Source organism: Setaria italica, chromosome II, assembly GCF_000263155.2.
Source record: "Setaria italica strain Yugu1 chromosome II, Setaria_italica_v2.0, whole genome shotgun sequence".
NCBI lineage: Eukaryota > Viridiplantae > Streptophyta > Magnoliopsida > Poales > Poaceae > Setaria > Setaria italica.
The window spans coordinates 45,321,266-45,457,474 of NC_028451.1; the positions used below are offsets into that span (position 1 = coordinate 45,321,266).

The window sequence follows — 136,209 nt, forward strand, 5'->3', positions numbered from 1 at the left end:
CAGTAGACTAAGAAAGCCAACAAACTGTAAGATTTAACAAACCCACTCAAACATTCCAAATTTGATCACTTAGTTCCTTTCATCATGTAAAGCCTACAGAACCCGCACCTTTAATTTAAAGCATCATGGAGTGCTCTACCCTCGAATCCCCACACACATCAACATTCGGATTCTCACATCAATACTATCCAGTATCAACCCAGCGAGCGACCCCATGACAGTGTGAAATGTTGGCACCTCTTTCTATCATCTCAAAGTTAACCTCGGTTTACACTTTCAGATAAGATAACCACCCTGACAAACAGAAATGTGCGTCAAACCTTTTGTCCCATGATTGGCAAATTCCTCCGAAGACATGAACTACCTGCCACATGTACTATGGTCCTGCCTAACCAGCAGAATCAGATTCTGAACCTTTCACATCCAAAATCTCTTGGCAGATGCAGAACAGCGGAACCATAAAAATCTTTCACGGTATCCACTTCCACTAAACAAAGCGTCAACAATGAACCCAAGAGATGCATAAATAAATAACCAATTACGATCGAGCAATAAACAAATTTGAAAGATGCACGAGACCTGAGGCGCCGCCACGGAGCTTCTCGGCCCACTTGGAGAACCCTAGGTCGCTGTCGCCGGCGCCGTCCTCGCCGATCTCTACGCACCACACGAACATAAAAAACCATCAACACCCCCTCCTCATTCCGAACCAAACAGCACGAATCGAAACCCGCCGCGACGCGATTACCGTGAGAGAGGAAGGGATTGCGCGGTGAGCCGGCGAGCCCCGCGTGGAGGAGCGCGTAGTAGAGGCAGAGCCGGCCGGCCCAGACCAGCACGGGGCCCTCGAGCAGCGACGCCGCGATGGGGGCGGCCGCGGCGGCCGGGGAGAAGGCGAACGCGGCGGCGCGCCTCGGCGAGGCTGGGCGCGGGAGGGATGGGAGGAACGGGGTCCTCGCCGGCGGGAGCGAGCGGAGGGCGAAGGCGCTGGGCGCCGCGGCGACGACGGCGGCGGCGGCGGCTGGGGCGTGGAGGAGGTAGGCGAGCATGGCGATTGGCGATGCGAGGGCCGAACTGGCTAAAACTGCAGTGTGCGTCGTGTCCCTGTGCGCGTGCGTTCAGTGCTTCCTCAGTTTTTAATCGTCGACAGTCTCCAGCCGTCCAGCGTCACCATGTCGATGCTGGTGCAGTGGTTTCGAGAAGGAAAAGAGGACAAAAAAAGAGAGAGAGAGAGAGAGAAAAGATCCTGATCTTTCTTGTTTCGTTCGAGGATTTTTGTGCTAGAAATTTTAGCAAATCCTTGCGCAGAAATGCAAAATTGAGAGCATGAACCTATCCTCTAAACCTACGTTCTGACAAGTGACAAGCATGAACCATCGCTTCAGATTCGAGAAAGGATGCCTTGTCTCGAGGTATTTTTTTTTTCATGAGTTCTGTGCTTCGGTTGCTTCCATGTGTGTGGTGATTCCACTTCTCATCTCTATCATTCCATATTATTAAGAAAATTATATCTTGCGTTTCCATACGATATGTGCACGCGGACGCCTCGGATAATGGCGAAGGACTGGAGGGGATTATAGAGTGCGACAGGTAGGACTTGGCGACTGGCGATAATAATCTTCAGACGGCACCCGTCGTAGATCTATTGGCTCTTCTCTTGTCGACGGAAAAGATACGGTTTCGTTCTTATTCGCGGGCCACAAGAAACAAAATCAAGCGAAACCGATAGAAGACCGGCCCGGCCCGCAAGGGCAAGGTACCGTCCAGGTCATGATTGACTGTGTATATATTAGCAAATGAACTTCACAGCTTTACACTTTCGGTCATGATTAACTGTGTATGTTCACAGCGTCCAGTCTGTGTGTGGGCCTTCGTGAGATCACTCACTACTTGGCGCCGGCGGCCTCTTCCTCCCCCTCCTCTTCCTTCCAGACGGGAAGGATGCCTTGCCCGGCCAGCCTCTTGTAAACCCAGAACACCACGTACTGGGAGGTTATCCTCTTCTCATCGATCAGGAATGGCTCGATGGTGCTGACTTCGTTGCTGTAGGACGATAGCGCAAAGCCCTTGGGTCCTGCATTATTCATTGGGAGATTATAAGTATGCCCCTTCTATCAATTCTTTTTGAGCAATCCCTCTTATCAATTCAGTTTGCTGGTTTCTAAGTTCTAACTTTAGCGGCGTTGCGATGCAGGTTTGTGCTATACTGCAAAGAAGGACACAGAACTGGTGGTTCTAATCTAGGTACACCGTACATTATTCAGTGATAAGAAGGCAGAGCACATGCAAATTATGTTCCATCCTAATGTTGTTAGGAAAAATCTGTATAATCTATGCTACCACATAGCAGATGAAAATAGTCTACATATTGGTTAATGAGAAATTCCAAAGTTTGTTAGCGAGGGACTGAAATATTGGTTATGCACTGATGGTTACAATGAATGATCTTCCTATCAGCAGACCTTTCAGCAAGGAAAACAGCATTGCACATTTGCGCATCAAAGTTCAAGCAGGAAATGACAGAAATGTAAGACAATGTGTACCTGTGAGGTCTCCCTTTGGAAAGAAGGCCCAAAAATAATAAGGAACGTCATCCTTTATGAAGGAACCCTCCAACTGCAATTCATCAGCGAAGGATTAGAAATTTGCTAACTATTTTGTTGGAGCTAACTCAGTTTTGCATGCTGCAATCCCAAACCATTGCTCAGATATGCTAGCGTTGCATATAGCTATGGTGGTTGGAGATGTAAGATGATAAACCATTTTGTTTCTGTTCTTTCTTTTTGCAGAAGAGCATGTGCACAGTTGTGCCTTATATACTGGAACTGGATGCATGTTCACCAACACATTAAACTGTATATCATGAAATATCCAGTGATGTTAGAGCATGGACCTGACTTGATCACTATTGAACTATGCAGCTACTAATACTACTGATAAGTTTTTCCTTCTCCGTTACAGTGCTCGAGGAAGTCATAAACTGAACAGACACAACTCTTGATACAGCGTTTGACATTAAGACAGGACAATTTCGTGCTGATACTGAAATTCAGCTGCTCCTCTTGATAGTGATTTATCATTTATGCCATGAACCCATGGTGCAAGAACATTCAGTCAATTATCCATCATGCACTCGTATCTCGTTTGCTAGAACTGATGTACAGTAGAAATGCCACATTATAGGCTCCGGTTGTAAGTAACTCTAAAACTGTTACCACTCACTAGCTACTACAAACATCCTGTATTCCAGTCAGTACTCACCGTGTTGTTTTGGAAGGAAAGCTGGACCTGGGACACGTTCTCCTCCGCTTCCAGGGCGTCCTTCAGAGGAGGAATGATCTCCTCCTGCATCATCTCCGGCAGCGGCTTCGCCGGGGCCTTCTTTGGCTTCGCGGCCGCGGCCGGCTTTGCTGCTGCTGCTGCCGTGGCTTCCTTCTTTTCACCGTCTGCAGCATCCTTCTTCTTGCTAACTACATGAAATGGAAATATCCGAAAATGATGTAAGGCCTTCAGAGTCCAGACTGAATAGGCATCGATCCACACAACCAACATCCGTAAAGCGTCACCCAGTACCGATCAGCGAGTTGGGAGAAGTTATTCAGAACAGTTAAGTGTCAGCCTCAATCAAGCAAAGGGTTGTACCAGTGGTGGAGGTGGAGGACTCCTGCTGCACGGCCGAGCACAAGGCGACGGCGCCGCCGCTGCCGGCACGGGGGAAGGCGACGATGGCCGGCAGCCTCTTCCCGAAGAGCGGGGCGGCGGAGCACCTGCACACTGCTGCGTGGCCAGCGGGAGCGCTCAGCCTCAGTGTGCGCAAAGGCTGAGGAGGCGCCATGGCGAGAACTGGCGCGAAAGCAAGCAACCACCACCAGCGGTTTCACGAGCCACGCAGGCCGGCTAGCATGCGAATCAGATGAGCCGCTGCGGTGAGACGATTTGTGCGCGCGTGCGATCAAGGTTCGATGGACACACACAGGGAGGCGAAAAAAAGGTCGAAGAGGAGATGAGGCGGCCGGTTAGTGGGAGTCGTTCTCTCGAGTCAGAGGTGGCTCCTGTCCACTGGTTCAGTTGGACGGCATTGGTTTGGCGCCACGCTATCTGCTCGCCTCCTCAACCTGCGGCCCTCGCGGCGCGGTTGCGCCTCTGAGTGCCAGCCATTGTATCTTCACGGTTACGGGTCACAGCAGCCTCAACTGGTTCTCACGGAACGGGACGGATCTGCCGCGTGGCTCCCGAATTGCGCGGCGCCGCCCGTCCGATTATTATCGACGCTTCAGGTTGATCCAAAGATGATAGCAATATTACGCCGCGTCAGTTGGCCCACCTATCAGTCAATGAGGACAACACAAGGTCATGAGTGGACTCAGAAAGTGCTATATGTTGTTTCGCAGATTGGAGTGAGGACGTGTCTCCAATGGCATGAGTTAGTGCCAGCTCTAAGCAATTAGATTAGATAGATAAGAGGAAAGGAGGAGAGAAGGTAGCAACCAGCTCTAAGCAATGAAATGAGGAGGAGAGAAGGTAGCATTAAATATTATGAGAAGTGCATAAAAAAACATTCAAGACTATCTCATTACACACTAATCTTTTTCTTTTCCTTTTCCCACTATTCAACACAGCTAGCTCCGAGCTACGCCACTGTGGACGCTTATGGGTAGCGGGGGCACGGCAAATCCGCCGAGGCCCCGTCTCGCAGCAGCGGTGACCAATGACAGTGGCCCCCGCTAGCGGGGCATCCGTCCCCAGCGACAACTTTATGACTTGGGCACCACCCCCACCATCGCCGCTTCGAGTTCGGCTGCCCGCCTGACCCCGTAGTTCGGCGCACGAGACCCGGCGAGATAACGTAGGACAACGCTGCACACCTGCACAAACAGCTCGGTAGCGTGCAGGCCTCCCGCCCGACCCGTTCCCGTCTATTGCAATCAACAAAGTATTCTCGTAGAGAAAAATCCTATACTCGAAGGCATCTGAAGTCACCGCTTTCGCCGGAGCGCCGCCTGGTCCTGTGGCGCCGGTGGCCCGGTGCCCTGCTCTGCCTGCTGGCTCATCAATCACGCCTCACGGGTATAGCGTGCCGAACTGTTGGTGCCTGCTGCCAGCCCTGCCCGGCGTACCTGCCCTCGTCGCTCCGCCGTATCACGATTCCATACACCGATCTGCAGACCCGGACCACATGCGCAGAAGAGCGTAGGCTTGGCCACGCGGCGCAGGCAACGTACGCTGTGAGCCCGGTCCATGTCATTATCACCGTCGTCGAGCAGGCACGCGTCTGGTAAGCTGCGCCGTAATGACGGGCAGTAACTCCGAGTAATCACCAAATCCACCCACACCCACCCACCCACCTGCGGAGTACATGCCTTTGGCTGCCCTACGATGTCCCGCCATGAGACACCGACATGCGGGTCCAGAGCCTAAAGTGGCCCTCGGCTCAAGTCATAGTCACGCGTCGCACTTTGTGCTCCGTCGGAGACGTGTCAAACTAGGGGAGCTGATTATTCAACACGGCGGGACCGGCACCGAGGCGCAGGGGCAGTACCGTCATTAAACCGCGAGCTAAAGAAGGGAGGGGAAGGGGTTGCCCTATAGGGCGAGAGGCCGAGAAGCATCCGGCGGAGGCACACCCCCGTCCTCCGGATCCGCCGGATCTCCTCCTGCTCTCCCCTCCTTGTCCTTGGGCGGCCTACGCCTACCCCACGTCCCTCGGGCCGCGCACGCCGACAACGCTCTACCCTCCCAAGTCGCGAGCCAAACCTGACCCACCCACGGGATCACGCCACCACCAGGTCACGTTACCCCCGCCCCCCACCACTACGGCACTACCGCCACCACTTGCGCCTCCCGTCCCCATCCACCCCCACCAGCGCAACTTGCCAAAAGCAAAAGGGAAATGCAGCGGCTGTACTCCGCCGTCCCCCCGGCTCCTCTCACACCCAAACAAGCAAGGGAATTGCTCCACTCCACTTCAGCCGTTCAGCGCCCAACACCGTTGAAACCCCTTTTTACGCCAAGCCTGATTTCACTGCACGAACAGGCGCCTTAATACACCCTGCAACCGGGACCCGCCAGGCAGAGAGACAGGACCCCGGCCAAGTGATAGACCACGAGCAACACGGCGCGACCACCGTGAACCGCAGACACACAGGCCGCCGCTGCAGAGGGCCTGAAGCGGCCACTCCAACCAAAATAATTCGCTTAAAAATACAAGAATTGGGAAGCTCCGGTTGCCTTTGCCTCTACAGGCTGAGGGCGGCGCCTCCATCGCTGCAACCACATGCATTTCACCTATCTCAAAGCAGTAACCAGAACAGAGCGCAATTCAACCAATTGGAGATGCAGTACTTCAGGAATTCAAATGGAGGCAACGGCTACTAGGGGCATTTGAATGGGGGGCATTTCCCGGGCTTTCTTTTGGAGGGAAAACTACAGTTGGAGCATGCCTATACCGCCAATGCAACAGAAATTTGAAAGGGTGGAGGGAAACCCCAGGGTTGCAGCTACCATTTGAAAAACTGGACGGAAAAATCGAACAGAAAAGGGGGTTCAGGCAAGAGATAAGACTGATTAACTCATCTGGTTGGCTACTAGCCTAGAAGGCTACACAAGGTGTTTCTCCATTACCTCCTAAAATCTGCTATTTGAAGAGGAGGCTGAAGCTCTCTCAATTCATCAAAGTCTTTACACGAGAAAAACCGATTAAAAAAAAAGAAAGACAGGGGAAACCCACCATTTCTGTTCCTGCTGCCTGCTGCTGCTGATCCTGCTGCTTACTTCTAGCTGAGAGAAAGGGGGAGGTAGAGGATCCATGTACATTGGTTGCTTCGTCAGTGGTGCTTGAAGGGCCTTAAGTCCTCAACACCATCATCCTCACTGTCATCGCCACTGCCCGACGGATCATCATCTCTCTTCCGCTTGGTGCCCTGCGAGGATGAAGGCTGGTCTGTGGCCCCCTCATCATCGTCATCCACCTCATCCCTGTCTTCATCAGCATCGTCAGGATCAGCTGCATCAAAGTCACTTCCAATGGCCATGGCCTGAGGTTGGGCGATTGGTTGAACAAGATATTCTGTGTCTTCATCCTGGAGAAATAAAAATTTACAAGGATGCATTGTTAGACTTGTATATTTTCCCTCCATAAACACAAAAAATGAAGTGCTGATAATAAAATACAGAAAACTCAAGGCAGAACGTTGGGAAGCAACATGCAGAAGACCAAAAATACAAGAAATCTCAAGGTACCAGGAGGCCCAGATATTCAAAGATTTAGCAAAACATGCAGATAACAATTCTAATCAGCAAACCCTGGACATAGCAAAGAGAGAACACAACACTCAGTCACTAACAGGTAATATGTAGGGTACCATCCCAAACTCACAACACTTAAAAGATTAGGCTATTAAGCCAACAAGAAATCAAATACTCCCTTCGGTCACTAAAAGGTGACGTCCCAGAAATCCAAAATGAACTAGATAGAAGTTAAATATCATGTCCTAAACATCAACTTTAGGTGAGCAGAGGGAGTATAAACCATAGTATTGTGAATACAAACTTGATAAAATAAAGTTCGCTATCTTGAAATATCATAGCAAATAGTCTAGCCATAATATTGACCAAGAAATTAAGAAACCAGTTTATGATGCAAGTAACTCACAGAGCCACCTTTTTTTTAATAAAAAAACCTTGCAGTACATGGATTAACAGATCATAAACAAATATATGAATATAAGGTGCAAGGCAGGACAAAAATAATCTGGATCCTCATTACTAGGGGGTCACTCGAATTTCATCTACTGCCGGGACAAAAGAGGCACAAAACATAGTGCCCAAGTTCATGGAGAACTCTGTGAAACACGTACACAGAAAAGTACACGCATAAAAGAACAAAATATAACAAAGGCAAAGCTCCTGATATAATCATCCAAGTATCCAACAGATCAGGCAACAACAAAAAAAAAATCGTACTTCCAAAAACCACCCAACAGATCCTAGACAAAATAAAATTTTCAGACTGCCAAAAGTTAGCATATTAATACCACAGTTAGGTTATCATTGTCAGGCCATGCCACCAATAACTACAGATAACTCAGTCGAAAAAGTTGCATTTTAGGCACAAAAGGATTTCAGATAGAAGCAGTGACACCATGCAAAAAAGTAATTATAAATGTAAGCCAAAAACGATGTAATGGATGTAAACGTGCCCCAAATGCTCCTAAGCAGCACACTTCGGTTAACAACCATCCTTGATAACCTCTTGCTAAAACAGACAGAACAGGGGACGCCGAACCAACTTAATTTCCCTACTTTCAGTTATGCATGCATCACAAGTAAACGTATACTGAGCAAACACGATACTAGTAAGCAATATCTGCTGAAGAAAAACTGCCACGATTCTCTGCAACATTATGAACTAACAAACAATAGTAACGCAATATCTGCTGAAGAAAAACTGCCGCAATTCTATGCAACATTATGAACTAACAGACAATACTAAACGAATTACCAATCGAACAAACAGGAAACTGCAATTAATGGTAAAAGTACTTAAAACACTTGCAGGGAAGTTGATGTGTTATACCTCATCATCCGCATCCTCATCATCATTTCCCTCCTCATAAACCCTATCACCCTCCAGTCCCTCATCATCCTCTTCTCCAATCTCACCATTCTCATCCTCATCATCCCCTTCTCCATGCTCATGTCCATCTATCTCTTCTCCTCCATCCTCCCCTGTCATCATGGCAACCCTCCCACTGCTCTGTGGCTCAGCCTCCTCGCCTTCATCCTCAACCTCCTCTTCATCATCCTCTTCATCCTCATCCTCCTCAACACCATCTTCCTCCTCATCACTACTCGGTACATCATGAACCTCCACAACAGCATCCTCATCATCACCATCTTCATCGATCTCCTCCCCCAAATCCTCCTCCTCCTCAAAGTCCTCATCATCATCTTCATCATCATCCTCCACGTCCTCATCCTCCTCTTCTGGGGCTTCTCCTGCCACCGCGACCCGAAACCCGTTCGCCCCATGGTGGTGCTCGACTCCCCCGTTCGGGACGACCTCGTCAGCATCGCTCTCTTCCTCGTCTACATCGATCACCCCATTCACCTCCACCGGATGCGACGCCACGCCACCGCGCGAGTGAGAGACACCCCCGTTGGCAACCTCGCCGCTCCCGGGGTCGTCCTCGTCCTCCTCATCGTCTTCATCTTCGTCGCCGTCGCCGTCCCCGTCCCCGTCGCCATCCCCCTCCCCTTCGCCATCATCGTCATCGTCGTCCGACTCGGGGCGCTCGTTCTCGTCGGCGTCCATCTTGTCGAGGTACTTGAGCGTCCGGATCATCCCGAACACCCTGGATCTGTAGTCCTTGACCCTTGTGACGGGGCACTCGTAGAGGTCGAGCGAGACGAGGCGGAGGTCGGCGAGCGGCGCGAGGTCGTCGACGTCCTGGATGCGGTTGTTGCTGAGGTCGAGGTCCCGCAGCGAGGAGAGCCCCGCGGCGACGAGGTGGTCGAGGCCACCGGCGATGCGGTTGTCGGAGAGCGTGAGCCGCGTGAGGTTCCGCAGCCGCGGGAACCCCTCGAGCGACGTGACCCCGATGCCGGCGATCGAGAGGTGCTCCAGGCTCTGGTGCCGCTCCAGTATCTCCGCCGCCGGGAGCCGGCCGTGCATGCACTTCACGGCGCCATCCAGCGTCAGGCTCCGCGCTGGCGACGAGCTCCCCTCGCCGCCGGCGTGGAGCGCCGCCTCCACCGCCCGCTCCCACGCCTCGTCCACCATCTCTTCCCCTTCTTCAATAATAATTTTTTTTTTTCCTCCGGGGCTGTTTGGTTTCGAGAGGATTTGAAATACAGAGTGATTTATACGGGGAGGGTGTTTTCCTCGCCATTTGGGGAAGAGGGGGGCGGCTCACGGGGCGCGCCGTGGACCCGGTGCAGGGAGGGTGGGCGAGGGGGTTGCCTGGACGGCCAATGGGAGCGCTCGGATGGTGGGGCGCGGATCGATGACGTGGCAGGATCCGAGGGGCGTGTGTTTCTTCTGAGAGGAGGCGGGTGGGGAAGCGGGGCGGAGAGGCGTGGTGGGCTGGATGATGCCAAAAGCATCTTTTTCTCCGGCTCCGTTTTTCTTTTTTTCCTCGTCTGATTTTTTCTTTAAGCACGAGATACTATTAGTTAATTCATGGGCCCACCCGGACGTCGGGTTTAGTAGAGCGAATCGCTGACAGGATGGGCCACGCTTTATGGGACCCAGGTGGAAGTGGCTGGGTTTGTGCGGGTCTGGAGGTGAGCATAGCGAGCAGATGACCGTCCGATTGGATTGAGGCGATGTGAACCGTCGGATCTGTGTGGCTGGCGTCTGGTTTCTTCTGCCTACCCTTTACCCGGTGGAGTAGGGGCTGCGCAGACTGGCAGTGGGGCCCCGTAGGGCGGCTAGAGATGTGGCGATTGGCAACTGGCACTGGTTGATGTGGACCCAGATCAGCGTTGTGCTGGCCTTGCAATGGCGACGGTTTGGGGAACACGGCACGGCCGCGTCGAGAGGATCTACGCGTGCAAAGCTGGTGCCGGTTTTGGGTTAAAGTAGTTACTATGTTTTGCTCATCCTCTAAAACTTCGTTTGCCATTTCAGTGAGAGTTTGTGCTCCAACAATTTCAGATAAAGCGATTAGTTGGAAACATCTTCTTTCAGAAGTAGTAAAGGTTGTATAGTTAACTAGATTACTTCGCGCAGATTTGCTTTTGATCGGATTTAGCTGGCTCCTTTTAGTTTTTGTAAGATCTCCATTGCTCAATATATAGCTATAAGAGTAGTTCATGAGATCTTAGTACTCCCTCCGTCCCAAATTATAGGTCGTTTTGACTTTATTAGATTCATAGACTTTGTTATGCACTTAGATATACCCTATGTCTAGATGCATAATAATATCTATGTATCTAGAAAAGTCAAAACGACCTATAATTTGGAACGGAGGGAGTAGTTAAGAGTCTAAAACTAATGTTTTATAGATGTTTGATACTACATCCATCCTAAATTATAGGTTATTTTTGTTTATTTAGGGGGTATTTGGATACGAGGTGCTAAACTTTAACAGTGTCACATTGGATGTTCGGATGCTAATTAGGAGAACTAAACATGAACTAATTATAAAACTAATTGCAGAACCCTGCTAATTCGCGAGACGAATCTATTAAGCCTAATTAATCCATCATTAGCAAATGGTTACCGTAGTACCACATTGTCAAATCATGGACTAATTAGGCTTAATAGATTCATCTCGCGAATTACACTCCATCCGTGCAATTAGTTTTATAATTAGCCTATGTTTAATACTTCTAATTAGCATCCAAACATCCGATATGATGGGTGCTAAAATTTAACACCCTAGAGCCAAACAGGCCCTTAGGGTGCATTTGGTACGATTACAGATTCTCGTAGAAACGTTCGGATCTGGATTCTCTCTGGAAACGTTTCTCAGGTGAATCAGAATCACTTTATGTAACCGTTTGGCTAGCTGGCTGGATTCTTTGAAACCAGAACTAGAATCAAGCGAAACACCTAAAATGCCATTCTTTGAAATCAGAACTAGAATCAAGCGAAACACCTAAAATGTTGCTTCTCTCTTGTAGATCAAAAAGAAGAAACGTTTCTCTCCGATTCTCATGGAAACGTTTCTGATTATATTGTGGTTGGCGCAGATTCTGCCATTTCTACTTAAAAATGGAACTGATTCTGTCGTTCAAATGCACCCTTAGATTTATAATTTTTGTTATTTACTTAGATATAACCTATACCTAGATGTATAATAATATCTATGAACGTATAAAAGTCAAAACAACATATAATTTGGAACGTAGGGAGTAGCAATTTTAGCTTCTCTTAGTAACACGGTACATATAAACATGTACATGTCTCTACCATCATAGGCTAAGAGGAATATAAGCGGTGTATTCTCATACTCAATTAACCATCATCTAACCTTGTAGCGATATTTCCATTAAATAAGTTGGTTGGATCATAACGAATTGACATAGCAGGTGCTTTGTATGGTGTTCTGAAAATAAAACTTTCAAACCTCTGCGTTTCAATTCTAGTGAAATAAAAAAATCTTAGTTCATTACAATCATTTCCACGCACAAGTTTTTGGGAGTTCTACTCAATGACAGATATCTTAGCATGTACATATATGGTTCATAGAAGGAAATGTTATTTTCTCCTTTTCTCGGTTTCTAATGGTTCATGGATTTGGGTTTTTAGGGGGAGTATAGGGTAGGTGGGTTTAAAACAGCATACGTGATCTAGAACTATAGATGGAGTCATGAGAAGTACAGGTAGAGGATAATCGTTAGGTCATTGGCTCAAAGTTACCTGATCCCTTCATATTATGAGTAGATTGACCTGAGAATAGCATGCATGTGGACGCACTTGCACATTTACAACGAAGAAGGAAAAAATAGATGCAAATCGAGTGGTTTAAATACCAAAGGGGCGTAAGTTGTTTAAACTATGAGACAAGATGAAGTGGATGAAAATGTGAAAATTACGATTGGGAGACTCACTCCATCACGCTTGTATCCAGTGCCTATGTTTATGGTATACATGATTTTCTTCCAACAATAACACTCCCTCAAATGATGAGATTGCCGATCGAAAACAATAAGAAGTAATGATAATTTTAAAATTATCTAAACACAAACAATCTTGATCAAAAAGCTTGTCTAAAGAATATTGACCAAGAGCAACCAATTTACCACTTTCCTACACTATTTTTTTGTACGGTTCAACGATAAGTCTAACTTAAAGTAGACAAACGGATAATGGTACTCTCTCGAACATAGAGCGTGGCCCTTTTCCAAGAGTATAACTTGCAAGGAGTATAAGTGGCCGTGATCAAGATTAAAACTGATAGGGCACGAGAAGGCTAACGACATATATTATATTAGAAAGCATATAGTCAATGCGAAAAAAGAAACAAAAGATATTACACAAGAGAGAGATTTGTTCAAGGCTCAAAGGTGTTTGCCAGTGAAGAGAGTGAGAGACAATAATCACAATATAAAAGATCAAGCTACATGCTTGTTGTGCCAATGCTGTGGTTAAAAAAAACGATTAATGCACACAGCACATAACAAATGTGAAAACGCTGATGAATGTTTTGAGAGAGTAAAATTGACTTTTTCTTTCTTCTTCATTAAAAGAGTAAGCTCATCTGGCTATGAGCCTATGATGCAACTTCATCGGCAGCTGGCAGCTGGCAGCTGGCACTCGTAGTTCTAGCATGCAGCTCGAGCCCGCCACGCAGGAGTTACAGATTAAAAAACCCGACCCATCGTCAGGAGATTTTCCGAAGTTCCTAAAACAAAAAATGCTTTCTCAAGCCCACAATCAGCCCACTGTCAGCATCACCACCGACCACCCTTTTCCTCACTCGGCCACTCCACTCCATTCCCAACTGCCACTCCCGTCTCTCGATTCCAACCGCGTCCCCGGAGGCCGGAGCCATGAAGGCCGGCGTCGACCACCACCACCACGGCCTCCACTCCCCCACCCCGGCGGCGGCGACCAAGATCTCGATCCCCATCTCGTCCGGCGAGGCGGCCCTGTTCGGGAAGGGCAGGTACAAGGCGTGGGCCCTCGCGGCCATCGCGCTCCTCGCGCTCTGGTCCATGTTCGCCGCTTCCGTCACCCTCCGCTGGTCCTCCGGGGAGCTCGCTACGTTCGGGAACGCAAGCGACCCGCTCATCGACGAATTTGATCCCCTTGTATGGCTCATCGACCCCTCTATTCTCCCTCTTAGATCTCGACGCTAGCCTGCCTGTTGATGCACTCCTAACTTCCGATGTGTAAAATGTAAATGTGCCACTAACTATCTGGCATTGCAATTTGCAAAAAGGGAAATGAAATGAAAGGAAAGGAAATGCATTACTTCTTGATTTCAGTGTGGATTCAATGGGTAATTATTTACCTTCAGTGAAGATAAATCTGGTCCTGCTTACAGTTCTCATCTTCTTTTAGCTCCTCATTTACAATAACGATTGTACTTCATGATTGTAGTACTACACATGATAATGAACTAAATTCTATATTGGTTGATAGCTGGCTAAATTGTTGCACTACAGTGTTAGAAAAACATCTCACTTGTAATGCTTTTGGGCTGTGAAGAAGGCAAAGACTGAAATTTGCCTAATTGGGCATTGAACAGGAGATGGAGGAAAGGGAAAAGCTAGCGCGCCGGATGTGGGACGTCTACACACGCACGGGCGATCATGTACGGCTTCCACGGTTCTGGCAGGAAGCATTTGAGGCTGCATATGAGGAGCTTGCTGGTGATGACACACAGGCTAGTGATGCGGCTATATCTGAGATTGCTCGCATGTCAGTCCATAGGCCTGAGGTTGAGCAGTCGTGGAATAAGAATTAGGTATGGACTAATTGACCTATCTGCAAACTTAGTCACTACATGTACATATGATCTCCTTTTTTATACATGGCATCAAATCTTTATACTTGCTTTCCCTTGTGAGCATATAAAGTGACATCATATTGTATTTCTGTAACCTTCGTAAGCTAATGAAAAAAAAATACTAAAGTTTCTGCTTCTGCTGCCGTTGTTAACTTTTCTGAATCCAAAGCTGCAAGTAAGAGTGTAAAACCAAAGTTTTAGATGCATTACTAAGTTGCAACATAATCATAGTTATGAGTTCTATTTGATCACGCATTCCATTTCTGTTAACGGCGTGGCTCCCTCAATTCCCTTTGTCATCGTTGTGTAGGCTTTTTTATTGCATCCTGAAATCCCAGTTTCTCAATTCCAGTCGATGTACCTGCACTATTGGATCATTGAAAATATTCCTATGCTCTGAAAAGTTTAGCTTACCCACCTATCCTTTCAATTTAGTGCACATGTGTTGAAATTATCCTCCTACTTTCCAAATTTTGATGATAAACTGTACTTGGCATATAGGCAAGGTGAAGAGAAGATTTGATTTTAACTTGCCAACTCAAAAGAATAGGTGATAATCTGACAAAAACAGGAAAACCGTAGGTATCAGTGCTGCAAATTTCTCAATGGAACACCCCCCCCCCCGGTACATGGTCTCTTACTTTTGTTAGCAATTATGGAAAGTGAATGTGTGCATTATTTTCATAAATATAGTTGATGTAACCTTCCCATTAGTTTATGTAATGCAATAGATATTAGAGCATAATGAGTAAGGATGAAACATCAAGCATGCGGTCATGACTCATGTTACATCTGTAACCTTTACCTAAACTATCATATAGTTGGTGTAAATAGGTTGCATGTTGGTTTTTCTGCAAGCTGGCTTCATTGAGTCACCTAACTAGCTGAAATACCATATTATAGTGGTTTAGCGGCATTCTATGTTCCCCATGTAATGTAACCCTGTTTGCTTCGGTGCATCACTCCTTGCGATCTTTTCCCTTTTTGAAGCAACACTCGTTGCAACATTTAATCTTGAGCTGGTTGAACAGTCAACATTGTGGGATGCATATTGAATTTTCTTTGTGTCTGATCGTCTGATGCAGGAGTGGAACAGGATGAACATTCGGAAGAGTTGGAACTGGTAGGCTGAAGCAGAACGGGATGGGCAGTTGGAAGAGCTGAACTGGTAGGCTGAAGGTGAAGATCGTTTTGTCCCTGTAAATGATGCCATCCCGTCTGAAGATCACTCGCAAAGTCTGGTGTCCGCAGCAGTTCGAGTTTTTAAGCTGCGCTGTATAGTTGTTGACTTGCTTGCCAGTGCAAAGGATGCATTTGCCTGTAGCTACCTCTGCCTTCTCCATTGTTCTTGTATTATTCACGCAACTGAAAACCACTCTAGTTCTGTACTCTGAGTCTCTGGGCATATTGACAACGTAAGAACTTTGGGCATCGGCACGTTCTTGCGTTCTCCTCGTGATGAAAAGTTAGAACAGGGAGGAGGGGATAACGGGTGTCTCCGGCTAAGTCCATGGGCTGAAATGATCCGATAGCTCATACAGGCCCAGGGCCGAACGCGCACACGACCCGGACCAGTCTCAAGACCATTCAGTCGATCCCTCGGGCATGGCCAGCTGAGGCGCGCTGAGCTGACCACCACACTAGGGAGTAGAAATCTGACCCTGACCTCAGTCCTTCAAAAAATAACGAAAACCCTGCATTGCAAATCTCACCCAACGCGGAAGACGGAGCACGTCCTAATCGTCAAAGAAGCCCTACCTGACTGACCATCCAACGCTGTTAGGTCCAGCACGTAATGCTCCTCTGCCGAATCCATTTTGGGAGGAACACTGACGCTGACTCGTAGCCTGCCTACTGCTAACTTTTGCTCGTCTGAACCAGCGTCCTGTTCCGGAACATTTCTGAATCAGGTGTCAAGAAAAGCAGTTAACCACCACGGCATTACCCTTGACACGAACATGAGCTGCAGCTGAACAGGATGGAGATCGAAGAGGCGAACGTGCTGGACTGCACCCAATGACCCGACCGTTCTGAACCAACCACTCGCCATCTACCCCCATCCGGCATCCCTTCTCTGAAATTCCATGACGAGTTTGAAAATCCCACAAATTTTAAACAAATGCTCGCGCGCGCAAGACATGACCAACCTTTCCGTCCCACCACTCCAGAAACATTCACGCACAAAACAACCCTTCCACGTTCCTTGCCCACGACACTGAGAATTTTAACCACTAATCCTTCTGAATTCCATGCCCACAAACTGGGGCCTCAACGCGTGCCAGGCACTGCCCGCGATCCGCTGCATGAAGCTGTTACAAGCTTTATTCCAAAAAAAAAAAAAGCTGTTACAAGCAGCGTCAGTTCGCGACGATGCCGTGAACGAAATGGCCCTCCGATCGTCCGTGACACGAGAACACGTATCAGGCTCAGCCGTGCACACAACTCCATGGCACGGCCGGCCTCTCGCACTGAATTTCTCTGCCGGAACACACCGAAACCGGCACTGAATCAAGGGGGAAAGCTAGGCACCTAGCGCGGCCGGCCGGCCGGTTCGGCCAGGCGCGGCCTCGTACTTAATGGCGTCACTACTTCCTCACGCCTACAACGTCTCGCATTCCACCCATTCCATTCCGTCCTCCCCAATCCTCTCGTATCATCACCCTCGTCGCCTCGTCGTCGTCGTCATCATCCTTCCTCCCATGTCATGCAACGCAGCGTGCGGAGCGACACAATCACAGCCACGGCGAGCACTCTACATATCCATTCCCTGACCACAGCGATCACACCTCACCGACGACCGAGCTGACCATAGCTGCCACGAGCTCTGCTAGCCCTCACGTGTGCAGCTGATCAGCCGATCGACTAGCTCTCTACTCGACGGGACAGCCTGACCCGAGCCGGGGGGCAAGGTCCGCGGCTGGGGGTGAGCACGGCGCCCATGGCCGCCGCCGGGTGCGAGCGACGACGCTGCGCCTGCGCGGCCGTCGTCGTCGTCCTGATGTTCGCCGCGTCCGTCTCCGCGGCGGGCGGCGCCGCGGACGGGTTCATAACGTGGGACGACCTCAGCATCCCGGCCGCCGCCGTGGCCGCGCCGGGCGGCGTGTCTGAAGGCGCCATGGGCGGCGGCGGCGCCGTGAAGGCCAGGGCGCGCCACGACCTGGAGACGATCGTGGTGTCGCAGGACGGGACGGGGCACTCGCGCACCGTGCAGGGCGCCGTCGACATGGTGCCCGCCGGCAACCGGCGCCGGGTCAAGATCCTCGTCAGGCCCGGCGTGTACAGGTGCGTTGGGTGATCGGCCGCCGCTGCGCTGCTTGCTATGCCTCCGCCTCCACTACCGCGTCTCTTCTCTTCTAGTAACTGCCTCAGCGTTAATGGGGTATTAAGTGATCACGACGTGTGCTCGATCGTCTCCCTCTCTTGCCCCTTGGTCTCTTCTCTGCTTAGCTGCAACTCTTCTCTAACTTTTTTTTCCTTTTTGCTTTGCTTGTTTTGGACAGCCAGTTCATTCAGTTTTCTACTAGTAGCAGTTTTCCATTTTCTCAGTGTTTAAGACTTGAAAGCAACTCGGTGCAGTGTCGTCTAGCTTGTGAACTGCAAATTTTAGGCTTAACAAGTAGGTGCTAAATTTGTGCATTGCTTCCTTTAATCTGGTATGAAGCATCCGATTTTGCGTAGCAAAAACTCTTTCACTGTAATTTGTAATGAATATAAAAAAAGTGTGCAATGGCGGGTGGGTGCAGGGAGAAGGTGACGGTGCCGATCACGAAGCCGTTCGTGTCGCTCATCGGCATGGGCACCGGGCGAACGGTGATCACGTGGAACGCCAGGGCGTCGGACATCGACCGCTCCGGCCACCAGGTCGGCACCTTCTACTCCGCCTCCGTCGCCGTCGAGGCCGACTACTTCTGCGCCAGCCACATCACCTTCGAGGTACGCGCTCGAGCCTAGCTTGTTCAATATCTTTCACCGAAGCTGTTGTGGTTGTGCACGATCTGATCCTCTGGTTACATGAATGAATGTGCACCCGGCGATCGGCAGAACTCCGCGCCGGCGGCGCCGCCGGGGGCGGTTGGGCAGCAGGCGGTGGCGCTGCGGCTGTCCGGCGACAAGACCATGCTGTACAGGTGCAGGATCCTGGGGACGCAGGACACGCTGTTCGATAACATCGGCCGGCACTACCTCTACAACTGCGACATCCAGGGATCCATCGATTTCATTTTTGGGAACGCAAGGTCCCTGTACCAGGTAGGCAGCAAGAGAAATTTGCTCAAATTTTCGCGATGGTTTATAGCCACTAAATTTTCTTGACAAAAAAAATCCAGACATTCTGCGCTGCTAAACAAGCTGCCATGTTTTGACCACAGTACTGGTTTTATTGCTGACACCATTAACTTGCCTTTCTCCGTGCCTTCCTTCGCTTCTGATCAATGGTGTCACGTTGCTATCAGAAAATCGCAATTCAGGCACTCACCAACCCTGCCATTTCATGTTCTTGCAGCAAGAAATGCTCCATCTTTTAGTCCCTCACTTTCTATGTGTCTAGCTTGGAATGCTCTGCTTGGACACACCGGTTATCACTTAGGTTACCTAGCCGGCTCAGTGGAATCAGGTCGTTAGGCACTTAGCCCTGCACGACGCTCAAGCGCTCTTGCACAAATCCATGCTCAAAACCTCAACGGATTCAGTGGTCACATTCTTTTCGTACCCTTCGCACAACTGTCCAGGCCAATTGGCAATGACAGCGATGTCCCGTTGCTGCTCCTCCTTGATGCTGATTGCTGGACGTTACAACGAAATCGCAGGGGTGCACGCTGCACGCGGTGGCGACGAGCTACGGCGCGATCGCGGCGTCGCAGCGGAGCTCGCCGACGGAGGACTCCGGGTTCTCCTTCGTGGGGTGCAGGCTCACCGGCTCCGGCATGCTGTACCTGGGCAGGGCGTGGGGCCGGTACGCCCGGGTGGTCTACTCCTACTGCGACCTCAGCGGCATCGTCGTGCCCCAGGGCTGGAGCGACTGGGGCGATCGGACAAGAACAAAGTGAGCTGCGCTTCTACCATCATCATATTGTTTTTACTGCTCTAATCACAATTACAGTTAACTGAACCGGTTTACAATTTACCTGACGATCAAATTCATAGGAAGTAGGTAGGCAGTTGCCCAGCAGGACAGGCTCACCAAACAGTCTTTAGTTCTTTACAAGGAAATGCAGTTAGTTACCACATGTGACTCGGCTGTTACCTGCCGGGTCTTTCCAAACCTGACAAAAACGATACGGCACAGCATCGTTTCAGAGATTGATATTTCTGGGCTCAATTTTTGGACAGGACGGTGCTGTTCGGGGAGTACAGCTGCAAGGGTCCAGGGGCGAGCACGAGGCAGCGGGTGCCTTGGTCCCGGGCGCTCACCTATGAGGAGGCGCGGCCGTTCCTCGGCCGGAGCTTCATCAACGGCGAGGAGTGGCTCAGGCTGTAGATCCATCCTGCGGCCGTTCCTCAGTCGGAGCTTCGTCGATGGCGAGCAATGGCCTAAGCTGTAGATCCTGCAAGTTCTTCACACTCCTCTGTTCAGTCTTCTTCAGTGCAGATAATGTACCTAGCAAGCAGCTTAGTCAGTAGACAAGTACGGTGTACCATATACTACCATGTAACAAACCTGACACGTCCATATATGTGGTGAGATACTGCGATGAGATCTGTTTGGTCTGCATGTGTGAAGGGAAATAGGGGAGGCCAAAGTCCATCATGTGACATGCCTCTGTCAGGGACCTCAGGCCTAACATAACAGAAAATCAAAATGATGAGATCATGGCGTGCCTTCCTGAATTCTTAGTACAGGCAAGTTCAGATCCAGGATGCCACAAATAGATGGCACATGACCCGCAGAGTGAAAAATGCTCTCATTTGGCAACCTCTTCAGATCAACATGCGCAGCTGCATTTCATGGGATGGTAGGATGCTCATCATAGCGATCAGAATGGATCATCATGATTGGCTACGAGAATCAACAGCACCTAAATGCTGACACCAGCTGAGAAAAGAGTAGATACAAAAATTGCAATACAAGTGAGTAAGGGCGAGATTTCAGTCTAGAAAAATGAATGAAGTTAAACTGATTGCGATGAATTGAACTATAGTCGAGGCAGGAAGACGTCACAGCAAAAATACTGCTATATAACGTGACTGGGAAGGGTACCATTCAGCTTGCAATCTGTGTCTCGTAACATAAACACCACATCTACCAGCAAAATAAGAACACTAGTAGAGGTCCGTGTATGACAAAGAGGTGACAATTCGCTCTGATATCAGCAACCTAGTAAAACCCCTCCCTGGGGGTTTCAATTACCATATCTATAGCTATGTACATGAGTCTAACGAGTTTGGGAGTCCCAAACCTCATGTCTTGCCAACATCTACACCTACTTCCCCGTTGCAGTCTTGTTCACCATCATCTCTGGGACGCTTCCCTAGAATCGTTTGTTTCTCATCCTCCACAAGTAGGGAGGAGGTTTTATCAGTCAAACTAACCTCAGTTTGCTTGCTAGCTTCTGTTTGTTTATCTCCATTGGAAGTTGTTTGGATAGCTTCAAGGCCTTGCTCAGTCACTGATTTATCTCCATTGCAGATTGCTTGGGTAGCTGCAAGCCCTTGCTCGGGCACTGGTTTATCTCCATTGGAGTTTGCTTGGGTAGCTGCAAGCCCTTGCTCAGGCACTGGTTTATCTCCATTGGAGTTTGCTTGGATAGTAGCAAGCCCCCGCTCAGGCACTGGTTTATCTCCATTGGAGTTTGCTTGGATAGCAGCAAGCCCTCGCTCAGGCACTGGTTTATCTCCATTGGAGTTTGCTTGGATAGCTGCAAGCTCTTGCTCAGGCAGTGCAGAACTGCTAGAGTCTAGCACGCCAACAGATGAAAAATTATCAGGTTGCCTTGTTTTGACACCATCTGAAGGTATTCGTGACAACACATTTGTCTTTATTTCAATATCAACCCATTGGTTCTTCACCCAATCTTTTGAGATTCTTACATCCTGTAGCTGGCATACCCGAAAAAAATTCTCTCCTGGAATGATATAACAACAGAAATGTCACCATCTTCATGCACATATTGTAAATGATGATACATTTATTAGAAGCACCCAATCTTTGTCTGATGCAATATGATTACACATAGATCACACATTGTTTCATGATAGATTTAATAAAATTAGCATACTTGAAAAGATAAAAAAGGAAATGATATACAATTTGGGGTTTAAACCAGCAGGAAAATGGTGTACTTTTAACCATGTGGATTTTACTCTGTTAACTCAGTGCTAGAACATATTTTGTCAAAGCAACTTTTGTTTCTCATAGGGTAGACAAAATAAGGAAATATTGGTTGAACAAGGAAAAGGCACCTGGAAAGTATACTTGGAGGCTATCTGCAGCAGGGTTCTCTAAACTGACAACAATTCCTTCCCACCAGCCGCTAAATTGCCAGACGTCAATAGCAGTTCCAGGTATCAAAGCAGCACCATTAACAGAAATATTTTGTTGAGGGCGTGGCCTAATTCTTAGTCGGTCTGGGCTTCTCAGTCCCAATTTATCAGGAAGAGCCAATGTAGAGGCAGGCACTGTCTCCTGCACAGAGGCACATAAACTCATATTGAAGAAGCACGAAATGATATCGACTTTTGATCAGAGAATGCATTTTATACAAGAACAATAGAATAGATCATGGCATTGAAGGAGAAAAGAAAAGAGGCTCAAGTCATCAGTCATACCTCCAATCTCCCACTATCATCAGCATTTTGGAGATCATCATACTGAACCTTCAGTTTGTTATGATTAATACATGACTTTAGAACAGTGCACCTGAACCAGCAGCCAATAATGCCACTGTCTTGAGACAAGATCTCTACTCTGTCACCAGCACTGTATGTGGGCTTTAGTTGAATCTGGGGCCCTATAAACTTGATAGAGAAATGCTTTCCAGGAGATTGCTTATTATTTAATATCTGATAAGGTGGTATGGAGTCTGCTTGTGGACCTCGACAGATTTTAGTGCCCAAACATTTTGAATAAAGCCTTTCATACTGCTTTTGAAACTTAGTCTTCCCAGGTGTGATTTCACCATCCTTTTCTGACTCAGCTGGAATTTTCAAGGACAGAACAACAGCTTGACTAAAATATCCACGCAGTGTACTCAAGTCAAAATGCTTGAACTTATTTTTGCTATACTGGCGAAAGCAGAAACGTATCCCAACAAAAGAAGAAGTTGGCAATGCATTGGAGCATTTTTCATAATGGTCAGGAGTTAAAACAGTTGCAATATCATCAACACATTCCACACTGATTACTTGCGTAAAAGGAGTAATGAAAACTTCGCAAGGATGAGGGGGAGGAGGAGGTATGGCACAAGCAAATTCCTGGTTTTGATGAAACCACCGCACTTTGACCTTCTTCTGTCCCTTCTTATCTTCATACATGTCTTCCAAGTATGCAAGATAGCGACTTTCTTCCTCTGACAAGACCAGCACAAATGTGTGGGTCTGCAAAATAAGATGCCATAAGACATTCTGGAAGATCTAGACATGACCATGGCGTATACACAATATCATGACGAAACTTACAGATATTGTGGTTCCATTGCGACAAAAAGCTCGATAGTGCCGAAGCTGCTTGCCGCATGTCCAGAATGAACCGGACCATGTAATGTCTGAGCTGTAGTCTTTCCCCTAACAAAGACAACAGCAAAAATACCAATGAGCTCATAATACATGGAAATAAATTACACAAATTTATAACTGATGACTTACTAGATTTTGGTGCTGAAAGCTATCAGTTTCACTGTATCCATCCAACCCGGTGTCATTATCCGCATAAGATCCGCATTTTGAGAATTCTGAAATGGACAGCAAATTATTAGTTACAAATAAAAGACATTGATATCAATTAATATAATACATATAAGCGTTATTCGGACTAGTTATTGACCTGAAAGGTACTCCAACCATGAGTGAGTGTTATTTTTGTGTTTGTGTGCATGAGTATAGATATAACTACAGGTATTAAATAGAAGCCATGCACTCCCAAATAGGATGATGGTTATCGGATGGCATCCCTGGGGAAGCTTCATTCCTTTTCAGCTGAGAAGCTTAACGGCCTCTCCTTGAGCTTCTTAGCAGATAAAACTTTTTCCACAATCTTCCACTTCTCTTCATGGCAAAATGAATATAATACAAGAGAAAGGTGCGTTCATGAAGTGCATATAGGAGAACATTTCATTGTGTTTGACAAGCCCTTAGAGGCATGAATTTATTGCATTGTGCATATCACAATCAAACACTTCTACGATAAGTGTAAAGGGAGGCCAGCTACCTTAACAGAATTTATAGGTTCCAAACTGTTACTACTAGGCTGCAGTCATGGTTTTCACTTTTCAGAGCACAACTTTGGCATTCATGGCTTCCAGAACACAATTTAGGTTCCTTGAATATCACAAAAATAAGGCTCAAGTGAACAAGAGCTATGGATTCGGTGACTATAAATGTCCGAAGAATTCATGTACTCAGTAGTAAAAACCTAATAAAACGAAACGGATGCAATCGAGAACTACTTACTCGAGTTAAGTGCCTTCACCGGGAGGAAGGACGCGAGCCAATCCACCACCTCGCGGCGCGACCTCCACTTGCGCGCAAACACGGCCGGCCCACCGCCGTCATCAGCGCCGCCGCCGCACCCCCACGCGGCGCGGAAGTCCTCGGAGACCACGTAGAGCATGTGGCGAAGGCTCCTCTCGGTGCCGACGACGGCGAGGTGGGACCCGCCGGCCGCGTCGTCGAGGTAATAGTGCACGACGCGGCTGCCCCGCTCCTGCGACACGAACTCCTCCCTCCACCGCACGAACACCGGGCCGTCCTCCCTCGCCATCCTCGTCCGCAACGCCCACGCCGCAAGGAAGGACGCCCACGCAAAACAGCCCGGGGGCACGGCACTACGCGAACGGAGGCGCCGCCGCCCGCAGCAAGGTCATGTCCTTCTCGAGAGGGTCTTTGGGAGGACGCCCCCTTAGGGCTCTCAGTTCTCGGCGAAGCAAGGGGAGCCTGGTGCCTCTCGGAAACCTCGGAGGGCACGAGAGATTTTTTACAGGAAACTTCAGATTAACCCGGAAAACAAGGGTGTTGGGAGGGCGGCGGCCGGGGGATTTCTGGGAACCCCCGGACGGGAGGACGATTTCCTAGGGCTTCAGAGGGATTTGGAGGCAGTCCTCGCCGGCCAGAGCGGCTTGAACCGGAACGGGTTAAGGCTGAGCAGGAACCTCTCCATAAAACGGAAGGCGGCGGCAAAGCCCGCTCCTGCGCCGACGGTCGATCCTCGTCAGAGAAACCCCAGAAATTTTCTCAGAAGTGACAGCAAGGAAAGTGGCGGCGGAGGTGGCGGCGGCGGCGGCGGCGGTCGGAGGGACCAGAGGCGTCGGGACGGGCGCACGGGAGGCGCGGGCGGAGGACTCCTCTCCGGGCGGGGGCGCACGCGCGCAAGGACGGCCTCCCTCTCAGTGGCGGCGGGGAGAGGAGGGCGCGGCGCGGGGAAGGAGGAGGAAGGCGGACAGGTGGGAAGGTGAGGAGAGGGGGTTGAAGGGGGCAGGAGAGAAGGGAAGGGGAATCTACTGTGCTTGGCTCCCTGCCTCCCTCTCTTTCGGGTGAACGCAGCGGCGAAGGCCGCATGGGCAGGGCGACGGTTGGTGTGGTTTTCCTTCGGGGGGCAGGTAAAAACTTTTTTTTTCGGATTGTGATTACGACGATGGGAGGAAGTGAGGAACAAAGTCAAAAACCGCGGTGAGCTTGTCACGGTTTTGTCCAGAGTAAATTGTGAGTTTCACGGTTTAGAGAGCTGGTAGGTGTGATTGGCCACAAGCTGGTTTATATAACAACTTATACTTCATTTCTATGAGTAATACGTTAATGATTTCGCGTGAAGGATGATCAAGTAGACACGCTAATAAAAACTTCCTTCGGTCTGGGACGTTTCCGACATAAGGATTGAATTGTATGCGATGTTTGAACGCCATTTATTTGCGGAAGGAGTTAGTGGTAGCTAATATAATTTATTTTTGTCAAGTACTAATTTATGTCGATATGCAAATCATATGTAGATTACATATAACAAGTTTAAACATCATTTAAAAGAGTAGGAAAATCCTTGCAAATAGTTTGTCTAGCAGTCAGTGCTCGACAAATAGATATTTTCCTTTAGAGGGCAGGTAAAAACTTTTTTTGTTTAGGTTTCAGGTTCTAAGTTGTGACGATAATGGAAGGAACAAAGTCAAAAATCGCGATGAGGTGGTCACGGACTCACGGTTTTGTTTAGGGTAAATTGTGAGCTTCACGATTTAGAGAGCCGTAAGCCAATGGTGTGTGATTGGCCACAAGTAGATGAATAGAGTGGTTTATATAGTGTACGGTTCTTATATGAACAACTTACAAGCTGTTCGGTTGAGATTGCTACAGCTGCGCTGGTAGTCTTCTAAAACTACAAGAGCTATAGTTGCTGGTGTTGCAGCCATAGTTGCAGCGTAGCAGCAAAAAATCATAGCTGAACACACCCTTACTTCATTTTTTATGTATAAGTTCTATATGTAAGCAGTACGTTAATGGCTTAAAAAGATAATTAAGTAGATACGCTAATAGATAGATAATTAAGTAGACACGCTAATAAATACTTCCTTCAGTCGGAAAGTATATGATGTTTCCAACATGAGGATTGAACTATATGTAGAGCTTGATGTCTGGACGTCATTTAGTTGCGAAAGGAGGTAGTAGTACTTCATTTAAAAGAGTAGGAAAATCCTTATAAAACAGTTTGTCTAGCGGTCAGTTCACTTAGTAGTTACCATCTATTATTCATGTCATCAAGAAATAAAAGTGCAACATTTAATTTGATTTATCATGCAAAAAATTATTTGTCTAATAATGTTCAAAATAACCATATCCAACGAGAAATGATTGGATACGCCATGTTCGAAGAGTTTAGCATCTACTTGGGGCTATTATTTTTCTCATTATAGATGTACCACAAAACACATATGACAAATAATGTCAGATTTTACAACAAGAAAGTCATCGGAAGTATATTTTGGCCCTTATTTTCTCATCCATCATATTACCAATTGCTAATAAATCAACATAGGTATGAAAAGGCATTTTGATTATATTGATGCAACTTTAATATATTAAATATGCATATAATTTAATAATGATCGAAACTCATAAAGTCTGACGTTTTCAGAAGAAAACACACCTTACGAACATTGACTAACACGAGTAGTTTGGTAGTTTTATTTTACCCTTTTCCAAAAGGCACGTGTGTAGTTTCCACTTTCCAATCACAAACTTTGCTCCGTTGGGATGTGAATGACACCGGTCACCTCAATAGGATACACGATTTGTCACGGGGATAAAAAAGGAATGAGTTTTTATAAGTTTTATGAGAGATTTTATTCAAAGTGCTCTTGTAACCTTATGACGTGGTACCCCTGAAAGCTCATGAAAAATAAATAAAGATATAAACCAAACAAAATAAAACCATAATAAAAAAGATAAAATTAGCTAACTTGGTAGAGGCCTATCACGAAGAAGCAACCACCACAGGCTCTTCCTCTTCCGACCTCCTCACATCCCAGAGACCCGGACACCACCACATCACCGCCCAAGCAGCGGCGACGGCAGCACAAGATGAACCAGCTCTCTCTCCTCCACCGCGCCCTCCACCTACCTCGCCTCTCTCCCAGACGCCGCCATGGCCTCGCCGCCGCCGCAGTCCGAGCTCGCCTCTCCTCCCATGAACCCACCCCACAGCAGCAAGCAGCGCGCCTGGCCATAGCACCTCAAGAGAGCATCGAGGCAGCCGTGTCAGCCACTAATGAGAGCAAGCCGCGGCAAGAGCCCGCGGCAGGCGGCGGCAGGACGTGCGCGCTGCCGACGTGGGCGCTCATCGGCGGCATCACGGCGGGCGTGGGCGTGGCGCTGGCCCTGTCGGCCGGGGCTGGGCCGGCGCTGGCGCTGGGTCCCGAGGGCCCGCTGGTGGAGGAGTTCTGGGACAACATGCGGCGGTACGCGCTGTACGCGTTGACGGTGAGCACGGGGGTGGCGTACACGGTGCTGCAGCCGATCGTGGAGCTGCTCAAGAACCCCGTGACGGCGCTGCTCATCGTGGTGGTCATCGCCGGCAGCGGGTTCCTCGTCTCGCAGGTGCTCAACGCCATGGTCGGCAACTCCGACTTCATCTACAGGTACGAGTAGCGGGAAGCAGCAAGCGTGTGGCGCGCAGCGCCTCCGTGCCGGCGGATGGATCGGATAGATGCGCGCGTGACGTGTCAGTGAATCAGTGGCACAGGTAGTTCAAGCTCGCGAGCTAGCACTCGAGACTCGACCGTGTGTAACCGGGAACGCCTCTTCTTCGGCTCTTCCACTTCCCCTTTTAGCTAGAAACAGGGGTGCTATTGAAGTTGTTTCATGTTTGCCTCGTTACGGTTGTATTTTTTCAGTCTGTCAGCCTGTTACTAGTATTACTTGGAGCAACTTGGCAACTTGCGTTTGGTACTTGGCTCCGATTTGCTCGTCGCGTTATAATGTTAACGTACGCGTTGTTCACGCCCCGGCAATGCGTGTATCTCTTGTTCACACACCAATTGTTTGAGCAGTTCGATGTGTGCTGGGCGCAGCTTCACCGCCGCCGGGGACGCATGGCAACGGCGTGAAACCGGCGGGAGGCAGCGCGGACCGCGCCAACAGTGCCCGCTAGGCGCTAGCTACCGCCATGGCGGGCGGGGGGCGCACGCCACACGCGCGTGGTGTGGGATTATGGGAACTGGGGCGCGAGTGCGCGCGCGGAGGCGAGCAAACAGAGAAGGGACGCGAGATCGCGCGGCAGGCCCGAGCCTCCGGGCGCCGCCGTGCCCGTGCATCAAGAGACGGTGGCGGGGCCGCGGGTCCTACGGCTGAGCGCTTCGGGCCTTCGGCCTCTGGGAGTCTGGGTACGCGCGCGCGGGCGAGAGCGCCGCTACTTGGTGCATCGGCGGGCGACGGCGCAGAACGTGATGGGCGCGGGGCGGTTGCTGAAACTGCGGACGCCGGACGGCCGGACCCGGGCGGGACGGTGCTGTGCCGCGCCTGCTCGTGCACGAGTGGTGGCAACTTCCCGTCCGGCGTCCGCGATAGATACGGTGAGCGGCGGGCCGCGGGCGAGGTCCCCCGCCGCCACGCGATGGCCGATGGGTGGGCAACTCGTCAGTTGGGAGAGTAAGAGCCCATGACGCCACGTTGGGCTTTCCGCCATGAAGGCTTGTCAGGCCTATTTGAAAAGGCCTCGGCCGACCGGGCTTGCTTTGTATATCCAGATGGGCCTTGGGGTGAGTGGATCGGGAATCGGGAGAGACCTGAAATTGGGCTTTGGTTTTCTGCTTGTTCGTTTCAACTGAATCAAAAAACATGCTTGACGATTCCTTTTTTTTTTTGAGATCAACGATTCCTTATTCTACGTACATTTGCCGATCCAAAAAGCAGACCTTTTGCATTCAGCACGTCATCCTTTTGTAGAAAAAAAGATACTAGCTAGCTCCAAAAACGCTGAAAAAAGGACCGGTCCTGTTTCGCTAGCATTGGTGGCACGAGTGGTTGAAACAACTCCGCACCTTTCTGTCAGCCTGTCAGATTCACTGTCGCGCCTGCTTTGCTGCTCGAGTTCAGAGTCTTGAGACACGCGCATGATGAAGCCCCACTCCCCAGCTCGCAACTTCGGATGGCAACCTGATGCGCCCGACTGGGCCATGCCGCTCGATCCGTCCCCGTCCCCCACGGACGGTTTCCAACTTTCCATCAACGCCACTCCGCCGCGCCCGTGCCCGAGCCATCACGCTCACTTTCGCTCGCCCTCATTGTTCAGGGTCGCAGCTCGCTCGTGCACTCGTGCCATCGTCTTCGTCATGACACCTCATGACGCTACGGATCCAGTGCGGACCACTAGTCCACCGTCGTAGGGAATCAACGCCAAAAGGTCAAGTTGAATTCGAGTGTCTGTGTGTTCTTGAAGTGTGCGTGGCACAGTTCGTTTGTTTATCCGAAGAACCTCGGTTTTGCAGGCTGTCCCGTGCAACTTGAAGCTTCCAGAACTCTTTTCCCGGGATCCTGCTTCTTCGTCTCGGCCGATGATGCTCCCGTAGCAAATACGCTGTACATGCGCTTCGAGAGATTCTTCTGCCATGGAGTACGGGCCGCTAGTGCATGAGACAGCTCCAAAGTAGTGTAGGGGATCAGTGCGAGTTCGATTTCAGTGTTCCACTGTTCCCTTGACGTCCAGACGTCGAGTAGCTCATTTGTTTATCAAAAGACCCTCGGCTTCGTATGCTGTCCATTCTCTCTTGCTGCTAAAGCTTCCAGAACTATTTTTCCCGGGATCCTGCTCCCGCTCGGTCCATGCTGCACAAGTTCAAGAGATTCTTCTGCTCTGGAGTATGGGAACATGGGTCGCCATTGCATTGCCTCTGACTGTTCAAGCTCTGCAAGAACAACAGTTCAGCCAGCTCGCAAGTTCATTTTCTGTATTTCCTTGACGTCTAGCTCATTAGTTTAGGTTGGAAATATGTGCCTAAAAAACATTCCAGATTTTATTTAGAGAAAAAAATACAAAATTAATGCAAGCAAATAATACAATTAAGCAGGCAACATACTGTCTAGAACAAGATTGCGTAAGGAAATTGTTCAATGATCCCGCGTAGAACTTAGTCGAACGTATTGAAGTAGATGTTGCAGAATCAGCAAGCGGTCGCTGCCCAAAAACCTGATTGACGCAGCATCAGCAAGAGATTGAGCACAGCGAGTGTCGCAAGTTACAAGTCACGCGATTTTTCACGTAAAAATACGCGCAATAGTCTACTTATATCTCATTTGCACCTATTTTGCATAGAGAGAAAACTTCCATATTTAAAGACAATCTCTCCTTGAATTAGCAATATAGGACGAAAGGTTATGCATGCTTTGAAATTTTCAGATTAGACCACGTATGAGCCTAAATCTAACAGTTTATCCAAAGATCCTCGGCTTCGTAGGCTATCCCTTTTCTCCCTTGGTGCTAAAGCTTCGCGCACCATATTCCGGGATCTTGCTTCCTTCTCGGTTTGATGAAACTCACGGTGCACGCATACGCATTGACGCCAAGCAATGCTACTGTAGTACGAGCAGTCAAGCAGCACGGCAGCACTTTTATTCCAGCTGCTCGCTTCGAGCTGGCCACCGGGTACACCACGGCCACCTGCTCTGCAGTCTGCGTCTCCACTCTCCAGGACGGGGGTATGGCGATCCGTGTAGTGGCCGAGTGGATCAGGTAAAATGTCTGTGGGTGATGCCGTAGTGGCGTCCCTGGTCCTCTGAAAGCGAGGCTCCATCTTCCCGATTCCTTTCCTCCTCGCTTTCGTGATCCCTTTTTTGGCGTCATTAACCATTAAACTTTGTCCGGTCTTTCACAGGCGAACAGTGCTCACTAATCCTTTTCTGGTGTCATTAATCATTAATCCTTTTTCTTTGGGGGCATTTGAGTTGGGTGTAACCAATCGGAATTATCCGTACTATTTAATCCAGCAGGGGAGCCAATCATCGAGTACGATCTTATGCTTCGTTGGTGTTATCAGCATAACCAATCCAATACAAACGATGGTGTGGAATGGTGGGACGTACGCATCGGGTAAACGCCACTTGAAAGCTCAACGCTCGTTTTTGGTTCGGCGTACGAGTCATTTTAGTACGAACTGATGACGTCGGAGGCATCGATAAAACCACATAAATGGTTGTCACAGGTATAACGTAAACGCAAGATGCCGGAGAAACTGTTGCGTACGGGAAGAGAGGCGTTCGATGGACTGGGCTTGGGGCATGTAGCGATTGGACGGACGTGTGCTCCCCGAGTCTGCAGAAATGGACGCGCCACCGGAACATTCACACCGTCCTGGTCCTCGAGCGAGACGGAGAAGCTGGGTGAGCACCGACACTACAACTCGCAGGAAGAAAAACAACAACCCCGCCGTGGAAACGCCGCAAGGGGAGCGTGTTAGGTGGGCGCAGGGAAGAGTACGTGCACGCCGCCGCCATCTTCGCTCGCGGCCCGGCGGTCGGTGTGGCAGGCAGCGGGCACCGCACCCGCACACATGCGGTCGCCGCTGGTTTCTGGACGCCAAACAGCTCGGCCGGCGTCCCGCGGCGTCAATTTCACTCGTGTTTTTGGTGTGATCTCTCCACGAACCAGCGTCCGGCTCGGCTGGCACAGCACGGGCGTCCGGGAGGCAGTCGGGCAGAGCGCGGGGCCATGAAAATGTGGCTCTCGCTGACAACGCGATCGCCTTCCGTGTCTGGAATAGGGCCACCGGTCAAAAGATTCTTGATGCGAGGGGACGGGAACAACGGACACGGGCTGCAGGCAGCCAGCGCAACGAGCCTCTGTTCCGAAAGCTCGCGGGGCACAGCCAGCCACACAGGAAGGTTCCAGCGTATTTTAATCTCGACGCGCATCAGCACGGGGGGCGAACGGCGAATGAGTTGTGCAGCACATTGGAAGCAAATGCGCCCCTTTTCGCCGTGCCAGATTGCTACGGACAGTGCCAGTGTGTATGCCTATGATTGAAAGGAAAAGGCTTTCACTAGTTTATTTATATATTTATCGCACAGTTGTTGGCCTAATCCCGTAATCCGATCACGCTCCGCTTCACCCTGCTACCAACAAGCGCATAAACAAACGAGCAGAGAGTGCAGAAACTGAACCAGCACGCCCGTCGGCCCGTACAAAAAGAAGGCCACCGAAGAACCCAAGATTTTGCAGCCCCCTCTGAATGATTTGCTGGTAAGCTGTCACCCACAAAACTCGGAAAAAATATAATATATTCCTTTTTTTAACCCCTTTCCCGAATGAAATTGTGGTGGAGTCGCGCCCATCCATGAGAGTGAGACCTTGATCCATCCCGGCGTCTGCAGGGGGCGCGGGACGGGACCGCGGCATCCTCGTTTCCATGAGCCGGCGGTCGCTAGCGTCCAAACTGTGGAAGCCTCATCATGAAGACGCCGCCAAGTGAGGTGTCCATTTCGCTCGGTGGCTTTGGCCGGGCTCCCTTCTCCTGTTACGCGGCGCGGCCTGGCTGCACGTAGTACGCTCTGAAACTGATGCGCACATCACTGCTGCAGTGCTGCTCGCCTGCTAGTACCGAGCATCGCCTCACCTGCCCCAAAAGCCATATGCTACGAAAATTTCTGTTCAGCTTTCCTTCTCCCCTCCATTGTTTGTGTATTTACTACTTACTATACTACCCTGTCATCTGTCTGTAACTCGCTGCCATTTTGTCCGGTGAAATGTGCGTGTCGTGCCATTCCAGAGATGCAGCATTCCTGTCTGTTTGGTATCTTGATTCTACGAGTGAATTGCGCTGGTACTCTGATTGAGGAGTGTCGTGTTCGTGATCACTGATCACACACAGAGGAGGAGGGAGGTGGTCCACCGTCTGCCACAGCCACGGCAACGCCTCGCCACATGCTGCACAGCTAATAAGGGTCAAAGGGCCGCGCGGACCGGGGAGCCCACGCGTCGGTGGCTCTGGGGTTGGTGGTGTCGTAGATTAATTTGCCAGGGCTGCGTGCGCCAGCGAGCTCGGGTTTAAAACGCCGCGCTCACCACCGCTTCTCCCGTCCCTTCTTCCGTGTCCACCCTTCCTTCTCCTTCCTCGCGCACCCACACTCTCTCTACTTCTGCAGCCGACAGCCGCCATCCCGGAGTCCGGAGTCCGCACCAGGAAGGTGACGGAGCCTCGAGCGCCATTCCCATGGCGGACAAGGTAGGCAGAAGAACGCCGATGAGTCCTCACACTCCTTTTCTTGCGTCCTTGCTTTCTTCTCCGGTTTTTCTCTTCATGGGTGATTTTGAGTTCCGTTTGGTATGGATGTTCATGTCTTCTTCTTGGCTCTTGGGGATGAACTTCTGCAACTCCTGTCCAATGGTGTTGATCTCTCTTTTATTTTCAGTATTTTTCTCATCTGTCTGCGAGTTCACTGGATTTACTGCCAGAAATTCAGAATAGAGCCGGACGTAGGAAAAAAAGGGGTCTTTTTCTCTGATATAAAAAACATGTTTTTTTTGGATACCAGCGTTATGTCCGTTGTTTGATAGAGACACTGGAAAAAGTTCAGTGGGGTTTGATGGATTGATTGCACGCAGTTTTTGGTCCAAAAATGAGTTTTTGTAGCCTAAAAGAGTGCGAAGTACTCAACCGGAGCCTGAGGTATGGCGAGTGAAGTACTGAGCAAGCAAATGTCTCCTAGTGACTCTGGCTAAAGTTCGTTTCCTTTTCCCCAAGGCCCAACCACTTCCATGCCAAGAAGATGAAGTCTGTTTTCTTAGTTTGTCTGTGTCTTTAATCAATCGTTTCAACAAAGCTACAAAAAATTTTCAACCTCTGCTGATGTCCTTTTCACATTTTCTCTATGACACACTTTCAAACTTAGGACTCATGAGTGACTATTTTTGGCGCCTACCTTCTTTAGTTGTTTGGTTAAATTGTGAATTAATCTTTGCTATGCATGTTCTTCTAGAAACAGTTCTTTGGACGCCACTGCATTCTTTTAATTCTTGTTTCAGTAACTAGCGATGAACACCTTTTCCCCTGGTTTGCAAGTTCATTCCATTTGGTACTGTTTAACCTCTAAACAAAAACTTGACAATTGCATTGGAGTATTGTACTGTACCAGTTGTACTGCTACTGGATCTACTTCCAATAATAGCCCGCATTTACCATCATTTAAATCATTTGATCTCATCGCAGATCTCCACGATCGTCCTCAAGGTTGACCTTGAATGCGAGAGATGCTACAAGAAGATGAGAAGAGTCCTCTGCAAGATCCAAGGTACAGTATTGTATAGCCCACCCTCATCACCCTTCACCAGTGCAAACACCTGTGCAGTCTGCCAGTGACAGGGCCTGTCACGCTACCGGGAACGCTCGCTGACATGTGGACCCGCCTTAATCACATGACTGCATGAGCATGAGCGTCCACCTTGGCGGTGGTTGGGCTCACCTGTCACCTCGTGCTACAACTTACAACCGTTTCGTGTTGATGATCGTGCATGACGAGAATGGCTGATTGTGATTGATTTGTGCTGCGCAGACAAGATGAACATCAAGACGATCTCGTTTGATGAGAAGAGCAATGCCGTGACGATCTCGGGCCCGTTCGACGCCGAGAAGGTCTGCAACAAACTCTGCTGCGAGGCCGGCCGGGTCATCAAGGAGATGGACATCAAAGGCAAGGAGAAGGCCAAGGACGGCGGCGGCGACAAGCCGAAGGCCGCCGCCAAAGGGGCCGAGAACAAGCCGGAAAAGGTCAAGGAAGCCAAGGGTGAGAAGGAGGGCGCCAAGGCCGAGAAGAAGGAAGACAAGAAGGAGGGCAAGGGCGATAAGGAAGCGAAGCCGGACAAGGCGGAGAAAGGCGGCAAGGACGCGAAGGCAGAGGCCAAGAAGGTCCAGTTCAACTTGGACGAGGCGCCCCCCGCGGGGAACGCGAAGCCCGGCAAGGCCGACCTCGGCCCGCTCCTGGAGAAGATGATGGCGGCCAAGGCCGGGCCCGAGGCGCCGCGCGGCGAGCCGATCGCGCCGCCGCCGGCGATGGTGCCGGGCGCCGCGCAGGGCGTGGCCGTGCCGTCCATCTGGCCCGCGCCGGCCGGGTCCGTCTCCGGGTACGGCTACAACCCGAGCTACGAGGCGTCGTCGTACTACGGCGGCGGCGGTGGCTACGGCGGCTACGGCTGCGGCTGCGGCGGGGGCAACGGGTACTGCCGGTGCGGCAAGCCGGCCGCGCCCGGCGGGTACTACGGCGTGCCGGTGTACGACAGCCAGGGGTGGTACTACGGCGGCGCCGGCGCCCGGCAGCCGTACTACGGGCAGCAGCAGCAACCGTGCTACGAGGACCCCAATGCCGGGTGCAGCGTCATGTGATGGCGATCGGCCATGCCCCCATGGATGGAGAGACAGAGCAATCAGTGTGCGGTCACACTACCGTGGCCAGTGCTGGATTAAAAAGAAAAATCTCCCCTTCTTTTTCTCTCTGTGCCGCCGTGTTCTTGTTTATGCCTGTGGTTTTTGTTTATTTAGGGAGTTGAGTTGAGCATGTGAACAGGTAAGCTGCGATGCTTATGGTGGCTTAGCTTCTCTCTCTTTCTTTTCTTTTCTTTTGCGATGAACTATAATCTATAATGAGAAGAATATAGTAGTAGTATATTTAGATGAAACAAATTGAGTGCTCCTGGAGTCAAATTTGAACGTGCCAATGTGCCGTGATCATGAGGTCCCAAAAGTGGGTTTATGATCCTCTGAACAAAAAATCTACACAAATCCTAAAGTGTCCAGGCTGGTCCCTAGTGCTCAGCCAAGCGGTTGCTTGATGTTTAATGCAATTCTTGCCCCAAGATTCTTGTGCTTGTGCGGTTACCAAACAATCTCTGTGAAACAACTGCTCGCTACGTGCTGCAACATGGCATTTCCAATGCGTCGTCCTGACAGGTACGTGATGAACTGATGACTGGCGAGTGACTGACGGCTCAAGTCCGCAGCGACGAGCCATTGAGCTGGAGCCGGAGGCATGAAACACCGCCTTTCGGCCGCCGGCGCGCAGAGAGATTCCTGAGAGTTGTTCAAAGGTCCGCACATCCGCCATGCGCATTGGTTGGTCAGATCTCTTTGTCTCCTGGGTCAGTTTTGTCTAATCCATCATCGATCAACCAGCCAATCAATCAATCCGCAAAAACAATCCTAATGGGCCCCTTCTCCGACCCACGAAGTCGGGGGATCAGAAACTAGAGAACCAATGGTTCGAGGGGTTCGACCCGACCCTTCGACTTGGCGGGGTGCGACACAGTGAGCTCTGAGCAAATCGAGAAGGTCTGGCGTCGGCGGCTCCCTGCTCCCGTCCTCCAGCTCTAAACAGCGACAGCTCCCATCCTGGGACTTCAGTGGCGGCGGCTGCCTCCTCCCTTCCTCAGGTCCTCGGCACTCAGCAGCGCAGCTCCCCATCCTTCGACGGCGAAATAATGAACCAAGTTCGTCTTCCTTGCTAGACGGCTGCGCTGATTCACCGGACCCGGAAGAGAAATCAGAGACGGGAAGCGCGACGACGCCGACGCTGGCGCCCGCGCCCACGCCCGCGGAAGGCTACGCTGGACGGGCGCCCGCATCACAATGCCGCCGGAGCCGAGCGCGCGAGCACGTGGAGAGATACGCAACATTCAGCAGCTTGGAGCTGCCTCGCTGCTGCCCTTCACTGTGGTATCTCGCACCCTCCGCCGCCTCCCCCAAACAAATTCCTCTTCATTCTCTGTTGTGCAATCCCCACACAACGATCGGCGGCCATGCCCCGTGCCATGCAGGCGTAGCAGGCTAGCAGCAGCAAAATATCAGCATGTAAGCGTAGCAGCAGTGGCAGCAGCTTCAAAAAATGAAGCGACCCGTAATATCCATTGGAGCACCACGGGTCAACAGCTAATTAAAATGGATAATCTGGTGCTCCTGTATACTCTATATGGTTCGATGGTTCGGTTGCGGTTCGCCCTGAGGTTCACCCACGCCCATCCTTAAATCAGTGTACGGGATCGGAGCAAGAACCCGCGCGTGCTCACCATTCAGTTGATCTCATTCAATCCTCCGCATTAGCGGATGATTAGCGGAGCTCCCAGCCTGGCACAGAACAGGTGGAATGGAGAGCATCAGAGGCAGGCTCGGAAGTGGAGCGAGGCTTCATGGGAACTTCCGCCTTCTCCCTTTCGGAGGCGTAAAGCCGGGCGCCTCCACGGAAAGGCGAAGAAGCTGCAGACTGCAGATCCTGGCCGGCCGGCCATGCGGCTCTGAGTGATTGTTCGCGATGATGGGCGGGCCATGGCAGTAGTAGCATCTAGGAGTAGCAGCTAGCTTGCTATGTTGAGCTCAGGAGGAAAGAGGCTTTTGAGCGGTTGAACGGATGCTTCCTTCTTTTCTGGTGTTTGATGATGCCTCAGGCTACAGACTACATGGCAGTGGCCGGAAATGGGTCTAGGACATGGCGGTGACGGGAGGATTGGCATGTCCTGCTTTGCCTTGCAATTGCAATCGCAATGCATTTGGGTTCTGGAGCCTGGACCACATGCACGGACAGGGGAATGAATGGTTTCCCAACGAGCAGTGACGGCCAGGCTGCAATTTTCAGGACGTGGTTTGGGGCCGGACGAGTACCCGTCGTACCGGCATGGTTACACTCACCTCATTCACCGCGCCACCGCACATCGATGGGAAAGGGCGCACGGTGATGGAGCTGGACGCTCAGCTTCAGGCTTCAGCTACCGGCAAGGACACACAGACGCTGCGTGCTCTATCTAACATGGACGCGCCGACACGGCCCACTGGCGCAGCCGCGCATGAATGAATGCAAGCGCCAGTGGCAGAAATGGTGATGCACAGAGGCGCGGCCCGGGAACGCTCCGCTTCGGCTGGCCTGCAGGAAAAGTCGCCCGGTGGACAAGTCAAAGATCGTGCAGCCCACAGGCATCCGTGACATGTTTGCACTGCGCTCGCGGGCGGACGACGACGCGACCAAGGAGCTGGGGCGGCGCCGCGGGGCGAACAAGAGTTCGTGAACAAAGATTATATAATTATAGTATGATAAATCTTACTATTACTAATTGGAGGTTTATTTTGAAGCTTCCAGATGAAGCCACTAGGATTCCTAGGTGGACACTCTAGAAAAAGAGAGAAATCCTAGAAATTCTCACAAAAAAGCAAAACATCCGACCATCAATCGATAGATTCACTCTAGAAAAAGAGAGAAATTCTAAAAATTCTCAAAAAAAAGCAAAACATCCGACCATCAATCGATAGATTCAAATCATCATAGCCATTGGATCTATTATGTTTTCTAAAAAATTACCCACCTATGCCATTATAAAAATAGCCTAAAGTAACCCCCTAAAAATCTATATATAAATTACCCACCTCTGCCATTATATAAAATAAACTAAAGTAACCCCTAATCTTCATCAAAATTACCCACTTATGCCATTATAAACAATATTTAAAATAAATCCCTAATTTGCAACCGAATTGCCCACCACTATTACTTAAAAACTTAAAGTAACCCGTTAAATTTGCATCTATATTCCCCACACATGCCATTATTAAAAATAACATGATAACCCTACGTTTGAATCAAATAACCTTAATTAAAAATATACAGCTATATCTTGCACTATTGATATATGATATAATCATTAAGGTCTATACACATGATGTGTCACCATTTATAAAGATATAGAGGAAGTGATGAAAATATAGATTTCTATGTTAAAATTGCATCACAAACTTAGGGTTCATTAAACAAATTGAAGTGCATACCTGCGATGCAAAGTGAAAAGTTAGAGATTATAAATGTGGATGAAAATATTATATCCATATAAGTATTGTGTTTGAATATTTAACAAACGAGAGGTAGCTTATGGTAATATTTTTTTAGCAATGTAGTTCCTTTTTTCCATTGGAGACTCCGCATTAGTTCACACGAGACAAGCTAGAAAAAAGAGACAAATTCTCATAAAAATAAAAAACATCAAATACCAATCCTGTAAACTCTAATAATCATAGCCATTGATCTATTATATTTTCTAAAAAGTTACCCACCACTATCATTGTGAGAATATTAAAAAATGAGCTCTAAACCTATATCTAAGTTATCGAGCTTAGCTATTATCAAAAATAATCTAAAGTAACCTCATAATCTTCATCCAATTTACTAATACATATCATTATAAAGCATAACTTAAAATGTCATTCTAAAATTTTATCTATATTATCCACGTAAGTTGTTATTAAAAATAACCTAAATTAAACATCTAAATCTTAATCTAATTATCTTCATATGTATCATACAGAAATATCAAAAGGTAAACTAATATATGATTCTAAATTACCTATTTATATCATTATTAATATAAAAATAATAAGTTAAAGTATATACACATGATGAGTGTCACCATTTAGACCATTTATACATTTATACATGTATGTGAGGAATCGATGAAAAATATTGATTTGTATGCTAAACATAATGTATGGAGGATTGGAGGTGCGATACAAAATGGAAAAAGTATGAATATGGATGAAAAAGTGCATAGAGTAATTATTAATTAAAAATCAATCATAACTGGACAAAGATAGGTACATATCTATATAAGTATTATGTTGATGTATTAAAAAAATAAGAGAGTAGTAGGTAATAAATTTTGATTATTAGCTAGAAGTTTAATTTCTAAATAATTTTAAATATAATAGCTTCTAAAAATATTAGCCCGTGCGGGAGCACGGGTTGATGGACTAGTTATCTTAAATTAACATATCAAAATAATTACTTAGTATGTATATAGATTGGTTTGAATTAGTACTAATACTCATGGATTTGGGAAAAATAAAAGATAACGGTATCATCTTGATCTTACATAGTAAAACAAATCATGCACATCTAGATTGTAATTAGCTTACTATTTAACTGAGAAAAATCTCTAATAAGATGTGCGAAGGTGGGATACGATACAGCCAAGCCGCCATGACCTGCCGGTGATAGCTCAGTAGCGCGCCTTCAACGTGATGGAATCAGCAGCGACCTTTTTTCTTCTCCATCAAAGCCATAGCATCAAACCTGTTAGGCTCTACGGAGGTCAATTTGAATTTTGGAGGATCAGAGCAGCAACACGTGTTGGATTAGAGAGACTGAGAGGAGAACGCTGCCATACCTTTGGCTTAAAACTCAAAAGAGATGCCGTGTTGCTGTTCTGCCATGTCTCCAGCTCGCGAGCATAGTTAGTGCCAATGAGGCAGGGGGACGCGGTGTGGCAAGGGACAATATGTTTGTGGGAGGTGTCGAGAGAGATGCGGCAAGTTCAGAAAGGGTCTTGAAACCTGAGCTTGTGAGAACCTGATTGGACGGCTCAAATCAAGCCCGCACAGAAATCGAACGGTGGGCAAAAAAGTCGTGACGTGGTCTAAGGGGCCAGATCTTGTCCGCTGATTTCATCTTATAGAGATTCGCGTGGGCTTTCATCAAACTGCACATCTTTTTGAGAGAGAGAGGGAGGGAGGGGGGACACCTTTGCATCGCAACCTGCAGTCCTGCACGATCACACTGCTGCTGCCACTCAGACACTATTTTTCAACGATTGGCGCGTTCACATGCCTATCCAAAAATTCCTGGTGAGCACAAGCGCCCAATGCGCTAAATATCTTGTGCTCTACCTGCCACAAATCCTTGGGAGGCAAGAACCAGCTAACCTATTACTTCGCATAGTCACACGTCTGGATGGCCCCAAGACCCATGATGAATCGTGCCTCACAAGCACGAACCATCGCCGGCGGCACCACACAGTCAATGAAAGGGGGCGTTTGGCAGGGTGTATGGCCTTGAGCCAGGCTGGTGGGTTGCAAGGTGATCTGAATGAGGACACATGGCTGGTTGGCACGCTTCATAAAGCACCGTGGAGCCTGCATCGCATGGAACGGACATTTTAGTCGTTTCACACCATGCAGGTTGAAGGTGTCCAACACGAGGGAGTTTGGTGACCTCTGGTTACTCGTCACCCTTCCTATTTTTTGTCAACTCCATCGCCGCCGACCTCACTCCACCGAAGAACAACACGATTACCTCCGGTAGAAGGTGTATGGCCTCGTACATCAGCACGTCCATGTGGTGGAGAAGGAGCGAGGTGGCAGCGCGGGCATCGGCACCGCCCGCGGTGGCAGAGAAGGAGAAGATCTGGCCCTTGGGAACACCAACCTCCCTGTCGCCCCCATCCTCCAGGCTCATCCACCCGCCAGCGATGCCGACCTCCCTGCCGTAGCTGTCGCCCAAGCTGCTGGAGGGCCGGCTATTGGTGTTTTATACCTGGCAACCTACCGATGGATATCCTAAGATAGTAGATTGGTTGATGAGGGATCATTGGACATGGAACTTGATGGTAAAAGCGAGGACACAAGACACGGATTTATACAGGTTCGGACCGCGAGTATAGTGTAATACCTTACGTCCTATTTGGTGTGTTGTATATTGCACCCTGCGTTTGGGTGTTTGCATTTAGGTGTTGTTTTTTCTTGGTTTAGGCTTGAGGATTTGGTCCTCTGTTGTGGTTCTATGAGATCTTCGCCTACCAATCTAGGGACCCCTACCCTTCTTTATAGATTACAAGGTATGAGTCCTAGTAGGATTACAAGGGAATCCTAATAGGTGTCCGTCTTCTTCCTTCCTTGCGGGTACTGGGGATCTATCCCTGACAGCGGCAACGAGAACTCATTGATGGCTAGCTCCATGGACTCTTGCCGGTTTGGCTTGTGGCGGTAGTCTGACTACTCCATGAATGGCCATGCCTGCAGGTAAATTGGCAGTTTAATGGAAGCATGAATTGACGAGGATACGTTGATGTCTGTTTTTGCTTACTGGAATGCACGAAGAGCAGGCAGAGGAGGAGGCTTGAGGCCATCGCTTTCCCTGACATGCTTGGAACCTTTGCCCTGCTTGTCTTGGCCTCAATCTGACAATGAGGAACTCGAATTGGGTGGGGGAACAACTTCAATTCGAAGATTTAAAAGCTCAAATTGGGTGAGGAACAAGGTCAATCCGGGATTGGTAGGGAGTGAGTTTAATTCAGATTTCTATATATCGATCTAGACACAGGTTATACCTATGAGGAGTCTATTTTGGCAGTGGCGTGTGCAACCAGAGAGAGACGACGAACTCATTTTGGTTGTCAACACTCAACACCTCTGTGTTTCACCTGCCGCCTCATCGTCGACCTGACCTGCGCCATGGATGACCGCTACAATCCACAGATGTGAGGACACGCGGGACACAAGGATGGGAGGTGCAGACATATTTCACATCCATGAAGATTCGTGAGGTGCCAAACTCCATTGTTGGCGGAGCAGCTCATCCACAGGTCAGGCGAATGGTGTCGGCTGCGAGAGTGGATGCGACGGACGTAGAGAAGGTAGGAGAGGAGTTGTATCGGTGGTAACTATACCATATACTTGATGCAGGGTAATTTCAGTGTTGTGCGCATGCTACCAAACAGTATCCGTGATGACCCAGGACCAATAAATACAAAATTACCGAACGACATCTTTGCACCACTGAGCCTAGCTCAGCGAGCCTATTCTTGCTTGATGGGCTAGGCCCAGGTCATACTTGCTGCTCCATCTGCGCTCCGGTTCATGAACTCCAGGAGATCACCTGCAAACTTCTTACTGTTCGTGATGTCGATGGACATGTAAGAACCGTAAATGGCGCCACGATAACATCCTCCACGCCCAGGGCACGACAAGCGTGGGTGAGAACCGGTCACAGATTTGGTTTGACTTTGGTTTAGGGAGACAATTTTATTAGTGTTGGGTGGCTCTGATTGATTTGTTGTGCATTGGTAGAGATAAATTCAAATGGAGCTGTCTTGTCCATCAATTATTTTCTTCTTTGCAAATAAATACCATCAGATGAGCAGTATTTACTTCAATCTACGAGCATTATTTTTTTTCATACGTAAGCTACCTCATCTTCTACCATCATTTGAAGGACTAGGTGACCAGAGGGGGTGAACATGAGCCTTTAAAAAATTTGCTATGAAAACACACATATATCTCAATTACAACCTCCTCTCTTTTAACCGAGCGGCCCAAAAGATTCTCAAAAGGCAAATAAATCAAATCCGATGGACATGAAACTCGAACCACGGCCTCAGTAGATCACGGGTAAACAGTTCCATCAACAAGAACTTACAAAAGATCAATAATTTATCAGAAATCCGAAGGAACCCAATTTGGTGGGGGGAGGGGGGGCACAAATTTGTGGTGCTCAGTGAAGGCTTTGTTAGGGGATCATCCTAGGCTTGCTCACATATGTCCTAGCACCGATTTGCCCCAAGAAATCCGTTCCAAATTGCAATCAAATTGGAAGAATGAAAAATCCCCAAAAATACCTTCGAAAATCCTGAAAAGGGAGAAGTTTCTTATTGAGAAAGGATAGAACAAGTGAGCACGAATTTGAATCTTGTATTACTTTAAGGTATCTGGTTACAAGCTACTCTTAGCCAAATCAAAACTTTGAAAGACAAAAAGCTCAAACAAAGACCCTCTCCTCTTTCTAACCCTAACAAAGGCTCTCACCCACACAAATGAGAAGGCCACCACTTTTAATCTTGAGCTAGTTGATCCTATGAATCTAACACCCCCAAGCTAAATTTATTGTTATTATTGTTGAAGGTGGTGCTTCCATGACTTAGGTGTGCTTGAAATAAAAGGTTTTCAAAAGGGGCATGTGTTCCCCCTCCTCTCGTCTCGATTCACCACCCGGAGTTAATGTATTGATGTTGTTTGACATACTTATGTGGCTCCGTCTCGTTCACCCTACACCGGTTGGAGTGTCTGACCGTTATCGCTTCTAACAAGATCAAGGTTAGTTGAAGGTGCGCGCACTTGGGTGATTAATCACAGTTGTGGTTTTGGCAATGCCAATGGTTTTAGCTCCTCTATTTCTATCTACGAAATTCTGTCTTGGCATGGCATTGGACTGTACAACATATTTGGTATCAGGATTACAAGAAGCAAAAACATAATTATTGAACATGCCTAGAGGTGGCACTTAGGTGTTTTCTCGTCCATCGCCTCGTGTCATGTTAGACCCAAGTACGTTCACGACATATCGTGGCTACCCCGCAATTAATCATGATTTTCCCACACAATTCGTAATTCGTATGTTCATCTACACAATTTATAATATGTATAGGAGAAATAAGTCTAAAATTACAATACAAGCTAAAAAGAAACATTTTTTTCTTATATTACCATATTAGCTCGTCAATACATCGTGTGCCGTGCCGTGATCCTAAGTGCATGGGCTTCGCATTTGTACCTAAAGGTTTTGTATGCGGTATGCCACATGCAATGCATTGAATCGTGCCAAATGTCATACTGCGAGCACCAAATGACAACTTTATACGTGTCTAAAGCTTCGTATTTTCACTTTTGAACTAGGGTAATTTAGATAATTTTCTAAATTCCAACCACGAAGTAAGCTGTTTCGTGCGATTTTTATATGAATTCATGCATTGCAACAATCCGCAAAAAGGATAGTAGATACTAGCACTAGTGTTTTGCACGATCTAGCTCGCGTTTCTTCAGCTGCTCTGTGCGCTGGTTCACGAACTCCGCGACATCGGCCACCAACTTCTTGCTGTCCGCGAGCTCCTCGAACATGTAGAACGCGTGGATGGCGTCCGGGTACTCCGCCACGGTGACCTCAACCGCGCCCGCGGCGTGGAGCGCCTCCGCGTACGCCCTCTGCCTGTCCTGGTGCACGTCCCACCCGCCGACGCACACGAGGGTCGGCGGGAACGCGCGCCACCGCCCCTCTCCCCCGTCGGCGTCGCGCCGGATCGCGGCCGGCACGTTGGCGGCCTCGTGGTCCCGCGTGGCGCCGGGGGGCAGGAACGCGCGCCACAGCCACGCGAGCCGCTCGGGCGCCCCGAACGGCGCGCCGCGTAGCCGCAGCTCGGACTGCGTCGGCGCCTCGCCGCCGAAGAACGGCTGCAAGGCAACCAGGCCCGCGACGTTGTTCGGAAGGCGCGCGGCAACGTGGTGGGCGACGTTGCCGCCGGCGCTGTCGCCGGCCACGAAGACGGCCGCGGGGGAAGACGGGAGCGCGTCGCCCGCCCCGGCGAGGACCCACCGGAGAGCCGCCTCGCCGTCGTCGTAGGGCGCCGGGAACTTGTGCTCGGGCGCGAGGCAGTAGTCAACGGAGGCGAAGACGGCTGGGATGGCCGAGGCGAGGCGGCGGCACAGCTCGTCGTACTGCGCCGTCGCCGCGGAGTGGAAGACGAAGCCGCCGCCGTGGAAGTACACGACCACCGGGAGCTGCTTGCTGTCACCATCTCCAGTGGTCGTGGGGGTGAAGAGACGAACGCGCAGGTGGTCGGAGACGGCGTGGTCCGTGGAAGCCACGCCGGCGACGGGGGCCGGGGTGGGCGGCGCTGCGCGGTCGAATAGGGAGAGCAGGAATCGGTTGACGGTGCCGTCGCCGCGGAGCGAGGCCCCGTGCAGGGTGGAGGCGGCGCCCACAAGCAGCCGCGCACGCCACGGCAGCGGGGGCTTCCCGGGCCGTGGCGGCGGATCCGGCGCGGCCATCGATCTCCCTGTCTCCCTCGGTTTCTCGGGTGAGCCGTGAGCGTAGGCCGCCGGTTGCTGATGATAAGGCCACGGAGCTAATTGTTTATCCATTGAACAGTGCAAAAGATAAAGGGTCTGTTCTCTTCAGCTTATTCAGCTGGCTTATCAGCCACCAAACAGTGTTTTCCTTTCATAACAAATCAGCTGTTTCAACTTTTCAGACGGCTTATAAGCTGAAACGAACAGACCTAAAGAAACTACTAGCGAGGAGATCTCTTCTCTCACTGCACAACATCCAGAACTGGCTGCTGCACATTCTCTCTCCTAAATTTATGAGCTTCGAGCTAGATGGTTGGAGACTCGGATTCCACGAGTACGGAGTACTTGTCGCGATTTAATTATTTGATGAGAGACGTTTAACCCCCGTCCCTCAAAACGTCAGGGTCCAAGATTTGTCGGTTGACGTACAGAGACCTTTTTGTAGAGAGGCGAAGACTAGTCGTCGTTCACAAACCGACATTTTTTTAACGGGCGCACAGTTGCATGATCAATCAATGGGCTTAATTTTATCTCGGTATACATGGGCCTCGATGGACTGTAGTAAGTATCAGCTGGGCCAAATCTAGAATCACTTTAGAAGGTTGGGCCTTAGTTGAGGGCCTTTTTAGCCCATTGCATCGGTATAGACAAACTTGAACTTAAAGCTCCTTTTCAAAAGATAGTGCTAGTGCTAACCTACATTTGCTTTTTTTCAGATGAAATCATAACAGCGCGTCAGCGCGATACAGTAAAATTTACTCACTAATAATGTATATGCTTAATTTATTGCATTCCATTACTATTCTAGATAAAAAGAGAGAGAGAGTGAAACCTCTCTTCATTACATTTCAAAAAGTGGAGGAGGAAAACATCCTCATGTTCTAGCACTTTGGGAAGGAAAGCAAGGCAATGGCTTACATCCACCACTCGATGCACCCATTGACATCTGACTCGGAATGATCTCTTCAGCATTGTGCAGCTTCCACCGATCAACGAACAGGCCTCCCAAACACACGCACAGCGGTGCCGCGCGGGTCAGGTCAACCATCCTTTTGGGCATGGCCGCCGACAGCGCGCCACCTGAAGCACTAGCAAAGATATTCTGCGAGACCACCAAACCCCATGGATGCACGATCTCCAGCTGTGAAATTAACGCCATGTGTGAGGCCATTGCCCACTGGCCAATAGCACAATGCAATGATGAGCTCTGAGCTAGCAGAGATCTCTACGCTGATCGGCACAATGCAAGCAGTAGGGATCAAGTGAGCGGTGTTTGCGAAAGCAAAGCGCAGATGGCATTCTGCTGCAGACCTGCAGTGTGTCGGTACGATACAATCTGCCGTCACTGTCGAGCAACGAGCGTCATGAATTCATGATGGCGGGGCGCAATCGTGCGTCGCTATTTGGTCGGTCTCGAGTGCCCGCTGGGCTCCGCCGGTAGCTGCATTACCGATCGGCGGGCGTCGATCGAGTAGGACACGGCGGTCGGCGGCGACGACCCTGGCTTGGATCGCGCGCTCCGCCGGTGCATCATGGGCGTGACGTCAGGTGATACGACATGCATGTTAGAAAACGAGCACGTACGCAGCGTAGCTTTGACTACGAAAGACAGCTAGTGCGGTAAGATTTTATATTGGTGGTACCATGCTCGGTGGTCTTTCCCCCCCCCCCCCCCCCCTTCCAGAAGAGAGATGGTACAAGGTTGAGGGCTGCTTTCAAAGTGTCAACTCAACACGAGGAGCCCACAGACCCACACTGAGGTCAACGCATCAGCTAAAAAGATCTCAGAACTCGATCACGGCCACAAATCCTGCCTCCAGGCACTCAATTATCATCTCAACGAAAACTACGTTCTAGCCGTAACACGTACTATAGTGCATTAGTACTGTTACCAGTTGCCTCATGGACCGGGCAACCCTGCCGTCCGGCCGGCCGACGCCATCATCCTCCACATTAATCCCTCGGCGCCGCCCGCCCGCGCGCGGCCTCAGACCGCCCGCCACCAGCCGCCCGGCCGGCCGCGGCCGCTGACGGCCTCATCACGCGCGCCGCGCCGGGTATAATCCACGGGCACTTCTTCTTCACGCGACGATCCCCGTCAAATCACCATGCGGCTCCATCAGCGGGAGCTCACCACAGCCTCGCACGTAGCTGTAGCAGATCGTTAGTGGCTGCGCGCGCAGCACGCGTCGCAATCGGCTCTCGGTCAATATAGCTGCAGATCAGACGAGATATTTCCCGCCTGTTGATTACGAGCTAGCTTAGCTAATCACGCAGATCGGTCGAGCTAATAAACTGTAGCTCGATCATATGCCAGGGAGGTGGCTGTTTCTGGACGAGATGAATGTTGCCACCTGTGTCGAGCACCGACACGTCACTCTGGACACGAGACCCGCTAGCTAGCTCAAGTGTAGTAAGAAGAGACAGCAAAAGGCAGACGCAGTTTATTAGCGAATGGGTCACTGTCAGCTTCACTTCCCATCCCCATCGACCACTCCATCAGCCTAGCTAGCTAGCTCGCCCATGTCACGGCGAGGGCACAGCACATGCTGGAGTAATGCATGCGTACGCCACACTCGATCTGCAAAACTTAACCCTGACATGGTGACACATCGGCATGCCACGCACTTTTCCCCTCACTAACCCTGCCGGGTAGCTGCTGCTGCTTGCACGTTCCATGTGGAAAGGAACTGGTAACCTGCAAGGGCATGGTCCCGCCCCGATCGAGCAGTACCTGTTGCACTCCAAATAATTGACCGGCCGGGCCACTACTAATGTAATCAAATCCTCGCTAATAAGGACAATGATTACTGGAAAAATACTCAAAGTTTGTCCTGGTTGAACCAGTGGTAAGCTTTCGTCGTTGCAGATGCCATGTCATCGGGGTCGATCTAGTGGAGCACTCATTGCAAAAGCGACAGGTAATGTGCAACTTTTGAGCCTGCACTTGTTAGAAAAACAACAACAACAAAGGATCCATCATGCCTCTGATTTTTAGGGGATGGGTTAATTATTGTCGACATGGTAGTTTTCAATTTTAAAACAACGTATCTCCTATGATGTATATCTTAGAAAGAAATTCCGAGGTATTTTTAAATCAATTATTGGCCGATAGCTAGCAAAATAATCCAATTTGAAACCTAGGAAATGCGCAAAAGGGGTAGTGCACTTGGGCACTTCACTCGGCGCCACTTGGCAGTACTCGCAGGGCAGAGGCTTTGACCTAGAGATGTGTTGGTTAGCTGCAACGGCTGCTTTTGCATCACTAGAAAGAAAAATGCTTATTTTTTCGGAGTGGTTGGCCGTTAGTGGCGAAAGGCTGTGGTTTTCATTTTGGATCTATGCTTGTTTAGTGGTGTGGGTGATGTGGCATCATTTTGGACAGGGAGTCAGGGACATGTCCAACTAGCCAATATTTGGATAGGGGCCTTGTTGCTCGAGTGGTCCACAAAACAACTTTCAGCTAGAACGACCTTGGGCTAATTTTCGGCTCGCCGTATTCAACTTTCACGTCGACCAATTTTTGATGCCCGAAGAAAAATTTCCCTGAAATTCGACGTGTAGCTTACAAGAAATTGGATTTCAACATCGAAATTCATGAAAATTAAAATTCCAATATGAAACCTCTTTCCCGTATTCATTCACTCTAGAGGAATGAAATAGAAGAAGAAAAGCAAAGATTTTCAGTTATTGCAAAAAAGAAAACTTGTCTTTGCATTTAGTTTCTGATAAAAAAAAAAGAAACCAGGGCCTCACCGTTGCTGTACGAGTGACAATCACCGTAGACACGTCACACAAGGGGTCAATAGACTCAGGACACGTCAGACTCACCCGCTCCACGTCATCACTCCTGCGTGGCAGCCTCCCGGGGACCACCCCGTGGATCACGCACCAGATCGCGCCCCTGGCCCACTCCGACGGCCCGAACCCCGCCAGCGTGGCAGAAATGGACGGCATCAGCGAACACCGGCTGGCCCAACGCTTATCGACAAACAAACGGCCCACGCAGCGACACATCGCCCCCTCGATGCGTTCTTATCCCCACGATTCATCCGACGAACCCTGCCATTCTCCACTCCGCTCTCAAACCTCCCCGCTCTCCCTCTTCCCTCCCACCTCGCTCTGCTTACTCCCCTGCTCTTCTCTGCTCCTCGTCGTCCTCCAGATTCTTCGAATCATCCACGTTCATCCGCACTTGATCTGCTGCTCTTAGCGTTCTTGATTCGGAGGGCAGTGATTTTTGTTCAGGCTGGATCGTCTTGGTCAGCCTTGGAGACTTGGAGTTGTTTGACTTGACCGGGAGGGAGAAGGGAGGAGCTTGCTGTGTTGTTGGATCGGCGGCGATGCCGGACTCCGACAACGAGTCCGGCGGGCCGAGCAACGCGGAGTTCTCGTCGCCGCGGGAGCAGGACCGGTTCCTGCCGATCGCGAACGTGAGCCGGATCATGAAGAAGGCGCTCCCGGCGAACGCCAAGATCTCCAAGGACGCCAAGGAGACGGTGCAGGAGTGCGTCTCCGAGTTCATCTCCTTCATCACCGGCGAGGCCTCCGACAAGTGCCAGCGCGAGAAGCGCAAGACCATCAACGGCGACGACCTCCTCTGGGCCATGACCACGCTCGGCTTCGAGGACTACATCGAGCCGCTCAAGCTCTACCTCCACAAGTTCCGCGAGCTCGAGGGCGAGAAGCTGGCCACCGGCGCCGCGGGCTCCTCCGGCTCCGGCTCCGCCTTGCAGCCGCAGAGGGAGACCACGCCGTCCGCGCACAATGGCGCCGGCGGGGCCGTCGGCTACGGCATGTACGGCGCCGGCGCAGGCGGAGGCAGCGGCATGATCATGATGATGGGGCAGCCGATGTACGGCTCCCCACCGGGCGCGTCAGGGTACCCGCAGCCCCCGCACCACCAGATGGTGATGGGCGCGAAAGGCGGCTCGTACGGCCACGGCGGCGGCGGCTCGTCGTCGCCGTCGGGGCTCGGCAGGCAGGACAGGCTATGAGGCATGACCGCTCCGTGTGGCTGCATGGCTGAAGAGGTCGGCCGGCTTCTTGGTTGGTGTCGGCAATTGGTGCCGGCCTGCTGGTTAAGTTAACCTTCGTTTTTCTTTTTCGTGGTTTATAATATAATGTCGTGCTAAATGAAGCCAGTGATATGGTAGCTGCTTAACCTCTTGGTAATCCCATGGTTTGTTCCTTGCTCCTGCTGAACTGAGCTACGGCGAGCAGCTTTGTAGCCTTGTACTACTGCTACAGAAATGGTGCCATGGACAATTTGACATGGTATAATGTAGTACTTAGTGTGCTATGACTCTGGTAACAACTGACAGTGACATTTTCTTTTTTCTTTTTTATCTATTCGTTGGCTTAGTATTCCTTGATTGGTGCTGGCATTGCTGTTGAGATTATTTTAAAACTTGTGCTGTCTTGTTACGCGATGACAAGTGTCGGTGCGAGCTTAATCATTCAAGAAAAAGATGATATATGACATGTGTCAACTCCTTAAAGTTCTAGTGGTATCTTTTCTACTGCCAATACTTTATTTTTGAGAATATCTTACCTCATTGTAGTGCAATTAAAAAACTTGAGACTGTTCAGAGAATTTTTTTTACAAAAAAAATCGAGAGACTGATTTAAAGCCTGGTTGGTATCTTACCTGGGCATCTGGGATTCTGGGTTACAAGTTGGGCTACGAGACGGTTTTATCGTGTGCTTTGTTTTCCTTGACAAGTCGCTTTAGCGAGCACTATCTGGGGAGGCATGTGCACATGCATGACAATTTCTCATCATCAGGACGTGTTACATCAGTTTCAGGACAGGTTTATCGTGATCCTTTTCACGCTAGCTTTATTCCATGCCAAAACAGTAGTGGTTTTCCTCCAGGCAGCCAACACGCACCTTTGCCAAGGGGGAGGTCAAAATGCTGGCAACTGAAACCTGCGAATCATGGGATCATCACACTAGAACACAACAATGCCCCAACTGAAGAACAATGCAAAAGTATATCCTTTATTTTTAGCTGGTGACAGAACATTGGAACAGTACGTACCGCATCACCACATGCTCCCGTTGTACTACAAGTACTTTTTCCCCAGGTATCGTCACAAATCTTGACACGTGGAGGGGTGCGGGCACTTTAACAATCGGCATAAAATAGGTTATCCAAGACACCGCAACACATCCTTAACGTGCAAGTAATGACATGCGAATCACTGATCTATGATTAGTCACCATCTCATCAGGCCATCAGCCTTACTTTATACCAGCGAGCTAATGTTTTCGTTATCCTCCCTGTCATGGCGTGGCATTTTGGCATTGGCAATTGGGCATGGATCAGCCACAGCAAGAGCAGTGTTAGATGCACTTAGCTTTCACTCGCAGGGCGCGGAGAAAGGCCAGGACGAAAGAGATGGATTGATTGCTCCTCAACGGATGAATGGGGCGCATTCTGTTCGTGCAGGGGGGAACGGAAGGCCACCTCAATTTTGATGCCAAGAAGAGGGTCTGTCTGCACTGGCAGAGTGGCATTGCATGGAGGTTTGGTTTGACGTTTCTAATTAGGTGCCGGCCGGTCACTGTCCCTCTCTCTTGTGGTTTTTAAAGACATGGGATTTTCCTTTTGTATTGGTTTGTAAAGAGCGAAACAAAAACAAAATGAACCAGGGGTTTTAGCTCGTGGCGCAGCACAACGGGATACTGTACGCATTGTCAGTGGAAGCTTTGGGGGGTCAACCCCACACTCGTGCACGGAGACCGGTAGTGCCAGCACTGCACTTGCTGCGCGGGTTGCGGCCGGTCGCACGAGGCGTCACGTCCGGGGCACGATGCATGGAGGCAGCGCGTCCGTGGACTCGACCGCAGCAACAGCCGGGGGCTGCGCGTCTCAGCGGTGTTTGGTTCTTTTTAGTTGACGACTAAAGGTCCGTTTGGCAAGGCTCTGGTACGTGAAAAAACAACTTTGGCTCTGGCTCGTATGGAAAAGCAGCTTTTTCTGGCTCTGGCTTATTTTGTACGAGAACGTTTGGTAAAACGGCTTCTCCTAGCTTTTTAGAATGTATAGAAGATGTCAATTGTCCATTGCGCCCTTGCATATGTGTATTGCTTGGAGATATGAGTTTTATGTGTTGACTCTATTGATACTGTGATTTGCGTCAAATAAAAAAAATATAAAATATAGGTAAGCTAATAATTAGGTTGTTGTTACAAAGTGCTGTTGACAAAATAATACATTCAGGGGATACACATAGCATCCAACCATACAAACAATACAATATCACGATGATCTAGAAAGAAATATTGCCCTTGCAATGTCATCACGGAATCTATCCATGCTTCGATCATTAGAATGTCGAGTTGAACTATCTGAAGCACTCCGAGGAGGATGATGTGCTGCATATCTCTCAGGTATTATAGGCACAAAATCAGGATTTCGATCGCACTTTCGAAAATGTTTATCTAGGGCATGATTCTCATGAATATAGTTATGAAGACACATGGTAGCTGCAACCATCATCATTTGCTTTTCCAAAGGGTAACTCGGCATCTTGAGAAGGATTCTCCATTTCATTTTCCAAACACCAAAAGTACGCTCTACCACATTACGAATACTGGAGTGCAAATGGTTAAAAAGCTCTTGCTCACCACTAGGAGCTGGACCTCTCCGCCAATCAGGTACATGGTATCTTTCACCCTTGTATGGCGCCAAGTATCCAGGACGATTTGGGTATCCGGCATCGACAACGTAATATTTCCCTAGACACAAATGTGGAAAGACAAATAAGGAAGTAATTAGAAGATGTACTAACGTTAGCATTCTACATACAAATAGGTTAACATACCTACAGGAGGGTGTGGGAATGTGTCATGATCATTTTCCAATGCATGAAAGAGCACACTAGTGTCATGCATAGAGCCAGGTTGCCCTATAGAAGCATATGTAAATCGCATATCAAAGTCAACAATAGCAAGAACATTCTGGGTTGCTTTCCCGGTTCGTCCAATGTATCTAATAAAAACATGCTGAGATGGTGTCGCTGAAATATGAGTACCATCTAGTGCTCCAATGCAATCCTTAAAATATGGCATCATCCTCCGATCTCCAGTAATTCTAGTCTGTGTTGTACAGAAATTAGGATCAATTGGTCGTATGTAATCCTGACACATAGCCACCACACACATGAGGACCTCATCAAATTTTCTGCTTATTGTCTCCCCAGAACGCTTGAATACACCATGTAGACCACTATTAGACCAACCATGACCACACACAACTAGAAAGATGGCAAGTGATTCAATAGAGTTCATATGAACGGATGACTTGAGCCCATAAGTACTCACTAACAGATCATGCAGCTTGTAAAAGAGAGATGCAGTCATCCTGAACATCTTATGACTTTGACCTGGAGTGTTAAGTTTTTCCAGAGTCCATCCATACCCACTTTGACCTGGCATAGCAGTTTCATGCTTGTCATGATATGTCATAAGATATTTCCCTGCAACAACAGCGCTTGCAAAAAGATTGTTCTGCACTGACCGAATCAACTCAATAGTCTTTGAAGCCCACTCATCAGCATCAGAAGAACCACTGTCATTTAAACAGGACACATGAATAAGCAACAACCAATACCATGAATAATAGTAGTAACAAGACAACAAACTAGCACAAATTATTGGAATTCAAACAAACTAGCACAAATTATTGGAAGTTATACAGGAACAAATGTACTACAAGGGTTCATGCAAATTAAAAAGGATACAAGGGTTCATACAAATAGGAACTGTTCTACTTATCCACAACATTTCTATTCATCCACTCATACTTTTTTGTCAGCCACTGGAATCTCTCCTCGGCAGTGTCTAAAGTCATAAACATCTCCCTTTCCGCTCTCTTGGTAAAAACTATGGATGCAATGAAGTGTTCATTTGTCCCAGTTGTAGCACCACAATTCTTAACCAATGCCATTACATCTTGGATGGAACAACCAGATGTATCCTCCCTCCTTGCAATAGACTCACAAGATGCGGTCGTTCTCTCATTCATCTCCACAATTTTCCCCATCTGTTCTTGAAACCATTGACCAGTAGCAGTCTTTGGTTTCCTTCCCCTGGTGCTCTCAGTCACTCTAGCTCTCTTTCCTCTCACACTTGTAGGTGTCACTTCTTCTACCTCACTGTCATCATCATCGTCGGCTGCATCATCATCCTCATCATCGTCAACAGGCAATGGTGCATCCTCACGAGTCAGGTTTGCCTCAGATGGCCGTACACCACTAGAGGCACACCAATGATCATCACCAGTGTTGCGAAGATCTTCAAACATAATCCCCAGCTGGTCCTCATTTTGAAGGCCCTTATTCTTAAATCTGTTAGCTCCCTTTATAGCCTGCAATGAAATAAAAGAATGGTTTATCACATAGCTATCATAAGCTATTAGTGCCTGAAAAGAGGCAAAAAATGTACTGGTAATGTTGCACTCACCTTTGCTGTCTTCTTCCACCATGCCTCTGGCATAACAATATTTGTATGAGTTGCATCCCATCCAATGCCCGTCTCCTTATTTATCAATTTCTTCCAAATAACATAATCAGTTTTCAACCTATCCCATTTATTTTTGAATTGTTTTCTATTGTACTCAATCCCAGTCCTCTGTTTGAATTTTTCCATTACATTCTTATACCCAGCCTTATTTAAATGTGTGTTATCACGATTTCCTATCAGTACTTCGGCTGCAAAAAGCTCACACACTATTCGGGTATTCTCATCGCACCAATCGGCAGTGCTGTTGGCAACAAAGAAAAGGTTGTTATAAGCCGAAGTATGGCTTTTTCTCAGTTTTGACAGTATGGCTTTGACATGTTATAAACACGCATCACAAACATGAATGGCTCATCAATTTCATACAAAAACAACCTATGTTCTTCTAACACAAGGCATTCTCCATTAGCAAGTCATTATGGAATGTGTATTACAAACAGTAGCATTTATCACCTGGAATCAGTGAGGTCGACATCAACATCCGTAGACACAGCACGCTCCGGTGGCCTTGTTGCACAGCCAGCTCTCGCACCAGTACCACCTCTTCCAGCACGACGGCGACTTGGATTGGCCACAATGGGCACTTCCTCTTCGATTCCTCCGGTGGCACTGGCCTCTGGACCAAGCCAACCGAGCCAATCAGGCCCTAGAGCCTCCGTAGCCGCAGCCGAAGCCCTCCACCAATCCGGCCATTCTCCAGTGGCGGCGGCGGCGGCGGCTGCAGCAAATGCTCCAGCGCCTCCCCCAGACGGTTCAGCTGCCGTGCTCGCGGCCGCGGCAGCAAGAAAGGCCGTGTGGCCGCCTCGCCATGCGCTCGCACCCAAGGCAGGGTCGCCCGCGCCATGATGGGAGGCGGCACCGGCGGCCTGAAGGGAGGCGGCGTCGGCGGGTTGAGGGCCGCCGACCTGAAGGGAGGCGGCGCCGGCGGGTTGAGGGCCGGCGGGTTGAGGGTAGGTGACGCCGGCGGGTTGAGGGCCGACGGGTTGAGGGTAGGTGGCGCCGGCGGGATGCAGAGAGCTCGCGCCGGCCGGACAAGGGGAGGCGACGCCTCCGGGAAAACGAGCCCGTGGATCAGGATGGCCTCCGCCGGATCCATCCATTCCGCCACCACTTCGCCCACCTGCCGCCGGCCGCCCCTGCCGATTCATCCGGCGCCGCCAGGAGCTTCGTGGGAGGAGGAGCGGGAGAGAGGAGGCAGGCGGATGGGGGAGATGAACCGGTAGGAATTGATGAGGGTGGTGGCAAAGTTGTAATTTCTTTCAACTTCATGCATGTGGACGGGAGAAGCCGGGGAGAGCCATTTTTTTTGGCTCGTCGCGCGCCGTTGTTTCCCAATGCGGCTTTTCGCCGGCTCACGCACGGAAGCTATTTTCTTCTGACGCGTTTGGGACGGCTTGGGGTGAAGCTGCAGCGAGAGCCGCTCGAAGAGCCATGCCAAAGGGGCACTAAACTTGAGTCCCTACTTGGTTTCACGCACTAAAATATTAATACAGTTAAATAAAAATATTTTTACCACGGCTACCCATTCTATTCATGCGGGCACCTGTTACCCCTATTCTAACGCCAAATTCTGCTACCTCTTGTTCTTTGCGCTTGCTACCCCTGTTCTGATGCCAAGCTACTCCCAATTCTAGCGTGCGCCTGGTACCCATGTTGTGCCACGCTGCTGGCTTGCTTTGTGCGCAAGGCACATAATCAAAATTTATCATACATTCATAAAAGTTGTTCATACGTTCGAAAAATTGTCCATACATTTGAAACCATCACAACTATGACCTACTAAACAAACCATCGGCTATCCAATCACGAAATTGATTCATTGTTTGATCTTCACCCATGACGTGTATTTGATATATTTCCTTAAGAAGACGATGCATCGGAAAATGAAACATAGTATTCATCTTGATCAACCAAATCAAAGTTCACATCCCAAAAAACTCTCTCGAATGAAATTATGAAGTGCCATGCATGCAATAATTATTTGACTTTGCTTTTGCATCGGATAACTTGGTAGATCTAGCAAAATCCTCCACTTCATCTTCAACACTCCAAAAGACCGCTCGATGACATTATGAAGTGAAGAATATGATAATTAAATTGCTCTTTTTTACCTCTTGGCATTGGTCCTTGTCGATACTCCGGGAGATGATACTTTGTATCCTTGTATGTTGCAAGATAACCCGGTCGATTTGGGTACCCCGAGTCGATAAGATAAAACTTTCCTACACATTCATTTTTTTTAAGGTAAGTCACATGACAAGTATTGCAATAATGAGACAAAAATACAACAGAGAACACATAGAACACGTGAATACCTTCAGGTGGATGTGGAAATTTATCTCCATACTTCTCAATTGCATCTTTGAGCACCCTCATATCATGAACTGATCCAGGCTATCTCGCCACGACAAAAGTAAATCTCATATCGAAGTCATATATGGCCATCACATTCTGACTTGTATATCCATGCCTTCCCGTATGTTGTACTACCTTGCTAGTTGGCACTACAACAGATACATGTGTCCCATCTATTGCTCCAATGCAATTGTCAAAGAATGAAGAAAAGCGAGAAGATTGCAACCTAGGATGCACACTCCTAAATTCAGGGTCTACTGGCCTAATGACATCAGCTGCAAGCTTGCTCACACTATACAGTACTTTATCAAACTTCCTACATACTGTCTCCAGTGACCTAGGTCATACTGTCAAAGAAATGATCTTCAGCTTGTCTAATAGACTGAGGGGCACCACATATCTATAAAAACAGCCCTAAAGCCTCCACAGATGACATTCTTCTTGTGGACTTCAATCCATATGACTCAACTAGCAAACTATGAAACTTGTCAAACACACACCAACTCATCCTAAACATGTTAAAGCAAGAAGTCTTATTTGCTAGTGTTTTCATGACCCATTTATACCCACTTTGTGTTGCTACCCTATACTCTGATTTGTTCAAGTACGTGTTAAAGTGGTACATACTAATAATGGCACATACCACAGTAGAAATTCTTCTCCTCTAATATATTCTTCTACTTCCTAATCATCATCAGACCCCTGCAATTAGCAGCAGCAAGAAATCAGTAATAGTAGCAGCAAGGTTCATAAGCAGCAATCAGAAGCACATGAAGAAAAGATTGGATGCTGATGAAGAAAAGAACATAGTAACCAGTAGCACATGAATAACAGTAATTAGTAGCAATCAGTAGCACGTTCCATAACCGAAGGTTCATCTAAATTCAACAAACATTTCAGAAGGTCCTTAGCACACACAGAAGGTTCATAACACACAATTCAACATATTTGAGCTAGTGCTTCTTCTTCCTTATTTCTGGCAATTTGCAATTATGTAATGAGCTCCTGAAACATCTTCAACATTGAACTTTTGCTTTTCTTGGGTGGACTTGTGGCTGTATCTGTAGTGCTGCTTGCCCTCTTGTGGCTATTACAATGAGCGGCTGTTACTACTCATTGGGCTGCTCAGAAAGCCTTTTCCATCTGCATCTTCACCTTCCTCATTATCATATACTCCTTCAGAGTTATAAGTTGCTTGACTAGGGATGCAAGAGGTTGATCCATCTATTGTAACCCCATGAAATATCTCAGCTAGTTGCTCAACGGAAGTAGGTACTCCATACTAAAACTTCTTACATTCAGTTTTTTTTTTGAAAAACACAAACAGACAAACAATGATGAGTTATATAACAAATTGGAAGACATAACCGCATCAATAGAAGATGTGATAAAAAGGTTGAAAAATGATTGTTCCATCAGCTCTTCAGCCTAAATCAGTATGGTTATTAAACATAACCCAGAATGTGTACAGAGTCTTGCACTATGTCCATCTGTTCCTCATTTGTTTGGTAGAATGCTTGAGGCCGGTCTTTATGTAAAAACCTTATCTCATAGCATTATAACCTTTAACTGACATTGTACCATTCAAGCAATTCCCTGCCCTTATTTGTTCAACCGCTAGATCACAGAAAATATGTGTGTTTTCCTTGGATCAATTGACCTTGTCATATTAATTCTATTACAGAAAATATTATCAGCTACAGATAAGAACATCACAGGAAAATAAGCTACAAATTCACAAATTCACAGTCATTCAACTAGCATAGGCATAACAGTAATATCTAAATTCACAAATTGACATCACCGGTAAAGGAGCTTGGATCTTACCGACTGGGAACGAGCTTCAGAGCCATCGTTTTCTTCATCCTTGATGGCGCCAAGTTGCTCTGGAGGAACGAAGGTGTGGCCAGCAACAGAGGATCCACGACCTCCGCGGTGTACCATCGATCCCCCACGGCTTCCCCCTCTGCCTCCGTAGGTAGACACGGCTCCCCCACGGCTTCCCCCTCTGCCTCCGTGGGTAGACACGGCTCCCCCATGGCCTCCCACTCTGCCTCCGCCAGATCCCGCTCCAGTGTTCGTGGACCTCGAGCGATGACCTCCACGGCCTCCCACTCTGCCTCCAAGGGCAAGGGGAGGTAGCCCATGGTCGTCGGGAGCATCATTCGCCTGGCAATACTCCTGGTAGGAGCCAAGGTTGGGGAAGCCGTCGGCCTAGGAGTTGAGGTCGAGGTGCTCCATGCGCATTCGGGGAGCGGAGAGGGTGGGGGCCACCAGCGGGAAAGAAGGGACCGAAGTCGTCTTCGTCGCCAGCGTCCGGGGAAGCGCGGAAGCTGCGGGTAGCCACGGATAAAGAAGCCGCCTAGGAGAAGTCGTCCCGGTACTGGTCCATGGTGGGTGCGGTGGTGGAGAGGACCAGGTGCGACGGCGTGGGAAGGAGCGGGGGCGATGAATCTAGCATGGGGAGGACCGGGGGCGGTGGGGGTGGCGGGAGCAGGAGGGGAGCGGGTGGTAGGAGCGGGCGGAGCGGGGAGGGGAGCGAGCGGTGGGAGAGGGGAGGGGAGCGCACGGGGACGTTTCTGGAGGAAGAGAGCAGCTGGCGGTGGGGAGGGGGTAGGGTGCGGGACAGGTGGAACGGGGAGTAATGAGGGGTAGGGGTGTCACCAAGGCTCTTTAGTCCATTTTAATCCACCCCATATGGATTAAAAGACTAAATATTTTAATCCATATTTTAGTCCATCTATTTAGTACTTTATGATTAAAAGTGGTTAAAATGGGTGGACTTTAGTTCTGGTAACAAACAGGCCCCTCAGTCTGCAATCTCCATCGACCACGTCCAAAAGCAGATGGTAGATCGTGTGCGGAACGCGCAATCCGGAGGCCGGATGGGGAGGGAAAAAATCTGACCAACAACAGCAGTCGCAGTCGCGGAAAGCAGAGGCAGAAGCAAAAGTCGCGCTTTGGCGGCGTGCGCCCGGGCTCCGGACTCCGGAGTGTGGGGTGGCCGGAGAGTACAGAGTGCGTGCAGTGCGGCGGCACAGGAGCACCGACGGCGAGAGGCGGGGCGCGGCAGACCCCGAGCGGCCGAGCCACGCGGCGCACCACACCACCGGCGGCACCGCACCGCACCGCCCCCGGGGGAAAAAAGGAGGTCAACGCCGAAGCGGAATCGCGCTCGTGCGGCGCGCTTCGTGTCCACGGAGCGTGGGGGGCAGAGGAGGTCAACGGCCGCCTACCTAATGTCCTCTGATGTTGATGCACGTCTCGGTCTCGACTTCGAGCGGAGCGGGGAAAAGCGAGGCGGCAGGGCACGACCACCAAGCGCCCGTTCGGCGCGCGCCGTCGCTCTCAGGGGCCCGCGCCCGTTTTCCTTCCCACCCGGGAGCACACGTTCGTGGTCTCGTTCGCGGCAGCGTGCTGAGTGAGAGCTTGCAACGAGCCAAGGACGCCACGGGCCCACGGCCTACGCGCGCGCTGGGCGTTTCATTCATCAGAAATGCATGGAACTGGACCAACTGGTTGTCGTATAATGCTATCAACTTTCATGAATGAGACTACAACTGTGATTACAAATTACATCTCTACATACAAGAACACCAACTCACCAAACAGCACTTCTCGCCATTGCAGCTACTTCGCCAAAACGGAGCGCCTAACATCCGCATCAGCTTTCTCGTCTTGACGAAAAACGTGCTAAGGCACGGTCCCCAAAAAAAATCCACATCAGCTTTGCTGACAAGCATGTTCCGCTTCAAAATAGGCCCTCTCATGGTCGATCACTCCCTGCACAAGCAACATAATGTCTCGTATCAAGCCAATTTTACGTCTACAGCACTGTGATTGACGGTGAGCATGCACATAAAAATTAACAAGAAAAAATCATGTACCTTTAGAATCAAAATTGCTGCCTCCTTGTCCAAAACTTCATTATATTCACTGCATGTCAGCGACTGAAAAGAAGAAGAAGAAACAACCAGATCAAAGACCCTGTCGTTTATCTAAAGTCGAGTTCAGCACAGTATGCGTTCAGTCTTTACCTGGATACAGTTTGGACAGCCAGCTGCACTCGTGCAGTTGCACGTGGAAACGAGTTCTAGAGCAGCTAGTAGAAGCTCCCCGAAGAGCATTTGGGCCTACACCATTAGACAAAAGGCAAAAGGCATGCAAATTTTTAGTCTCACTAGATCAGCTAAATCCTTCACATGTCATCAATTTGTTTCTGTGATGATAGCAAGAACTGTTCATCTTTTACGAAATCAGTATATTTAGCGTACAACTTACCAATGATGCTATTTCTCTAAAGTATAAGCATAATGCTATTTCACAGTTACGGCAAGAAATATTTACCCGTGAGCAGTTTGCAGCAATAAAGGAATACTAATGGACAGTTCACAGCAAGAAAGATCCATCTAAAGTTTAAGCATAGTGCATTCTGAGCTAACATCCATCAGTGGACAGTTCACCTGTGACGCTATGCCGATGCCACCTGGGTGTCTATCATATAAAAGAATTCTGTCCGGAATACCACGGGTTTCATGAGGATTCGCACATTCTGTTCCTAGGTCAGAAGTACTACACATCATATGCCTGCAAATATTTATGCGCAATCAACACAGACAATTAAAAGAACCGAGAGAGAGGGGGGGGGGGGGGGGGTTGCAATACAAGTGCATGTTCTACCTTAGGAAATTAACATTCACTACTGCATTCTCAAACCTCACATATTCTCGTTTATGCAATTCATTTTTCCTCCGAATTTATCTACCAGACATCAATTTTTATTGTATTGATAATTACTGTATATATACAGATAAATAACTTACAGAGGAACAATATTCAGGAGTGCATGAGAAGCAGCATGTGAGCCACCTCGAAACTGTAGCTTTCTTTCCTCCACAAGTATCTTTACTGAGTGTGGAATCCGTACCCAAAAAGCCTATACTTGAGCATCATACAAAAAGTGTAAGAATTATTGGAGGATGTGTCACAGTATTACTAAGATGATCATACATGAGCCACAGACCTGGGAGACAAAGGAATACGGGGGTAGGTTGAGCTCAACACTATCCGATATTTTATTGCTTGATTTCGATATGCGATAAAAACCAAACCATTTAGTAGTCACTGTGCAATCATTTGCTTGAGCAGTTGTCTTCACACGATTAGTTCTACATGTACTCGTAGGTATATAAGCCTTCAACATGTATTAGAAGAGTCAGAGTGCAAGTGCTCAAAATATTTGATGAACTAGATAGTCAGGACAATCAAGACAGAAAAGTAGTACTAAAAAAATTATGTGCTAAAAACCACTCCAGGGGATGACTCATAATGCAAAATGTATATGAAGCAAAAGTTATAAACTTATAATGCTCAAGATAACATACAAATTCTCCTCCGAGGACATTGATGTCAGTGTAGTCCCGTGTTTTTGTGTAGTACTTTAAATCAACTTTCCTACAGAAAGCTGTCCTCGATGATAAGTCAAGTTCCTCAACCAAGTAACTGACACCCTGATGCATGTAAACAGCACCTTCATAAACCTGACATTGAAGAAAATGACACTTGATTAAGTAAGGTACTAATGCGCGAAGACATACAGTGGAAGATCTACAGTACAACATACGAGTCCAATATAACAAACTTAAGTTGTGTTAATTAAAACTTTTTATGGTAATTCGAAACCATCAGCTTATCTGTCAGTTTTGCCAGCAGTGGAAAAATATTTAAAGAGCCCAACATGTATAGTATAACATATGATCATAGTCAAGGAACAGATACAGGTACCTGAAAAAAGGCCTTGCTTTCCTCAATTTCCTCAAGTAATCTATTATTTAACTTGTTGATCACTTTGTACTTATCATGCTCAATTGCCCGTATGCTCACTGCCTGTGAAGGACTTTTCTGCAGAAAGCCAATGCTTCTTGCTATTAAAAATATAAGTTACATCATAGGATACAAAATAGAATAAACAAACCTCAGGTCCAATATAATTCCACATGCTTGAAGAGAAAGGTCCAGATGTTTTGTTAATGATATAACCTTTGTCTTTAAGTGTTGTCATTGCACTATCCAGACTAGAACCAAAGTAGCGCTCATCGTATTGCAGGCACAAGGGATGTTCATAAGCAGCACAAGCAAGGTGCTGTCCCAAAACCTGTAAGAAATTTCAAATTAAGACAAAAAGAGAAGAGTTGAGTCCCTCAAGGAATTTATACCAATTAGTCAATAAAATAAAGACAGATCTATAGACCTTTAGATTATGTGAATCTACATGGCAATGTTCAATTGGCTTGCCAAATAATTTATGTGGGAACTTCATGAAATACTGATCTAAAGGACCCTCAAAGGCAACATAAATGGCTAATGATTGTTTTGCTCTTCTTCCAGACCTTCCGGCTTGCTGCCACAGGCTGCAGTTAAAATTATGTGTCTTAGTAGAGTGACAGAATAAACATGGGGCTTCATCGAACGCATCATTCTTCACCTACCTGGCAATACTCCCAGGAAATCCAAGATGCAATGTTGCATCAATATGTCCAACATCAATTCCTAGTTCAAGAGCATTAGTAGCAGCAACACCACGGAGTTTCCCCCCGAAAAGATCAGACTCAATTTTTCTTCTGTCCTGCAAATAAATTGTTTCTAAGTCCATAGTACTTCCATAATAAAATGAACATCAATGTCTAAAACATAGTTTCTTTCTCGAAGATGTTAAAGAAAATCCGAAGCTGGAATTCACACAGCTGTCTTGGTGCGAAGTGATCCGATGCTTTTCCTCAGAAGTGAGCATCATAATGTTTTTCTCTTCTCAAAGCAAAATAAGGGCTTCATCCATTTATCAACCCATAAGTGCTGTTCTTTAGCAATATGCATTTTCTTGATCGGTGAGGGAACTGTCCCCACACGGCTTTGCACTAAGAAGGAATCCTAGCCAAACCGTCCAAGAAACCCCCCAAACCCTGTCCTCACATAGGGTCGCACCTTAACCATAGGTTGGTACCCTACCACTATTTTTTGGGGAGGCATAGTGAGGGGATCATTTTACCACTACTCGGTGACCAACCACCGCGCTACTAGTGCATTTGCAGCAATATGCATTTTCTGGGAATTTACTAGAAAACATTTGTGTTACAAATCATTTTTGTAACTTTTTCAGTGACAAAATAGGCATCAAATGTATTAAAAAAAGATTGGTAGGAGAGAGAATATTTGACATGTTCATGAAATTATGTAATACTAACTAAGCGGAAAAATCATAAAGTTTTCTCTTCTCAAAGCAAAACGAGGGCTCATCCATTTGCCATAAGTAACAGCTGTACTTCAGCAATATGTATTTTCAGGGAATACTTTGCCATTACCAAAAAAACATTTGTGTTACAAAATAAATTTGATTTTTTTTTCAGTGACAAATTAGGCATAGAATGCATTACAAAAGATTGGCAGGGGAGAAAATATTTGACACATTCACGAAATAATGTAATACTAACTAAGCGAAAAGAACAGAGCTCAAGCACAAGACAATTAACACTGTGAAAGTCCTGCTCTGATACTGTTGCATGTGACAGAACCTTACAACTGTTTAGTTCTCCTTGGGATATCGAAGTATCGTCAATGAATGAAAGTGGAGGCAGAATAGAAAAATAGTGAACGCTATAGGCAAGAAGAGTAAACATACAGGGTAGAAAAAATGAATAAGCCTTGTGCTTGTTAAAAAACAAATGAGCAGCGCAGGCAAGCGAAATTACTAACCCATCTATTGGAAGGTTAAAACATGGAAGTGCTAATCAGTACAAGGATGTGTAAGAATATGGTCAGAAGAATCCATACATGTTGCAAAACAATTGTGGGACTATAGGCAAGAACATTCTTACTCAATATAAGAGCATAACTTATCAGGCCAAAAGTCATCTTAAATCAAACAACCACAAATCAAAAGCAGAATGGCAGAACACATTTGTGAAACATGAGGGGACATAACAACCTCTGCAATGTAGCCACCACGATATACACAGATAGAATCTACCAATTCTTTTGCACTCTCCTGAAGAACTTCACGCCTACAACAACAAACAGTATGGGTCATCTGGAGTAAAAATGCATGTAGTAGAAAGTTCAACAAAAACAGAAAAGTGGTCCATAGAAGAAAATGTGTTCTTACGTGTAAGCTAGGACAAGCTCGCATAGCTTCTTAGTTTTACAGAATGCAATGCAACGGAGCCCATGTTGAATCATCTCAGCAAATAGATATGAAACCTCTACTATTGAGCTAGCAAGGAAATAAATGATATTAGAGTATTTCCATGAAACAGTAGTTATCACAAAGATACTTCTAAATATAGGAGGGAACAACTATTCACTGGTGTGCAGCAGTAAACCAAATACATCTGTACATGTAGTGTTAAATACCTCTGATTACAGTTCTGATACTGAGTTGTACAGTAAAATTTTGCATTTTGGATCCAGGTAGACATAGGAAGTTAGCACAGTTAAAGACACCTCTTTGCATTATTTGGAGCTCAAGCATTGCAACTCTTAATGTAAAGCAATTATAACACCAAGCTAAAGTTTGGATGCCTTACTTTTAAATACATAATTTGTTGCTTACATATAAAAAGTTAGTAGTCGAGATTCAAGAATGATGGTATTGCAGCTAAGCAATATTTGTTTCTGAAAAAGGTAAAGACCTCAAGTACCATGTTTTTTTGAGAGAGAAACAGTTGGGGAACCCCCACCCCCTTTCGTAGCCCTTAAGATATGTGGGGGTGGGGAGGCACTGAACATTGACTGACTAGGAGACACGCAAGTTATTTTTCTCAGGGAGGCACACACTTTGCAAGCCCCCTAAACGGAAGGCTCAATCAACTAAGCTATCGCTTAATATAACTTTTAATAGACAGTATGCTTTTAACCAGGAAAAAGAAATTGCGATTTGGCATCAATGATCAAACAACCATATAAAGATCATAACCCAAGTAACTACTACTCTACAATGCATTTATCATCAACATAATAACTATTGATGACAAATGGAGGGTTTATTAAATTTGAACATAGAGTGGTGGCTGAAAATAAAGGTACCAGTAACATAACTAGAAAAGGGAGCATATGTCCCTATACCTTGAGCGTCTAGGTATTGAACTAGCTTTTGAACTTCCTTCTGTAATATATATCGGGGGATTCCACAAGAGAAAGTACTTGGAACCACAAGGGCTTCCATCATTCTGAATCAACTCAACTTCATCCAAATTAGCGAGTTCCTGGGACAAACATATTTCATTGTGAAGATAATGCATCCAATTCCATGCAATATTCCTGAAACAGTAGATGAATATAGAAGTTTTCGAAGATAAAAATGGCTAAGTCACGGATATACCAATATATATTTTTTTAGAAAAAAATTGTAGGATGAGGCTAGCGTGTTTACAAAATTTATTAAGAACAGCAGGTTTCTTTTTGCTTGGTACAACGTGTCTTTTCAAAACTACACTAAAGGGAGGGGTAACCTACCATAACATGCTCACATGGATTTGCTGAGGTAGCTGTACAAAATATGAATGTAGGATGACTACCATAAACTGCAGATACAAAAAACAAGGGCTTCATAAATTATATGTAACTGCTTTGATAGCTCCTAAACTTTCAAAGAACAGCAAAGTTACACCTGAGAAGTTAGAAATTCTAAGGAATTCACTGGAATGTTTAGGGCTCTGATTGGGATCTTGCGAATGAAGTCAAGTAATAAATTAATGTAACTCAAAAAAACCCTAGTCCTGGTACACAGCATAGATGAAGCCTTAAGTCAACTAACAAATAAAAAAAGTTTTGGTTCAACTACGCATACATACCATTTGAACAAATACGTTTCAATCTTCGAATTATAAGTGCAGTATGGCAGCCAAATGCCCCTTTGTATGAATGTGCTTCATCAATGACAATATACCTGAGTAAATTGTAACAGAAATGATATCCCATTATGGAATGTACAGGAAATGGTGAATATACAAGCAAAAGGCACAGCTATCCATCTGAAAACTTAAAGTGAACCCCAGATGACAAAACACATGATTGACAAAAAAGAAAAGAAACTAGACAATGAATAAGGTCATCGAGAATAACTTTTTACCTAAGATTTGATAGAATTCTCTGGAACTGGCCATGATACGGCAAGATTGACACGTGCAACATATCTGGGTTGGTAATTAACTGAGTAAAAAGGTATGTGATTAGATGTATCGAAATAAATAATCAAATTGAACACAGTTCTATAGCCCTAGAAGCATATAGTTACCAATCGGGCATTATCCCTGATCCACAAACGATCTTCTCTAGGAGTATCACCATCATATATTTTAACATCAATATCAGTATGAAATGCATTCTTCATCTCTAATAAAGTTCTTAACTGATCTTGAGCTAAAGCCTGAAAAAAAAAGGAACGTGAACTTCTGTCTATGTTATTGATGATCATTACTAAAATGTAATAATTAGCAAGAAAAAATTACTAAAATGTAATAGGTCATGCTTAGACCTTTGTTGGAAATATATACAGAGCACAAGCCATCAAGTCTTGAGAGAGAGATTGAAGAACAGGAATATTGTAACACAGAGACTTTCCACTTGATGTCGAAGTTGCAACAACAATGTGCCTCCCAGAAATAGAGGATTCTATGGCTTGAGACTGCATCCAAGTAAAAAAATCAACATAAAAAAGAATGATCTTCAACAAATAAATATGCACAAAAGATGACACACCCTGGAATACCTGGTGGCTGTAGAGTCTAGATATTCCAATACTAGTGAGTGCTTCCCTCATAGCTTCTGAAAGATGACAAGGAAGTTCTGTAAATGATGCCTCTCTAGATGGTATCTCTTGCATATGTACAATCTGCACATATGAATTGTAACAGTGAAAAGACTATGGTTTTCTTTGCAGTACCAAATTCAGAAAGTCATACTAGGTGTAAACCTGGCCCTCCTTTCCAAGTCCTTGTTTCAGATGTTCAGCCATTTCAGCAGGTTCCAAAGGGTGCATATCCTGCATCCCGACCATATAATCAAAAGGCTGTTTTCTGTGAAAAGTAACTCTGGCAGGCCAATGCGTATAAGACATGTTAAATGTATTTCCTTGTATAAGACATGCTGCCAGTTGGGTTTCTTGTATGGGTAATGGGTGATGAAAATTGAAATTGACATGGGCAGATAGAAAAATATAGGGAAGACGTACATGACATGATGTAGCTGCAGATTTAGTCACCCCACTTTTCTTACCCATATTGCGCTTCTCAGCCGTACCATTCTCTCTAGAGGAAAGAGTTTCTGGGGAACCATTTCCATTTTCCTTGCATGTTTTTTTCCTTTTCCTTGAAGATCCAATTGATGAACTTTGACACGGTGGCATATCCTCTGTAAACCTCCCAGAGCACGGGTCACACGACGAGTGAAAATATTTTGATGCAACATCAGACCGTGGGCTGGATGGCATTGCTGAGAGGTCATCCATTATGTCTTGCCAAGCTGAATTAGCCGCAGCTGACACTTCTGGCTGTTTTGGTGCACTGACGCCCTGCTCTTCACTTGGCACGCTCACTGAAGAACCTTGCTGTGACGACCTTGCGAAGGGAACGAGAACGACGAATTCGCCATCGCCGATGGCAAGGCTGTCAACCTTAGCGTCCAAACGCAATTTAGCACCCTTCACGGGGAGAAAATAAAAGGGAATCATCGTGAGTAAGGAGCAACTGCATGGGTCTAGTCCAGTGTCGAGTATAGTGAGGCACTGAGGCTGCAACTGCAACCATCTGAACCTAATCAGGACTGAATATTACGAGACAGTCTTGGCATACGCCCGGGCCGGAGACTCGGTGTCGGAGAGCTAGAGGTAGGTAGAGAGAGGCTGTAGCGCGGCACCTTGAGGAAGAGGTGGAAGCTGGGGGCGACTTGCGCGGGCGGGAAGGAGCTTCGGAGCGCGGCCTTGAGGTCCCGGACGGAGGCGCCGGGGGCGAGCCTGACGGCCGTGGACCGGGCGTCGAGGGCCCGGACCTGGACCTCCCTACCCTCCTGCTCCTCCGCCATCGATAAGTGCGGCCAGGAGACGGAAGATGTTGCGGTTCGGGAGCCGGCCGTGCTCACTCCGGCCGGTGGCTGGTTTTGGCGCGCGCCGCGCGAGGAGGCGGCGGCGGTTGCGCGGCCTTTGGCAATTGGTACTCGTCTAGTCGTCTTCGTGACTTCGTCTATATCCCTTGTGTTGTGTACCCGCCGGCCTGGGCTGGTTGGGCAGAAATGGCAAGGCGACTGCGTGGTTTTTGGGCCCATATCCTTCGCCTTGACTTCATCTGTTGGGCCCATATCCATCTCCAAAGCATATTTATCCAAAAGCGACATGCAACACTCTTCCGCTGTGCATCAGCCACCTAGACGCTGGGCCACGCCGAGCACCCGCTCGCGGCTCGCCCGCCTCAACCCGCACGAGTGCACAAGCACAACTGTTTCCCGTTCATGGAGATGCTGTTCGCCGCCGAGCTGGGGAGGAAGATGCACGCGCTGCCGTCGCCGAGGCTCGTGAAGCGCCTTTGCACATATTCACGCACTATCATGGTCATGGCGACCAGCAACGAACCGGATGCTGTTGGCCCGGTGCCGTTCAAGGACATCGCCGGCGCCGTGCCTCTTACCACCGTCTCCGGCTACCCGAGCGACCCCAAGCTGTGGGTGCGCTGCTACCAGGGAACATGGTGCTGGCGCCCCATGTGCCTGGGATCGTCTCCATCCAGCAAAGCTTCACGCCGCGCCGCGGCGACGTCGTCCTCGCGAGCCCGCCCAAGTGCGGCACCACGTGGCTCAAGGCCCTGGCCTTCGCCACCATGGCGCGCGGCGTCTACCCGCCGGTCGACGCCGAGCCCCACCCGCTCGTCCGCCTCAACCCGCACGACTGCGTCCCGTTCATGGAGATGCTGTTCGCCGCCGGGCAGGGGCGGAGCAAGATGGACGCGCTGCCGTCGCCGAGGCTCATGGCCACGCACATGCACCACTCCATTCTGCCAGCTTCTATCAAGGACAACGCCGACTGCAAAATCATCTACATATGCAGGTGACTCGACTCAGACCAATTGTGCTATATTATTACTAGCCATACTCTAGCTAATCATCTATGCGAGGATCATTTGGCAGGGAGCCGAAGGACATGGTGGTTTCTCTGTGGCACTTTGCAAGAAGAACACAACCGGACCTCTTATTCTCTGACACGTTCGAGGCTGCCTGAGAGGGAATGTCACCGAGTGGGCCTATATGGGATCATGTCCTTGGGTACTGGAACGCAAGCAAGGCGAGCCCGGAGACGGTGCTCTTCCTGAGGTACGACGAGATGCTGCGCGACCCCGTCGGCAACGTCAAGAAGGCAGCGCGGTTCGTCGGACAGCCGTTCTCGCCGGCCGAGGAGGAGGCCGGGGTCGTGATGGACGTCGTGAGGCTCTGCAGCTTCGAGACGCTGAGAAATCTTGAAATCAACAGGGCTGGTCCGTAGCCCTCCCCCTTCTCCAACGACTCCTACTTGAGGAAAGGAGAGGTGGGGGATTGGGCGAGCTACATGACGCCGGACATGGCGCGGCGCCTGGACGCCGTCGTGGACGAGAAGCTCCGCGGATCAGGCCTCTCGTTCGCGTGATGGATGTGCTTACTAGTCCTGCAAATCAATAAACCTTGCAGTTGCAGCAGGCCTGCCATTGCTGAACTGCAAGCCAAAGCGTCCTATGTAAAGCACCGGCACCGAGACGACAACGTTCAGTTACGTCAGTACTCCACTATACGTGCCTCGACCTGCTGTTGATGCAGCGAGGAGTTCGTTTGATTTTTTTTTTTTGTTGCTTTTGATGTTTGCACTATTGTTTGGGCAATGACACCCATGTCTAATAGTGTCAAAATAAATCCTGCAAAACAGATCCAATTTGCAATTCGTTCTTTACCATTTTGATGAAGTTGTATTGGCACCAGAGGAAGATGTGGAAGCAACTCCGCAACTGCTCGCGGCAAGCGCAGACAGCGGCTGTGGCGGCAAGGGTCTTGGAACACGGTCTGGGTTATGAACAAGCACCTCCCCTTGCCGTTGCCGGCCGGTGGTTTTGCCGCACGCTGCTCGAGAACGACAGCACGAGGAGGGGAGGGCTGGATGCCCGGATGGGGTGTCACGGCGGCCGGCTGCGTTGTCGTCTCTTCGTTTCTTCTTGACTCCCGTGCACCGCGGCGGCGGCGGCGCCGCCCCCTGAGGCGGCGTGGCCGCGTGGGCTCGATGCCGTTGGTGTGTGCCAGTTGGGCGACTGGTTTGGGTCCGGGACGGGCGGGGTGGGCTTTACAACGTGGGCTGCGAGAAAGGCACAAAGGAGGCCGCCGATTGGACTTTCATCTATAACGGGCCGGATGGGCGTGGGGCAAAACAAATCCGAAGCATTTTTTATTGGATTTAAATTTCTCTTGAATAAAAAGAAAAAGGGGGGGGGGATTTGCTTACGTTTAATGATATGCAGGTAGGTGGAATGGTGGATTTCTACATTAGCAAGTACCTAAAAAGAAAGCATTATTTATTTTATTTTAGGATTTTTCGTCTGATTAACAATAACTCTGGGTGCCGAGATATTTCACCAATTTTCCCGGACTATCATACGCTCTCAATCATTGGTCGAAATCCATACTATAATTTGAACTTTTTAAATATTGAATAAGCATGAGTTCCGTGGCGTGGAGATCAGCTCCTTGACGGGCGCGCCAAGTTAGCACCAGATGGTCAGCATCCAAGTCAAAATTTGATCCTACTCCCTATCATCGTGGAGTTAAGGCCTTGTTTAGTTGGGGAATTTGGGAGGTGCCAAATTACTGTTACAGCACTGTAGCACACTGTAGCGTTTCGTTTGTATTTGTGAATTATTGTCCAAATATTGACTAATTAGGCTCAAAAGATTCGTCTCGCAAAGTACAACAAAACTGTGCAATTAGTTTTTAATTTCATCTACATTTAGTACTCCATGCATGTACCGCAAGTTTGATGTGATGGGGAATCTTCTTTTTGCATAGTGTCAAAGTTGGGAGTTGGGAGTAACTAAACATGGCCTAAAAGGAACTTGCCTGACGGGCCCACCTCACTAATCCTCCAGTATAAAACTGGCCCGCGCGCCCGGAAGCCACGCCGTCAGTCACTGACAGTCCAATTGCTTCGCTTCTCTGCCAGCACGCGCGCCCTCTGCTTCTCACTTCCATGGCCATGGACGCCGCTGCCGCCAACACGGTGGTTCCTTCGGGCCCTGTCCCGTTCAAGGACGTCGACGACGGCACCGTCCCGGAGCACACTCCCAAGGAGGAGTTCGGCGACCTCGTGGCCGCGCTGCCGCGCCGGCAGCAGTCCATCCTGGAGCTGCGCCTGTACCAGGGCTTCTGGCTGCCGGAGCACTGGGTGCCGGGCACCGTCGTGTTCCAGCGCCGCTTCTCCCCGCGCCCCGACGATGTGGTCCTCGCCAGCTACCCCAAGTGCGGCACCACGTGGCTCAAGGCGCTGGCCTTCGCCGCCGCGGCGCGCGGCGCGTACCCGCCCGCCGCCCCCGGGCACCCGCTCCGCCGGCTCAACCCGCACGACTGCGTCCCGTTCATCGACGAGATCTTCGCCGGCGGGGAGGAGGCCAAGCTCGACGCGCTCCCGTCGCCGCGCCTCATGAACACGCACCTGCCCTACACGCTGCTCCCGGACCGTGTCACCAACGCAGGCGGGTGCCGCGTCGTGTACGTCTGCAGGGACCCCAAGGACATGGTCGTCTCGCTGTGGCACTTCCTCCGGCGCGCCAAGCCGGACCTCTCGTTCGTCGAGACGTTCGAGTCCGTCTGCGACGGCACGGTGGCCGCCGGCCCGGTCTGGGACCACGTCCTCTCCTACTGGCGCCCGAGCGTGGCGCGTCCGGACAGGGTGCTCTTCCTCAAGTACGAGGACCTGCTGCGGGACACCGCCGCGAACGTGCGGCGGCTGGCCGAGTTCATGGGCCGGCCGTTCACCGCCGCCGAGGAGGCCGCCGGCGACGTCGCGGCCGTCGTGGAGCTGTGCAGCTTCGATGAGATGAAGGGGCTGGACGTGAACAAGGCTGGCAGCGGCACCGCGGGGAGGTACTGCGCCATGCAGCGCGACGCCTTCTTCCGGAAGGGGGTCGCCGGGGACTGGGCGAACCACATGACGCCGGAGATGGCGGCGCGGCTGGACGGGATCATTCGCGAGAAGTTGCAAGGAACTGGGCTCGACTTCGCGCAGGGATCATCTCGAGATGTTGACGTTTAGGGAGCGAATCTCTCCGATTCTCTCGATCGGCGCGTTGTGTTTGAATAATTGAATCTGTTTTGGGACTTTCTCCGTGGCCACATTAGAGAAGTTTGGCGCACTCCCATCTGTTTCGATCGTGCAATAATGCAAAGTGCCAACATATGTGGAATAAAAAATGAATTTGTATTTGTCACATGAATGAATTTGATTAAGGTAGCACGAAGGGGGTTGTCGGCTCCTCCGGCTCCTTACCAGTTTGTGAGAGGGAAGGGAAAGAGTGAGTGAAGTGCTTTCGTGAATAGTATCGTTACAGTGGTGCTACATTGTATTGCTAGGAGGAGCTAGAGCACGTAGAAGCCTGACCAAAGTGACCCTAAATCATCTTACGTGGCATAAACGGCTAGCTATTTTAAATAGCTGGCGATTTTGTCTGTGTTCATGGGGAGTTTGGTGGGGGCTCCTATCTATCTTCGAGTTGAAACTTCCAGCCCACCTTGACCTATTATAGCATGCTGCAGCCTAGCAAAGCAAAAAATCCACCAAAGATTATTTAACTGAAAAAATATTGTTAACATTTTTTAAAAAGTTGGACCAACATTCTTCAAAAAGGTTGGACCAACATTTCTTGGAAAAAAGTTGGACCAACATTTCTTAAAATAGACGTATAATAGTATATTGTAAACAAAATATTGAAAATTTGATTGTGTAAGATAAAATAGTAGAATACAAACATCAAGTTAGAGAGACGTACACTTGGAACAAATTATATGAACTCAAATATTATACTAATTGATCAAATATTATACTAATTGAACAAGTTATATAAATTTACAAAAAAAATAAATACAACCATAATAAATTATACGAACTCACAGAACAAAATAGTAGGACACATCAAACATATATAATTCATAGATTCTTGACACAAATTGCAGGAACTTATAGTAAAACAAGTATTTATATACCTAAAATAAATTATATGAACTGGTGAATAAAAATTTGTACACTTGAGACAAATATATCATGGATATATAACAATATTTTAATCCACGAGTCTACGTGCTTGAGTCTACGTGCTTGACCAATCTAATGGACAAACACATTATATTTACGAACGAAAGTACATATCTAAATAAATTATATAAATTTGAGGGCAGACATGTGTAGATAAAGTAATAGATATTAATCATAGAAAAAATATTATATGCATGAACAAATAATTGTATATAATGAACAAAAGATTAAATGTTGTGAACAAATGAGTATGCCGAATGAAGTCCTCAACACGTGAAAAAAAATCATTATTACATATGACGAATGTATTAGTATAAAAAGATAAAATAAAAATATAAAGAGAAAAGAAGAAATACTATTGAAATAAAAATAGATGAGAAATGAAAAAGGAATAAAAAATGGGTCAAAATGAAATAAAATTTGTATAACTGAAAAAGGAAAAAGTTGAGAAGGAAATAAAACAAAGAGAAAATAAAATAAAATATAGAAACTTAAAAAATAAAAATAAAAAATAAAAAAGAGTAATTATAAACTATATAAAGTAGAACGTACGAGGAGGGTTAGCAGGAGGAGAATTGAAATAATACAATCGAGAATTTAGTATCGTAAACAAACGATGACAAAAAGATCAAAATCATAGTTACAGAAGAAACGTAAATAGATCCATAACAAATAGTCGCAAGTGATTGATTGGCACAAATGCACTCCCTAAGTATCGGGTCTACGGTTCGACACTTCACGCAACGCGCAAGAACCCCGCCCGCTTGCGCGACAGACTGTGTCGCATATGCGACATATAGCCTCCACGGGAGTGGATGCGCTACGTTGCTGCGGGGCCGAATTTATAGGCCTGGCACGAGCCGAGCTGTGAATGGTTCATCTCTAGAACCTGGATAGCAGATCAGCACCGGGATGAGGTGGATCCGGGCGGTGTTCCGAGCGCCACACACGTGTCTGCTGAAGCCGCCAACGTGGAGGTACACCAATGTGGACGCAGGACGCTCGCGTGGAAATTTATCGTGCTGTGCTGGCGACTCGTGTCGAACGTCAGGGGAAAATTCCACTGTGGCGGCGATCACTCGTGTCGTCCCGTGGTGGAGATCGACGTTCAGGCAAAAATATTCGCGACCAGGCAAAATCATCGTCCTGTTCGGCTGGACTTATAAGCCAGCTGAAAAGCTGAAACGACTGATTTGTTGTGAGAGAAAAACATTGTTTGGTAGCTGATAAGTCGTCTGATAAGCTGAAGTGAACAGTCTGGCCGAGACAACATCGAACATGCAGAAACATAATGATTGACATACTGATCGCCCTGGAATCATGCGTGACATAAACGGATTTTACACGGGGTAAAACTCGCAGCAGCTGAATGCATGCGCAAGTGGCGACCTGGCGGCGAAACGCGCGACGGCGGGCGCAGCGCAGCCACCTGTCAGACGCCATGCAAGCTCTTGCTCAACACAAGAGAAAAGCCGCCAACCGAGACCACCCGCCCGCACGCAAGGCAGCTAGTTTCCCCAGCTTCCGGCCCCCTCCCTCCCTTGCTCCGGCGAGCTCGCCGGCGGCGAGAGGGAGGTGGGCCGGCCCCTGTAGCTATAGCTCTCCTAGTTTTAGTCAGTTATAAGTCAAGTCTTCTAGTTCGTTTGCTTAAGTTGGCCCGCATGGGCTTCCCTGTCCGCTGCTGCCGTCGCCGCTTGGACTCAACAGTCATCGCCATCGCCGTCGTCTTCAGCGTCGTCCTTGGCCTCGGCAACCTTGTTCCTGGCCGTGGCTGCAGCATGTGGCTAAATAAAATAAAGGTCTTAGGGGCGGATCTGGTTGATTCCGCCTCTTCTCCCCTCGTCGGCGTTGTCGTTCGGGCTGCTCGCGTAGCTAGTCCTGTCGATTCCGTCGCGGCGCCTGCTGTCCTGGCGACAGTCAAGCGTGTTCCTGCTGCTTCACCTTCCTCTCCGACCGTTCTTGTTCCTCGCCGCCGGCACCTGCGCTTTGGGCTCCATCCTGGAGTACGTGCCCGGCGACGAGGAGGGCGTGCAGCATCCCGGGAGCTTCAACTTGGATCCTCCTGCATGCAGTCAAAGTTCCGTGACCCATCCACGTCTGCAAGCAGGGGCCTACACGATGTTGCAGAACACGAAGAGCTCGTTGTCTACTTGTCTCCACGAAGCTTCAGTACGGCTACAGTTATTCAGCACCTGCGAAGCTTCAAGTTAAGCCAATATCTCGAGTCCGGTGAAGCACAAACAATATCTACGGCTCAAGATTTTCAATCCTCGACGACACAGGTCGGTCGGCAGTCGAGGGGAGCGGCGGTTGTACTATCGGAGTGCAATATAGAGGACCTTCGATATCTCTGGCGTGGTCATCTCTCAGCCTGGCGCTCCCGTTAGAGATATCACCTATGCTTGCTCCATCCTAAACGCAGAATTCGATTTTCTAGACCATCTTGTACTCATGAGATCAAGTGCGTTTACCTGAGTCATCTGTTTGACTCCTTCGTAGTAGCTCAGAAGCTACGCCTTCGATTAGGAGGGGAGATCCCAAATCTTTGTACTCCGTTTTTATTATCTTAATATAATCGAGTCCTTTAAGTATAAAAAAATACAAGAGAAGCAGCAGCTCAAGTCATTCCAGGCAGCTCGGCCCTAGGGAGTAGAGAGGTCCAACTTGCCAACACCATCATTTCATGCAGCGACTTGAAACACGTGACGACGCGGATGAGAAACATGTCAAACGACGAGATCCAAAGCAGAGTACATAAACTAGTAAGGATATGTTAAACTTTAACCCATTAAGCGGGTGTTTGGATATTAAGAGTATTAAATATAAATACAAGTTAATTACAAAACTAATTGCACAGATGGAGGCTAATTCGCGAGACGAATCTATTAAATCTAATTAATCCATGATTTGATAATGTGGTGCTATAGTAACTATTTGCTAATGATGGATTAATTAGGCTTAATAGATTCATCTCGCGAATTAGTCCAGAATTTTTGCAATTAGTTTTATAATTAGCTCATATTTAGTCCTTCTAAATAGCATCCGAACATCCAATGTGATAAGAGCTAAACTTTAGCCCGAAGATCCAAACACGCTCTAATAAGGCACAGTAGCATATATTCTTCGATAACGCATACAATATACACAATGCAAACTACACCACAGGATAACTACATCTATAGCGCTATAAGGATTGCTACGCTAGGAAAGCTCCTGCTACTGTTCTGAACGGAGGCCTACTAGCTGTCGCATGCCGACTGAGGTTCCGTATCAACGTGACTTTTTTTTGGAAACGGACGCCCAAATAGAGTTGTCATCCATCCCTTCCAAAAAAATTGAGCCAGTTTGCTCTTCCTCCCACCACCCCACACCGCCCAATCCAGCACGCTGCGTCGCTTTCTCGCAGCCCACGAGCACTCACACCGCTTCCCGCAGCCTCGAGCCGCCACCGCACCACTTTGCAGGACCGCCGCCGCCGACGCAGGCGCCAGTGCCGCCGTGCCGTCTCCCCGCCACCCAGACCTCCCTCGCCCCCGGGCCTCCCCACCTCCCGCGTGGTGCCGCTGCTGCCCAAGCCTCCACCTGCTTCTCCGACTGCACGCGCGGCCTCCAATTGGCACCCACACAACCTTGTGCTGGAGTGCCGCCGCTGACGCCACCGTGTGTCGAGGTCGGCATCTGAGGCGCGCCAGGGCCGACCCAAAGCCATGCGGTGGCGCTAGTGAAGGCTGCTTCATCATGCCCGAAGGTGGAAGCGCACTGCCCCGAACTCACCGACCACGGACTGCGCACCGCACCTTGGGAGGGCGGACGACGCGTACGAGGGCAGCAGCCGCCATGAGAGCAAAGAAGGGGAACAGTCGGCTGCGGCTAGCGCGCACGAGGCCGGCGGCGGTCATGGAAGCAGAGGAGGAGGGTGAACGGTCGGCGGTGGGGAGGCTCAAGGGTGGGGGCGAAGCGTGCGAGGCAGGCCACGGCCACGGGAGTACATGGGAGGGGAATGGCCAGTGACAATCAGGCGTGAGGGTTAGGGCAGCGCGTGCGAGGACGCCGGCGGTGAGAGAGAGGGAAGATGACTAGGAGGGACCGTAGCCCCGGGTACGCTAGCACTCCACTTTGCTAGGCCGCTGCCACCGTAGGTGTCAGCGCCGCCATGCCGTTTCCCCGCTGCCCAAGTCTCCCCTGCCGCTTAGACCTCCCAACCTCCCGTCTGTGCCGCCGTTGCCCAAGCCTCTAGTGGGCACCCACGCGTCCTCGCGCCGGGGTGTCGCCACGGACGCCCGCGTGTGTCGGGGCTGCCACCTGAGGCGCGCCGGGGCCGACCCATATCGCCGGCTCACATGCTCTACGGGCGCAGCGAGACGCGCCATTCTTCCTAGTCTATTATCTTAATACAACAGTGTTAAAAGAAGCCACCACATTCGTCAAGAGGTCTAGAAATTCCCACGTTACTCAGAAAAAGAGAAGGATATATGATGTTGGATTTTATGATGATCCAAAGGTCTATGTCAATCGAAAAAAAGAATCCACGTCAAATACAATTAATAGTTTGGACGCAATAGAGCAAGCTCGGAAAGAAGAAAAATATTACTGCCTTGTTTTGGCACTAGAAATCCTAATCTACTCTAATACCTGACATGTCTTTTTGTTCTTTGGACGTCACATGCCTTCCTTTTGCGCTGGGCCTCAAGAAAGCGCCTAAGCAATGGCGTGAGAAGTTTGATAGAACTCTCATGTCGACTGGCTTTGTTGTGAATGACGCTGACAAGTGTGTATACTATCGCTATGGTGGGGGTGAAGGAATGATTTTGTGCTTGTATGTTGATGATATACTGATCTTTGGAACATGCCTTAAGGTGATTAAGGAAGTCAAAGTTTGCTTGTCTCAAAATTTTGAGATGAAGGATTTGGGAGAAGCTGATGTTATCCTAAATATTAAACTAGTAAAAGAAGGTGATGGTGGGGTTACACTTTTGTAATCACACTATGTGAAAAAGATCTTGAGTCGCTTTGGTTATAGCGACTGCAAGCCTGCTCCTACACCTTATCATGCTAGTAAAGTATTAAGAAAGAACAAAAAAATTATGAGAGATCAGTTGAGATATTCCCAAATCATTGATTCACTTATGTACTTAGCTAGCGCTACGAGACCTGATATCTTGTTTGCTGTGAGCAAACTAAGCCGGTTTGTTTCAAATATGAGAGATGATTACTGGAATGCTCTTGAAAGAGTAATGCGCTATCTAAAAGGCACTGTCAACTATGGGATTCATTATACCAGGTATCCAAGGGTACTAGAGGGTTATAGTGATTCAAATTGAATTTATGATACTGATGAGATAAAAGTCACAAGTGGATATGTGTTTACACTTGGAGGTGGCGCTATTTCGTGGAAGTCTTGCAAGCAGACTGTAACGACCGACCCCTAATCTTTCCCAGTTAGGCTTGATCTCAGCCCTTGAACCTCCGTCAGTAGCTCTGTTGATCGCACTTAAGTGCTCAGTTTTCCGCCAGTTCCGACCCCTGAGATCCGACCCCTACTGCTTCGTTTCTTTTCCCGACCCTGGCGAGTTCAGCCATCCGTCGGATCCTGTTAATCTTCCTCACCGTCCGATCTTTTCCCCGGTGGACCGCGAGATCTTTTCCCGTTTCCCCGCATCAGCCGCACTCGAGTTGCATGGCCGCCTCAGAACCTTCCTGCCGCGTGGCTCGCCTTCTCCGACGCCACCGCTCAGTTTTGTCTCCGGCAAGCGACCAAGTGGGTTCCCGCGCCCTTTTCTCCAATAGCAGCGGAAGCCCTCTGCACCCCTTCCTGCAGATCCTCGCTCCCCGCGCCCATCATCGCGATACCAGATCCCGGCCCCGGAGACCGATGTCGCCTGTCTTTTCCGTCCTTTCCAGCAACAGTTGCGCCGCCCGGTCGTCGCTACACGACGATTCCCCCACCGCCAACTCCGACCGCGGCCGCGACAGTTCCTTTCCCCGCCCTGTCAGACGCCGCCCGACAATCTGTTGTTCCGCGCTCTCCCCCGTGCCGTGTCCGCTTGTTCTCCCACCTGTGCGCCCTCGATCCTAGCGCCGTTTAACCGGTCGCTTCTATCACCTCTTCCGCACGGCGACGCCCGCTTTCCGCCAAATCTCAACTACCGGTCTACCCGCGCCTACGCCGCCCTGACGGAGTAGCGCAATGATCTCTGGCGTCACCCCCGGAGTTCTGTTGCACCGCCCGGTTTGCTCAATCGTCGCCACGGCAGAGCACTCCATTGCTTCTCCCCGGCCTTCGCGCCGCTCCCCTTCTCTCTCTCTCCGCGAGGTTTCCGTTCCTCTGCTCCCACAGCTATAAAAGGAATGCCCCCGTCGCCGGAGTCCCCTCCGCTTTTGTTGCCCTTGGTTTCCTCTAGCTCCCTGCTCAAGCTCCTGGCGCCATCCGCCCAATCTTGAGAAGTTCTTCCCCAGTTCCTTTTCAGTTCATCCAAGTCACCAGCAGCGTGCTCCCTTGTGCTGCGCAAGAGCTCTCTTGCGATCTGCAAGAAGCACCGCCGCCGGAGCATCGCCAACCTTAGTCCCTGCTCAAAGCTTTAGTTCTGTGTCCAAGTCTGCCTCTTCCCGACCCCAAGCTTTCCTTTCAGGAAGAAGGTGAGTGCCGACCCTAAGTCCGCCTCGACTGACCCCTCCTATCCGCCCGACCCCAGTTCCGTCTCGTCCGACCCTGTCTGTTTGCCGACCCTTGTCCGCCTCGCCCGAGGGTCTGGCTGTGATCTTTTCTTCAACTTGAGGATGTAAGTGTAAAACGTGGGAACCCTTCAGCGCTTACGTCTGAGGATCCCAGTTATCACATCCTCTAGTTCAAGGATCAGACCACTCGTTCTTTCCTACCCTTACCTGTTGATCATCATCCGCTCCCTCCAACCGCCTCCCACTCCTGCTCTCTGTCGCAAGTTTCTGGGCTCAGGAGAGCCAGTGTTGCTGTCGACTCAAAATGTTTAAGCTAACCTTTGCATTGCATCCGTGTAGAGCTGCATCTCGCTGACGGCTTCTACGAGCTGCACCCAGCGCCCGAAGAAGAAGTTGTAGCCGAGTTCCCGCCCGCTGAAGTCGAAGCCGCCCCTGAAGTCGAGCAGTTTCCGCCCTCTTTGTTTGCAGGCAAGCCCCGGTTGCATGAACAATCCCACGTGTTTTGCCAGACTTGCGCATGCCTTCTGTATCATGCTTGTGCATTTACGTTTAGGAGTTGTGTGAAACCCTAGAGGCATGACTCAGTGACCTATGATTTGAACACTAGCTGTTGGATCGAGTAGCTGCATTGCTTAAATAGGAAGCGGTAAAAGCCGAGTGATCTCCTGTCACTCGCGAGTTGTAGGAGTTGCATGTTTACTCTCTGCTACAACTATAAGGACGGTGGACGGGGCAGGGTTTGGTAACTCTTTGGTGGTCGGATGATGGCCCCGTCTGTCTATGAAAACTTGCTAAGGCCCGACAGTGGTGGTGTTCGTGATCAAGTGTTTGAAAGTACTAGCCTCATACTTAGTATGGGATGAGGAAGCCTAGTACCTGATTGAACCTAGACGTGAGCGGTCGCCCCATTGTTCTTGGAACGGAGTTTCCCCTGCTGGTTGTCGCACGTGGTGGCAAAGCGTGGTCACAGGACGGCAGAGGCCGGGTCTGTGGAACCTTGCACCAAAGGAAATGGGCCCGACACGGGTTAGGGGATCGATGGGGAAGGCCGACACAGGAAGCGACCTCCGGGTGCGCGGATGTCGTGGGGCTAGGTTCACCATGCATGGTTAAAGAACTCGAATCGATTCGTCTGCCTCTCACAGTTTGAGATTGCTTGATCGCTATGTCACCCTAAGTAAATGAGGAATCTGATGATGGCAATGATGTTGTTTTTATATATAACTTGTTTGGCTCGATGTTTGCTTAGAATAGGTTGCACAACCTAGACTGGTAAGTAAATCTAGAACCGGAGCTAAAACTTGAAAATAGGTTACTTAATGCTTTTGGCAAAACAAACCCCTCAGCCAAGCAGCCTTGCATGTCTAGTTGGGAAAGTAGTTGGCTCCTCCTCGGTTAAGTCTTGTTGAGCTTAGTAGCTCAACCTTGTTGTGGCTCCTGTTTTTCAGGTGAAGTTGCAGTTCCCGACCCTTCTCTGGTTGGTGCTTGGCCGCCCCAGCTCCCGCCAGGCTGGACGGTCGAGTGGGACCCTTCCTCGGACGGCGAGGAGAGGACTCAGTGATGTTCTGGCTGGCCTCGCCCGGACGTCCGACCCCGACGAAGTCTTCCGCTAGTGTTTTCTCTGTTGCCTTTTGTTATAAAACTCCGATGTTAAAATTTTATGACTGAACTCTTGAGTAAGACTGTTTAACTCCAGTGGGCTTGTTGTATTCTCTGTAACCGCTCACCTTCGGGTGGGTTTGCTGAACGCGATCCTGTTTAAGTGGTTAAATCGGATGAAATCCGACGGCACTTCGTATTAACTCGGTTTAGGCAGGAGTGTCGCATGTCAGGCGGCTCAACCCTGCTTAACCAAGCTAATCCGAGGTGGTTCCGCCACACAGACCATCTTAACAAGGTCAACAATGGAAGCAGAACTCACATCATTAGATACCACCACTGTTGAGGCTGAGTGGCTTCGTGACCTCCTTATGGATTTGCCAATAGTTGAAAAACTGATACCGGCTATCCTAATGAACTGTGATAATCAAACTGTGATCGTTAAGGTGATAACATGAAGTTATCTGGGCATAAAGAGGTGGTTGAAGTCTGTCAGAAAATTGAAAAACTTTGGAGTGATAGCCTTGGATTATATCCAAACGGCTAAGAACCTGACAGCTCAATTCACAAAGGGTCTTTCACGAAACGTGATTGACAATGCATCTATGGAATTAGGCTTGAAACCCACGTGAGTCTTATTATAGTGGTAACTTGCTCTATGTGATCGGAAATCTCGTGAAGTAGAGTGGTGAAACAGGCTATAGTCTAACTGAGAGAAGAGATACTTTGTAAAAAAAGCATGCATATCTCTTCTATTTCTGTATGCAGGTTGGTTTATACCTTAATGTGTTCCAAGTGGCTTATTAGAAACAAGGGTGTTGTTTACTTAGAAGCAAATATGTTGTCCTATAGAATATCTTTTGAGGAATACACCTATATGGGTCTGACTACTGGTCATAGTCTATGAGATTGGGTGATCTTTAGAAACCCATGAAAGGCCTGGAGTATGACTTATAAGTTCCAAACTGCGAGGATGCTTTTGTAGCCTAGTATCAGTGAAAGTGCTTTGGCCAAACTTGTTTGCACAAGACTGACAATTCAAGGCATAGTCCATTGTTCAGTTGTGAATAGTGTAACCTTAGTGCTAGATGGATGTTCAACTTAACAGTCTCCGTTGAAGTATTGATATATCAAAGATTACAGTGGATTTAAGAGCATTTCTAGTGTGGCTTGAAATTCTTGGTAGGGATTGTTGGAATTTATGGGCTTGGCCCAATTATTCAATAATTCAATGAAAAGAATTAAAGCCTACTAATAAATGCTAGGGAGTTAAAAGTGGTTAATACCACATTATTAGTTGAGGAGAATTCCAATCAACTTAAAGGGTGGACTATTTGAACACTCTGTGTGAAGTTGATAAAGGAGATTAGCGTGCCACACGCGCGTGTGCGTGCTCGCTTGCCTCGTCGAGCCGGGTGAAGGACGGTGCGGTGCGGTGCGGTCGGACGGACGTGATGAGATGTCAGTTACTAGCAATTCAAGGCAGAGATGCGACCATTACTAGTAATTGACGCTCATCAAAGCCATTAGAGCGCGTCTAGGTTCGTTGAACCTAAGCACCTTCACACCTATATAAGGGGCGCCTTCCCTCCTCAACTCACACCAGACACACTCACCTTTCTCCCTCTGTTTTTTGCTGCTTACTTCGCATCTCTATCGCTAGCACTGCACGCATAGCCCTGGCAAGAGCAGGCCTCTGAAACCCTGCACGCTGAAGGTCCTGCACGGGATAGCGAGCAATCAGGTTTTTGGTGAGCATCTTAACGTGACTGCTCGCTTGCTCCCCAAACGACTACGTCGTCTACTTCCATAAGGCCGTCCGCTGCTGAACAACTACTTCACCTACTTCCAGAAGGCCGTTCACGTGACTGCACTGCGAACATCTTCCTGCATCGATTATGTATGACTACATCGACTGAGGTCACCTCACGATTAGTATGACTAATCCAGGTGATAACAACGCATCTGGTTCCTCCGGAACCGGTCCCGCCCAAGGGTACATACTGAAACCTATGTATGTTATTCTGCTCATGCTTATGTTAGCGTTAAACATGAACACGTGCACCTCTGGTTCACTCACTATAATCATGATAGTATTAATGTTTTACATGTTTAATTTTGGAATTAAAATATACCGAAATCGGCCGATGGCGAGAGCCAGGACGAACGAAGACCCTAGAGTACTAGTTGAAAAGGCATCGGGGTTTCTCACTGAGGTTCTTGGGTGGAGTGGTAGGCTCGCTTGTTCTTGTTCCTTCTCGTCCCTCTAGTCCTTGAGCTCTTGCTGCGCGCCCGCCTAAGTCAACTCAAATTTTTCTTACCATAATGAGATAAACAAGAACTAAAGTTAGAACACGGCGGGAAAAGGAACGAGAAAGGAATCAGAAGAAATAGCGACTAGATGGAAGGTCGGAAGAGCCGAACGACTCAACTAGGGTTTCGTGGTGGTGGGGGGAGGGGGTAGAAACGGAGGGGGAGCTGCCCTTTTATGCTGCAAAGTAGGGTTTTGTGTTGGCCGAAAGCTCCAAGCGGAGTGCGGTATGCCGTCGCCTGGAATAGAAGTAGGTGCGGGGACCATTTTGTCGGCCAAACATTTGGAACCAAAACCCGCTAGGCCCTTTCGGTGCTGATTAATCTGAATTAACGGGTCGATCAATTCCCCGGAACCTTCTACTCCTCTATCCACTAGCCGGCGGTTACGGGTGGACGGACAGTAACAGTCGGATCAGACCCACCAACTGCCATTAAGCCAGACTACGGGCCCACCCACGAAGACACGACAAGCCCCTGCCCAGGCCCAGGCCCAGGATCAGCCCCTCTCGGTCTCGTCGGGTCTCGGCCGCGCCGTCGCGCTCACCGCAGCAGCACCACGGTACCCAGGCCAGGAGAAGTCGCTTCCCTTCCTCAGAGAGAGCAGCGACGGCGGCGGAGGGAGGAGAGATGGTGGGGTGGCTCAAGGCGCTGGCGTACGGTGCGGGGGGCGTGGCGGTGGCCGGCCTGGCGGCGCTGGTGGCGCTGCAGGAGCGCCTCGTCTACGTGCCCGTGCTCCCGGGCCTGGCGCGCGCGTACCCCATCACGCCCGCGCGCCTCCGCCTCGCCTACGAGGACGTCTGGCTCCGCGCCGCCGACGGCGTGCGGCTCCATTCCTGGTTCATCCGCCACTCCCCGACCTGCCGAGGTGAGCGCGAGCCCGCTTCCCCTTCGTCTCGAGCTCCCAATCCTCCCTCCCTGTCTTTGCTTGCCTCTTCCTCTCCTTCCCCCGTGGGCTGTTGCTCTGCAGGTTTGGTAGACTGTATGTAATTTTCCGGTGGGGGCGTCAGCTGGTGGATCTCTTCGTGGTTCGATTTGAGGACTCTATTTTGATCCCAAATTCCCAATGCATGTAGTGGCGTCGCAGTTGCTTCAGCTCTTAGATTCCTTGATAGGATATTGGGCTGGTGTATTTTGGCAGTGTTCGGATTATTCACCAAGGACACGCTAGAATTATTGCCAACGATTTCTACTTTTGTGGATTTGTAGCTGATCGATCTCTAGGGTTTCTAAGTTATGATGCACATCGGAGCTGATGACTAGCAACTAGCGGGTGGAAATTTAGCTAGCTGGTTCCTGTGTTGCGGACTTAGTGATCTCATACATGTTACTCGGCGGCGTATGTGATGCTCAGATTTTCTTTAATTTGCTATTAGTCGAATGCCTTGTAAACTGCTCCAGTGTGAAAGGTTCTTCCCTTCTTAGATTTGGTGTATTACGTTTGCCTTGACTCTAGATGGTTATTAACAGATCAAACTACATTATGCCACAAGTTTTTTTTGTTGGTTTAGGTCTCCACCATATGTGCTGCTTTAGAAATTATAATTACTAAGCTTTTTGGCCGTATGAAGCTTTTTGGCTATGTGTTCGTATGGGATGCCATGCTTGATTACTGAAAGTGTTCATGTGAATAGAGAGTGGGTTGAAAGCAGGTTGAGGCAGGATATATTTTGTTTGAACTAGTGCTTTGTCATTGGCGTAAACGGCAAACTCAACTTCTAATTCCATAACAGATTAACTGGTCAGCATCCTTGGCTTGCTTTCCATGAAAAACGCTGAAATTAGCTTCTCCTGCACAACTCAGTCGTTCACTCCTTGGCCCCTTATCAGCAAGCAGACAATCTGGCCAGCTAGCTCCATGAGAGGGGACGGTAGCGACAACTGATCTGTTAAAAGTATAGATGCACACATGACTGCTATACAATGATTCAAGCTAGATTGATCAATGTAATAAGTATGCATAGAACCTTAGAACCTAGCTGTTTAGTTGCATGGTTATCATCTTGCTAGTCGTATCTATTACTACGTGTTCACCATGGACTAACTGATTTTGTCCATATACTAAATGAGTTGCATGGCTCATGTTCTTGTCTATTTTTTTATTGAATGCATCATGTGCTGTTGTTTTTAGATACTACTTTAGTTTAACATGATATAGCTAAAGGAGTTACAATTGTTATAGCATTTGTTATTAGGTACTTGTGATGCCTAACTATATCAGAAAGGAATGGTTTTAGGAGAGGATATGATGATGGTCTGTTCTAGTCTTCTGTGCTTTGATCTTACCTTATTTCCTAAATCACTATGACATGCTTATGAGCTTATCCAATTTTTGCTCGATCTTCTTCACTCCTATGCCTGATTTGCTAATTTTTTCATGGTATGCTTTTTTCTGATGCAGGTCCAACCATCCTGTTCTTCCAAGAAAATGCTGGCAGTATCCTGATTTTTGTTCTTAATTATGTACATAGAAATCATACCTCATACGACAGCTCAAATTTTAATTATTTTGTCAGAATCTCATTCTGTTAAAATCCTTTACTATTGGTAGACATTGCTCACCGTTTGGAATTTGTTCGACTAATGATGCAGCGGCTACAGTGCAATGTTTTTATGCTTTCTTATAGAGGGTATGATATTACTTCTGTTACATTTGTACCATTTTTCAGAGTTGTAGCTTATACTCTGGATTCAAACGTTTTCACTTCATTTGCATCTAAAGTTGAATACGTCTGTAGGTATGGTGAGAGTGATGGTTATCCTTCTCAGAAAGGGATCACATATGATGCACAGGTTTGCTGGTTCCTTTATATTTTACTTCACTGGTTCTGTCTTTCCTCAATTTTTACAGATATCCTATGTACTAGGCTGCACTTGATCATCTAGCTCAGAGGAAGGACATTGACACATCCAGGATAGTTATCTTTGGAAGATCTTTAGGAGGTGCTGTGGGAGCAGTTCTTGCGAAAAATAATCCTGACAAGGTAGTCATTTTACTACATTATATAATTTGTATCGCTGCTGGAAAGTAAGAAAGAGGATCTGTTGCCTATGCTATTGGATTGGTGACATTAGTATCCCCACCTGCACTTTATATCAATGTTAGTTTATTTTGTGAAGTGACACGAACATGTCCGCAAATTAAACTTGAATGCTTCCTGCAATTATGATGTGGATGATCCTTTCTACGATTATCCTACCGGATTTCAAGTTAAAAGATAGACAAGTTTCACTTTTGTTTGATGATTAATGGAGATGGAACATACTGATGCCCACTCCCACCACAGGAACAAACCAACCCACCATCATCCCTACACTTTTTTCCTCCCATGTTATGCTAGGACCAATGTTGAGAAATTGGGGGGAGGGGATGAAAGGATGTGAAAATCAAGAACTGGCTCGACCATGGTTATTACTGTACTACACTTGAATGTTGAACACATGGATGGGGGGTATTGAAGCCTGCTTAAAATATGTAGCCTTTGGAGACTGTTGATGTTATGGGTATGGCAGCCTGGATGGCCACAGTTAGTTAAACGGATTAGGCCTTAAGATTAGATAAGGTTGTTAAGATTGTTAGCCGGCTCTATATAAACAGAGGCATGGCGGTCATTTGTAATCAAGCAATGAAGAAAGAAGAAATTGATCCCAAGTTCCCCAATAGTCTAGTCTCCCTCCAAGCCAACTCTGCTCGGCTATACTGGTGGTGTTTACCCCTGATGAACTATGGTTCATAACAGTTGAACGCTTTTTTTTGATAGATAAAGTCTTTTCTGGAAAAAATAAATCCTTTTGTAAACTCACGCCATATTTGAAATCAAACATAACTTTAAGGTTTGATGTGAGTAGTAAGAAGTGGGGAGAAGATTTGCTGACGTGTGCAACGGAGACTGACTTAAGCAGCCACTGCTTGTATTGTGAAGTCCCGCATGCAATAAACAGCTTCCCATTTTATCATTACTGTTGTAGCTGTAGCATAATTTAAAGTGAAAATTGACCTTTGTATTGGACTGGTGGCTGACTGCAACCTACGATCTTGATTATATGCTGAAAATGAACGATGGCACATTGCTACATTAACAGGCAGCACATTGTAAGGTATAGCATGGGAGAAAGGTCTCACCTTTTGGGGAAAGAAATTGCCAAATTAGACCTAGATTGTTCTCCCCCCTTCCATCCAGATTGGCTGCTATCATGTAACTATGGTCCCATCTTTCACCTATCAGTTAATAGTATATTTCTGAACTAAGCCATATGATTACTTCGTCAAGAATCCATATTATAGTGTAACATTTGCTTATGTGTTCAGTTATGCTTCGAAATCAAGCAAAAACATTATATGAATTGCTCCATGCTGCAGGTGGCTGCTCTGATACTGGAAAACACATTTACATCTATATTGGATATGGCTGGTATCATGCTTCCCTTCTTAAGATGGTTCATAGGTGGAAGCTCATCTAAAGGTCCAAAACTTCTGAACTGTGTCGTTCGCTCTCCATGGAGTACACTTGATATTGTTGGAGAGGTGAGCTTTCGGTGGTTTAAATTGACTTCCTGATCAATGTTCTGTGCTTTTGTTACCAGTTTACCGATTTTTTTGTTTTTCTTTCATTTTTGGAACATTAGGGTGTAGATTTCATGCTTTTACAGGACATTGGATGCCATATGTTCGTTTACGTTTTCTCCATTGGCCTGTGTGTTTGAAATTTATAATGAGTTCCAACCTAGATTCGTTTGCCCCACAATTTCAGCATTCTATGTCTTGTATGTACAGAAATAGCCAAAGCTACTAAATCGATATGGCCTCAAATCTTTGCATATGCTCATTTCCATTTTTCTTCTTCCATTTTTTTGATTCAAGCAACTGTTGGTATGCGCTATTCCTTGCCTGAGTTCATCTGTTCATTGCAGGTCAATCAACCCATTCTTTTCCTTTCTGGATTGCAAGATGAACTTGTCCCCCCTTCACACATGAAGATGCTATATGATAAAGCTGTCGAGCATAACAGAACTTGCAGATTTATTGATTTTCCTAGTGGCATGCACATGGATACCTGGATGTCTGGAGGGGACCGGTACTGGAGGGCAATTCAATTGTTTTTGGATCAATATGCTCCGGAAGTTCAGAGTCATGATGCCAGCTTCAAAAGTGAAATTGCTGAGGATGGTAATTTACTGCCTTATCTATTTGATACTTTTGTCAGAGTTTATCCTGTTCTTGTCTTTGCTTTTGAGATGGGGCTAGTTTATTTTTGAAGTACGTTGCTTACTGCAGTGGACTTTCCTGGATGGATTCAGTTTTGGTTGCTAAATGCTAATTGCTATAAATGCCAGAGTATGTTTCCATGTTAAGTTTGTGTTCTCATTGTCTGAGTACCTTCCGCAATTTTACTAATGTTAATGCTATTCATTACTGTTTTTTTCCATTTCTGTTAAATTTTGGAACCACATACTGTCGTGATGCTGATGGCAAATGTCAGTGTTGTGTTGGCTTGTTTCTGATGGATATCTCTCTCTAGGTGAAGCTGCTGGTTGACCGGAACATCTGGATCAGACTTCTTTTTCCAAGAAAATGTTTACTGTTGTTGCTGCAATTTCTATCACCAATGAACTAGCTCACTGCAACAATTAATTCAGGCAATTGTTCGGCTCCATTCTACCCGAAGAAGCTCAAGTTGTGAATATTTTTCGAGGGTGTTCTCCAGCATGCTCTGCTGCTACATTTGTTAACTCATTGCCCATGAGCCAAACATATCCTCTTGATTGAATGTACGAATTATATAGCATTTCTTTACTAGAACATTCCTGAAAATGTGGCTCTGATTACATAGGTTGTAAGCCCGTTGGCTCAACCATCTAGTTTTGTGATTTTGATTGTTTGTTACCAATGTGGTTTCCTGTTTTTTTTTTCCCTTGCATACTGAAATGTTCTAGCAAGAAAGTGAGTTGTGAACCCCTTGTTTTAACGTGGATTTGATTTATCAAACTGGTGTTGGCCCTTTTTCATTTGCTCAGTGGCCATATAATATTTTCAACAAATTTGTTTGTCTCCTTTTGTGTAACCATTGATGTCTCAGCAGGAGCTATATCTTTTAAAAGCGCTGCAAAAGTTATGATAAGTTTTTGGATACCACCAATCTTTTTACTGGAGGGGAGGGTGAGGGGAGGGGTACCTCTACTCTATTTGGAGGTTAACCTTGCTAGTTGCAGATGACTGGATGAGTCTCCATCGGCCATGGTCAGTGCCAAACTAGACGCTCGTCCCTTCCAACCACTACCAAGTACCAACCCTAGGTTGTTGTGTTGTGAGGTGGAAGCAGCAGTCAGACGGAACACGTGGCATAAGGAGGGCGTTGTCCACTTCATCATAGAGAAGTATTAAATATAGTCTAATTACAAACTAATTGCACAGATGGAGTCTAATTCGCGAGACGAATCTATTAATCCTAATTAGTCCATAATTTGATAATGTGGTGCTACAGTAACCATGTGCTACTGATGAATTAATTAGTCTTAATAGATTTGTCTCACGAATTAGACTCCATCTATGCAAATAGTTTTATAATTAGCCATCTGTGCAAATAGTTTTATAATTAAATGGTGTTTAGTCCTCCTAATTAGCATCCGAATATCCAATGTAAAATTGGCAAAAACTTGCGTTCACCCTACACGGTCCTAACAGGGATTATGTATGAACTGATCCTTTCGCTTGTGCAGCAACCGAAGCACTATGAAATCATCAAGAATCCATTCCACTGTGCGGGGAGAAATTGCGCATCAAGTGACCATCCCTTAACACGAGTGATAATATCTCATCCACCCTAGCATAAGTGATCCGTCAAAATTTTCCAAAGCCAGTAACATTGAAGCTCTGGTATTACACAACCCCGTGAAAGGCTCTTTCTTTTCTAAAACCTCGCGAACTGTCGCTTATTGCCACCGTCTTTGTCCTTCCTTCCGTAAGGATTCGAAGGGCCGATGCCATGCCTCTTCCCACCATCTAATCTCCTCCTCTTCCTATGTTTCGCTGCACTGCTCTCCAGGTCCAGATTCACCTTAGGAGGGCTTCTGAAACAGAATGATGCAGCTACTTTCTGCAGGATAGCAACGAATTCGACATTAGATTGTTGAGTTTTCTGTACGGTACCACAACGCGGCAATCCATACGCAATTAACTGATGCTCATTTTCATGCCGTTGACGCCATACAGGGTATATGAAATAGCATCATTTATCTTATACCAACGGGACAAGTTATATTTACATTCTCTGCTACCTTGGTTGATTCAAGGGATAAACTAAACTTTAGGAAATATCAACTGTGCGATAACTGAAAACTCTGCAGAAAATTTACCTGCAGATCGAGTTGATGGACGTTAAAAATGTCTTTCATAGAGTGGGAGTCGTACGCCAAAACGTAGGATCGGTAGGCTTCTTTTGCAGACTGGTTTAGATAGTAATTATCGCTAACAATTTTCTCCTGCACAACAATTCTAGTTATAAATACCCGACAAAAGAAGGGGAACTGAAATAATTTGGGTATCCTGAAAGAGATACTTACGAGGTGTGATTGCAGATTTGGCACATTTTTTTGACTGAACTCATATTCAGTCAGGGCAACCCTGGCCGCCTGCAGACAATCAATAAATGTGTGATTTCTCTAAATTCAGGGGGGAAGGCACAGATATTATGTTGTTCATAAATACCTTCAGGTAAATGAGAAATTTCAATTCTTCTGGTAGTAAGAACAGTAAGGCACTTCCTTTGCCTTTGTCACCACGTGCAGTGCGCCCAACTCTGTGAATGTAATCCTGAAAGTGAAATTCCAAATTGCAGTTAGAGGAAGAGAGTAGTAGATTGCACTGGATCTGTTTAGAGTCACCAACCTTTGGCTCATCTGGAGGATCATACTGCACGATATAATCCTAAAGAAGGAACCAGATGCTTCAATTAGCTGGGAACAAAAAATTATGTCTCATGTTAAAAGATAACAGGCCAAAACCTTACCACATCAGGGATATCAAGTCCACGTGCAGCCACATTCGTGCACAATAAGATGCCCTTTTCTGCCTTGCAAAAGTTAAAGAATGTTGTAGTTCGTTTCTGCTGCTTTTGTTTCCCATGGATATCAAAACACTCTATCCCAATGAAATTCAGAAGTTCTGTGTGGAACTTGACTGAATTGCATGATGAAAAGAACACCATGACCTTCTTATTCTGTTTCTTTTTTAGGAAAGCATAGAGAACCAGGAACCTCTTCTCACTAGAAATGACACAATACCCCTGTTGTAAGCCTTCAACAGTAGCCTGCTGAAGAATCAAGGTTATTTTTCCTACAAAATACTCTTGAAAGTATAGTTGAATAACCTGGTGAAGCAGTTCCTTACCTTTGAGTTATCATCATCAACTCCAACATAAACTGGTTTTTCTTTACTTTCTTCATTTTTCTCAAATGACAATTTAGCAAATTTTTCAACCTGTGTGAGATACATCAAAGCATAAGAAGAAAAGCAATCTATAGAAATCATGGATAAGAATTTTGAATAAACTGGATAACAGATCTACCAACCTCTGGAGTCTGTGTGGCAGAAAAAAGAACAGTCTGCCTATTCTGCATATCATCCATAATACAACAAAAGAGAAAACATTATGTCAGTGCAAAGTTCAAAGCTACTTCCTCCGTATCAAATTGTAAGCTGTTTTGGCATCTAGATATACACATTGTAAAAATGAGAACTACAAGAGCTCATATACCTGTGGTAGGCGTTTAAATATTTGTTTCATATCTTCCTCAAAGTTTTGCTCGAGTATGCGATCAGCTTCATCAATTACAAGGCACTGCAAAATTAACAAAAATGACTTTTGTCAGACTAAAGTGGGCAGGGGTTTCATGGCATATTGGCATTCATGGCCATGAATAATGTTTTCCTGTTCCATGTAAACACAAACAGATGGCGAATGAAAAGGCCAGGCTAACACTGAAAGGCAGCCCAGCCCAGTTTGTCAAATCTTTCATGCTTTGTACCTTAAGTTTGAGCCCATCCCAGCCAAACAATGTTTAAAACATAATTTCCCATTAGACAATAGAAAAAATTGTACAATACATACAAGTCTTAGCTACCTAAAAAAGTAATCAGCTATTTGCTATTTAGCTCCAACAATTTTTGACACTCCAGACAAACTAAATCTACAATCTTGGTGGGACTAATACCAAACTGGGACTAATACCAAACCCATCAGAAAGATGTAACGGAGATGGAAATGGCTTAATAAGGATAAAAAACCAATACAGCAAACAAGGACTGGTAAAACAAATAACCAACCAAGAAGAAACATGATACAGAGATAAAGTACTTAATAAATAAAGTATAGCATTGTTTACAATTTTACATATACCTCGTGTAATCAGCAACAAATTTTTCTACACTCTAATTTAATGTTCACACTTAGCAATCAGTCATGGACAATTGCAGTAGGTGGAGTAAACCACAATCCCTTCGTAGTGTCAAGCAGTACTGATGCAAAAAGTATGTTTAGCACACTAGAGATATGCAACTGCAGGTTTGCCTTTGCTACTTAATGCGGCAACTTAAAAACGAAATGATACTTAAACACACATATTTTCTTCAAACTTTGAAATGAAAGCGATATAAAGAAGTCCCATTACCTTTAGCCTTTTGTATATGAAACTCTTGGTATTTTGTAGATGGTCCAAAAGCCTGCCCGGGGTAGCAACTAATAAATTGACCCCTTTTGCCAGCTGATCAGCCTCACTTCTCCTGTTATTACCACCAATAACATATCCAAGAGTTTGCGAGTGATACTTCATTAACTCCTTGGCAACATTATGTGTCTAGAGAAAATGAATCAACAATGATTAAGAAAAGTGAAATAAAAAGCTTCAATTCATTAACTTATGTTTAGAATCTCGGAGCTGCAACTGCAACTATACAAAATTTAGATACTAATGCATTTACAATTTCAAGTTCCACATTTTGCCAATTTTTGGCAGTTGCAATTTGAAGAACCATTTTCTGTAACTTATCTTAAAAGCAATGTAACACGAACAATTTTTCATTTTTACAAAATGTTGTCTTAACAAAGTGTAATTATTATCCTAGCTGACACATCTGATTTCGAATGTTTCTCCAACAGAAAGCTCTTGTACAGCCTTAAAACATGTGAGATCAATCAAAAGGAATACTGCATGTGAGCTCAATCAAAAGGAATACTGTCGCATCATGATTTGTCAGAGGAAATCAACAACACCAAACCATATACCTGGATAGCAAGCTCCCTTGTCGGGCAAACCACGATAACTCCTGTCCCGTTCCTCGGCGAGAAGTGCAGATGATGGAGCAGCTCAATCGCTGGTACAAGGAACGCAAGAGTCTTCCCTGATCCAGTTTTGGCTGCGCCCATCACATCCTTTCCTTCCAACAGATGTGGTATTGATCTAGCTTGAATCTGCAAGCATGAAAACAAACCACACATCAATACTAAAAACAAAAATAGTAGCAAACCGACCCACATAACACAAACTTTCACAGAAATAATTAACTTTTGTGCAGTCTATCTCTGCCAAAAATAAAACAAAATAAGGTAAGCAATTGCAGAATTGCGCTGAGAAGCGAGAACAGAAGCAATTCGCATAAATTGCACTCTTTACGCCTATACAATGGCAAATTTTAAACAGTGGTAGGCGGTACCTGGGTGAGGTGGGTGTAGTTCATCTCTCTGATGGCATTGGCAGTGAGCTCAGAGATGGGGAGCTCAGAGCAGAGCTTGTTCGAGAGAATCCCGCTCCCTTCCCCCTTCTTCTTCTTCACCTTCTTTTCCTCTTTCCCCACCTCCTTTTCCTTCTTTTCCTTTTTATCCTCCTTCACCATCTCCTTCGCCTGCTCCTTTTCCTTCTTCTTCTTCTTTTTATCCTCCTTCACCTCCTCCTCCTCGCTCTCGTCCTCATCTTCATCTTCATCCTCCCCTTCCTCATCGTCATTGCTTCGCTCCTCCACATCCTCGTCTTCGTCATCGCTCTCTAACTCCTGCTGCCTCTCCTCTCCCTCGTCGCCGTCTGAGGCGGTGTCGTACACCGACTCCTCCTCCTTAGAGTCTGACTCTATGAACGAAGCATGGTCCTTGGCGGTGATGATCCTGTTTGTGGCAGAGCTGCAAAAGCCAGAGTCAAGAATGTGTGGTGTCCCCATAGCATGCTATTTCACAAAGCTTTTACGCAAATAAGATCGCTGCACATACCACTTCCTGGGGACATAGAGGTCCACCATCTTACCCTCCTCGTTCTGCATGATGGAGATTGGGGGAATACGGCAGCACTACTGATGTTCACAGAAGAAAAGATGCAACCAATTAGAAACAGATCCAATTACAATGGATCTGTATAACAGAGAACTAGATGGTCTAACTATGAATTCATATGGACTATCCCAATATCTCAGTACCAAGCTATGCAGCACGGATACGGATACGCGTATCGGTATCGGAAGGATACGGATACGCAGATACGGCAATTTCTTAAACAACCCGATACGCGGATACGTTTTAACTATTTTTTTAATAAATAAATAACAATGCATATTAAATTGCAAAATAGATGTTCAAATTCAACATAGAGACATTTAAGGTCTATTACACTGAGAATAACATGATAGCAGGTTCTAATTTAGGAGAGGATGGGAGCCTGGGACTGCAATCAATCAATATAAACTCATATCCAGATTCTGGAGATTGGCCAATTATCATCACGTTACCTCCTACTTGCAATCTATATGCTACTATTCTCCAAGCAATTGTATTTGAACCAGTTAAGTATTGAAAAGAAAGGATAATCAACAACTGTGCAATAGCCAACATTATAAAGATCACACTGCCCCTGAACTTAATCCACCATCCATGCTTGCATGGGCCCTTATTCTGTAGACTATGGATTATACTTCCAAATCGCCTGGATACACTACACAGAAAATGTAAATCTCTATGCACTTTACGGATGTTATGCTACCATTACTGGGAGGAACTCACGGTTCACGGGAGGCCTGCACTACCACTATCAGAGGAAGTCAGGCACCTGAACAGGGGCTGGGGCTCCTTACGCCGGAGGCCGACGGGAGTAATCACGGGCGGACGGAGGCCGACGGGAGGCAGCCTGCGGCCGGCGGGAGGCGGCCTCGCGGCCCGTGGCCGCAGGAGGCGGACGGCGGCTGGCAGGAGGCGGCCTCACGGACGGCGGCCAGCGGACGGCGGCCGACGAGAGGCGGAGGCGCTGCGTCAGCCGTCAGGTCGAGCGGGAGAATGCGGCGATGCGCTGCGTGAGGCGGCTGCGCGTGGGAGAGCCGACGCCCGACGGGTCACGGGAGTAGGGCAGGAGGTGGGATGTGCTGTGATGTTGGGCCGGCTGGGCCGAATCCAGGCGCGGAAACGTTTTCGATCCGAAGTTTTCGGCCTATTTAATCGGGGATACGTGGATACGCCACGGATATGTATCCGAGGCGTATCCGTATCGGATACGTATCCGATACGGGATACGGTCCCCAGGTGGAGTATCCGTGTTTCGTAGGTACCAAGTGCCAACCACGGAACCACCGCACAGTCTCAGACAAAGCACACCAGGCAAACAATCAGCACGATAAGCAAGTTATCATGTGTGAGTGAATAGTAAAGACCAAAACTAATGAAACCATCCATCACACACATCGATGGCATTTCATTGCAATCCGAAACTAAAATTCAAAAGTATAGTTCTACTGAATCTACCCGCGCCCAATTGGAACTACCACTAAACAAATACCGGTTACCTGGTTACCTCACTTGCTTTGTTTTTACAGGAACAAGACAAACCCCATTCTCTCTTCGACGACACATTCCAAGCATCATATAGTGCACATGGTCAATAGTACAAGCACACTCGTAGATTGTAAGCAATGCAAATCACGACAATTTTCTCAGATACACATCGGTAGCAAATTATAGCAAAAAAATGACAGAAACAACCGAATCGAAGAAACATACGAATTTGAGCAGGCCCGATGTAAACTGGCCCTCATGCAGGTTGAGATGCGGATTACCAAAGAAACGAAATTGGAAGAATTCGGGGACCAGGAATCGCAACACACCTCGGGGGAGGGGGAGACGAGATGTGAGCTGCGGCGGCGTGACGAGCGGAGATGAGGGAACAGGTGGTCGTGATTGGTTTGGGTTATAAACCCTAGACCTTGTTCTGGGCCTTAATGCAGTTAGAGTTTTGGGTCCATTGGGCCCTACTATGGAATATTGGGCTTTGCTATTTGTTCTCCTTTTACTTGAAATTTTAGTCCACTTTTATTTTGTTTAATTTTATGTCCCTTTATTTATATGATGCTTCAATGTTTAAGGTGACATTTTTTTGTGAAAGTATTTATCTTATATATTTACTATTTTCAAATGAATGCATGGACGACCTGGTGTCCAATGCTTAGGCCAAAAGTTTATACATACTACTACATTATTAGGTGATTAGACAAAGGAAGTCAGAGCTAAACTAAGAATGAGATCCTGTTAGCATGGTGTAGACTTTCCTTACCTTGGAGAGCAGGGGACACGGTGGTGGCGGATGGCAGGGGCGGCACTTGGTAGGGGAGGTGGAGCTTGACAGGGGCGATGCTTGGCAGGGGCGGCGGCAAATGGCAGGGGCGGCGCTTGGTAGGGGCGGCGGCAGATGGCAGGACCGGCGGCAACGGTCAGGGGCGCCGGCAGATGGCACGGGCGGCGGCACCGGTCAGGGGCGGCGGATGGCAGGGGGGCGGCGGAGGTCAGGAGCGGCGGAGGATGTCAGGGATGGCGGAATGTAGGGGAGGCGGCGACGTAGGCGAGATCCAGCCGGTGGAAGGTCCGACGGCGGCGAGATCCAGCCGGTGGAAGTCCGGCCGGTAGAGATGGCAGGGGAGAAGGTGTGGCCGAGACTTGGTGCGCCGGGAGAGGGGTGGCGGATGGGGGGAAGGAGGAGGCGGCGGAGGCGAGATCCAGCCCCTGGAAGGTCCGGCGGCGGCGAGATCCAGCCGGTGAAAGGTCCGGCCGGGAGAGATGGTAGGGGAGGAGGTGCGGCCGGGAGATGGTGCGCCGTGAGAGGGGCGGCGGATGGGGGGAAGAGGCTGGCGGCGGATGGCACGGGCGGCGGTGGCGATGGCAAGGGAGGCGGCGCTGCGCTTGGCGTCAGGGGGTGAGAGAGGTGAGGATAGGGTTGGAGCGGTGACTGCTGGCCCCAGCTGGATTCACGGGACGCGCGAGGGAGAACTGGGTCGGAGCGGTCCGTCCATTTTGGAGGAATCCGCTCGACCCGAATCAACTGGGAATATTCTTATCTGGGTCGAACCTGTTCCCCATTGTTTTTCAACCAAACGCGGGATGAAGGGGGTCGAACCCGTTCCGACCCGGTTCAACCCGGTAACCAAACACATCCTAAGTCGCATTCCCACGCCTCGCGTCCGCCTCTCTCTCTCTATCTCTCTCTCTCCTCTTTTAAACCCTCCTCCGCTCGAAGACACCACCCAGAAATACATCGGAACAAAAACGGCTGCAAATCTTCTCCGGCAGCGCCCGAATCCGGCAATCCGCCGCTCCGAATGGACCCAGGGTACAACCCCCGGACGGTGGAGGAGGTGTTCCGCGACTTCAAGGGCCGCCGCGCCGGGATAATCCGCGCGCTCACCACCGGTAGGCCACAGATTCGTGAACAGATCGATTTCCTTTCCTTCTGGCTGACGATGGGACTTCATGAATGGAGTTTCAGTTCTCTGCCATCTGTGGGGGTTTTCTGATGGTGCCGTGACTTGTTTGAGCTTGTTGTTGCTGCAGATGTGGAGGATTTCTACCAGCAATGCGACCCGGGTGAGTGAATTATTGCTCGTAATTGCGGCGTAGTGCAATTTTGGGCTGCTTTTGCCCCCAGGTTTTGTTTTTCCGTGCTCCTGGTTTTTTTTTTGGCGTGTACTGCATTTTTCAAGCAGGGATGCTTGTTCTGTCAAAATTCTCGTCAATATTTTTCCGTTTTATACATCTACTAGGTATATGCCTATTTTTTCTCAAAACTATCTGGGTATATGCTTAACTGGATGTCACTGTAGATACACTGGCCTTATATACCTAACTTTGAATCCAAAGAATAAATAACGCAAGTGTGCTGTGTGAAGTTGTGAACCCATGTGAGCAATAGAGTGAGTGTGACCTGATGCCCTTAGAATTTGAAGAATAGGGCCTTAATTGTAGGATCAAATTACAAATGTACCACTGGTTCTGGTTCTGAGGGGAGGGTGGGAGCTGTGGAAGCCAGCAGCATGACCACTTGGCCAGTAATGTACGGTTCAGATTAATCCAACGTCCACTGATTGCTCAGATCTGATGGCTTTTAAGATCTTAAGCTCAGATTAGCATCCTTTACGCTCAATTTTCCACCTTCATGTGTGCTCACATGAATGCCTTCCAAGCTGTGGGAATAAGACGATGCTGGGCTGAAAAGTGCCACATATGTAGGGGTCGCCTGTTTGAGTTTGGGTTGTTGGGTTCAATATCAGTGGGTCCTGCTTGGTAGGTGCAGTGTGATTCTTCTGGCCTAACAATAATTCATGTAGTTCTTTTGACTAGGAGGGGCTGGCTACATGCCTGCAATGATAGGAGCTCTGTCTCCATCTTTCCTGCTTGGTGTATGTAACTGAAGGCTGCTGGCAGTTGAGTTCTGACCCCATGGTGGTTGCTGAACTTGGCTACCGTTTGGTACAGTTTACTGTTGCACATGCCATAGAGGGGAGAGCAGTGGTGCTGGGATCTGCTAGATGATGGTGCAGTTTGATCACAAGATAACCTAATGATGGAGAATAGCTGAAATTCCACTTCCACCTAAATTCAAAATATTGTGTTGCTGCATGGGGCCTCTTTCGGCCTCAGTTTTCCTCTTCTTTGATGACATTATTGCCATATAGTGCATGCCATTGCTTCATATTGATGCCTGCAAGCCGTACAAATGACCTGGTACTGGCATATTATTGAATGTGAGACCAGGGAGAGCATTGTCATGATGGTCCTTGTTCTCAATTGTCATGAAAATTCTCAAATCATTTGTCAGTTCTCAAGCTGCCTTTGTGTTGATTAGATCTATTCTTGCTGAATTGAATTGAATAAAGAGGTGTTTCCCTAATGGCTAATGTCCAGGAGTAGGCTACTGGAAGCATGAACATTGAACTTTTTTGTCAGTAATTATAATCTTGTGAACGAATGTCTTTATCCCCTAGAAAATGGTGTCATGGAATAATATCCGGTCGGTAAGCTTGGAGGGAGGGAGGGAATTTCATTGATGAATTGAAACAAAAATAAGAGGGATGAGCTGTAGATAACCGAAATAAGAAATAACACCAAAAAGCCATTGGGCATGTGTAAATGCAAGGGATATCTCGAGTTACTAACAAAAGGCAAAGTCATCAGTTCCTTTTCTCCCTTGTTTACATACTAGCTTGATACATTGATTCTTCATGGAGTTAATATGATAATGTTATTTAATATTTAATAGTGTGCTCATAGCTTCTGTAGCTTGCTCTCTGTTAAAGCCTTAGGCGAAATATTATTTCTATTAGCCCATTTTGTTAGAGAGATCAGAGACGATGATCTTGATTTGATGTTTATTCCAATGTGTTTGGAAGGTTACCTGTGGGTTTGCCCTTCTTTCCAGCAAAATGTCTAATGATTATGGTATTGATATTACAGCAGATATGTTTGTCCATCCTGGCATGACCATGTTTTTTGCTCTGCAGAAAAGGAAAACCTGTGCCTGTATGGGTTTCCCAATGAGAATTGGGAAGTAAATTTGCCCGCAGAAGAGGTGCCACCTGAGCTCCCTGAGCCAGCATTGGGCATAAACTTTGCACGAGATGGAATGCTAGAAAAAGATTGGTTGTCGATGATCGCTGTACACAGTGATGCTTGGTTACTTTCAGTTGCATTTTACTTTGGTGCTCGATTCGGTTTTGATAAAAATGACAGGTTACATTCCATTCTATCTTTTTGGAATCTGTACTGCAGTTTCATTATCCTTTTTCACTACTTAGTGTTCCTTTTATCTATGAAATTCCCACTTCATATATAGCTTTCCTACAGACATGTAGCGCTTAACCTGCAAATTATTGGACCCAATTTTGGCAGGTGATAGGTCTGGGAAAACATAGTTTAAATGCTAAATGCTACTTAAAGCGTGGTGAATGTAATAAACCTTGAGAGTGTGTCATCTGTGAAGGGTTTAAACTGGAGCAGATGATGCATGCTAAGGTGAATGTTTCCTATTGTTTATCAAGAGGAGACAACTGATTTGCCCCTAGGATTATTTAAAAGAAGGAATAGTCAGTACCACTTGTGGTGTGGGTGGGTACTGGGTAGGATGGTATTAAGGAAATACTGAACATAGTTTTATGACTGATGTTAACTGCATATCTTGACCAAAACAATTATGTCTATCATTTTTCGTAGTCCCTACCACTATTTGGTATAATATGCTACACTAACACTTACCTGTTGCTGTTATGCAGGAAGCGACTGTTTGGTATGATTAACGAGCTTCCCACGACTTTTGAAGTTGTTAGTGGGAAGAGTAAAATCAAGGCACCACCGACCAATAATAACCATAGCAATAGCAAATCTAAGCCCAACAATAAAACGGTACTGCTTATTCTCTAGATATGCCCACAACATGCTCTAAACTCGTTCTGTATTTACCTACAAACGCAGAAATGTGGCATCTCTTTATGTCTGTTACAATTCATTTATTCATTATTCCATGTGTCTACTTAATTGGTTAATCCATTTGTTATCTATTTGCTCTTGAGAAGTATTTGTTGTCACTGTTAGTTATGCTTACACTCTTATGTTTGCTCATACTAGCTGTCAGATTTCCACGCTTTGCCCAAATCTAGCTGCTATTTTGCTCATATTAGCAATCAAAATCCACCATGCTCAAAAGTGCATATATTTTTGTTCATAAATACGTGTTTTACCCTCGTCCTCTGAAAATTGCAGAAATCATCGGAGCCTAAGGTGAAGCAGCCAAAGCCACCACAGCCCCAGGTGAAGGCAGAAGACCCTGCCCCTGCAGAGGAAGGCCCAGCTGCCGAGGAGGAAGACGATGGCGGCAGCGGTGCTAGCGAAGGCGAGCACGGGGAGACACTCTGCGGCGCGTGCGGGGAGAGCTATGGCCCCGACGAGTTCTGGATCTGCTGCGACATCTGCGAGAAGTGGTTCCATGGCAAGTGCGTCAAGATCACGGCAGCCAAAGCGGAGCACATCAAGCAGTACAAGTGCCCGTCCTGCACTGGCGGCGGTGGCGGCGGCAACAGCAGCAACAAGCGAGCCCGTCCGTCCTAAAGGGGACGTGGCCGGCGAGCTGGTTAGCAAAGCTGTTGCGGAGATAGTTGCAATGGCTGTGACATGTAATGGTGTAAACTTGTAGTAGTGCGGTTGTGCCCTTGTGGGCTAGGCTGCTGTAACTCTAGCATTCGTGTTTAACTGAATTTGGGGAGGAATTCATTTGATATTTGCTCTGCGCATCGGATAGCCTTTACTGTTCTCTATGTTCTGTGATCCGTGCGGAGGCCTGAAGCTTCGCACGACCCGATGTTCTTTATGGTCCGTGATCCGTGCAAAGACTGCAGCTTCGCACCTTTGCTCACCGGTGTTCTCTATGATCCGTGCATAGAGTCAGAGACAGGCAGCTTTGCTCGACAGGTTTGGCATTCGTTTGGATTATGATATGCCGATTTTATGGCCTCAGTAGGCATCTCCAGTACAGGCGCCTACTCAATCCCAAACATATTGCATACTCCAAAAAATTTTATACAATTATACATACATTAAGTATACTGCACATTGTTCTCAATAATTTGCTGTTCAGCCTAAACATACAAAGAATGCATCTCAGCAATTCTTCTGTTCTGCCAAACCAGCCAGGCATGCGGGACTATTTCTCCGTCTAGTACAAATATGCAATCGAAAAGGAAGCGAAAAACCGGGACGATGCATTCAACCCCATTCAACAACAAATGAAATCAAACACACGCTTTCCAATATAATATATGATAATCAAGAAAGCAATATAACATTTGACCCAAAACCGTATAAGTAGAAAGCTTGTAACGAGATACAAACAATTTGGCAGGGGTATCAGCATACAGAAGCAGCGAAGAAATCAAGAGAAACCACCAGAAGCCTAATGCTGCTCCACTGCAGTATTTACATAATCATTGAAACAAGTACCAATGGGATGTATATGAAGGGCAGCTTAATGCATTCAGTGGTAGTAACACTAAATGCATAAGAAAAGCCAACCTCCATGATTGATTTTGCAGGACCGCTCGGAAACAATGCACAAAATCAGCATGCTGCCGATACAAAAATCCTGCAGCAACCAGAAGCACCAAAAGGGCCTTGATTTCTGAAGGCACATGGACCAGCAATCTACCACCAAAATCACAACTATGATTTATACATGCATTCCATGAGCAGCATATATATAGACCAAACTTAATAAGGATGAACTATGAGAAAAATGATTGTTGAGTAAACCACAATATCTGGCCTAACTCAACTGCCCATTTTTCTCGAATTGGTCTAGCAGGGAACAAGTTCAAGTGGCAATAACACAATGACAAGTTGTATGCCTATTTAGACATGTCCTGCACATGGTCAAACTACAAATATTGCATAATAAAAGAAACAAAACCACATGCAAGAGATCATTTTCCTTACTCCCTACAAGAGTGCAAGTACAGCAGTAGAAAACCATTCAAATGCTGTACATACTTTGCAAGGCTAGCAATATCAACATTTAGAGAATGGCACACCAGAGAACAAATGTAGTCACATGAGAGGAAAATGATTGTTGGAGAAAACAGAATAAGCTAAACCCAACTGCCCATTTTCCTTCAGTTAATCTAGCAGGAAACACTTTCGGCAAAAAATGCATAGAAGAAAGCATAAAGCCGATACACACTATCCTGCAGAGCAACAGGCGATACAGAACTAAGAAAACTTGTGCACAGATCAAAAAAACAATGCATGTACAAGCCATTCTGATAGCTGTATAGTGTGTAAAAACAGAAACATGCGACCAAGCAAAAACAATTTGAAGATCATTGAAACAGAAAAAACGAATATGGTTCTGGGTACATGAGAGGAAAATGATTGTTGGAGAAAGCAGATATGCTTAACCCAACTGCCCACTTTCCTCAGATTGCTATAGCAGGAAACACTTTCGGCAAAAGACGCATCAAAGTAGCGTAAAGCCGATACACACTTTCCTGCAGGCATATAGACTAACAATGAAGACTATGAACGTTGCTAAAGAAATGAATCCATTCAACCACAATCTTATATACAAAAGAATACACTGGAAAATACAAAGAACAAATGACACTAACATAACCTTACTCATAATCACCTAAATTATGTGATGAGTTGCCAACAATATATTTCAGTATATATTCATGCGCCATATAAACCTCCAACAAGATTGAGAAAAGAAGCAGAAATAATATATTCATTGCCATTGTTTGCAACTTTTAAAAGTAAAGCTCTTTTTACTTGTGACAACGTTAATAACGAACATTACATGAACGCAAAAACTGGATCACAACCATTGGTTCACCTAAACTTTTTTACTTCAAGCAACTGGGATTTCTGGTGCAAGGGGCCTCATGAGCTCATCCTCTTCCTTAGGGGGGTGAATTGTAACAAGATCAGGTAAAGGCATGATTGGCCCTTGCTTTCCCTTGGGATCCCAGTCAAGCATAATCTTTACTTTGATACCAAGCACACCCTGAAAGCAAGTCAACTAGAAATAAGCGCCAGAAATGAAACTTACAAAATACCATTATACTATTATATACAGAATTTCATCAAGTAAAAGCATCAAACCTAACCTGTCTCAGGAGAACATGCCTCACAGCTGCGTCAATATATAGGTTGACAGGATGACCAGAAGAAATCATGTACCCATCCTTGAACTTCATGGATTTAGCACGTTGGGCCCTGAGCTTGCCACTAACAATAACCTGGGGAACCCAGAGTGCTTGTCAATATCTATCGAGAATTAACTCTAAATAGAAACTACACCGATTTTGCTTTGCAAGACTCATACCTCACAGCCCTTGGCGCCACTCTCCATGACAAACCTAAGAACACCATAGCAAGCCCTGGCAAACAAACAAAACTTTTAAGTCATGTAAAAAACTAGATACAAAGGGGAACAAAAGGTGCTCAAGAAAACAAACTAGAATAAAAAGAGAAAGCAAACAATATAAAGGCCAATACAAGCAATGTGGCCAACCAGAAACATACAAAAAGCTTATCACCAAAGCTTCTCTTCTCAGACGAGTTCTAGTTGGCACAGGTGATATAGTCATCTTCCGACACAAAGTTGGTACAGAGCAACCTATTTGCTTTATAGATGACTTGACACAGAACAGAACTAAAACCATAATATCCACAGATGCATTAGCTCATAGGTACACATATCCCTCCACCGCTCAAGCAATGGAACAGTAATAAATCCTTCCACTGCTTCTAAAAAGCGTGAAGGGTGATTGTCACTTTCGTCACCTTCGAACACAGGTCTGGCACAGCAATAAGCCGAGCCTGCTGTGAGAGTGACTGCAACAGCATAACATTACAGAAACGCATGTCCCATCAACATAACAGCATTGTATCAAGGTAAGAGCATAACCTTCTGACAGCAAGTCCACCGAGGAGCTTGTAGCGGAGGGACTCGGCCTGGGCGATGGCGCAGAGACCGCGGTTGTTCACCTTCTCCGCGTAGAGCTCGACGCCGCCCTCCGGGAAGTTGAAGCGCTTCTGAACCACAGAAGTCAGTTCCCTGATCCTCCTACCCTTCTCGCCTAAAAGGCATCGAACAACAAACTCAGCAACCAATCCACTGGAAACGCATCAAATTTGCACAGCGGTAATCGGAATGGATGTTGCAGAAGCGCACATACCGAGGACGTTCTGGGTGCGGGTGGCGCGGATTATGATCTCGGTGCGCATGGGGGTGACACGGACCTCGACACCGGAGTAGCCGTCCTCCGCGAGCTCGCGGGTGAGCATCTCGTTAAGCTCGGCGAAGAACACACCATCCGCCACGAACTGCGCGCGAAAGAGCGAGCAAACCAGACATCAGACATCAAATCCATGGCCCAAGGAAGCCGAGCTCGGGATCTAGATGAGGGCGGGTTCGGGGCCGTACCTTCCGCTTCTTGCTGATCGCGTGAGTGGTCGCCATTGGTAGAAGGGATGGAGGAGGGGCCGACGGTGCGGCGGCGGCGGCAGGAGAGCGGGATAAAAACCCTAGATTCGGATGTGGAAGGTGTGTGGAAGGAGAGCAAATATATAGAGGGTAACATGATCGGACGGCTAGGGTTTGTTTGAACCTTTTGTACGTTAGCCCCTGGCTCCCTTCAAATTTCGCTTTAAAGGGACGAGTGAAGACAGTGGCAATTTTTTTTTAAAATACTCATTTGATATGTGCATGTGCGAGTAAGGTCATTTTACATCTTTGTTGATTTGTTTGAGATTTTCTATAGTGACTTTCTTCTTGGTACAGAGGGTTCAATTTTTTTTGGATAAAACCATTCCCTCCCGATACAATACATGAGGATTAGAGTGAAAATGAACTAATTTCTCTGCATCTCCAGACGAGTATCCTCTTTTTGAACAAGGGCCAAATGAACATTTAGTCATTTTAGTGTAAAGTTTAGCAAAGGATTAATATTTTCTTGGAATTTTGCATACATCTTCAATCACAGTAAAGAGGGGACACGCTAGACTTTCACAATGGAGTAGAGGTTGAAATATCGGTCTGGCAGTTCATGGACAGCTAACTACTTGGCACTGGCTAGAGTTATCTTGCTAGTTGCTACCAATAATGAGTGTGTTCTTTGAGATACGATGAAGAGAAAAGAAATAAATCGATAAAGTATAGAGAGAAGAAATAAATCCTTTGATGAAGGAGAGGATGGCAACATCAACAAGAAGCTTCAGCTACATAGACACATGGAAATGGAAGCACTGTAACCCCAACATCATCTCCGAAGAGACCAAAGGGAGATCATGCATTCATGCTTGTCTTGTTAAGAGATCCAAGAACATCCAAAGGGAGATAATGCATTCATGCTTCTGAGAAACGAAATTGTTAAGAGATGCAAACATGCCCGATGATTTGACAGCCACATTATTACCTACTACGTATTGGATTTTAAGTTAACTGATAACTCCTGCCAGAACAGGTACATAACACGTTCGCTACCAAGATAGCACGAATCCCACCAGCATAAGTGCATAACACTCTGGCAGGTTGTGGCGTTGTGCAACTCCAAATCGAAATGCTGGCTAAACTATACAAAGGTGCTTAAGCTTGCACATGAATAAGTGTCAGGAACTCAGGATACAACGTGCCCAATGGCATACACCAGTTTTGAATTGACACTACCAGCTTATTAGCTACTAAACCAGGCTGACGATTCACTGAGCAGCCTTGGCAACCGGCTCGAGGGCTTCAATCATGACAACACTGTTCCCCCTGATAACCTGCAGAATATATTTGTTGTCAGAAATATATCATACCATCCGAATAAATCGACACAAGTATTTTCATACTGATGGGTTTGTGCGGAGAGTATATTCGATAAGGTGCGAAAAGGAAGACAATTACTAACCACCATCCCGATGTCGTTCTTGTCGTTTCCGTTGACCTCCACTGTGTTGTCCACGACCAGATTCATGAACTGATCAAATCCACGAAGGGTGCCAATGACAACACGGTTTGCATTCAGCTTGACTGGACAAAATTGAAGATAGCTAGTCAGTGAATATCTCATGGAGGCAGAGGGGCGAAAAAACACTATATCAGCAGTGCAACATTGTAACAGAGGGAAGGAAAATACACTATCATGCACAAAATAGATAAGCAGCAACCCAACAAAATCGGATAAAATTATACAAGAAGTTCAAACATAAGGAGGAACCAAGACTTCTTCTATCATCCATAATTCCATATTTTTAGGTACCTTAGTCTAAACATGCAAAGCATGAGAAAATTACGCTGCAGCTTTATCAGGCACCACGTCCATGATTAATACAAGATTTACTCTAGATGACAATACTATTAGCAGTCACGATCCAGCAGTCAATACTTTCATAGGCGCACAACTAGTGCAATAGTAAGACCACAAAGATCAATTAGCTCCAAAAGATTTCACATGACAAAACAAAAGGCGGAACAAATGCAAATATGGATCTTAAAGCTTCGCTCATGTTCAGGTCAGACAAGTTCCAAGGGACCAAAACTGGTTCATTACTTTCTCAAGCATAATACTTGGCCTTAAGGCTAGGGAGTACAGCTGTTTGACCTCCTCAAAGAGTCACTGAGTTAAGAAGTACGGTTATCCAATCATCAAGCTGCTCTATAAGAGTAACTATGACAGAAGGAGCTTCACTTGGAACTAAATCCATAGCCTTTCAAATAAGTTCATTTAGAGCAGCCTAATAAACGAAGAAGCGAGAGATAAATGAAAATAAGAGCCTACTTATAGAAGGCAAGAAAACAACGGCAAATAAAAACAGGCCTAATGGCAACAAGGTGCAAAGATCATAAGAGACTACACATGATACAAAGTGCACATGTACCTGTATATGTAAGGCAGCAGATGTTACACACTTAGTCTATGAAGCAGAAAAAACAGTAAATGCCCTATCAGAGTAACTATGACAAAGAAGCATCATTTGGACAATAACTCCATAGCTTTACTAAAGATATCATCATTTAGGGCATTCGCATAAAAACATTTTTTCTTCAAAGCGGAACAATGGAACATACAGTTATACATGGACATTCAATAGATACCGCTGTATTAAAAAAATCAGAAAAGCTGAAGGCACTCAAGCAAGCTATCACAGGTCAACTCTAGCGGAACTCAATTGCGCTAAGACAGAAACTAGAGACAAATTGAAGACAGACAGTGAAGACCATTACAAATCAACAACAATATTCTATATTTCTCTGAACCCAAACAATCCCATATACTACCAGTTAGGAGAGACAGACGGAGGCAACCAAATAATTACAGAACCCTTCTCACAGCCTAGATTATCACCCAAACTTCAGCTTTTTAACACGCAGCGAAGATAATGTAATACCCGCGCATACTAATCGCAGGAGCTAGAGTTACTATCTGTGCACAACCAAGTAGGCTAAAAGCTGAAGGATCTGCAAGTACTTACTTTGGAGCTTCTTGTCCATGTACCTGCAATTCACCGACACACAAAAAAAAGGCGGATTAAAATCCAATCAAAACAGAGGAACAGCAACAGAACAAATCGAGCTCGAGAAGGGCGAGATTATTACTTCTTCAGATCCGGAGGCTGCCCCGACCGGCTCATGGCGACTCCCTAACGAAGGATCTACTACAAGCTTCTCCGACCAACCAAACCCTAAGCCTTGCGAAGACAGAGAAAGGGGTAGCCGCCGCCGCCGCCTCGAGAACCCAGAACCCTAAATAATCCCCGGGCCGTCGACCGTGGTCTACAGCAATGCCAAAGCTTATTTCCGACACTGGCATGCGGGGCCCCGTGTATAAGGTTTGGACATGAAAAGTACCAAAGAGCAGGGATGTTTGTACAAAACTCACCATATCGGCCCGGCCCGGTCCGGCCCAGCTCACGCGTGCGAACTACGAGCTCCCAGCAAACTGCAGCTAAAATGAACACAAGAAACGGTCGCGGTGCTATCTTCTTTTGGTGCTTAAGGGGGTGTTTGGGAAACACCTGTTAAAGTTTAACACCTGTCACATCGGATGTTTGGATGCTAATTAGGAGTACTAAACATAAGCTAATTACAAAACTAATTGCACAGATGGAGTATAATTCGCGAGACGAATCTATTAAGCCTAATTAGTCCATGATTTGACAATGTGGTGCTACAGTAACCATTTGCTAATGATGGATTAATTAGGCTTAATAGATTCGTCTCGCGAATTAGCACAGGGTTCTGCAATTAGTTTTATAATTAGCTCATGTTTAATCCTCCTAATTAGCATCCGAACATCCGATGTGACACTGTTAAAGTTTAGCACCTCGTATCCAAACAGCACCTAAATCAGCAAACTGGATGGTCCAGGGCTCAAGGGACATCTTGACTCGATATCACTTCCACATTCTATCATACACCTATCACTTCCAGGGACACAACTTGACTCGATATCAGCAAAATAAAGATTCCAAATTCCGAATTGTTATTATATTCTGACCTTTTATAAATAAAATTCCTTTTTTTAAAAACGTAAAGGGGCAGGAGCATTGCCATATCATATAAGGAGAGAGATGAGTGAACCGTTTACATAAATAAAATTATATGATGAAATACAAAAAATCCACGTGAAGTTTCTGGATCTCAAATATATTACAAGTCCATTCCAACATGATGTTGTCATACAGAATCATCTGGATGATATTTTCATGTGCGGCATCATCATTATAGTAATGTGTGAGCTCTGAGCCTCTGACATGTAAGGCAGCCTAACCTACATTACTAACCAATCAGGGAATTAAACTAGTAACTAGAGACACGCATGATGACCTATCAGCGTAGGAATATTAGAATATGCCTTCTGAAAATCCCATTGTGCTTCATTCTAGAATGGACTATCGTCTTTGAACAAGATTGGTTTTATTTGCACAGACATATTGTGATCTGTCCATTGCTCCACTAACATCAGAACATCGAAACAGCTCATATTTCTCTATTTCAACCTTTTAAATGGAAGGTCAATCATGCTTATATTCTGATTGTATGAGATTTGTTTTGAGATCAAGGCAATTAATTCCAAGTTGAGCAAATACCTTCAAATTTGTCTTGATATTACAAGGTCCAGTTATCCAATTACCTGCAAACTGCAATCATAAGAGCTTTCTTGGGACTGTTCCCCATGCCGGGAAACATCTACTTGCTGTCCCCTGTACATGCTGCAGGGAGCTGACCCATATCGACATAATATGACTACCATTTCGCACCATCTTGGTATCGGTTGGTTAACATGTATCAGCGCCAATATTTTCTTTGCTTGTGCATTATTCGCCGTTTTTTGAAAAGCCACATCAGACAGTCTGTTAGGTTCAGTGGTTTCTGCTGACGGCAATCTGGTTCGGGAGCGAACGTTATTTTGGGATTGGGAAAATGCATCGATACCAAGGAAACTAGTAGAATTTTCCGGGGGAGTGTACTGAAACATCATTCTGAAAAGGACGTTGGGTTGGCTTGTACCAGGTCAGGTTTCACCTGTCCGTTGCCCTGGTTTACCGTCGCTAGCTGCTTGATCATTGTCTTGTTTGCAGCTCTGGTTTTCTTCTGTGGTTACAGTTTGTTTGTTCTAACCTAGGCCTCAAGCTAACTCCCTTACTTGATTAAGCATGATGCTTTTTGCACGATCGGATCCGGGGCCGGATCTGCATGGGGCGGCAACCGGCGTGTTCGTGGCCCGTGCTGGCGCGGCGGCGGGATGATGGCCGGCTTGGGCGCGGTGCTGCGAACGGCAACGGTGACAGCGGGATGACGGCCGCCCTAGGCACGGTGTTGCGGACGGCGACAGCGGGATAGCGGCCGCATCGGGCGCGGTGCTGCGGACGGCGGCGGCGACACCGGATGACGGCCGCACCGGGCACGGTGCTGCGGACGGCGGTGGCGCCCTTGGGCGGCGGTGGTCGGAGGCAGCGTGGTGGGGCATGGCGTGTGCGGTGGCAAGGGCGCGCCGAACTGGCGGCGGGCACGTGCGTGAAGGGTTGAGCAGCGCGGCTCGTAGAGGCTGGCCCCGGGCGCGGAGATGAGGTAGCACCGCGCGGGGGAAGGAGTGAACCGGCCAGCGGTGGCGGACGGAGGGTGGCTGGTCCGACGCGTGGCGGCGCGATGGCGGCCAAGTGGGGCGAGCGACTGGCCGGGACATGGCGGTGGCGTGGTGCCGCAGCCGGGGTGGCTGTGCAAGGTGTGCCAGCGATGCCATGGAGGCGCAGCAAGGACACCTGGCGCAGGAGCGTGCTGGCAGCACCGAGGTGGGGCTGCGGGCGTCGTCGGGCCACCTCTCCTCACTTTGAGGAGTTGCGGAGGCGGCGACGGGAGAGAAAGGCGGCTGAGCTTTGCTGGGGGCTCGCGTGGCGTGGAGGAGGCTGCGAGGTGTGGGGGTCCGGTGTGTGGCGTGGAGACGTGGTGGTGAGCAAGCGGAGGTGGAGGCACAGCGACGTGGTGCGTGGATGTGCGAGCCGTGAGCGTGCAGTGAGGGTTGGGATGCTCTGGGCGAAAGCCCTCGCCGGCGTTTGCTTGCGGATATGACGGCGGCTCCCTAGGGCGTCGTTCTTCCCGCTGGGGGCGTCATGTCTTAGCTACAACCCTGCTGCATGGGGTACTCTAGGTGAAAACCCTGTCTAGACCCTGGACGAGCGACGGCGGCGCCATTGGCGTCGTGCCCTCCTTGGAGGCGTTGTCTCTAGAGACCCATCTCGGTTCGTGACATTGCTGGTCCATTGGTCATGGGCGGCCGCAGCTGGTGGCATCATTCTTCCTTGGAGGCGCCATTAGCATCGTGCCCTCCTTGGAGGCGTTATCTCTAGAGACCCATCTCGGTTCGTGACATTGCTGGTCCATTGGTCATGGGCGGCCGCAGCTGGTGGCAGCATTCCCGCCGCGTGGAAAGCTAGACGGGTGTTGCCAAGGCCATATGGAGGCGATCGCGGATATGGCGGCGGTTAGGGTTGTCGCATGGTTGTCGGCTTGGCTGCTAACAGCGGACCGCGGCGGCTGGCGTTGCTTGGCAATGGTCAGAGTGGCGTGGGACTACGTCGGAAGACGGCGACAACGGCATCGTGGGACAAGTAGGCTTGCAGCGGACCGCGGTGGGTTGATCAGCTTGGCTGGACTACCCGGTGCGGTAAATCGTCGAAAGGTGGCGCAAGCGACTTCTCTGGTTTGTTGACTTGCCGGCGGAGGTTTTTGTGTGGGTGAATGAACGAAGCGAAGTCGACCTACGACGGTGACTTGGTTGATCGATGGAGATCTGGTGGAGTGGGGCAGCATTGCTCACCACTCTAATGGTGATAAAAGAAACGGATCCGTGACGTGGAGTACCGTGACGGGCGAGGCAAGGCTCCCGCATGTGGTGTTTCTTCAAGGCGACGAGAGCAAGGGGGAGTCCAACGACGGATGGGGTGAGGCTCCCGCGCGTTGTGTTATTGTGATGGCGACTGCGAGGCAGCCTGCGAGAGGTTAAGATTCGGTGGTATCACTCCGTCAGATGGCGCGTGGTGTTGCAGCGGCACTACGGCGGAGGGTCCCGCATGGCGGTGGGCTTCTCGGGGCAGCGTAGTCTGCTTCTATCGGTTCCATGCCGACACAGGACCACACCTGGAGGTTTCGGCAAATATATGAGCGTGAATATTGGTGAGTGCCGCCGTGGTAAGTGGAGTGAGGAGGTCACGTTGACGTCCCAATTCAACGGGTCAGGTGTGACGTTCTTAAGTTGAGTGGTGACCCGTGTTAATGTCCAATCCAACTGGACAAGTCTTTTTATTTTTCTTTTCTTTTCTTTTTCCTACCTATCTTTTTCCTACCTATGGCCTTCCAGAACTGTAGTCTTGCATTTTCTACTATATCAATGAAACACGCACTATCTTGTGCGTCGTTAAAAAGTGTATTTTCTACTATATGAGTCGTTAGAAAGTGTATTTTCTACTATATCAATGAAACAATGAAACACGTACTATCTTGTGCGTCGTTAGAAAGTCTGTTCTAACTTCTCTATGAGAAAAACCCTCTGCCCATTTGCTCGTAACCTCTAACATATTGGAAAGATTTATAGACAAGGTACTTCAGCGCAATGCGCAGAGGCTGCTGCCTGCTGCTGTGCAATGGTGATCGAGCACGCTCAGACCTGAAGCAACGGTGGATCAAATTCTACAATCTGACATCACAAGTTGCCAAATTATATTCTTTGAGGTAGACAAAAACCTGGAACTACACTCCATTGCACCAGTCACTGGTTGCAGAGAGGCAGAGTGCAACAGAAAGGTTAGGCAACTGCGTATTTCACTATTCTGATAGTCCAGAGTTTCTAACAAAGCATGTGACCATTTTGACAAGAAAGACCAGAACAAAGCTAGTCACTACTCCCAACAAATTTTCTGGATGAGTTACAAATGAAAAGAAAAGAAAAAAAGCAAAATCTGGCCATCCGTACTTAATCATAGTAGTCTTCATCTGTTTACACAAAACAATTGCTTCATTAGAATCTTTAGAAATGGACAGGATTTTGATTCAGAAAAAGAATCAGTCAGCAGTCATTCGAATAGAAGTTCAAATGGAAACTTACGTGCTTCTTCCGCTTGGTTCCAATCATCGTCGTCGTCGTCAAACTCAATATTCTACAGGTTGAAGTTCAAGGTATGAGGTATCAAAGTGATATAAAAAGGAATTATGCATATTTCTGAAGCCACAAACCAAGATCCCCTGTTCTACCTAACAGAAACCCCAGCAAAACAATTCAGCGGTACTCACCTGATTGTAGTCATCATCTGAATTTTCTTCCTCCTCTTGTGCTTCTTCTTCTTCTTGTTCATCCTCCTCATCACCTTCCTTTTCCACCTTGCTTCCATCCTTCAAATCACCAAGACGATGAAGGAATAAAAAAATAGTAGAAAAAACAAAGCTACATGCTTCTCTTGTTGGCAAAAGCTTTGCTACTATGATGAATTGAAACAGAGCTCAAACTTTAAACCAGTCATAATAAGAACAAATTTAAACATACTCACTAAATGAACATTATATACAACTAAACGAGACTATGAAAAAAGGACGATGGTGATGTCCTTACCTTGTGCTTCTCTTCTAGCTTCTCAAACACTTCAAATGCATTTTCATCTGTCAAACACAAAGGTAGGATCCAAGTAAAAAGTTGAGGTATAGCTGAGTAATATCTAGCAGTAGCAAGTGTTCCCTTCAGTTATTTGTGCTACCCAACAGGAAATAGAGTCGTGAAAATCAGATTGCTCAAGTACTATTTCATGAAGAAATAAAAAGGATATTATCCTTTAGTTCTTGAAAGTTTTCAAACCTGAATCTTTATCCCACCGGAGTTTCTTGTTGCTTACTTGTCCTCTTCTAGACCCTGAAAGAAGCAGAATACCATGGTTGCTATGAAACATAGAGCCAGCAATAAATTTCACTGTACAGAACTATGTTCAAGAGAGTCAACATTACCTTGTACCAGTTCAGCAGGGAAATTTGAAGAACTTAGTTTGAGATATGATGCAAGAGCTTCACGTTTGGCTTGTGTCTTGCGTTTCCTATCAGAAAATCTTTCAATCTGTTTGTCTTCATTCTCTAATAACATATCAAACATAAGATAATTAAACTAAAAAATTAACAAAATAAAGCCAGAAAAAGGCCAAAGTAGAATGGAAAATAAAGTAATACCTAAAGATGATAGAGTGAGCAACAGAACAAGGTAAAATACACTAGTAATGAAAAACCAAATGATGCTTTAAGACGCTGAATTGTGAGTTTGCAAAATTGGTCCTACAAGTCTCTCAATTCTCTACATATCAATATCATAATCCAAAGAGCGGCAGCTAGTACAAGAAGACAACAAATTCAGCAATGCAGATGACAAATTTGCCACACGCCGAAACAGTATACAAGAAAAGTTCAAGTGCCTAAATGTCCAGTAAAAGGCAGGACTAGTTTGTGTAAAGACAATAATGAAGGTTGAGGATCCAGATTTTGCAGTCAACCAAAGTAGAACAAGGGAAATAAAATACCAAAATAGAAGGGCACTCAGTAATATAGGTGCTCATTTTTCATAAACTAGGAAAAGTACAAAACTACCTTCCATCATTTCCTCAAACGAAATATAAAGCAACTCCACCATTTCCACCAAATACCGAATCAACTAATATACTAACTTCTTCTTTTTTTTTGAGAATTGTTGCCTACGGTAAATAGATAGACCAAGTTTGACAGCTGCAGGACGATTCATGTGAGGCTTCAACCCAATTCTTCAACCAACTACTTGAAAGAAACATAAATTGCAGCCTCTAAATACTTTACAGGAATGATTGTCTACCTAACAGGTTTAGAGCAAGCAAGCAGCAAAGCCATATATCAGGGTACAAGGAGCAATACCATTACAAAGAATCAGTAGATGTAATAAGTATAAAAAGGTTAGCCATGAGAAGTTCAGCCATAGTACTTTTCTTGAGAGCATCCTCCTCTAGGTGGTAGCAGGAAGTCCTCCAGAACTCCTCGAGCTTCAATGTGGACACTATCAGCGCCTTCTCCTCCTTGCTCGCCTTACGGCACGTCATCTCCGGCAGGGTGATGTCCTGCTCATACGCCGTAATCAGCCAGCCAGACGAGTCACCGCAAGAAAAAGGCAATTTGGAAGCAGCACATCAATTCTACACCATGAAACGAAAGGAGCGGGCAGAGGGTGAGGGGGTGGAGCGGAGACTGACCGGGAAATCCTCGTGCGGCACGTGCTTGGCCGCGTGGTCGAACCCGCCGAACCCTCCCCCTCTCCCGCGGCCCCCTCTTCCACGGCCTCGGAACGACATCGGGAGGGAACGCCGCGAGGTAGCAGATGGTGGCCGAAGGGGGCGGTGGCGGGGAGCGTGCGGCGCGAGGGGAGAGGGTGGCGTCGGCGGTGAAAGCGTGGGCCTACCGGCCCGCTGTTTCGGGAGTCGAAGGAACCGGGCGGCGCGCGCCGATGCTGCTGCCGAGATTTAGCGGCGAGTTCGGGAGAGGGGAGGGGTTATTTAGGGATGCGTGCGGGTTCGGCGCGCGGCGAGGAGCGCGGCGCAGCGTCGGCGGCCGGCAAAAACGGCGGTAGCCGGTAGGGCAGTGTATCGTGGGCCGGGGGACGGTTCTGACGGAGTGGGCCGGGGGACGGTTCTGACGGAGTGGGCCGGGGGACGGTTCTGACGGAGTGGGCCGAGGCACTTCCAAGGGCCCGTTTAGTAAACGGCGACGGCCCAGCTTCATCGATTCTGAGCGGGATGGACGACGTGTGGCACTGGCCGCATCTCCCTCGCCACCCTCCATGTCCCAAACCGCAAACCCAGAAACTGATCGGAAAGGGATCGCCGGCCGGATCGCAACAATTCTCCGCCACCGCCACAGCCACAGCCACAGCCACAGCCACACAGCCGCGCCTTCTTCTCCGTCCGGGCTCAGCCGCTCTCTCTTCCTCTCTTCCTCCGGTTCATGCTCATCCAGCTTTGGTGGGGGTAGTGGCAGACGGCCGGCGACGAGGTGGGTCCTCCTCCCTCTCTCGGATCGAGGCATGGTGGTGGTTGGGGTTATCGATTAGCGTTTCGGGTTCGGGGTTGTCGGGGGAGGGCTCCATGGCTGGCGGGCTTAGAGGAGCGTCTGGCAGGAGAGGCGGTAGCGGATCGATGGTGGCGAGGCGAGGCGGCGTGGGCGCCGCCGGCCGGGCGGCGGATGACAATTGGCGGGGTGGAGGGCGGCTTGTGGGGTGGCGCCGACGGCGGCGCCATTGCCGGCGGCCAGGTGCGGCGGTGGAGGCCAGCGGTGGCAGGGGCAGTACGGGAGTCCGGGTTCAGCCGGACTGTGCATGCCGTCGCCCCAAATCTTGCATGTTCATTTTACTTTTTGATTAATTGGATGCCTCGAGCCCATGGATTTGAATAATGCTGTTTTAGGAGCAGCCGATTCTCACCTCGCCTGTCATGCCTTTGCTGCACCACTAGATAACATTGCTTTTATTATCTATTTCTCTTATTGTGACATCTAGTTTTTCGGATAAGAAATATTCTTGTAAAATTGGGCCCCAAGGGCTCTGTATTTTACTGCCTCATAAGTATGCTCTCTTTAGTAAATTCCTGGATGAAGTTGGGCGTAATGTTTACAAGTCTCTCAAGGAAATTTGCGTCATGCAGCTTAACATTCAGTAATGGTGTTATCACTTATTTCCGCATGCCCTCTAGGAACACCTTCAATTTCTAATTTGACAATTTGTGAAGTTATCAGTTAACAATGTTGCAATGACGCAGAAGGCATAAATGGAATTATCACTTACTATCTCTTAAGCAAAATCATGACCTGAAAGCTTACCTCTCAAGTTCAGAACCATCTTCTTTGCAGGTTACTAAAATGGATAAGCTCAATGGTTCTGCACGTCTTATGATTGTTTCAGACCTTGACCATACAATGGTATGTATGACTTTCAGCTCATATGCTTGATTCGACGTGAGCTATCTGTATGTATGGTTGATGTTGATTCTTTTGGGACGGGCTAAAACTTGCAGGTTGATCACCATGATGAGGAAAATTTGTCCTTGCTTAGGTTTGGTGCCCTATGGGAGTCCATTTACTGTCAGGATTCTCTTCTTGTCTTTTCAACTGGACGATCGCCTACTCTGTACAAGGAATTGAGGAAAGAGAAACCTATGCTGACCCCGGACATCACTATCATGTCTGTGGGCACTGAGATAACATATGGTGAGGCAATGGTTCCTGATGATGGCTGGGAAGAATATCTGAATAATAAGTGGGACAGAAATATTGTTGTACAGGAAACTGCAAGCTTTTCTGAACTGAAGCTTCAGGCATGTTCTGCTGCATGCATTATTGCTGTCTTTATCTCTATTCTTTTGGTTGTGAACTAATAATGCATTATTGTACATTTGCATGGATACAGCCAGAGACAGAACAGCGTCCACACAAGGTCAGCTTTTTTGTTGACAAGAAGAGTGCCCAGGAAGTCATAAAATCTCTTGCAGAGAAATTGGAGAAACGTGGGGTGAGGCACTGTGCATCATGTCACTGTGTTTCGGTTTTGGCACATCTCTTTTGTATATGCTCTGAGTCCACATTATGATTGATTGCTTTATTTCTTGTAAACAGCTAGATGTGAAAATAATATACAGTGGTGGCCAGGACCTTGATATATTACCTCAAGGGGCTGGAAAGGGCCAGGCACTTGCATATTTGCTTAAGAAGCTAAGTTCATGCGGAAAGCCACCAAACAATACTCTTGTTTGTGGTGACTCTGGTAATGATGCAGAATTATTCAGCATCCCTGATGTGCATGGTGTCATGGTCAGTATACAATATATTGCATGATGTGTATAACAAAGTTCATGCCTGAATGAATAAGTTTACTGCAACTTCAAAATTTTCAAATGTTTAGGTCAACAATGCCCAAGAGGAACTACTTCAGTGGTACACAGAAAATGCGAAGGATAACCCTAAGATAATTCATGCAAGTGAGAGATGTGCAGCTGGTATTATACAAGCTATTGGGCACTTCAAGCTAGGACCTAACGTTTCTCCTAGAGATGTGGACTTCCCTTATGTGAAGGAGGCCTCCTTCAAACCTACAGACGCTGTAGTGAAGTTCTATGTTCTCTATGAGAAGTGGCGCAGGGCTGAGGTTCCAAAGTCTGACTCAGTTATACAGTACTTCAAAAATATCACTGTAAGTACATAGCTTCTCTGTTTGATTTTCTTGTACTAAGTCTAGCTCTCTCCTCATACTCATAGTGGCATGTGGATGATTTAGCTTATGTATGTTAAAGCGTGATTCTTCACCTTGCATGCATATTATTCTTAAAACTTTCCATAACTTCCATAACAAACTAACAGAGAATGCACATGGTAATGCCTTATTACTGTTTCATTAATCTTATAAAATTATTTCCTTCTTATTTATTCTTCATGTTAGCATGCAAATGGGGTTATCATCCATCCTGCTGGGCTCGAGTGCTCTCTCCATGCATCCATAGATGCATTCGGATCATGCTATGGTGACAAACAAGGGAAAAAGTACCGAGCATGGGTGGACAGACTTTTTATCACACAGACTGGTTCAGATAGCTGGATGGTGAGATTTGACTTGTGGGAATCAGAAGGTGAGTCTTGAATATTAACAGAACAACCAAATGAGCTTCTTGTGCCATTGAATACAGTCTGTTCAAGGTGTAATCGTGTTACGCAACTTTCATCTCTGCTCAGTCATTGTTTTTCTTTGTGACTTGTAGATTGCGTTGCTTATATTTCATGACCATTTCACAAGAGAATCTCTTTACTCAATATGTACAGTTTTGAATGCCAAATTGTTTATGAAAATGATTAACATATTCATGTAGAACTTTGCGACAATACATACATTGTTATACCCTTCCGGTTTTCATTTGTAGTCATATCCTTATGTGTTTTATAAATACTAGCTAGCTCATCGAGATGGAGAATTAAAACACAAAGTGCACACTGCTGTATGACTTCGACTCTGCAGGAAGAAGATATAGTTCATGGGGTTTTTTCATATCTAATAGCAAAATAAATCCTTACTGGATAGGCAAACACAAATATTGGTATTAGCTGATGGAGACATTTAAAGATTCAGGAAATCCTTTTCATGTACTCCGAACATGGAAGCATTCATTAGTCATATCCTTGTATCTTTTGCAAATGTTAAATATTTCATACAGTTAGTGAAAGTACAAGAGGAAACCTCAGTATATTTGTTTACATGATGGTTTGTATTATTGGGATATGGTGGATAACATGTTATACATTATCGCAGTTAGAATACTGAAGAGGGCATTGTATTTGAATGTAGTGTAGCCATGGATGGTTGGTATAAAATGCATGTGGTAGAGAAATGATGATACTGTGTTTGGTACCTTTAAATTCCTCTCTAGTTTATATAAAGAGAATCTCCACTTAATAGTTTGGGTTCTTATGACGTCTAGATTAATTATTAATATGCCACATGATCTATGGTCTTGGTTCATGTGCTTGCTCAGCTTTGTGATGTATGTATCAGTAACTAGTTACTAGAAGTGTGCCTTATTCTCCAATTCTGTACAATGTAGGACATAACATGATGTGTGGGAAAACACATGTAGGACATATACTTTCAACTGTTTGTTTCCTAGATGTTTTCATTTATCTATAATTTAAAAGCTTTCTACAGCATTCATTTCATTCGCTTTTTTGGCAACTGATTTTGACCTTAATCTTTCATACTTTCAGGCGATGTGCGTGTGTGCTCTTTGTCAAGTCTTGCCTTGAGTCTAAAGGTATGCCAGCTTTTGCTTTGCTACAATACCCACGCTTACATTTTGCAACATATATGAAGCTCATACGACTATAATATTTCTTGTGCCAGACTGAATCCCCCGAGGGCCTTGTGGTAACACACATCCACAAGACATGGCTCAACGGATACTCTACAGGGGTTGAGCAGGCGTCTAAGCTTTAGACCGATTTACCACCTCTCCGGGCAGTCCAATAGACTTTTCTTCAGGATAGAATAATATACCTATCCGAGAAAATTCTTCGTTTCCTGTTTATAATGTTAACTTCTTCCCAAAACCGTACTGGAGGTTGTCCAGGGAGAGGATTTCTTGCCTACTTTTTTGGTACGGAGTATGTAAGATAAATGCTCCATCTCATGACTTTCATGAGAAGTTGGAAGTGATTCATCTTTGGCGCGCGCACACACACACACACTAATTTCGATGCATAATGAGTGCTATTTTAGTGATCTGCATTACACCCAAGATCTCATGCAATTACATTACATTGTTATCACTGTTGATACTAGTGTTCTCGATGCTCCGTTGCCAACAAGGAAGAACCTTGCTCAGATAGTCAGATGTGCTAGCCAGCCTGGAAAATCGAAGCTGCTGCTACCTTGCAGCTGTAGCCTGTTGCCTGCAGCCCTGCATGAAGACGGCGGTTGCAGACAAAAAGACGGGCGGCGGTAGTAGGGAGAAGTAGCGGGGGCTCTTATCCATCTCCTACGGGGAAAAAAATTAAACCAACATTTATTCGAAAAAAGTTGAGGCAACATTTCTTTAGGAAAAATTGAGCCAACATTTTTTAGAAAAAGTTTTGTCCAACATTTTTGGAAAAAAAGTTGCACCAACATTTTTTCAAAAAATGTTGAATCCAACCTTCTTCTTCGACTCCGGCGGCGACCGGCGAAGCTCGTGCGGCGGGTGGTGGCGGCGGCAGGGGAGGAAGGGGAGGGTGCTGGTGTCGGGACCCATGCCGGGAGGGGATAGGGGAGGGAGGGAAGGAAGTTAGGGTTTAAGTTTGATGTAGATCTAATGGATCTCATTACTTACACGAATCTCAAATACTGCCTTCCGAAAGATGGATAGATTTTCCGACAAGTAGCCATTTTGACGGAGTGGGCCGAGGCACTTTCAAGAGCCCGTTTGGAAATCGTCAAATCTATCTGATTGGACCCAATCTTTTTTTTAAAAAAAATATAGCCCAAAAACGCTTATATTCTTCAGGCCAACAAGACGACGGAAACCACTGTCAAAAGACAAGACGAAGATTAACTCTGACTGAAGATTAACTCTGTTTTAGCTTTTTCACCAAGTTTGGGGGAGGGAGGCTGGGGTTATGTAATAAGAGATGGTGCTGGTGAAGTAGTCCAAGCAGGTGCAGGAAGATTGAAACATGTGGGTAATGCCTTCCAGGCTGAAGTAATGGCGTGCATGGCTGGGGCTAGAGCAGCGATTGAAAAAGGAATCAGAAATGTAGTTCTGGAGGCAGATTCTCTTATGCTTAAGCACTCCCGCGGAGACTCGGCAACCTCCGCATGGTCTCCTCGTCGTCAGCCGGGTGCTGCGCAGCCTGCCACCATCCTTTACCTGAGTGGCGCTACACCTGCTCTTCCTTCGGACTACACACCGCTGCCGGCGGCCGTGCGGCCTTCCAGGGCAGCTACGCTGGCGCCCAAGGTCGCCATGGCGCTGTCGGCCAGCGCAGCTTTGGAAGCCCTGTCGGCCAGGGATGGTACCAGTACCACGGCCCGTCACCCCAAGCTACAACTACAACCATGTCATCCAGGGATACGGCGGCCCTGTCATCCAAGGTGGATATGGATACGGCCATCCTACTATCCATGGCATCTACTGCCCCCCTGTTACACCTGGCGCCGGCCACGGTGCTACCGGCGGCAGTGGGCAGAGCATTCTCCACAACCCGGGCCGCCTGATGACTTCCGTAGCCAGGTTTCTCCTCAGGGTCGCGATCAGCACGGCAGTCAGTGGCTTTGCATTGCATCCCATGTTCTGTTTGGGTGCTGAGCGAGCTTGAATGATTGACTGCCGCACACAAGCCATCAGCTCGGCACGTAATCAGCTACTGCCTTTCTTCTTTGCGAGAAGTACCCACCAGCTATTGCCTTTGCCCTTCTACTACGACTTTCTTCTTCCTCCATGCGTGGTTCCATACGCGTGTGTACATGTGATGTGCTCCATAAGCGCTTACTTAGATCGACGGCTAGCTTGTAGCCAGTCTGTACGTAATATATTGTCTTTTGGTTTTCTGTTGTTTTGCTTGTGCCGTACTGAGTTATGGATACGTTTGGCATTGGCATACTGTTTTCTTTTGGACAAAGACATTGGCGTGCTGCTGAGGATTCGTGGCCCCATGGGCACCGAGAGCGTACGACTGGAAGGTGGTAGCATGTTTCGGTAATGGGCTGCTGCTGCTTATTTGGTTACCTGCTTTGGGGTGTGTGCGCGCGTGCGGGTGCGTTGCGCGTCGGGCCGCCGCGGCAAGGTAGCGCGGGCCGGGGGACGGTAGGCGCTTTCAAGGGCCCGTTTGAAAAAACGGCAATAAATTTTCTTGGAGCCACAACGGGAGGGAAACGTGGCTCAAAATAAAAAAAAATATAAAACTAAAACGGGGAAAATCACTTTGAAAAAACAATCAGAGACAAAAAAAAAGGATCCGAAAAATTACGAGGCACAATTTTCACTGCTCCAGACTATCAATTTCGAGCTCAACAATCAATAACATTTAAAATTATAACAACATGCAAAATTAAAAAAAGACCATCACGTAGTAAGTACGTTGTATGTCCGATGGTTACATAAGTACATATATCCGTTATTCGCGGCACAAGGAAAACAACAGAAGATCGAAAGGCAGGGTATTACACATGCCCCACACGCGAAGAATAGGCTACAAGCCGTCAATCCAAGCACAGTAGTCTGTGCGCTTATTGTACACACAGGTACATGCAAAGAGGAAGAAGAAAACCGTAGAAGATGAAGGCAAATGCAGCAGGCACATTTACACCTCGTGGTCGGCTGGATATATGAGAGATCGCAGGACCGGCGGACGTGCCGATCATTCATTCATTCCTTCTATTCAGGACCGCTGACAGGAGTTCGCCCAACGGCGATGCCAAGTCGCCGAACATGATATGGAAGAGTAACTTGGCTGTCGCAATCACAATGCTCTGTCCACTGCCGTCGTAGTTGACCTGGATGGGTGGAGGCCCGTATCCCCATTGGGTCACAGCCTCAAGGGACGGTGGTAGCAGCGGTGGCCGAGGGTTGTAGCGCTGGCCGACGACGCCGGTGGCGGTGGGCGGGCCAAAGCTGGCACACGAGATGTGTAGTTTCAAGGAACAGCAGCCGCAGCAGGAGTAGTGCCACATGGGCAAAGGATAACGGCAGGCCGAGCAGGAGTAGCCGGGTGAATAGACCAAGAAGAGGTCATGGCCTTGATAGAAAGGGGAAGGGCTACGGGCTCTCTCCGGGAGCTTTGAGCAAAGAGGGTGCATATTGTAACCGTAGCGGGTGCAGTGGTACACGAAGGTCCCTGGGGGGCAACACCCCCCGCAGATGTGCAGCTTATCCTTCCAACATGAGGAGGGCTGCGGCTTAGCTTGAACGTCAGCGACGACTGATTCGCGGAGAAGGAGGTGGTCTCCCCAAAGCAATCGGCGCACGTGCGGTGGATGTGGATGTTGCAGGAGTCGCAGCCGTAGCCGTCGAACCCGGCGAGTTCGAGTAGGCAGATGTCGCACTGGCCACCTTCGTAATCCTTCTTCATAAGCAGGTGATATGGGTCGATAAAGCTTAGTCTTCGGTTGTTAGCCGCCATGGTGGTGTGATGCTTTGGAGAAATAGCAAGGAGAGTAGGGACGAATGGCATCGGAGGATGGAGCTAATTATATATAGTACACTGTTGCCTTAGCTTGGATCACAGCTTAACGTGTAGACCACCCGCTGGCTTGTTTTTCTTATGGAAATGTATAGTCAACTCGCTCCAGAACAACGAAATTAGCAACGGATCATTTTTTTCGTAAATAAAAGAATAATAAACCTCTTAGAGCAATTCCATGAGTTTTTCAAAAAAAATTTCCCCAAAATTATATATTGGTGGCTCTTCCAAAAAAAATTCCCCTAAAAACATATCAAAATAATTAGCCCCTAATATTCCTGTCGGCCTGGCCCCACCATATGCTGTATCAGTTCAGAGGCAAAATGATGGTGCTCTCTGGAACTAAAGATCAAACAGATCGAACCAATATGCTAATGTTCGATGATCATTCATTCTTCAATTGATTCAGAGCTCGACGACGAGACGTGTGCGCTCGAACCTGCAGACCCTGGCCTCCGTGTACACCTTCCCCGACCCAACATTTTTTTTTTGCATGGACACTTTCGCGTGTGGTGCTTTTATTTGGCCAGCGTTTCACTAGAAAACCCACTGCTATTGCGTGCAACGAATGTGTTTTATTTTCTTATCACCTGAATATTAATTGCCCGAAGGTGATTACAACTTTGTAGAAGATGAGTGGCTGTACTCATTCCGTTATTCCGAATACTGATCAAGTGACCCCATGTAAAGGCAAAGAGTGCATCTGTCTCAAACTACAGGGCTTATACCATTTTGGTAGGAAAAGCCTTCGACCAATAATTATTTTATAATTAAGACATATTTCTTGGCACAGAATTAATGTTATTAGATCCATATTAATAAACACATAGGTGTGCTTATATTTTAATTTCGTATCACATAATTTAGTATTAGTGGAGTACTATTATCCTAACAAAACGAAATAAGTATAATAACATACAGTCAGGTTGCAGTTTCCCTCCATCTAGTTCCTAACTTCTGAGCTCTAATGCACAATCGTAGCTTGTGTAGTACAGTATAACCCTGTCTAGCTAACAAGTCAGTCATCCAAAATTTATTCCCAATAGGACAAGTGGTTCGTTGTTTAACCGACTGCGTTGTATTCAACGCGTTTTTGTACTAGAAAAACTAGATACAATTAAACTTTGTATATAGGGGGTGTTTGGATACGAGGTGTTAAACTTTAACAGTGTCACATCGGATGTTCGGATGATAATTAGGAGAACTAAACATGAGCTAATTATAAAACTAATTGCAGAACCCTGTGTTAATTCGCGAGACGAATCTATTAAGCCTAATTAATCCATCATTAGCAAATGGTTACTGTAGCACCACATTGTCAAAATCATGGACTAATTAGGCTTAATAGATTCGTCTCGTGAATTATACTCCATCTGTGCAATTAGTTTTGTAATTAGCCTATATTTAATACTCCTAATTAGCATCCAAACATCCGATGTGACGGGTGTTAAAGTTTAACAGCTGGTTGCCAAACAGGCCCATAGACTTGGTCGGCCTGAAGATTTCTAGCATGCCACCGGAGGAAGGACCCCGGCATTTAGTTGGGGGACACTCATCAAACATCATCTCTCCCATCCAGCCATGCGTGTACCGTTTCTCCGCACGTCACGTGTCTAAACTTAGATTAGTCTCAGTGCAAAATTTCATTATACTATTACCAAAAATGCCATGTTAGTTTTACAATGAAATGAAACAGTATCTCTTAATACACAATTTCATAGACAGGCTGCAATATTTAATTTTTTTTTCATGGTATTTATGATTAGATGTGTAATGCGATGAAACCATAACATTCTCAATGTAAGTTTCATTAGGTTTCATGAGACTTATGCCAGCAAGGTGTCATGAGGAATGAAACTCCCCTCTCCTCTCCTCTTATAATTAGCTTGCCAAGTCAGCAAAACTACTGACATGGTGTAGGATTTAATGTTGATAAAAATATGAAATACTCCCATAATGCCTCCTTTGATACTGGTCTTGGTAATCATCTCCTTCTCTATTAATGCATGCCGGGTTTCGTTTTGAAAAATAAAGTTAATAATGAGAAATAGAAGGAACGTTGCTTTACCGGCTAGTTATAAAGCTTGGTTCAACGAATTTGACATAAAATAGTTTTACAATTCAAAATATCTAACCGAAACTACTAATCATGGAATAAAGACTCGGTCAGCATAATCATTACTAGGATTTTGCATACTCCACTGGGATCCGTTGCAGCTAACGTTGACTGTATGATTGAGCAGACGACTGATGATTAGTTACAGTTGACTGACATTTCTCCCAGCACATACATTGTGACAGTCCGCCGTGGAAATATCCTTTTACCTATAAATAAAAAAATGCTTGCCCCTATTATCACACAAACAAAACAGAATTAGATGACACTGTTTGTAGCTTCCCCAAAAAAAAGATAACACTGTTTGTAGATGCAAGGTAACCTCCTTTTAAAAAGATCGCTACCACGAGTTTCTTGTAGTGCTTTGATTACGCTTTTCACTTGTTTTTGAGCTATGCTTACAAATAATTTAAAGGTTGCAACAATAAGCATCGTTATCATCATCAAAAACAACTACGCCCACCGTTGAGTAGTTTGGTTCACTTTGTTTCTTTCATTCTAGATGTAACTTCCTTTATTTCAATTCATATGCAACACAAAAATAATGTGTTTCTCCGCAAAAGCTTAAGAAAACTGCGATATTGTTCATATCTTCCAAGGACGGGCAGCTGCAACTGTAACAATAATGCTTAAGGCTTCCGAGAGATGGTTTATTTTTCATGAAACAATATATAGACACTCAAATAAAATGGCATGGTGTAACATCATTTATAATCAAACGAGCATATCGTACTTAGACCAGTATGTACTTCATGAGAATGTCCAATTTCTTGCTTCACTAAGTAGTAGTAATCACTGGTCACTGGACGCATGCCCAAGGCAAGATATGGAGTACACAGGCGCAACCCTGGCGGGAACTTCCTACTTTGATCCTTCATCCTTAATCATTCTTATCCATCATCTTCAGTTTCACAAGTTTTAAACCACAACTTTTCAACAACAACAACAATAAAAAAATCACTGCCACAAGGAGCCATATTCACCAATAACACCCTTTGAACTGAGATGGAACATGAAGCTCTCACCAGAGCTGGACCATCTACGGCAGGTGGCCCAATGATGAGGCCCAGCACCACATACATCTAGTAGTAGAGACACTAAAATGATTAAGGCAACGACACTGTCGAAAGCCCATTAACTATACACATGCTTCCTTCATTTTTATTTACAAGGCGCACGTAGTATAGATTCAAACTTTACGACGAATAATTTAACTATTAATTATTTATTTTTATAATATAAATTTATACTGTGATTATAAATTTATAACTATAAATAATATAATATAAGATAAATGGAGGATTAAAGTGTTATTCGGAATATCATGCTAAGTCATACCATCCTTTATAAACATAGACGGAGGGAGTGAGGGAGTATTTCCAGTGAAGTGCACTTTGCCCGTTCAATTTTTAAAAGATGAAAACGTGCGGACAAGCTATATAGCCTCTCATTGGGCCACGTCATCGCAGTATCCTAACTTTCAGATCTCAAGCACCGTTTAGTTCAACCGTTTACACCGGGGCAAAGGCGCTAGGTCCTCTGGATACTTCGCGTGGGTTCTCGGTGTTGTTCCTTTCCGCTCGCGTCGTCCTCGGCATCCTAGCTCCATCCGGTCATCTCTTTCACTCGAGCAAACGCCAAGCCTGCTGCCCGTGCTACACATCAAGCGCGCCAGCGGCCATCACAGCACACAGGCCATCGGGGCGCGGTGGCGTCCCCTACCTGCCAGAGCCAGTGCGGCACTGCAGGCATTTAGCAGGATAGCGTGCGTGGATAGCGCCGGAGCGACTGGAGAGGCATTTAGCAGCTCTTTGGGCGGAGCAGGAGGCCTGCAGCTGATGTAGGAAGCCGCCATTCACCACACCAGCAACGGACGAGAAAGAATGGGCGCGCGCTAGACCATCAGGGGGTCCTCAAGATCCATCAGCGCGGCCGAAATGGAGAATGCTCCCCGTCCTATCTCCATGAAGAACAGGAGAGAGAGATCAACTGAGATGAATGGGGGAGTAGCCAGTATTGGATTGGTACTCGGTGCCAGGCGCTGCCCATGCGTCCTCACTGCCAGAGAAAGCGGTCGGCTGCAGGTAAGCACCAGAAACAGAGGGCAGGGAGAGTCCAAAGGGAGAAAACAGAGCTGGCCTACCAGTCCTAACTTCCAAGTCTGAAAAATTGAGAGAATCAAATAAACTAACATTTTCCTACTGCTAATTTGATTAGTAGATGGGCCACCATTTCCTCTTGAATTTTGTCAGTATACAAACGTGTATAAGTACTCCCTCCACCCCAAAAAGATGCAAATCTAGCATTTTTCACACGGATCAATGAACATGTAAAATGATATATGTGCTCCTAAAAAAAAGCTAGGTCAATTTAGTTGGAGTTGTATTCTTTTTGGGATAAATTTCAAATGTTAGAGTTGCATCCTTTCCGGGACGGAGGGAGTACTTGGTACTCATCTCCAGACATGCCCTTCAGGTGTCTTGACACAGTGTGAGTATTTAAGCATATTTGAAAGTTGTTTTGAGATAGCAAATGTAGAAATCTCTAAATTTCTTTCTAGCGGGCGATCTAACCTCTCTCATCAGCAACAAAAACGCTGTTCTTCTTCTTCAGCACGACAAGACGAGTAGACGAAGAAAATGGATCTGGGAAATTACTAGCCGCAATCTTTACTGTTTCCGGTGTCCCCCCACAATCAGTTCCGAGCTCAAGCAATAACACCCATGAATAAACCACTCACAAAAAACAGTATGCCGCTGTCTACATTATCCATGACTCAATACACAAGAAAAAACAACAGAAAACCGAAAGACAAGATGTTACGTGCAGACGGTGCGCCTCATCACGCCCACAGTTGGCTACAAGCCGTCGATCTAACTAAGCGCTTATTGAGCGGCACAGCGATCACATGTACAGTCATATATGGAGCCATGCATGGCATGGAGGAGGAAGAAAGTCGTAGAAGGGCAAAGGCAATAGCTGATACTTCTCGCAAATTAAAGAAGAAGAAAGTCGAGCTGATGACTTGTGTGCGGCAGTCAATCATTCAATTCGAGGTCAGCCCCCAAACACAAGTTGGGATGCGAATTCGTTGACTGTCGCGTTGATCGCGACTCTGAGGAGAAACCTGGCTATGGCACTCATCAGGCCGCCCGGGTGGTGGGGAGTGCTCTGTCCACTGCTGCCGGTAGCACCGTGGCCGGCGCCAGGCATGAAAGAGGCGTAGGAGCTGCCCTGCTGGACAGGATGGCCGTATCCATATCCACCTTGGATGACATGGTAGTAGCCTGGGGTGACAGGTCCGTGGTACGGATACCACCATCCTTGGCCTGCAGGGCCTCCAAGGCTGTGCTGGCCGGCAGCTCCATGGCTACCTTGGGCGCCACCGTAGGCGTAGCTGCCCTTGAAGGCCGCCGCATGGCCGTTGCTACCCTGACCGCCGGCAGCGGTGGGCGGCGGGTCAATGGCACACCCAACGTGTAGTTCAAAGGAAGAGCAGGTGTAGCGCCACTTGGGTAAAGGATGGTGGCAGGCCGAGCAGCTCCCAGGTGATTCCGAAGAGACCATACAGAGCTCATGCTCCGGATGGAAAGGGTTACCGACTCTCTCTGGGAGCATCCCGCAGAGAGGGTGCGCGTCGAAGCGGCAGCCGAAGCAGCGGTACACGAAGCTCCCCTCAGGGCAATCCCCTCTGCAGATGTCGCAGACCCGTCCAGGGCTGCTGCGGCTTAGCTTGAGGGCGTGAGACTGGTGCGCGAAGAAGGAGATGGTCTCCTCGAAGTAACCGGCGCACGCACCGTGGAGGTGGATGTTGCAGAAGTAGCAGCCGTAGCCCCTGTGGCCGGCGAGTTTGAGAAGGCAGATGCTGCAGCGGCCAGTCTGATCATGGCTGTACTGCGTCTCCAGAAGCGGGTGGTGTGGGTCGGCAAAGTGTCTTATAGACGCCATGCTTTGGAGAGACTGAGAGACAGCAAGCTAGGAGCTGAGGCTTCGAGAATCGAGATCAAGTCGGATACTGTCTGAAATGCTACCGGATCGGAGGGCTAATTATATACTCCTATACTGCGATACCATGCATTATTATGGGGCCCATTTGTTTGTTTTCGACAGAAATGCATGGTCTCATTTTTGTTGTTTCCTTATGGAATGCCAGGAAATTTGTCACAATCATAAAAGACCTGAATATATAGTCTCCTCCCTCAAGAACCTGCAAAATAGCAGCTTCTCGTTCTTGGCAGGCACGGGCACAAGCTCTTATTTGTAGAGGTTGAGAATCTTGTCCAGCTTCTCTAACGGAAGTCGATCGTTATAACTTCTAACTTTGGGGTCAGCTTTGTGCAATGAAAACGTAGTTTTGTGAAATGCAACCAATGAAAACGGGGAATAAAGATTCTTGATTATTTGCTGAGAAATATCTCGGAACACTACTGCATGATCGTAGTTTTCAATTAATGGCATGCTGGTTGTAACAATTTGTGTCTTTGTCCTTGTCCACCTCATGCGATCGAACCAAGCTGCGAACCCGGCTAAGGCCAAATTGATAGAATGAAGCAGCAAGGCATTCAGAGAGAAAAGGTGACACGGTAGCAACCACAGATCCACAATAGGTCCACCTCTGGTCAACCTCGTCGTTGTCGACATGCAAGCTTTCCCGTCCGGAAATAAATTGGGTGGGGACGGTCCCCACTAGTTTCTCGGCGAGGATCCCCTCCCATCGGGTGCCGCGTTGCTTTCTCGGTGATCCAACGCACATGCTCTCGCTCGTGCTTACACAGACGTCCTGGCTCGCAGCACAGGTTCGCACGGGCGCTCTCTCGCACCGGCTCGCACAGGCGCTCGCTCGCGCCGCTTAATGTGTGAATCTGGTTCAATAATCCTTATAAAAAAAAAGAAAAAAATAGCAGCAGAACAGAGTGCAGTATGGTAATCTGAAAAAACAAATTATATGATCTATAAATAGTTGGTTCTTCTAAAACAATATAGATAAGTTTACATGTCCCAGCGACATAGTTTAGATGAAAAATAAGCATCAGTGAAAATAAATTTCTACTGTAACACAACAAGGTTACATATTTTCTTTATTTGTATATTAAGTTGAGAAATAATGTGACTTATCACAATACGAGATATTATGTCCTCAATTAAATGAGTTAATTGCAATCTAGCACACACGTAAAAACTCATAATGTCAAAGAACATGAAAACTCATGATGATCAAAGAACGTGAAAAAACTATATACCTGCATTAGGTGCATTACATTGTGTGCTAGGGTAGGCACATATGACACCTTAGGTGACAAGTCAAGAACGGGTGCGACCAGCTGGGAGGTTGCTGGTCGATCTTTGTTAATTTTCGCGGAAATGATGAAGTCCCGACGGCAACATGCATATGCGTGACCGCGTGAGGCTGCGTCTCCGCTTGACGCCATGGCGACCAGCTAGCGGATCGCGACCAGCAGTGGTACCATGGGGCCGTGCGGATCGGAGCGAGCGGCAGGACCCCGTGTGCTGGTCAACGTCAACCTCGGCGCGGGGCGCGCGTGGTTCTGTTCTATCCGTGGCGACGTGGTCGGCCTCGGACGTCTCGGTTTATTGCGCTGGTTTGGGTGCCAGCCGGTCGGCGCGCCGGAGAAGACACGGGGGATGTGTCGGCGTGCAGTGCAGGCCGTCCACACGGGTAGACGCTAGCTGACGGCAGGCCGAGAAGTATTGCACGTCCACGTTGGTCCGAGGCTCGGCGACGGCAGAGGGCTCCGGATCGCCTGCCGGAGCATCGTGCACAGAGGGTGCGCGTCGAACATGCACCGGATCGAACGCAGCGGTACACGAAGCTCCCCGGGGCGCACTCCTCCTCGCAGAGGTCGCACGTCCACCTGATCCCGGCGCCGCCGGCGGGGATGCGGCTCAGCGTGAGGCTGTGCCACGGGTGCGCAAAGAGGGCGATGGCCTCCTTGAAGTAGTCAGCTCACCGCGCACGCCTCGTCCGTGTTGACGCGCGGGGACTTGGAGGAAAGGTGCCGCTGCCGCGCGCGCCGGTTGTCAAGGCAAGTGACGCCGGCATGCTTAGCTTTTCTTCCTACTCATTTCTTCCAACTCGTGATCAAGAACAAATTAATTCCGTCGATCAGTCACTCAAAACATCGCGGTAATTCCTAACTTTAGAACTCCTACCTCAGGCAGTGTCCTATCTTTGCTCATATTCATTTGAAACTGCTCGTGCATCCCCATAGAACTGGTGTTTTAGGTTATCGAAACCAGTTCGTTCCAAATAATAACAGGTTCAACCACTCAAGCTCTGCTTGTTCTGACTCTTTGCCCAGCGGTCTCACCTCCGAGCTGCCTGCAAACTCCCGAGCGTCAATGGCAAAGCTGCATTGCTCTCTGAACCGAGGAACAGGCAAGTACTGATGGCCTGATGGGTTGAAACATGAACATGGTTTACACCTGGATTTGTGCATGTCTTGGTCATGTTAGATTAGTTTGCAATTGTTGTCTTTCATATTTCGATGCTCACGGTACATATCAACGGACAGTGGAATGCATATTTCTGCACAAGAGAAACATTTTCCCAAGAGAAGAAGAAACGAGGACCTCCACCAGCGTCAACTCCAGCTATACCTTGGAGAGTTAAGTGCTGCCACGGCCAATCGCCATTTCTCCTTGCGGTCGTCCATGGCTGCGCTCCTCCTGTCGAGGTTTCCCATCCCCCCAGCTCTTGGAGAGTTGGACTAGTGAATTAGCTAGGTGCAGGATGCCAGGAATGTTACCCTCACCTCGCCAAGCAACAGAAGCTGAGCAAGGCTTGTGCAGTTGTGCCTCACTGCTGGGAAAAAGGTAAGCCGGCAGCAGAAGAAGAACCAACAAGCGCAGAGTTGCAGGAAACGGATGAAGCATATTGGCCCATGAGGAGGATGGAGACTGAACATGGAAGACGTGGCAAAAGAACTTGCAAAAGGATGTGAAGTACAAGTACAGGACGATGGCGAGGAAGAGAAGGGTGAAGTTGAAGAGAACAACTATAATGATGGAAGATGAAGAACAACTGGAAGTTACGAAACAGCATAAAACAGGAGAAGATCGCAATAGACAGTGAGACAAAAGGTGCAGGATTGTAAAGAAGGCAGTTGCATTATGGTGCATCCTGAGCTGGATCTTTTTTTTTGGGGATTTGCTTGGTTGAGCCAGATTGTTTTCGTTACCATGAGTTTCATGAAAACTGGAAACAGCAATCCTTCTGTACTCTTTTGAAGGCTTGATGAAACTGGACAACGCTTGTTTGGTCCAAACAGAACGATGGTGTCTCTTTCAACCAATACATTGTGACAGTCCGCCGTGGATAAGTCAGTACTAAATTCATCTGTGAAAAATATCCTTTTATCTATACATAAAAAGTGTTTATCTCTATTATCACAGAAACAAAACAGAATTAGATGACACTGATTCTACCTCGCCAGAAAAAAAAAAGGGAGGATGTCACTGTTTGAGATGGGGCTGATGAACACTACGCGAGCCGGGATCAGCATCTTGATGAATGAAATGCAG

At 47.3% G+C, this 136,209-nt stretch overlaps 20 protein-coding genes and 1 pseudogene across 31 annotated transcripts in view; 10 read left to right on the plus strand and 11 right to left on the minus strand.

Annotated features, from left to right (window-relative positions):
• The window catches only part of LOC101779150, a 2,915-nt gene extending 1,743 nt beyond the window's left edge, over positions 1 to 1,172 (minus strand). The window contains exons 1-2 of the mRNA XM_004958198.3: positions 749 to 1,172; positions 580 to 657 (exon numbers count right to left, since the gene is read on the minus strand). Of these exons, the coding sequence (XP_004958255.1) occupies positions 580 to 657; positions 749 to 1,049 (379 nt within the window). The 5' untranslated portion in view covers positions 1,050 to 1,172. The remainder of the gene's footprint in view (positions 1 to 579; positions 658 to 748) is intronic.
• A 540-nt stretch (positions 1,173 to 1,712) lies between these two features.
• LOC101779551 lies at positions 1,713 to 4,087 on the minus strand. Its single transcript, XM_004958199.3, has 4 exons — positions 3,643 to 4,087; positions 3,262 to 3,470; positions 2,544 to 2,616; positions 1,713 to 2,074 (listed from the first exon to the last, which is right to left on the minus strand). The coding sequence occupies exons 1-4, from the start codon at positions 3,833 to 3,835 to the stop codon at positions 1,887 to 1,889; spliced, it is 663 nt and encodes a 220-aa protein (XP_004958256.1). The 5' UTR covers positions 3,836 to 4,087; the 3' UTR covers positions 1,713 to 1,886.
• Positions 4,088 to 6,542: 2,455 nt separating this feature from the next.
• On the minus strand, positions 6,543 to 9,851 carry LOC101779944 (acidic leucine-rich nuclear phosphoprotein 32-related protein 1). The gene is made up of 2 exons (XM_004958200.3): positions 8,576 to 9,851; positions 6,543 to 7,079 (listed from the first exon to the last, which is right to left on the minus strand). Exons 1-2 carry the CDS (start codon positions 9,779 to 9,781, stop codon positions 6,825 to 6,827), a joined length of 1,461 nt encoding a protein of 486 aa, XP_004958257.1. The 5' UTR covers positions 9,782 to 9,851; the 3' UTR covers positions 6,543 to 6,824.
• A 3,519-nt stretch (positions 9,852 to 13,370) lies between these two features.
• LOC111256332 lies at positions 13,371 to 15,895 on the plus strand. Its single transcript, XM_022824164.1, has 3 exons — positions 13,371 to 13,761; positions 14,202 to 14,420; positions 15,548 to 15,895. Exons 1-2 carry the CDS (start codon positions 13,501 to 13,503, stop codon positions 14,418 to 14,420), a joined length of 480 nt encoding a protein of 159 aa, XP_022679899.1. The 5' UTR covers positions 13,371 to 13,500; the 3' UTR covers positions 15,548 to 15,895.
• A 1,183-nt stretch (positions 15,896 to 17,078) lies between these two features.
• LOC101776988 (pectinesterase QRT1) lies at positions 17,079 to 20,153 on the plus strand. The gene is made up of 5 exons (XM_022824163.1): positions 17,079 to 17,744; positions 18,206 to 18,395; positions 18,504 to 18,710; positions 19,268 to 19,503; positions 19,791 to 20,153. The coding sequence occupies exons 1-5, from the start codon at positions 17,401 to 17,403 to the stop codon at positions 19,936 to 19,938; spliced, it is 1,125 nt and encodes a 374-aa protein (XP_022679898.1). The 5' UTR covers positions 17,079 to 17,400; the 3' UTR covers positions 19,939 to 20,153.
• A 462-nt stretch (positions 20,154 to 20,615) lies between these two features.
• LOC101780754 lies at positions 20,616 to 25,144 on the minus strand. Its single transcript, XM_004958202.3, has 6 exons — positions 24,066 to 25,144; positions 23,262 to 23,347; positions 23,076 to 23,180; positions 22,227 to 22,994; positions 21,861 to 22,083; positions 20,616 to 21,523 (listed from the first exon to the last, which is right to left on the minus strand). Exons 1-6 carry the CDS (start codon positions 24,373 to 24,375, stop codon positions 20,859 to 20,861), a joined length of 2,157 nt encoding a protein of 718 aa, XP_004958259.1. The 5' UTR covers positions 24,376 to 25,144; the 3' UTR covers positions 20,616 to 20,858.
• A 1,914-nt stretch (positions 25,145 to 27,058) lies between these two features.
• On the plus strand, positions 27,059 to 28,094 carry LOC101781157. Its single transcript, XM_004958203.3, has one exon. The coding sequence runs from the start codon at positions 27,177 to 27,179 to the stop codon at positions 27,741 to 27,743; it is 567 nt and encodes a 188-aa protein (XP_004958260.1). The 5' UTR covers positions 27,059 to 27,176; the 3' UTR covers positions 27,744 to 28,094.
• A 4,879-nt stretch (positions 28,095 to 32,973) lies between these two features.
• Positions 32,974 to 35,782, plus strand: LOC101781551 (protein PYRICULARIA ORYZAE RESISTANCE 21). Its single transcript, XM_004958204.3, has 3 exons — positions 32,974 to 33,310; positions 34,295 to 34,376; positions 34,638 to 35,782. The coding sequence occupies exons 1-3, from the start codon at positions 33,299 to 33,301 to the stop codon at positions 35,462 to 35,464; spliced, it is 921 nt and encodes a 306-aa protein (XP_004958261.1). The 5' UTR covers positions 32,974 to 33,298; the 3' UTR covers positions 35,465 to 35,782.
• An 8,554-nt stretch (positions 35,783 to 44,336) lies between these two features.
• On the minus strand, positions 44,337 to 45,979 carry LOC101781959 (probable carboxylesterase 18). Its single transcript, XM_004958205.2, has one exon. The coding sequence runs from the start codon at positions 45,794 to 45,796 to the stop codon at positions 44,666 to 44,668; it is 1,131 nt and encodes a 376-aa protein (XP_004958262.1). The 5' UTR covers positions 45,797 to 45,979; the 3' UTR covers positions 44,337 to 44,665.
• Positions 45,980 to 49,770: 3,791 nt separating this feature from the next.
• LOC101782363 (nuclear transcription factor Y subunit B-10) lies at positions 49,771 to 51,070 on the plus strand. Its single transcript, XM_004958206.4, has one exon. It carries the CDS (start codon positions 50,068 to 50,070, stop codon positions 50,719 to 50,721), a length of 654 nt encoding a protein of 217 aa, XP_004958263.1. The 5' UTR covers positions 49,771 to 50,067; the 3' UTR covers positions 50,722 to 51,070.
• Positions 51,071 to 61,114: 10,044 nt separating this feature from the next.
• LOC101782769 (uncharacterized ATP-dependent helicase YprA) lies at positions 61,115 to 69,812 on the minus strand. 4 transcript variants are annotated; one of them, XM_004958207.3, is made up of 23 exons: positions 69,515 to 69,812; positions 68,832 to 69,299; positions 68,574 to 68,642; positions 68,370 to 68,492; positions 68,136 to 68,285; positions 67,896 to 68,027; positions 67,731 to 67,810; positions 67,453 to 67,547; positions 67,115 to 67,182; positions 66,725 to 66,864; positions 65,766 to 65,873; positions 65,589 to 65,664; positions 64,096 to 64,232; positions 63,858 to 64,017; positions 63,582 to 63,761; positions 63,392 to 63,508; positions 62,992 to 63,147; positions 62,631 to 62,801; positions 62,431 to 62,543; positions 62,071 to 62,194; positions 61,645 to 61,740; positions 61,495 to 61,557; positions 61,115 to 61,390 (listed from the first exon to the last, which is right to left on the minus strand). In XM_004958207.3, the coding sequence occupies exons 1-23, from the start codon at positions 69,677 to 69,679 to the stop codon at positions 61,331 to 61,333; spliced, it is 3,051 nt and encodes a 1,016-aa protein (XP_004958264.1). In that variant the 5' UTR covers positions 69,680 to 69,812; the 3' UTR covers positions 61,115 to 61,330. The 4 variants fall into 4 exon arrangements, 2 of the variants coding, with proteins under 2 accessions (XP_004958264.1, XP_022680429.1); XR_001163240.2 differs by lacking the exon at positions 62,071 to 62,194; XM_022824694.1 differs by lacking the exon at positions 69,515 to 69,812 and having other exon boundaries at positions 68,876 to 69,002.
• Positions 69,813 to 70,204: 392 nt separating this feature from the next.
• LOC101777397 lies at positions 70,205 to 71,267 on the plus strand (annotated as a pseudogene).
• Positions 71,268 to 72,764: 1,497 nt separating this feature from the next.
• On the plus strand, positions 72,765 to 74,108 carry LOC101783982 (flavonol sulfotransferase-like). Its single transcript, XM_004958211.2, has one exon. The coding sequence runs from the start codon at positions 72,849 to 72,851 to the stop codon at positions 73,908 to 73,910; it is 1,062 nt and encodes a 353-aa protein (XP_004958268.1). The 5' UTR covers positions 72,765 to 72,848; the 3' UTR covers positions 73,911 to 74,108.
• An 11,873-nt stretch (positions 74,109 to 85,981) lies between these two features.
• LOC101784388 (protein bem46) lies at positions 85,982 to 91,496 on the plus strand. 2 transcript variants are annotated; one of them, XM_004958213.4, is made up of 9 exons: positions 85,982 to 86,358; positions 87,892 to 87,927; positions 88,042 to 88,120; positions 88,229 to 88,283; positions 88,358 to 88,474; positions 89,851 to 90,015; positions 90,402 to 90,657; positions 90,766 to 90,825; positions 91,010 to 91,496. In XM_004958213.4, exons 1-9 carry the CDS (start codon positions 86,121 to 86,123, stop codon positions 91,024 to 91,026), a joined length of 1,023 nt encoding a protein of 340 aa, XP_004958270.1. In that variant the 5' UTR covers positions 85,982 to 86,120; the 3' UTR covers positions 91,027 to 91,496. The 2 variants fall into 2 exon arrangements, with proteins under 2 accessions (XP_004958270.1, XP_004958269.1); XM_004958212.4 differs by lacking the exon at positions 90,766 to 90,825 and having other exon boundaries at positions 86,121 to 86,358.
• Positions 91,497 to 92,216: 720 nt separating this feature from the next.
• On the minus strand, positions 92,217 to 98,697 carry LOC101785048 (DEAD-box ATP-dependent RNA helicase 27). 7 transcript variants are annotated; one of them, XM_012844127.3, is made up of 14 exons: positions 98,620 to 98,697; positions 96,746 to 96,822; positions 96,199 to 96,658; positions 95,771 to 95,956; positions 95,157 to 95,342; positions 94,244 to 94,327; positions 94,059 to 94,100; positions 93,877 to 93,966; positions 93,497 to 93,799; positions 93,376 to 93,414; positions 93,196 to 93,300; positions 93,051 to 93,119; positions 92,844 to 92,969; positions 92,217 to 92,584 (listed from the first exon to the last, which is right to left on the minus strand). In XM_012844127.3, the coding sequence occupies exons 2-14, from the start codon at positions 96,793 to 96,795 to the stop codon at positions 92,399 to 92,401; spliced, it is 1,926 nt and encodes a 641-aa protein (XP_012699581.1). In that variant the 5' UTR covers positions 96,796 to 96,822; positions 98,620 to 98,697; the 3' UTR covers positions 92,217 to 92,398. The 7 variants fall into 7 exon arrangements, with proteins under 7 accessions (XP_012699581.1, XP_012699584.1, XP_012699579.1 ...); XM_012844130.3 differs by having other exon boundaries at positions 93,497 to 93,796; positions 96,746 to 96,825; XM_012844125.3 differs by having other exon boundaries at positions 96,746 to 96,825.
• A 1,267-nt stretch (positions 98,698 to 99,964) lies between these two features.
• Positions 99,965 to 104,074, plus strand: LOC101753336 (PHD finger protein ALFIN-LIKE 9). The gene is made up of 5 exons (XM_004958223.3): positions 99,965 to 100,195; positions 100,337 to 100,369; positions 102,283 to 102,511; positions 103,051 to 103,180; positions 103,538 to 104,074. Exons 1-5 carry the CDS (start codon positions 100,105 to 100,107, stop codon positions 103,880 to 103,882), a joined length of 828 nt encoding a protein of 275 aa, XP_004958280.1. The 5' UTR covers positions 99,965 to 100,104; the 3' UTR covers positions 103,883 to 104,074.
• Positions 104,075 to 105,970: 1,896 nt separating this feature from the next.
• On the minus strand, positions 105,971 to 107,901 carry LOC101752930 (40S ribosomal protein S3-3). The gene is made up of 6 exons (XM_004958222.2): positions 107,757 to 107,901; positions 107,509 to 107,656; positions 107,238 to 107,409; positions 106,653 to 106,707; positions 106,435 to 106,566; positions 105,971 to 106,331 (listed from the first exon to the last, which is right to left on the minus strand). The coding sequence occupies exons 1-6, from the start codon at positions 107,790 to 107,792 to the stop codon at positions 106,176 to 106,178; spliced, it is 699 nt and encodes a 232-aa protein (XP_004958279.1). The 5' UTR covers positions 107,793 to 107,901; the 3' UTR covers positions 105,971 to 106,175.
• Positions 107,902 to 108,653: 752 nt separating this feature from the next.
• LOC101752518 (probable small nuclear ribonucleoprotein G) lies at positions 108,654 to 111,091 on the minus strand. Its single transcript, XM_004958221.4, has 4 exons — positions 110,913 to 111,091; positions 110,789 to 110,811; positions 109,225 to 109,346; positions 108,654 to 109,096 (listed from the first exon to the last, which is right to left on the minus strand). The coding sequence occupies exons 1-4, from the start codon at positions 110,945 to 110,947 to the stop codon at positions 109,031 to 109,033; spliced, it is 246 nt and encodes an 81-aa protein (XP_004958278.1). The 5' UTR covers positions 110,948 to 111,091; the 3' UTR covers positions 108,654 to 109,030.
• A 4,513-nt stretch (positions 111,092 to 115,604) lies between these two features.
• On the minus strand, positions 115,605 to 118,398 carry LOC101753747 (glutamic acid-rich protein). Its single transcript, XM_004958225.3, has 8 exons — positions 118,061 to 118,398; positions 117,796 to 117,928; positions 116,805 to 116,927; positions 116,659 to 116,712; positions 116,419 to 116,465; positions 116,103 to 116,201; positions 115,918 to 115,969; positions 115,605 to 115,805 (listed from the first exon to the last, which is right to left on the minus strand). Exons 1-8 carry the CDS (start codon positions 118,157 to 118,159, stop codon positions 115,786 to 115,788), a joined length of 627 nt encoding a protein of 208 aa, XP_004958282.1. The 5' UTR covers positions 118,160 to 118,398; the 3' UTR covers positions 115,605 to 115,785.
• Positions 118,399 to 118,631: 233 nt separating this feature from the next.
• Positions 118,632 to 123,126, plus strand: LOC101754411 (sucrose-phosphatase 1). Of its 2 annotated transcripts, none has more exons than XM_004958227.4 (9): positions 118,632 to 118,856; positions 119,692 to 119,777; positions 119,873 to 120,172; positions 120,265 to 120,366; positions 120,471 to 120,665; positions 120,757 to 121,044; positions 121,291 to 121,477; positions 122,604 to 122,650; positions 122,740 to 123,126. In XM_004958227.4, exons 2-9 carry the CDS (start codon positions 119,718 to 119,720, stop codon positions 122,830 to 122,832), a joined length of 1,272 nt encoding a protein of 423 aa, XP_004958284.1. In that variant the 5' UTR covers positions 118,632 to 118,856; positions 119,692 to 119,717; the 3' UTR covers positions 122,833 to 123,126. The 2 variants fall into 2 exon arrangements, with proteins under 2 accessions (XP_004958284.1, XP_004958283.1); XM_004958226.4 differs by having other exon boundaries at positions 119,709 to 119,777.
• An 8,598-nt stretch (positions 123,127 to 131,724) lies between these two features.
• On the minus strand, positions 131,725 to 132,615 carry LOC101778211. Its single transcript, XM_004959764.1, has one exon. It carries the CDS (start codon positions 132,613 to 132,615, stop codon positions 131,725 to 131,727), a length of 891 nt encoding a protein of 296 aa, XP_004959821.1.
• Positions 132,616 to 136,209: the final 3,594 nt, after the last annotated feature.

Coding starts and splice junctions, on each gene's coding strand:
- LOC101779551 (XM_004958199.3), bottom strand. CDS start 3,835: ATGGCGCCTCCTCAGCCTTTGCGCACACTGAGGCTGAGCGCTCCCGCT. Junction 3,471..3,642: donor GTCCTCCACCTCCACCACTG/GTACAACCCTTT, acceptor CATTTCATGTAG/TTAGCAAGAAGAAGGATGCT. Junction 2,075..2,543: donor TCCAAAGGGAGACCTCACAG/GTACACATTGTC, acceptor TGAATAATGCAG/GACCCAAGGGCTTTGCGCTA.
- LOC101779944 (XM_004958200.3), bottom strand. CDS start 9,781: ATGGTGGACGAGGCGTGGGAGCGGGCGGTGGAGGCGGCGCTCCACGCC. Junction 7,080..8,575: donor ATGAGGATGCGGATGATGAG/GTATAACACATC, acceptor TTATTTCTCCAG/GATGAAGACACAGAATATCT.
- LOC111256332 (XM_022824164.1), top strand. CDS start 13,501: ATGAAGGCCGGCGTCGACCACCACCACCACGGCCTCCACTCCCCCACC. Junction 13,762..14,201: donor TCGACGAATTTGATCCCCTT/GTATGGCTCATC, acceptor GGCATTGAACAG/GAGATGGAGGAAAGGGAAAA.
- LOC101776988 (XM_022824163.1), top strand. CDS start 17,401: ATGGCCGCCGCCGGGTGCGAGCGACGACGCTGCGCCTGCGCGGCCGTC. Junction 18,396..18,503: donor CCAGCCACATCACCTTCGAG/GTACGCGCTCGA, acceptor GGCGATCGGCAG/AACTCCGCGCCGGCGGCGCC. Junction 19,504..19,790: donor GGCGATCGGACAAGAACAAA/GTGAGCTGCGCT, acceptor ATTTTTGGACAG/GACGGTGCTGTTCGGGGAGT.
- LOC101780754 (XM_004958202.3), bottom strand. CDS start 24,375: ATGGCGAGGGAGGACGGCCCGGTGTTCGTGCGGTGGAGGGAGGAGTTC. Junction 23,348..24,065: donor GGTGAAGGCACTTAACTCGA/GTAAGTAGTTCT, acceptor TGTCCATTTCAG/AATTCTCAAAATGCGGATCT. Junction 22,084..22,226: donor ATGATAGTGGGAGATTGGAG/GTATGACTGATG, acceptor GCCTCTGTGCAG/GAGACAGTGCCTGCCTCTAC.
- LOC101781157 (XM_004958203.3), top strand. CDS start 27,177: ATGAACCAGCTCTCTCTCCTCCACCGCGCCCTCCACCTACCTCGCCTC.
- LOC101781551 (XM_004958204.3), top strand. Junction 34,377..34,637: donor AGTCCTCTGCAAGATCCAAG/GTACAGTATTGT, acceptor TGTGCTGCGCAG/ACAAGATGAACATCAAGACG.
- LOC101781959 (XM_004958205.2), bottom strand. CDS start 45,796: ATGGATAAACAATTAGCTCCGTGGCCTTATCATCAGCAACCGGCGGCC.
- LOC101782363 (XM_004958206.4), top strand. CDS start 50,068: ATGCCGGACTCCGACAACGAGTCCGGCGGGCCGAGCAACGCGGAGTTC.
- LOC101782769 (XM_004958207.3), bottom strand. CDS start 69,679: ATGGCGGAGGAGCAGGAGGGTAGGGAGGTCCAGGTCCGGGCCCTCGAC. Junction 65,874..66,724: donor TCAATACCTAGACGCTCAAG/GTATAGGGACAT, acceptor TTTCCTTGCTAG/CTCAATAGTAGAGGTTTCAT. Junction 62,544..62,630: donor CGTATTCCTTTGTCTCCCAG/GTCTGTGGCTCA, acceptor GCTCAAGTATAG/GCTTTTTGGGTACGGATTCC.
- LOC101783982 (XM_004958211.2), top strand. CDS start 72,849: ATGGCCATGGACGCCGCTGCCGCCAACACGGTGGTTCCTTCGGGCCCT.
- LOC101784388 (XM_004958213.4), top strand. CDS start 86,121: ATGGTGGGGTGGCTCAAGGCGCTGGCGTACGGTGCGGGGGGCGTGGCG. Junction 86,359..87,891: donor CCACTCCCCGACCTGCCGAG/GTGAGCGCGAGC, acceptor TTTCTGATGCAG/GTCCAACCATCCTGTTCTTC. Junction 87,928..88,041: donor CTTCCAAGAAAATGCTGGCA/GTATCCTGATTT, acceptor TACTATTGGTAG/ACATTGCTCACCGTTTGGAA.
- LOC101785048 (XM_012844127.3), bottom strand. CDS start 96,795: ATGCAGAACGAGGAGGGTAAGATGGTGGACCTCTATGTCCCCAGGAAG. Junction 93,967..94,058: donor CTGCCACACAGACTCCAGAG/GTTGGTAGATCT, acceptor TATCTCACACAG/GTTGAAAAATTTGCTAAATT. Junction 93,415..93,496: donor GACTTGATATCCCTGATGTG/GTAAGGTTTTGG, acceptor TTCCTTCTTTAG/GATTATATCGTGCAGTATGA.
- LOC101753336 (XM_004958223.3), top strand. CDS start 100,105: ATGGACCCAGGGTACAACCCCCGGACGGTGGAGGAGGTGTTCCGCGAC. Junction 100,196..100,336: donor AATCCGCGCGCTCACCACCG/GTAGGCCACAGA, acceptor TTGTTGCTGCAG/ATGTGGAGGATTTCTACCAG. Junction 100,370..102,282: donor CTACCAGCAATGCGACCCGG/GTGAGTGAATTA, acceptor TTTGCTCTGCAG/AAAAGGAAAACCTGTGCCTG.
- LOC101752930 (XM_004958222.2), bottom strand. CDS start 107,792: ATGGCGACCACTCACGCGATCAGCAAGAAGCGGAAG. Junction 107,657..107,756: donor CGATCAGCAAGAAGCGGAAG/GTACGGCCCCGA, acceptor TTTCGCGCGCAG/TTCGTGGCGGATGGTGTGTT. Junction 106,567..106,652: donor GTGGCGCCAAGGGCTGTGAG/GTATGAGTCTTG, acceptor TGGGTTCCCCAG/GTTATTGTTAGTGGCAAGCT.
- LOC101752518 (XM_004958221.4), bottom strand. CDS start 110,947: ATGAGCCGGTCGGGGCAGCCTCCGGATCTGAAGAA. Junction 110,812..110,912: donor CAGCCTCCGGATCTGAAGAA/GTAATAATCTCG, acceptor GGTGAATTGCAG/GTACATGGACAAGAAGCTCC. Junction 109,097..109,224: donor AGAACGACATCGGGATGGTG/GTTAGTAATTGT, acceptor TATATTCTGCAG/GTTATCAGGGGGAACAGTGT.
- LOC101753747 (XM_004958225.3), bottom strand. CDS start 118,159: ATGTCGTTCCGAGGCCGTGGAAGAGGGGGCCGCGGGAGAGGGGGAGGG. Junction 117,929..118,060: donor TGCCGCACGAGGATTTCCCG/GTCAGTCTCCGC, acceptor GCGTATGAGCAG/GACATCACCCTGCCGGAGAT. Junction 116,928..117,795: donor GGAGGATGCTCTCAAGAAAA/GTACTATGGCTG, acceptor ATATGTTATTAG/AGAATGAAGACAAACAGATT.
- LOC101754411 (XM_004958227.4), top strand. CDS start 119,718: ATGGATAAGCTCAATGGTTCTGCACGTCTTATGATTGTTTCAGACCTT. Junction 119,778..119,872: donor CAGACCTTGACCATACAATG/GTATGTATGACT, acceptor TAAAACTTGCAG/GTTGATCACCATGATGAGGA. Junction 122,651..122,739: donor GTCTTGCCTTGAGTCTAAAG/GTATGCCAGCTT, acceptor TTCTTGTGCCAG/ACTGAATCCCCCGAGGGCCT.
- LOC101778211 (XM_004959764.1), bottom strand. CDS start 132,615: ATGGCGTCTATAAGACACTTTGCCGACCCACACCACCCGCTTCTGGAG.